This window comes from Diceros bicornis, chromosome 34 (assembly GCF_020826845.1).
Source record: "Diceros bicornis minor isolate mBicDic1 chromosome 34, mDicBic1.mat.cur, whole genome shotgun sequence".
NCBI lineage: Eukaryota > Metazoa > Chordata > Mammalia > Perissodactyla > Rhinocerotidae > Diceros > Diceros bicornis.
This window is the reverse complement of record NC_080773.1, coordinates 26,423,248-26,558,022: the sequence shown is the minus strand read 5'-3', so window position 1 is coordinate 26,558,022 and position 134,775 is coordinate 26,423,248. Positions and strand designations below refer to the sequence as shown.

The following is a 134,775-nucleotide window of genomic DNA, read 5'->3' as shown; positions in this document are numbered from 1 at the left end:
CCTGCCCCCCATCTCGGGGCTTCCCTCCAGCACCAGAGCCCAGACCAGACCCTCTGAGGACATCTGAGGTGTGAGACACAGTGAATCTCTAAGGGCCTCCCATCTGGGTGCTTTTCTGAGCCCTGGTCTACACTGGGGAGCTGGTCAGCTCCTGCTGGCCTACGGAGTGTCACAGCCTCGTCTAGACCTCAGACGGTAGGTCCTGCTAGGTGAAGGATTCTTGAGGGTCTGCAAGAGTGTTTGGGGCAGAGGAAAGAAGGGGTTCCGAGGTGACATGAAGGTAGCAGAAGTTCATTCATTCGCTAATTCATTCTCCAAACACTTAGTGAGCATCTATGGTTTGAGGAGGCTGGAGACAGACGGGAGTCGCCAGACCTGGTCCATGCCCGTGAGATGCTCCCCACCCAGTGGCATCACTTCGTGCCCAAACACTCAGTACTGTCGGACTTTAGAGCTGCAGTCACTGGTGAGTTTGCTGTGTATCCCGATAGCATAAGGGATATTTTATAAAAAATGAGTATAGGATATTTTTTTCTTTTTACTTGTATGCTGATTCGTGAAGTTACAATGGGATCTTCAAAAGAAAAACCGTGCAGAATCTTCCTGTAAAACAAAAGGGGAACACATGTTCTAGGACCCAGTGCAGAGGAAACTTCCTTTCCCTGATTGCTGCCTGAGTGGACTGGAGTGAATTTTTTTATATCCTCATCATACAGATTAGCATCTCCTGTCATGGAAGACATCTTCTCACAGTTACATGTGGCTTATAAGGCATAATATTCCCAGAAAATGTGAGTGGAATCTACAGCTACAATTGAAATTTTAGTTTCAGCTCATGTGGTTTTGCATCTCACTCTGCATCGTATGCGTCTGGCAAATCCTTGACACCTCTGACACAACAGCATTTACCACCATCAATTAGCAAAATCTTTCAAGTACAGTAGTATCAAGATAACTGTTCCTTCAACTTTACAGACAGAGAGATATTTTACACCCTTATTTGAAATGTGAGGAATTGAGTCTCAGATAAGTAAAATAATACTAGTTCTAGGTTATTAAAAAAGTGAGAATGTGTCACACAGTGGAAATCCCAATACAACTGGCTTCACAGTCAAGAATGTTATACCATGTTCATGGACTGGAAGTTTCAGTGAATTCTCATTGCTTTTCTTTAATGAATCTTATAATTTACATAAAATAAAATGTACCCAGTTGAAAGTTACATTTATATGAATTTTTACCAACATATACAGCCCAGTTACAACCTCCACAATTAAGAGATAGATTGTTTCCACCACCCCAAAATGTTTTCCCAAATCTTTTTTCAACTCATCACTCCCACCTCCACCTCAGGTAACCACTGATACTCTCTATCTTTAAATTAATTTTGTCTGTTGGAGAATTTCCTAGAAATATACTCATTTGTGTCTAGATTCTCTCACTCTGCATACTGTTTTCAAAATGGATCCCAGTTGCATTTTTCTGTAGTTCATAATGTCTGATTACTAAGCAGTATTCCATTATGTGGGTATACTGTAATCTTTATTTATTCACCTCTTGACAGACATTTGAGATTTTTGGCAATAAGTGTTAAGGAGTAAGTCTTTTCATGGGCGTATTTTCATCCTCATGAGTACACACAAGGCATGCAATTGTTAGGTCAAAGAGTAAGCACATGTTTAACTTTAGTAGAAATTGCAAGTTGTTGTCCAGAAGGGTTTTAACTCACACTCCTGTCTATAATGTGCCAGAATTCCAGCAGCTTCACACCTCTGTTAACACTTGGTATTGTCAGTCTTTTAAATTTTAATAATTCTAGTGGGAGTGCAGTGTTATCTCATTGTGGTTTTTAATTTTTAATTTATTTTAAATTTAGATAAAATGAGATTCAACTTTTATTATATACAATTCTGTGAGGTTTGGCATACATATATCATATGTAATCACAACACAGTCACGATACTGATGAGAGCCATAACCCAAGACATGCCCTTGTGCGGTCCCTGGGGAGCCAAATCCTCTCTCCACCCAGAATCCCTGAAAAAATGCAGATCTGTTCTCCATCCCTCTTCTTATGCTGTTTACAGAAAGTCATAGGCATGAAATCAGATAAAATGTACTGTTCAAACTCCGGCTTAATTCACCTGGCATAATGCATTTGAGGTTTCTCCATGTTATTGGGTATATGTATCAATAACTTGTTCTTTTTAAGTGCTGTCTGGTTCTCCATTGTTTCTGTGTACCCCATTTTGTATCCACGTACCAGCTTAAGAACATTTGGGTTGTTTCCAGGTTTGGGGCAACTATGAATAAAGCTGCTATAAATATTCATATGCAGGTTTTTGTGGGAACATATGTTTTTATTTCTCTTGGGTAAACATCTAGGAGTCTGATTTCTAGGTCTCATGGAAAGTGTAGGTTTAACTGTATATGAAATTCCAACGTGCCTGTACACTGGTGTTCCCACCAGCAGTGCGTGTGAGTTCTGGCCGCTCCACATGCTCCTTAGCCTTGCTATTATCAGAATTTCTGTTTCTTATTATTTTAGTTTAGTTTTAATTATTCTACTAGGTGTATATGTCATCCTGGTTTTAGTGTGGAATTTCCTAGTGACAAGTGATATTGAACATGTTTTCATGTGCTTAATTGGCATCCATTTTTATTCTTTGGTGAAGTGGCTGATTAAATCTTTGGCTGCTTTTTAAAAAATCTTTGTGGTAAAATATAGGCAACAAACCTACTGTTATAACCTCTTTTAATTGTTCAGTTCAGTGGCATTAAGTACGTTCACATTGTTGTGCAACCATCACCACCATCCATCTCTAGAACTTATTTAATCTTCGCAAACTGAATCAATGTGCCCATTAAATGAATAACACTCCATTTCCCTTGCCCAAGACCCTGACTACCACATTTCTATTTTTTGTGTGTTTATGAATTTACCTACTCTAGATGCTTCATTTAAGTAGAATCTACAGTATTTATCCTTTTGTGACTGGCTTATTGCACTTGGTGTTAACGTCTTCAATCCACATTGAGACATGTCAGTATTTCCTTCCTTTTTAAGACTGAATAGTATTCTATTGCATGTGTTTTCCACATTTAGTTACGCCATTCCTCTGTTGATGGACCCTTGGGTTGCTTCCACCTTTTCGTTATTGTGAATAGTGCTGCTAAGAACATGGATGTACGGATATCTATTCAAGTTCCTGCTTTTGACTTTGTGGGTACACATCCACAAGTAAAATGACTGGATCATATGATAATTCTATTTTCAATTTTCTGAGGAACTGCCAGACTGTTTTCCACGGCAGATGCACCATTTTACAATTAAGAGCAAAGCATGGGAGTTCCACTTTCTCCAAATCCTCACCAACACCTGTTATTTCTCCTTTCTTTCTTTTTTTAAATAGCCACCCTAACATGTGTGAGGTGGTACCTCCCTGTGTGGTTATAATTTGCGTTTTTCCAATATTAGTAATGTCGATCGTGTTTTCCTGTGTTTATGGGGCATTTGTATATCTTTGGAGAAATGTCTATTCAAATCAGTGGCCAATTTTTATATAGGGGTATTGGGCGTTTTGTTCTTAGGTAGATGGTTTTTTCAATACATATAAAACTGGGTTCCTTTTTGTTTGTTTGTTTACTGATGTTTTGTTTTGAGAGTCCTTTATATATTCCAGATACAAGTCGTCCATCAGATATGTATTTGCAGATGTATTCTCTCAGTCTGTAAATTTTAGGCCCTTCATAGTGGCTTTTAGAGAACGGCAGGCCCCCATTCCCCAAGACGTGTGTCACCCATGAGGTGACCCACAGGTGTGTCAGGATTTGGAAGAGCAGAGCAAAGAAGATTAAAAGGGGGAAGGTCTGGAGGCCAGATGGGGGCATTCAGGGGTAGGAAATTGTCCCCAAGTTGTCATGTACTTTTTTCCCTGTATTTTTCTCCAAACACACATTACCATCCAACATACTCTGATATTATTTCTTTTGATTTCTGTCCTTCTTGTCTCCACAATGACAGAGTCTTGATGACAGAGATTTTGGATGCTGTGTTCCCCGATGCACCCCTGGCACCTACAACAACATTGGCACATAGTAGGTCTTCACTGATAGTTGCTCAAGATACTATAAACAAATGACTGAGTGTCACTCTGCTCAGAACTATACAAGAACTACACACACACACTCGGTGACATTTACGACAGAGCTCAAGGGAAGAGCAGGACTTGGGGAGGCAGGAATGGGGAGGGAAAGGCATTACAGGAGAAGGAACTGCACATGTAAAGTCTCAGAGTCACAGAGGCCTTGGCCCAGCTTGGGGTGGAGACATTGCCAGATGCAAGGAGAGGGAGGAATCTGGGGGAGAGTCCAGCAGGGGACAGACCAGGCGAGGCCTTCAAATCCAGCCTGTGGTGTTTGCATCTCGATCTCTGACCATGGAGAGGACACGTAGCTGTTCACATTGTGAAGGACGTGAACGATGATAGTCTCTGGAAACACAGTCTGGAGGCCTGTGTTGAAGAAAGAGGTGGAGGCAGGAGGTGAGGTGGGTTCAGAGACCCAGGGAAGAGATGAGGCTCCAGAAAGGACCAGATCAGAATAGGGAAGAGACGGGCAGCAAGATGAGCTGCGTAGGAGGAAGGACGAGCAAGACACGTGGAATGGATGGATCAGGGAGAAGGGAGGGAGGTAAAGTGAACCACAGCCAGATTCTGGTCTCAGAGATGAGACCACGGTGTCATCACATGATGGGAATCCAGCAGAGAAGTTGTTTTTAGGAGGCAGGTGGGAGCTCCACTTTGGCCATGAAGAGTGGAGCAATCCTGGGGGCCAACCTGGGGGAAGTGTGCGATGGGATGTTGGGTGGTGACACACCTGTGTCACTCACCTGACAGATTAAGCTGGGATGGTGTTTGCATCCTCCATGCCCCCAGTAGGCCTCACCGCCTTCCTCCCACAGGACCTCATTCTGAGAGAAGAGACCAGGCCCTTTCAGTCTAGTCAGATAGTGGTACAGTGGGCAGCAGACTCACCTCTTCTTCCCTGCTCAGGGGCTGGAGGGGTGACTGAGGTGGGCGAGGGCAGCTCTGCCTCCACAGACCGTCCTGGACACACAGGTATCTCCCATCTTGGACACTTGGTGGCCGGGGCCTGGTGGCTGCTCCCCCTGGATCCCCCACTCCCACCCTACCCCCTGACCTGTGGGTGTCCCTCCAATACTGGTTCTGGGACTCAGCCCTGTGCCCTCTGTGCTCCCCACACCCGCCCTTCCCCCTGGGACCACGTTCACATGAGGAAGATGAGGCAGAGGAGGAGGAGCAGGGTCTCCACAGCCATTTCCCCAGTAGCTGCCAGAACCACCTCTGCCATGGGCCCTGATCTCCCTGCAGGAAAGTGGGATGAGGACAGATTCACCTGCTCCACCCTAGACTTATGTCCTTCTGGTCCCAGTAGGATCTGGACATTTGTTCTCCAGGCCCTCCTCCATCACTGGATGTGGGACTGCCTGTGCCTGGGCCTCACCCCACCCCACTCCACATCCTGATTGTCCAGCATTTGTACAAAGAAAAATTGCTTAAGTAGGACTTTATCAAAATGACCAACTTTTGTTTGTCAATTGACACTATTGCGAAAGTGAAAAGCCAACCCATTTCATGCAAGAAAATATTTGCGAATCATAGATCTGAGAAGGGTGTAGTATCCAGCATATGTAAAGAACTTTTACAACTCAAAAACAAAAAGAGAAATAACCCAATCAAACAATGAGCAAAGCACTTGAAAATATTTGTCCAAAGAATATGTACAAATGGCCAGTAAGTCAGTGAAAAAGTTAGCAACATCATTAGTCATTACATAAATGCAAATCAAAACCACGATGAAATACCTCTTTACCTCCACTTGTTGTTAGTGCCATGGAGTTGATTTTGACTCCTAGCAGCTCTGTGTGCAGCAGAGCGAACCCTGCCCAGTCTTTCTGAGCCATCTTCTCACCTTCCAGCACTATATCAGACAAGGCTACACTGCCCTTCACAGGGTTTCCACGGAGAAGTTTTTCAGAAGTGGGTGGCCAGGCCCTTCTTCCTAGTCTGTCTTAGTCTGGAGGTTCTGCTGAAACCTGTCCACAGTGGGTGACCCTGCTGGTATTTGAAATACTGGTGGCATAGCTTTCAGCATCACAGTAACACGCAGTTGACACATTATGACAATGACAGATGGGTGGTTGTGGTTCCCTGACTGGAAAATGAACCCGGGCTGCAATGGTGACAGTGCTCAATCTTAACCACTAGACCACCAGGGCTGGCTCTTCACATCCACTAGTGGATATAATTTTTTAAAAAAGAAAATAATATTGGCAAGGATGTGGAGAAATTGTAACTCTTGTACGTTGCTGGTAGAAATTGCCCCTGTGGAAAACAGTCTGGTTTTCCCCAAAAAGTTAAACATAGAAACTACCATTTGACCCAGCAATTCCACTCCTAGGTAGGTATGGGCCCTGGAAAACTGAACGCATGTTTGAATAAAAGCATGTACACCAATGTTTATAGCAGCATTATTCACAATAGCCAAAAAATGAAAACAAACCAAATGTCCATCAACTAATCAATGGATGAACAAAATGTAGTACACCCATAAAATGGAATATTATTCAGACAAAAAAGAGAGAATTACTCATACATAATACCTGGATCAACCTTGAAAACGTTTTGTTAAGTGAAAGAATTCAGACACAAAAGGCCACATTTTGCATGAATTCACTTATGTGAAATGTCCAGAATAGGCAAATCCATAGAGACAGAAAGCAGATTAGTGGTTGCCAGGGGCTGGGGGAGGGAAGTATGGAGAGTGACTGCTTCCTGGGCACAGGGTTTCTCTTTGGGGTGATGAAAATGGATGGATGGCATTAGATGGTGGTGATGGTTGGGCAACACTGTAAATGTACTAAAAGCCAACTGTTGTACACTTTTAAATGGCTGAAGTAGTGATTATATTTCCTGTGAATTTTTCCTCAATAAAAATAATGCATAGAAATTAAAAAAAAAACTATATGGAGATTCTAAATTTTTCCTGATACCACCAAAGATGAGCAAGTTTCACCCCCTACTCGTTTGCTGAAAACATGGAGTTTCAGCCCTCGATTCTGCGAATGTAAACTTCTCCACCCTCGATGGAGAAGAACTTGTCCATATTTGTCATAATAGAAAGGACATGTGATCCAGCTATTTGGCTTTTAGGGTCTTATCCCACAGTCATAAATACACACGTGTGTGAAAGGAGGTACAAGATTACCGAATGCAGCATTTCTGTTGGTAGAATAAAGTTAATGCCATGGTTTCCCATTAATAGAAGATGTGTACAGAATGAGAATCAATCCAGGAGATGGAATACTGCACAGTCACGGAGAAGAATGAGGACAGTCTGTACTACTGATGTCAAATGACCCAGGACCCTTTAGGTGAGCAAGGCAAGGCTCAGAGCAGCCTATGGACACTGGTCACTTCCCAGTAAGGGACTGGGTATCTGAGGACAGACTATGAGGTGCATTTTGAATTTTTGGTGATGTGAATATATTACCTGTCCAAAAATATGTAACTTACACACTATTAGGGGAAAATAAGAAGATGAGGCTGAGGAGTTGTCAGGAGACTGGTGACAAGAGGCCTCGAGATGTGGGTTCTGCACTGTGAATGTTGCCCTGTTCTCCTTGTGGAGCTGAGGGGAGTGGAGAAGTCTGACGGGAGTGAGGAACAATGGGGACAGCTTCTCACAGAGGCCATGCGGGCTGAGGATGGGAGGAACCACTGGGTTCACCCACAAGGGCATCTCTGGTCACCTGGGTGAGTCCAGGGTGGGACAGGGAACCAGCCCTGCCCTGAGCTGGAAGAAGCCCAGGTCCCTACAGCCTGGGAGGGGTTCCTTCCTACCTGTGCTGTCCCCTAGGCAGACACCAATTGCTGGGTTCTCTGGATCACCAGAGATGAGAAGAATGGAGTCCCCTTTCAGTGGGAGAGAGGAATGGGATGAGATGAGTGTAGGCATCCCCCCTACCCTGAAGCCACAGAAATGCAGAGGGACAGGGATTGTGTCTTTCTATGTCCCCTACAGCCAGGCACTCAGGACAAAGCAGGAAGCATCCCCAGCTGGGCCTTCCTGACCCCACAACACACCCTCAGGGACCCAGGTGACCTGGACCACCACTCACAGGTGACGTTCAGCTGGATGGTTCTTTCCACAATCACACCAGCAGCAGGGAACTTCACCTGACAGGTGAGGTTGGTGCCATGGTCCTGGGGCTGTGGGGTGAGGGTGAGCACCAAAGAGAGGTAGGTGCTGGGGCCCACAGAGGTGAAGGCAGCTGAGGTCCAGGAGAAGATGGGGGCATGCCCCATTCACAGGCCCAAGGAAGAGAACACAAAGGGAGATGACCCAACAGGCCCATGGGACGCTCCCCACCTAGTGGAGTCACTTCCTCCCCAAACACTCTGTACTGTTGGGCTTTAGAACTGCAGTCACTGATGAATGTGCTGTGTGTCCTGGAAAATTACTTGGTATTTCCTGAAATATAAGTATTTTTTTTAACTTATTGTATGCTGATTCATGAAGTTTCAATGGCATCTCCAAAATAAAGACCATGCAGCATCTTCCTGTAAAACAAAAGGGAGATCATACGTTCTAGGAGCCAGTGCAGAGGAAACTTCTTTTCCCTGAATGCTGCTGTTCAGTGTTGTGTGGACTGGAGCCAATTTTTTTAGATTTTTGTTACACAGATTAGCATTTCCTGTCATGCAAGACATCTTTTCTCACAGTTACATGTGGCTCACAAGACAAAATATTTCCAAAAACATGAGTGAAATCTACAGCTGCAATTAAAATTGTAGGTTCAGCTCACGTTGTTTTGCATCTCACTGTGTGCTGTATGTGTCTGGGAAATCCTTGACACCTGTGACATAATAGCATTTGTCACCATCAATTTATAAAATCTTTCAAATACAGTAATATCTAGATAACTATTCCTTCAACCTTACTAAAACAGAGAGATTATACACCATCATTTGAGATATAAGGAATTGAGTCTCTAATAAGTAAAACAATACTAGCTCTAGGTTATTACAAAAGTGAGAATGTGGCACATAATAGAAACCCCAATACAACTGATTCCACAGTCAAGAAAGTTATACCATGTTCATGGACTGGAAGGGTCAGTGAGTTCTCATTGTTTTTCTTTAATGAACTTCATAATTAACATAAAATAAATGTACCCAATTGAAATTTACATTTCTATGAATTTTGACAATCATATACAGCCCAGTTATGACCCCCACAATCAAGTGATAGAACGTTTCCACTACCTCAAAAGATTTCCCCACACCTATTTGCAGCTCATCACTGCCACAACCACCTCAGGTAAGCACTGATATACTCTCTGTCTTGGTGAATTAATTTTGTCTATTGGAGAATTTCCTAGAAATGTACTCATTTGTGTCTAGATTCTCTCACCCAGTCTAGTATTTCTGAAATGAATCCAAGTTGCCTGTTTCTGTAGCTCATAATGTCTGATTACTAAGTTGTATTCCATTATGTGGGTATACTGTAATCTTTTATCTATTCATCTATCGACAGATATTTGAGACTTTTGAGTTGTTGGCAATAAATACTAAGGAGCAAGTGGTTTTATGAAAATATTTTCATCCCCGTAAGTACACACAAGGAGTGGAATTGTTAAATCAAAGAGTAACCACATGTTTAACTTTAGTAGAAATCGCCACATTGTTCAGGTGGTTTTAACCTTTACTCTCGTCTGTAAAATACTAGAATTCTAGCGATTCACATCCTCATTAACACTTGGGCTTGTCAGCCTTTTAAATTTTAACAATTCTGGTGGGAGTGTAGTATTACCTCATTGTGTTTTTAATTTTATTTTAAATTTAGACACAGTGAGATTTACCTTTTTTATACAATTATATGAGTTTTCACAGATGTGTATGAAATGTAACCACAACTGCCTTCAAGAAACTGAAGAGAGTAATTACCCAAGACATTCCCTCCTGCTGTCCCTGGGAAGCCAAATACCCCCTCCACCCATAATCCTTGAAAAATGCTGATGTTTTCTCCATCCCTCTTGTTTTTTATTCTTTAAGAATGTCATAGGAATGGAATCACGTAAAATGTAGTCTTCAAAATCTGGTTTCATCCACCTGGCACAATGCATTTGAGGTCTCTTTATGTTATTGGGTGTATGTATCAATAATTTGTTCCTTTTAAATGCTGGCTGACATGCCATTGTTTCTATGTACCCTGTTTTGTATACACTAACCAGCTGAAGAACATTTGGATTGTTTCCAGGTTTTGGAGTGACTGTGAATAAAGCTGCTATAAAGATTCACGGGCAGGTCTTGCGGGAACATGGGTTTTTATTTCCCTTGGGTAAACACCTAGGAGTCAGATTGCTCAATTCTATGATAAGTGTAATCTTAACATTATCTGAAATTGCAAACTGTTCTCCAACGTGGCTGTACGTTGATGTTCCCACCAGCAGTGTGTGAGGGTTCTGGTGGTTCCACATCCTCATTATCATTTGCTATGGTCAGGATTTGTTTTTTCTTTTTCTTTTTCTCTAGTTTTTTATTTATTCTAATAGGTGTGTATCTCATCCTGGTTTTAGTCTGTGACTTCCTAATGAGTGATGTCGAACATGTTTTCATGTGCTTAATTGTTATCCGTTTTTCTTCTTTGGTGAAGTGGCTAATTAAATCTTTGGATTTTTTAAAAATTATTGTGGTAAAATATATGTAACAAAGCTACTATTTTAACCTTTTTTAATTGTTCAGTTCAGTGACATTAATTAGGTTCACATTGTTGTGCAACCATCACCATCATTGATCTCCAGAACTTATTTAACCCTCCCAAACTGAATCTTTGTCCTCATTAAATGAATAACTCTCCATTTCTCTTGTCCAAGACCCTGGCCACCCCCATTCTATTTTCTGTGTGTCTATGAAGTTGCCTACTCTAGATACTTCATTTAAATAGAATCTATAGTCTTTGTCCTTGTGTGACTGGCTTATTTCGCTTAGTATAATGTCTTCAATCCACATTGAGACATGTGTCACTATTTCCTTCCTTATTAAGGTTGAATAATATTCCATTCTATGTGCTTTCCTCATTTAGTTAAGCCATTCCTCTGTTGATGGACCCTTGGGTTGTTTCCACCTTTTCATTATTGTGAATAATGATGCTAAGAACATGGATGTACAGATATCTATTCAAGTTCCTGCTTTTGATTCTTTGAGTACACACCCATAAGTAAAATTACTAGATCATATAATAATATTATTTTTGATTTTTTGAGTAACTTCAGAGTGTTTTCCACAGCAGATACACAATTTTACAATCTCAAAAGCAAAGCACAGGTGTTCCACTTTCTCCACATCCTCATCAATATTTATTTCTCTTTTCTTTCTTTTTTCAAATACCTACCCTAATGGGTGTGAAGGGGTACCTTCCTGTGTGGTTCAATTTGCATTTTCCTAATATTAGTAATGTTTATCATTACTATATATAAACATTAGTAATGTTTTCAGTGTTTATTTGGGATTTGTATATCTCTGGGGAAATGTCTGTTCAAATTGTTGGCCAATTTTTACTTAAGGGTGTTTGTTTTTTTGTTGCTGGGTAGCCGGTTGTTTAAATACACATAAAACCAGAATGTTTGTTTGTTTGTTTACTGATGTTTTGTTTTGAGATTCCTTGATGTAGTCTAGATATGAGTCACCCATCAGATATATATTTTCAGATATATTCTCCCAGTCTGTAACTCTTAGCTCTCTTCATAGTTGCTTTTTTGGAGTGGCAGGCCCCCATTCCCCAAGGACATGTGTCCTCCATGAGGTGACCCACTAGTGTGTCAGGAGGTGGAAGATCAGAGCAAAGAAGATTAAGGGGAGAAGGTCTGGAGGCCCCATGGGGACATTCAGGGTGCAAAGGTCATGTGAGAAGTGCAATGGGCTGAATCATGGCCACCCAAAGACACCCAGGTCTTAATCCCTGGAAACTGTAAATTTTCCCTTATAAGGAAGAAGGGTCTTTGCAGGTGTGATTAAGGTAAGGACCTTGACCTGCAGAGTTGATCCTAGATTATATGAGTTGGTCCCTAGATCTAGTCACATGTGTCCTTCTAAGAGAGAAGCAGAGGGTGACATTCCACACACAGGGTAGGATGAGCAATGTGACCGCAGAGACAGAGTGATGTGGTCACAAGAAAAGGAATGCAGGCAGCACAATCATCTGGTAGAAGTAAGAGATGGATTCTCTCCTCGAGCCTCTGAGGGAATGTGACCTACCAACAACTTGTTTTCTGCCCATCCAGATTTTGGATGATGGGGTTCAGGACACATTACCCCAAATTATGGAACCTTTGCATAGTGAATATTTCAAGCTGGAGGAAATAGAGAATTGGCATGTGCAGGAAGGACTCTGTCACCTTCCCGTAAAGTAGGTCATAAACCCTCACCGAGAGGTGCCCTCCCTCTACCTGGAGGAAGGGAGCATCTTATTTCCTAAGATCAAGGGACACAGAGAGGAACCTGAAGCAACAGGTCTCGCTAAGTTTCTCCCAGTTTACGACATTTAGCTCACATTCTTTGTCCTTTCATATCTCTGCGTGATTTTCCCCTCTTCATCAAATCTAGCATGAAAATACTCAGGTTTCACAATGAATTTTTTTCCTGAATTTTTTCCTTTGGTCTTCATTTCCTAAGCAGGCTCCTAGGTAACATAAAACTTACGTTAAATACATGTATTTCCTTTTCTCTTGTTAATCTGATTTCTGTTACAGGAGTCTCCCTCAAGACCTTACAAGGCCAGAGGGAAAATATCAATTCTCTCCTCCATGGATTTCTGGGCTCCAACACAGTGAGAAGATAAATTTCTTTTGCTTTAAGACACCACGTGTCTTTAAGACAGCCCACCTGTGCAGGTTTTTGTGACAGTGGCCCCATGAAGATAATACAGGTGGGAAATCAGACAGACGCCATCTCTGGGGAGAATAATGGAGGAAAGCCACTAGAGGGTTAGATGCAGAAAAGGGACACCATTGGACTTTTAGAATTCACTCTGGCTTCTTTCTGGAAAACAGATTGGAGGTGGGTAGAGAGCAGGTGAGAAGACGAGTTTGGTTACCTGCGTATTTAAGTTCCAACTATAGAAAGTGAGTCCTTGGAGGCAGAAACGTGCATCTCTCACAAGCACTGTAGACTTGCTTTGCACACAGTGATGATAAATTACATAGTAGGTGATGGATATGTGCCAATGATGGGCTTCCCAAATCTACATACAGGTAGATGTACAGGTAGCAGAATCTTGCATAAAGTATTTCTTTCATTTTGGTGATGAAAATTACATATATATGTCTTTCCTTTCCCAGCATCTACTCACTCACAAACATAGGGAATAGTTTGGGGGCCCAGAAATCAGAGGTGAACAACTTTGTTTGTTTTTCTGTATAGAGGCATAGCAAATTGAGCAAAGTGCTTCCCTAATGTGCAGAGATGGGTCAGGGATGGGGAGAGAGGTTTGGGAGACAATGATCGCAATGTCCCTCTCTCGTTCCCTTCCTTTCAGTCTCCAATATCCAGCACCTTCCCCTGTCCTGAAAGGCAAAGGAGCTCAAGTTTTTCTCTTCTCACCTTTTCCAAAGTCCTCCAACTCTGCCAGGAAAAACAGGAGTGAGGTCAGAGTCCTGTAGAATGCTGGGCCTAGGGGTGGCCAGCCAGTGCACTCTGTTCTCGTGTTTGGGAAACTCAGATAAGAGGATGCCTGGGGAGGGCCCTGATCTCCTATGTAAAAGATCCTAGAGAGGCCATAGAGGAGGAGGAAGGCAGCCACCAGTGGGCACTCCTGAGCAGGGTGAAGACCAACAGAGGGGCAAACGTGGAGGAATGCTGGGAGAGTGTGAAGTTCCTCTTTTCGGCCTTATCAGAACCCAGACTTCCTGCCACTTCATGACTGTGGGATTCAGGACAGCCTGGCCTAGTAACTGCAGGAAGTGTCTGGGCAGAGCTGGGGTGGGAGCCTTGCAATCATGGAGATCACCTAGCCAGACACCAGAAGGCTCCAGACAGAGATGTGAGAAAATCCAGAAAGAAGAAAAACCTGTCCCAGACTGAAAGGGTGAAAATAAGCTCAGATGGAAAAAGACAGAAAGTATTCCTGCAGGGATGGGTGGGGTTCAGGCTGGATGAGGGGACAGCTACAAAATTAAAAGGAAGTCTACTTCTCCCAAGGTCTTGCTACAGCTGTAAAATGCCTTCAGGGCCACCTCTTTGAGTGAATAATGCTTTCTTACCAATGATGCCCTGAGACTGGTTTTATTATTCCACATAAGTACTGGAGATATCCCTGGATAAACCATCCTCCCCTCAGGACAGCACACAATCCTTAGTTAACACCTGTAGGAGAAGAAGAACACTATTTAGAGGAGGACTGCACACGCTGGAAGGTCCCAGAGACCCTTGATCAGCATCATTGACCTAGGATGTCACCAGATCTTTCCCGAGGCTCCTCCCACTCTGCGCTTGAGGCTGATAAATTGTTGGCCCCCCGAGGGGCTCCACCCACCAGGAGACACTCTGGGGCCTGGGAGACCCAGGCAGGGGAGACGGTGCTGTCCCTGGTCCTGAAACAGGATCAGGATTGGAGCTCAGGTACCTCCAGCTTGTGGAACGGCCTAAGCTGAGGCTTATGGTCCCAATTTGGGGCGAGGAGACCAAAGAGGCGGGGATGGATGGAGCCAGAGGAGGAGCAGACAATCAAGAGTGGGTGGTGCTGGTCTTGTCTCTCTGCTCCTTCTCCCATCTCTTCTGTTTACTCTCAGGTATTGTCCCTTCTGTGGACGACGTCTGTCTGCCCCACCTGGCTGAGCCACAGGGGCAAGGGGATGTTATTGCTGAGGTTTTCTGTTTACTGGCCTCTGTACCATTCCTTTAGATAACTTGCTTCATGCCAGTCTCACAATAAAAACAAACAAACAAACAAAAGACTTATGAAACTGAGGAGACTAGTCTGCACATTTGACAAAGAGTAAAACTGAGTGTCAGGGTCAGGCATATCAAACATTGTGCCTGGATCCCTTTCTCTCACTCTCTCCACCTGCTGCAGTGCCTCATGGAAGGAAAGGATAGTCTCAGGACTGATGGGAAAGGTAAGCACTTCCTGGACACTTATTTCTGAGTCCAATCAATTCCCCTTGCCGGTGGTGTAGGACTCACCTGATATTGTCAGAGGGGCTCTCCTTCTATCCAGGAGAGAAATGACCCTTCCTGGCTGCCTTGTGTTTCTCAGTCAGGAGTTGAGAAATGTTGAATCTGAGTGTCCTTACTCTGTTGGGTGGGGGATCAAGATGCCTTGCCTCTGTATTGTTCCTCCAGTCCTGGGGTCCTAAACCAGCTATGACATCTATGAACATCTATGACATCAGTGACATATATTATATCTATAAATATCTATGGAATCTATGGAGTCATCTATGACATCTGTGGACATCTATTATATCTATAAATATCTATGAAATCTATGGAGTCATCAATGACATCTGCGGACATCTGTGACATTTATGGAGCCATGTTTGATATATATGGACATCTATAACATCTGCGGATATCTGTGAAATCTATGGATCTCTATGGAGTCATCCTTGACATCTATGGCACCTATGAGGTAGAGGCAGTGAGCTATCTCTGATCATGCTCCAAACATACTCTATCACTTCATTAAGAAATCCTGTTGACTCCACCTTCAAAATGAATCCAGAATCTAACTTCTTCACACCAGATTCATCATTGTTACCCTGGACCCAGTCTGTCTTATAGACTCAGTTCTGTCCCCTCAAATTCACATGATGAAGCTCTAATCCCCCAAGGTGACTGTATTTGGAGATAGGGCCTTTAAAAAAGTAATTCATTTTAAATGAGGGCATTAGGGTAAGGCCCAAAATGACTTATATGCTCATAAGAAGAAGAAGAGACACTAGGGATGTGCATGCACAGAGAAAATACCATGTGAGGCCATAGTGAGAAGGTGGCCATCTGTAAGACAAGGAGAGAGTTTTCAGGAGAAAGCAACCATGCTGGCACTTTGATCTTGGACTCCGGCCTTCAGAATTGTGATAAAATATGTCTCTGTAGTTTAAGCAACCCAGTCTATGGTATCTTGTTATGGCAGCCCCAGCAAACTGATACAGTCTGCATAATCTCTCGCCTGGACTATTTGAGTGTCTTCCTTATCTAGTATCCTCTCTTCTACCCTATTCTGCTACAGGATATCTCAACAGAGAAGCCACACTGATCTCATTAAAATGAGTGTCAGTTCATGTCTGTGAAATAATAGAATATGTATCTATCAATATCAGTATAACTATATATGGATATAGACACCAATACCAGTATAGATATATATCTGCCCCTTGTTCATATTTTAATGTTTGGTTGTTGACCCTCATTCCTGATACAAAGCTCATAAATGCCTTTGAATTTCCTGGGTTATAGAAGTGTCTTTTGTTCTAATGAGGCAGCTCCTGGATGGCTCCTGGATGGCATTGGTCACCAGAAAGACCAAGCCATATTAGAAGTTTGGAACTTTCAGCCCCATGATTTATCTTCCAAAAATGAGAGAGGCTGAAAAGGAGTTAATACTCTATCATGTCTACATGATGAAGTCTCCATAAAAATCGCAACAGTGTGAGGTTCAGGGAGCTTCCAGCTTCATGAACATGTGGAGGTGCTGGGAGAGTGGCACTCCTGGGGAGGACATGGAAGCTCCTCGCCCCTTCCCATATACCTTGTCCTATGCATCTTTTCATTTGGTTGTTCATCTGTGTCCTGTATCATATCTCTTATAACAAGCTGGTATACACTAAGTAAACTGTTATCCTGAATTCTGTGAGCCACCCTAGCAAACTAATTGAACCCAGAGAGGGAACCTTCAATTTATAGCCAGTTGGTCAGAAGCACAGGTGACAACCTGGACTTGAGATTGGCGTTTGAAGTGGGAAAGGAGGGATAGTCTTGTGGGACTGAGCCCTTAACCTGTGAAGTATGATGATATCTCCAAGTAGATAGTCAGAATTGAGTTGAATTCTAGGACACTCAGCTGATGTTGCAGAGAATTGCTTGATGTGGGGAAAAACCCACACACATCTGGTGTCAGAAGCGTCAGAAGTGAAGTGTTCTGTGTGAGTAGTAAAGAAGACACGCACAGAAGTTGTCATTCTTCTCAAATACATAAGCAGAGATGCTGAACTGCAGAACCCTTCGATATTGCAGCCTCCATGCCTCTTCTTCCTCATTCACACCCCACCATTACCCACTCCCCACCCTCACTTACCTCTGCTTTAGGAACCCTGTCTTACTTGCTATTTCTCCAACACATCAGGGATCCCCCAACCTCAGAGCCCTAAAACTTGCTGCTCCATCTGTTTAGAGCCCTCAGTGATCTTTTGTCAGGGCTCACTCCTTCACTCTCTGAAGGTGTTTTCTCAAAGTCTCCAGTGTTCAGGACCATCCTTCCCTATTCTTCTAATTTCATTTCCCTTATTCCCTGTATGTTTTCACTACTTATTTGTCTATTATATTCATTCCCCTCCCCAATATACGTAAGTCTTTGACAGCAGGGACATTTTACATTTGTAACATATGTATTTGTAAAATTACAGGTACTACCCAAGCCCTCAGAACCATCAACAAGCAGGAGATAGTTGCTGAAAGAGTAGATAAATGACGGGTGATTGCTGACCGTGTGCTCAGAAACCTCAGAGCAGTGTCAACATTAGTCAGAGTTAAATAGATAAATGAAAGTCAGAGCTCAAAGGATGAGCAGGACTAGGACAGGTTGATATAGGTGTGTGAGGAGGAGGGGACAGCCAAGTAATGATTCTGAGATGCAAGAAGCTGACTCTGCTTAAGGTGAGCGAGCAGGCCAGTGTGAGAGGAGTGAAGCACTGAAGGGGACTCTGGTTTCCCTGCTCCAAATGCCAGACAAAGGTATTTGGGCACTTGTGCTTTGGTGGTGTGGAGAAGCAGTGCATCTCATTATGGAGGGAATGCTAATGTGCTGGGGAGGAGAGATGGGAGGGTTGCAGCAGGAGAAGAACTAAGAGGGGAGCTCAGCTCAAAGGGTGTGGTTGTATTATGCAGTACTCTGAAGAAGCACAAACAAGCTTTGCAGTATATGGGTGCAGGAAGAGGTGATGGAGGACTGAGTGGGGACAAGGATAGGTCTCTTGTTGAGTGTCAGGGAAAGGACTGCTGTCTGTGAGACGGAGAACCCAGCAGGAGAAGTATATTTAGGCGTGTTTTAACCATGTGTTCCTGATGTTTTGAACTTTGGGGACTTCTGACCTTGGAAGTGCCCCTGCCAGGGCTAGTGAATTGCTAGAGATAGTAAAGGACTTGCCTGCAAGCATGCCTTTCCTATTGCAAACCAATCCGTCCAAAGCTCACACCCGACCACTTCCTTTATCAAGCACTTATGCTCCAGACTGTCTTCCTGCCCTAATCACCAAGGACCAGGTACTGGACAACCAGAAACAGTCCCTACACGCCAGAGCCTATTGAAATTATTCAAACTAGCCAGTCCTAAACCAGCTTACCCTGCCTCATCTTGTCTTCCCCATGGAAACCACAATGAAGGCTCCTGCCCACATTTTCTCCTTGCTCCCTCTGCCCCCTGACGGTACCTGGTGCTTCCTCATGTGGTCCTGGGTGGTGAGGCATTTCCCCTCCTCTTGGGAACTGTGATAACAACTGTCTCCTAATCTGTTGGCCTCATATCCGTAAATAAAGTCATGCATCACTTAACAACAAGAATAGGTTCTGAGAAATGTGTCTTTAGGTGATTTTATCATTGTGTGAACATCATAGAGTATACTTACACAAATCCAGATGGTAGAGTCTACATACCTAGGCTATATGGTACTAATCACATGGGACCACTGTTGTATATGCGGTTTGTTGATGACTGAAACATTGTTATGTGGTGCATGACTGTAATAATAAAACCTGCTTTTTCAAACAGGCAGGAAGGCGACGAGCTTATTTCTCAACATGCTTAATGGAACATGACTGTGGGCCACCCCGGGGAGATGTGGTGGGCAGATTGCATGCCAGGATGCCCATGTCACTCACCGGGGAAGCTGGTCCAATGGCAGGGTGGATGTCATCAATGCCACTGCTGTCCTGGCTGCTTTCTTCCTGTGGGTCTTCACTCTGATGGAAGATACCAGAGTCTTTGACACAGGCCACTCTTTTGAGGCTGGAGGGAGTGAACCTAGGAGGCTTCAAAGCAAGGCTTAGTAACAAGGTACCCTCACTCTGGGCCATCTGGAACCAGGACTGGGAACACACGCATGCCTGGCTCAGAGGCTACTAGCTCATTCTCACCACCACCATACCTCCCACCTTTGCTGCAGGCCCTCACAATCCCTCCAGGTCTCTCTTCTCCACCTCTTGACCCACACCCAGCCCAGCTCACATGAAGAAGATGAGGCAGAGGCAGAGAGCGAGCAGTGCTGTGACACCAGCTCCCCTGATGGCCCCCTGAATCACTCCTGTCCTGGTCCCTGGCTCCCCTGAAGACAAGAGAGACTTGGGGTAAACTCCTATTTGATAATCAGACATGTGTCTTCTCCTCTTCAGCACATACAGAGGGGTACCATTCCCTCCCATCCAGGGTTCAACTCCTAGCTTCTCCCACCCACCGTAGGACCTCAGCATTCTCCAGAAGGACACTGTCTCGTGACACCTCCTCTCCAGCACCCCATTCCTGTCCAACAAAGTCCATGTCTTCCAGGACCCAGGAACTTTTACACACAGGGTATCTCTGCAACAGTCCCCAGACCTGGCAGCAGCTGGAGCTTGAGGCTCTGGGCCTTGTGGACATTCCAGAGAGACAGAAACACAATCCGCAGAGTCCTATGGGATGCTGAAAGACTTTGTCCCTCCTTCCTTCCAGGGAGGGTGTCTGAATCTCCTCTCCTGGACTCCACGGGTCCCGTCCCTCAGGGTCAAAGGCCATCTTTCATACCTCCAGAAGGGGGTGGAACTTGGGAATTCTCAGACCTTCAGGACAGACCCAGACAGCTCGCCTGGCCATACCTGGCCATGCCCCTTGGGAACTCAACACCCAGGGTGAGGGATGTGTCTCTGGGCATCACCTGTCAACAGTTTGACAGGCACCACTGAGAAAGCCCCAGTGGGACTCACTGTCTAGTGAGGGGACCAGATGCCATTACCCACGGGAATAGAGCAGTGAGGGGAGCTGGGGTCCAGAGAGAGGTCAGGGTGAGAGTGGGAGATTGACAGTCAAAAAGAGCACAAAGAGATTTTGGCGGCAATTAAAGTACTCTGTATGATACTATAATAATGGATAAATATCATTGTACATTTGTCCAAACCCATGGCATGTACAACACCAAGAGTGAAAGCTAATGTCCACTACAAACTTTGGGTGATAACGACGTGTCAATGGAGATTCATAAATTGTAACAAATGTCCCCTCTGGTGGGGATGTTGATAGTGGGGAGGCTGTGCGTGTGTGGGAAAGTGCAGTGGGTATAGAAATCTCTCTAACTTCCATTCACTTTTCCTGTGAACCTAAAACTGCTCTAAAAAATAAAGTCTCCTAAAAAATTACCCCAAGGCCTTCAGTGACTGAAGGAAGATGAAGAGCATATTTAGGATGGGCAGGGATGAAGTTGCTGGTCATCCTGGCAAGACCAGAGTTGGAGGGTATTGGAGAACGAGGCCTGAATGGGGCTTCTCATGGCTTACTGCAGCCCCTCCACCCCAACCCCACCATCTGGGTTCTGAAAGTCCAGTTCTGACCTGACCTGGCAGAGATCCCACCCCAGTCAATGCCCCATGGGAGAGGGTTCCTTCCTACCTGTGCCATCCCCTAAGCAGATACTGATTTCTGGGTTCTCTGGGGCACCTAGGATGCCGCCTTCCATAGAAGGGTGGAGTGAGATGAGTGTAGGCATCCCCCCCACCCCCAAGACCCACAGAAATGCGGAAAGGATAGGTCTTGTGTCCTTCTAGGTCCTCTACTCAGCCAGGCCTTCAGGATAAAAGTACCAAGTGTCCCCAGCCTGGCCCTCTTGATACCGCCACATACCCTGAGGGACCCAGGCGTCCTGGCCCAGCACTCATAGGTGATGTTGAGCTGGATGGTCTTTCCACCATCACACTAGCTGCAGGGAACATCACCTGACAGATGAGGTTGGTGCTGCGGTCCTGGGGCCATGGGGTGAGGGTGACCACGGAGCAGAGGCGGGTCCTGGGGCCCAGGGAGGTGAGGGCAGCTGATGTGCAGGAGAAGATTGGGTGTGTGCCCCACTCACAGGCCCAGGACACAGAGCAGCTCAGGTTCTTAGGGTGGGTGGACTCCAGGGTCTCCGGGATTAGGATATGGGTGTGTGGGTCAGGGCTGTTTAAGATGGAGGAGACACGATTATCAGGAGGGAGGATCTAATTTTAGCCCTGAGTGAAGCCTCAGGCTTTGGTCCAGCTCCTCCCTCTAAGCCCTGAGACCCCTTCAAGAGGAGGGTCCCATCCCAGCCTTGCCTTGGCCCCTATGTCCTTCCTCTGTGGCGTCCTCTGGAGCCTGCTCCTTACCCATCACACACACAGAGACATGTTTACATTTGTAAGTCCATTTTACACTTCTCTCAACCCAAAAAATGTATTTTCTGTTGTCCCTCCACCTGGTGTCTCTGATGTCCAGGGAGCAGGTGTAGGTCTGGGGGTCCCCAAGGAGTTAGAATTGGCCCTGGGTCTCCCCCTGCACTTTGCGATCTGGGTTGTTTGTGGCCGCTGGAGCATCCATGAATTTGACAGCCCCTTCCCAGAACCAGTAGCCGTAAGCTAGAGCAGAGTCAATCCTGTAGTCCCAGGGATGGGAGTGATGGTGCTCAGGGCAAGCTACCCCAGGAGGCACCACTCTAGTATGCGGATTATTTCGAGCTGAAGACCATAAGAACTCAGAGAACTCAGAAAAAATATTTGAGTTTCCCCTCCAAAACTGCCTAAAGAATTTAAAACAAAAAATCTGTTTCAAGAAGGAGTTATTATCATGACGGCTATAAAGATAATGTAGGACAGAGGTTACAATAGAAAAGGCACCAACAAACCCATCTTATCGGAAGTTCTGTCTCTCTGGCCACATTCTCTGGATGGCCCTGTGAAGAGTTGCCAGACAATCATTTACAAGGAAAGTCTCCATTTGTAAAGGTATCTCCCCCTCTGTATTGGGAAGAGGGGGGATGACCTCATTTCTAGAAACTTATCAATATGGAAGGTGAGGCCTTAAAACTGCATAATAAACCTTACTCTTGTTTACAGTGCTTTAGTGATAATCTCCTGTAACTGACTCCCCCCACCCCCAACATCCTCCTTGTCTTTGGTTAAACATGGTATTTAAGACGAGAATTTCTGCTATTGTGTTGAGAAACGCAGTGTCCCTGCTTTCTCCCATGTATACATGTTATTAAACTTGGTATTATTTTCTCCTGCTAACATGTCTTGTTAATTATTTGGCCAGCCATAAGAACCTTAAGGAAAAGGGCAGAGGGAGATTCTCCCTCTTGCCACACAGGAGAATGTGCAGGGCACAGAGATGCACAGGCCCTCCTGCACCATCACAGATTCCTGCATTTGCAGCCATAATCTCCCATCCTGAGCCATGGACCCTGCAGGGAAACGAGGGTCAGCCACAGCTCCAGCCCTGCCAGCCTCTTCTCCCCTCGGTCCACTCACTTGCCCACAGCAGGGGCAGCAACAGTGGCAGCATCTCTGAGATGGAGGGCTCTGGGCTTCCATCCTGTGTCTGAAAAAAGAAGGAGAAGGTGAAGGAGGCTGTGGGGGGACCCACAGGAAATTGGGGAGGGGCCTGTGTCCTCGGCCGTTCACAGAAGAGGAACTCCAGGCTTGAGCTCATCCCCCCTCTGTACAGAGCAGGAGGACACCCCATGGCCCACACACCCCAAGACACCCCCCCAAGAGGGTAGCAGACAAGGAGCAGATCCTGTGTCCTGCCCCATCTCAGGGCTTCCCTCCAGCACTGGAACCTGAACCAGGGATGTGTGTCCTGCCCACCAGGCTTCTGGACCTTGGTGGAGGCCAGTCCTGGCCTGTGAGGGGGCAGCAGGGGCCTGAGACCTCCACGGCATGAGAGACAGATGAGTGGGTCTTCTGAGTCCTCCTGCCCAGGCTGAGATGCTATTGTCAGGGGAAGAGGGAGAATCTCCCTCTGCCCTTTCTTTTTTAAGGTTTTTATGGCTGGCCAAATAATTAACAAGACAGGTTAGCAGGAGAAAATAATACTAAGTTTAATAACATGTATACATGGGAGAAAGCAGGGACACTGCGTTTTTTAACACAATAGCAGAAATTTTTGTCTTAAATACCATGTTTAACTAACCACAAAGGAGGATGTTGGGGGTGGGGGGAGTCACTTACAGGAGATTACCACTAAAGCACAGTAAACAAGAGTAAGGTTATTATGCAGATTTAAGACCTCACCTTCCACATTGATAAGCCTCTAGAAATGAGGCCATCCCCCCCTCTTCCCAAAACAGAGGGGAGATACCTTTACAAATGGAGATTTCCCTTATAAATGTAAATGATTGTCTGGCAACTCCTTGCAGGGCCATCCAGAGAATGTGGCCAGAGAGACAGCACTTCAGATAAGATGGGCTTGTTGGTGACTTTTCTATTGTAACCTCTATCCTACATTATCTTTACAGCCATCATAATAGATGATCTGTTCCAGGAAGGAGCCACCATGTCAAATTCTTTAGGCAGTTAGTGGGGGAGGTCAAATGTCCCTCAGAGAAAACAATCAAGGTAAAGAGATATATTTTAAGATGGCCAAATCTTGATCTCCCACAGTCCTGCCTTTGAAACTAGAAGTTTTACAGTCTTTGAAACTTAAAGGAGTTTTATAGTCTAGAAGCTGAGTTGGTAGGCTGTTTTATTTCACTGAACACATTTTTTAGTCTTGATAATAGATCAGTTTAATTAAATTTATTTTAGAAGCTGGTGATGCAGGTGGGCTCTCAAGGTTATGCCTATATTATGGAAGCAAGCAATTAAGTATTTAATAGAAGCATTTTTATGTAAACAAAAGAAAAACAAGGTTAATGGTTGGAGCAAATTGGAAATGAGTTTCAGTTAAGAGGACAACCAGTTAAGATTTTTAGATGTCAGCGTCCAAGTATCTTTTGCAGTTTAAAATGTCTCTGATGATGTCATCGGGTAATCTCTTAAGTTTATATCAAGTCTATCAGCTTCAGTTTGTAAGGCTTTAGGAAAAAGGGCAGGTTTAGTTTTTAGTGATTTTAAATGAAAATGATGAAAAAAAATGAAAAACATTAGTTTGGAGATCTGTAGCCAGATATTTTAGGAGACTAGAAGAAATGAGGATCCAGTCTAGTCAACAGATATAAAACAAAAACTTCAAAAGACAATTAACAAAACTAGGATCTAATATCCTCAAATGTATACTATAGTTTTTACTGAAATATAATTTTTTTTTAAAATCACTCTCATTTTTGTCAAAGATAATCAAATTAAAACTAACCAGTTTACAAAATAAGTCTAGTTTTAATAGAGTTGGCCCAATTATTTACATAAGTACAGCAAGAATAGCAATTGATCACATAGGCTCTTTTAAATCTGCTTTGCTGGAACTTTTTATAAGGAATTTTACATTGAACTTCAAAGGCCTCTCAAGGCCAGGAAAGCCAAGCCAAGGATTTTGTCATCAAACTTTGCCTGCAATACCTACAGATTTGGGTGAACTTCTCTCTTTCGAGGTTTACCCAAAATATTTCGAGGTTCTTTGTACTTGCCAGATAAGTGACATTCTTTACTTATCCTGGTAAGTGCTGCTTGGAACATGAGGTACCAGGCCAATATTTCTACGTGGCTTTATTCTATAAAGTCTAATCTTTATTCTTCAAAAGCTGTGTGGTTATATTGCAAATATGATGTTCTAGTCACAATCTTGGTAATATAACCAGTGTTTTTAATTGTGTCTTGTTACAAGGAGAACAGATTTTTATTGAACTTATGCAAATAACTATATTGCCATGAAAACAATATTCACTTACTAAGAGTTTTTAAATTCGAGGGATCAGATAGAGAGAAAAAGATAAATATTTTAATTTTACTTACAAAAGTGTCATTTACCAAATTGCTATGTCATAGCTAGCTCAGGAGAAGAGAAAAAGGTTTTCTTAAATCTGAAAAAACCAAACATTAAAAATTTAGCAATACTTTAAATGAAAAATCATAAAAACTATAATCATCTTTATCAGTTCATTTAGTCTTGTATAATCTATTGTTGATCTCAATTTTTTTGTTAGCAGCTTCATGAAGTTATCAGTCTCTCTAACAGATTTTTGTAATTTTTTACCGAGTTCAGTTTTATGATCAGAAAGTTTGTCAGAAACCTGTACTCCAGTGTAAATGTCAGAGTCCTTTCTATGAATTTTTCTGAAGTTGAAACATTTTGCAAAAGCATTAGAGCAAAGAAATGTCTGTAAACAAGACCTCAAAATGGCAATTGACAGAGAAATTTGGTTAATTTTGTGACATACAACACTTTAAAATAATAATAACCAGAATTATGACTGACGACCAGGACAGATCAGAATTTTAGTAATGTTATATAATTTTAAAACACCTATATCAATAACATTTACCCACAAGATATCACCTAAGCAGGCTTATCATCACTTGTCTGACAATGTTTTCTATGTAATTTAACATACTGAATAAGCCTAATAAGTTTAGTATCTTTCCCTTTATAGGAAGAAAGCAAATTTTTTTGAGAAGTTCTAGGGCCCTTTGAAAATTTCCAAAGAAAAAAAGTAAAGAAAAGACTTTATTTAAGATATGACTTTTGGGGAGCTTGTCAAAAATACAAAAAGTCAAAGCAAACAGAACATTAACAATCTAAAAAGCCTTAATAGAGAGACCTCAGTCTTTTGAACAAAGGAAATTATTTTAACAAAACATAGATTTTCTGTCTTTTAGGTAGACTTACTCAAAGGTAAAGAAAAATCTTTTGTAACCTCTCTATCAAGTTTAAGCAAATTTTCTTTTTAAGAGACAGAAGACCAAATTTTAATTTTGCACCAGCTTACTTCTGCTATTAGAACTCATTTACTTAATTAAATTTATTTTAATCTTAGCCAACTTGACCATGTATAAAACTCTTTTTTTAGAATTCTTCTTCTATAAACCTATAACTTTTTTTTTACGTTTAGAATTTGTCCCATGTCTTTCTTTTCCCTCCTAGTACTTGAGGACAAATTTATCTTTTTTAATCAACAAGCAAAATATTTTTATTTTTTGTTCTTTCTTTATACATCTTACTTTTTTTGTACACAGACCTATTTTTCTTAATTTTTAGTAGCTTCAATCACATATACTAGTTAGAAATTTTAACCCTTAGAAATCTTAATTTGTAAGTAAAAACTAAGTAAACAATTATAAACTTTTTTTTACATTAGTATCTTGTGGCTTGGAAAATTGATAAACACTTTATAATTTCTAGACATATGTTACTTTATAGTACAATCTTTTAATAAAACACAAGACATGTTTACCAATAGACCCAAAACACTTTGTAGTTTTCTTGTAATGAAAAGCCAAATGTAGACAAACATACGTTTAGCAATCAATGTCTAATATCTTATCTTATTTGGAAATGATGATCCTCAGAGAATTTTTATCATAAATTAGCAAAACTCTGAAGTTTTAAGTTACCAAAAAGAGTTTGGAAGCTGTAACTACCGTAACACATAATTATTATTTAAAGTTCATCTAACATTTATCTTTTTTTACAACTATTTAGTTACTTATTCCCAATAATTATTTAGATTGCCTACAAGACTTCACAAGACATTAGATAAAATTAGCCATCATTTAAATTACTATTTTTGTTAATCAGTTCTGTAATAGAAATAACATCAGTTTTTTTCCACAAAATTTCATGTAAATTTCATCACCTCTTATATCTTTAAACATAGTTATTATAAAGATTTTTATCAATAGGTCTTGGTCTTTTAATTTTGGGCAAGGGAAGCATTCCCAGTCAGACATTTTAAAACATACTCAGGCAAAGTTGATGTATCCTCTTTATATAAAATTAGCTCAAACATTTCAACCTTTATAGTCTTATCAACACATACTTTTACATGTTTTCAATTCAGTTGTAACCTGAGTCAAGTTCGTAAGGCTAGTCATATTTTTCCCTTTCTTTTTCTGGCCTTAATTTTTAGGTACCAAATAAACAATTATGTGAGAGCTCTCAAAACATTTTTTTTCCCCCAATTTAGAAGTTTTTCTAATTCAAAGGATCCGTTGTCTGGCCATTGACGAGTAGGATCTTTATTTGTATATTTATTCTAATAGTGACTCGAACCAATAAGCCTTTTTAAGGAAAGACCGGAGGTAACTTTCCACACTTAGAATAAATCTTTACCATGGACTCAAGAGGCATCTCTGGTGAAGGCACAGATGATGTAGCCTCCATGATCTACAGAATTCACTCTCAAAGATATTCAGAGAAAGTAAAGATCTTCGTTGCACAGGCGGTAAGGATGGTGTCTCTGGTCTCCCACAATAGTGTGAGACGCCTCCAGTCACAGACCCGCTAATCTGTGACACCGGGCAGGTGATAATGGAATGGGATTTTTCCAGCACTAACAAGCAATGAAGGTTAAGACGACAAAAGCCCTTATGGACTGGGCCCTTTATGACAAACTCCCCTGAGAGCTTGGCATAGCCAGACAAACAGACAGTTCGGAACCCCAGCCTACTCGACTGGCCACCAAAGTGCACTCCGGTAAATGCACCTCCCGTATGGTGGAGACCAAGGAGAATATTCTCACTGGTCACAAAGCCAAGTTTTCTCAGGACACAGAACAAGACAGAGACTATCTGGGAGGAAAAAGGATTAAGATCAAAACCAAGAGTACTCTACCAAATTTAAACCAAGAGTCACTAAAAGCCCAAGAAACTAGTTTCCCAAATATTTTCTCCTGCCAATCTAAATTTAGAAAGAGAAAAAATTCTCACCACTTCCTTTCGCCGGACCCCGCAGATAGAGATTCCGGGAGGCTGACGCGGTAAGAAGTCTTACCTTTTGCCAGCTTTCGTCAGGCGTTCCCGTATCTCATCATCTGCAGTAGTCCAGGGAGAAGGCAGGTCTCCCAGTCAGAGATGGCAACTTGCCAGCCAGTGTGGCTCCTGGCAACTACGCCAAAACTGTCGGGGGAAGAGGGAGAATCTCCCTCTGCCTTTTTCTTTAAGGTTCTTATGGCTGTCCAAATAATTAACAAGACAGGTTAGCAGGAGAAAATAATACCAAGTTTAATAACATGTATACATTGGAGAAAGCAGGAACACTGCGTTTTTCAACACAACAGCAGAAATTCTCGTCTTAAATACCATGTTCAGCCAACGACAAATGAGGATGTTGTGGGTGGGAGGAGTCACTTACAGGAGATTACCACTAAAGCACAGTAAACAAGAGTAAGGTTATTATGCAGATTTAAGGCCTCACTTTCCACATTGATAAGCCTCTAGAAATGAGGCCATCCCCCCCTCTTCCCAAAACAGAGAGGGAGATACCTTTACAAATGGAGATTTCCCTTATAAATGTAAATGATTTTCTGGCAACTCCTCACAGGGTCATCCAGAGGATGTGGCCAGAGAGACAGAACTTCCGATAAGATGGGCTTGTTGGTGCCTTTTCTAGTGTAACCTCTATTCTACATTATCTTTACAGCCATCATGATAGAAGAACTGTTCCAGGAAGGAGCCACCATGTCAAATTCTCTAGGCAGTTAGTGGGGGAGGTCAAATGTCCCTCAGAGAAAACAATCAAGGTAAAGGGATATATTTTAGGATGGTCAAATCTTGATCTCCCACACTATTAGTGCTCCTCAGTTTGTGCTGGGCAAGTGGTCACTTCCCGGCCTGGCCTGAGAGAGTCGCTGTGTTGTCTAGACCTGTGGTTCTTAACTAAGAGTGTTTTGCCCAGCACCCCCTCCCTCCAGGAGACATTTGGAAATGTCTGGACACGTTTGATTGTCAGGGCTTGAGAGGACGGTGGGACTGGCATCTAGTGGGTACAGGGCTGGGAGCAGCTCAGGGAGTGGTCTTCCAGGACATTTCGATCATTTCTTATTCACTCCATGGGTGAGAGGGGCATCCTACCAGAGGGTTATGGGGCAGCTGAGCATATGACCCCCAACACTGAACAAATGGTATCAACAGCTGTTCACTAGTCACAGACTCACTGCCCAGGGGAGGAGGACACCACAACATGCAGGCCGGTGAGGCTGCACTCAGGAATAGAGTGAACAAACAGCTCTGTGGGAGGGCGATTCTGTAGTAACAAGAGGGAGCGGGGACCCCTGGCTTCTGTGGGAGGAAATTATGGGCTTGATTGATTAATTGCATGGGCTGACAGGGAACTTGTCAGCTCACACTGTCACGGACTAGGTGCCTCGAGAAACTCAAAGGTGCGTTTGGAAGCAATTAACTGTTTTTCCAAGTTGTTTCTTTTCCTTTGTATGTTAAGGAGATGTAACCACCAGCCATCCTGAAACTGAGAAAGCCTCACCACAAGAGCTATGCCCATGACCTTTGCCTTATTTTTAATGCAAAGATCTCTCCAGGAGGAGCTTAGGCCTTATTATGTGGAAGAATGTTCTGCAACTGAGCCTGTGCAAGCGAATACCCTCCTCTCCCTTTTGAATATTCATTCCCCAACCAAGTAAAAGTTCTTGCTTTCCTTTGTGGACATCATGACTTTGGAAATGATTCCTCATGGCCTCCTATTTGCTGCAAATACACTTTACTTTGTGAGACAACTTCCACGGGTGTAGATTCTTATTTAACTCACCAGGATGCGGCCCACTTGGTTCAGTAAGAGAAATGGCAACCCAGAGGGGACATATCGCTTCGTAGTGCCTGTGCTGCAGGCTTGACGTTGCTGCCCTGTCGGGAGACCCAGCGGCTGCACTGATCGTTTTGCTTGGAGGATCTCTCAATGGAGGTGAGTGGCGCCAACCCCACGGCACAGCTATAAGAGTTGTTTTCCTAAGTTGTCTCACAAAGCCTGTCTGTTGGGGCCTTGCTTTGGGGTTAGAGTCCCCACCGGGAGGTAGCTTGGCTCAAGGTAGTGAAAGTCTCCTCTGTCTGGAAGGATTGCGTGACCTGACCACTACAGAAGAGCTGATGCTTGGTTCTGGCAAAAAGGGAGCAATCCCTGGTGACTAGTTAGGGGTCAAACCCCATCTGGAGACAGAATCTCATCTGGAGTGCACTGAGTCTGTCTAGGGGTCAAATCCTCTCTGGAGATTGAATCTCATCTGAAGTGATGAGATGGGGATTCAAGGCCCCCAGAGGTCACTGAGTCTGTCTTTGTGTTGTGCCTGTGATCGGAGGAGGCATCCCCTTGGATGGGGTTAAACCTCTCTGGAGCTGCTGGGCCTATTTTTTGTTGTTTGTGTGTTTCTGTCAAGGATGCTTGATACAGAATTTTTGTCGAGCACGCTCAACATCAGTCTTGTTTTTCCACAGTCTGGCTTTTCTGTACTCTTAGGTTATTTTTCCTTGCCCTCCCTATCAGTGGTCACTGGGTGAAACCCAGCATCTACCCATTTTATTTTACCTTTAAGGATTTAGTTACACAGCCTGGGTCTACTTTCAGGCTATTAGGGCACTAAACCTCCCCTGGGCATAGCCTTGTGGCATCTGCATCCCCACTAACCATTACAAGTAGCTCCTGGGAGGTTGGAAACAGATCATAAGAGAAGGTGCTAGAATATGGGGGGAGCCAGCTCCATCCTGGAGTATAGTCATTGGGCTTCATCCTCCAGAATTGGAAAGTCTTTGGGTATTCCCCATTGACCTGAGAGCAAATGATCTTTTTATGTAACACAGCCTGGCCACAATATTCACCAAAGGATGGGGAAAAATGGACAGAAAATGGGACCCTAAATGTCAGCACCATAATACAATTAGATCTATTTTGCAAAAGGACCAGGAAACGGGAAGGAATCCTGTATGTCCAGTGCTCCATGGCACTATGTCTAAATGAAGGGTTAAAAGTTGAATCTGAGATTTCAGAAATACTTCCCATATTACAAGATCTTTCTGATGAGGAGGACCTGACCCTCCAAATTTGGAGCCATGAGACTAAGGAAAGCCCACCTCAGAGTCCGCCTCGCTCATGTTCTCCAACTTTGGTCCCAGTGCTAGACCAGCTGGTGAGCCCCAAGAGACCTCCATGTTATTCCCCTACCTCACCTCTGTTTATGCCGGAGGATGTAACAGGGCCAAACCCTTTACTCTCCCCCTCAACCCCGAACAATCCCTCTACATGTTATTAGACTCTCCAACAACCAAAGACCCTTCACCCTCATCTTCCAGATAGTACAACTAGATTAGGAACCAGTTACAAACCTGGGATATATCCCCGAAGACAGGTGCCTGATGTTGAGGGGAGATTTATTAATGTGCACGTCCCCTTGTCCATCTCTGATCTATATAATTGGAAAAGCACACATTGAAGGATTGGGGGCTGACCCAGAGAAATTCATAAACCTGATAAAGGGAATCTTCTCCACTCATAATCCAACCTGGCCGGATATTCAAAGCCTGTTAACTACACTCCTCACGGCTGAGGAAAAGTCATCTGTTCTGTCAAAAGCTAGGGAACAAGCAGATAATGAATATGGCCCAGGATCAGAAATTCATAAGCCCAGTGAACAGGCTGTACCAGAGATTGACCCTGGGTGGAATCCTAGTGATCCTGATGATCAAGAAAAGCTAAGATATTTTCGGAGTTTTCTTTTGAAAGCCATGAAAATAGTAAGCCAGCCACCCATTAACTGGTCTAAATTAAGAGAGGTCCAGGAAGGCCCTGAGGAAAACCCCTCCACATTTTTTCAGAGGCTGTGGGACTCCCTCAGGTGATATACAAATTGGGACCCCAAGGCCCAGGGCAGTACAGTGGCTCTTAATACCTATTTCATATCTCAAGTGCTCCAGACATCTGTAGAAAACTCCAAAAGTTGGCTATAGGTCTTGATATTAATTCTGCACAACTAATAGAGGCTGCATTTGGGGTGCACAATAACCAGGATAAAGCTGAGGATGAAAAGGAAGACAAAAAGATGAAAAGGCAAGCTGCTCTATTAGTTGCGGCCCTCCAGTCTACTCAAGGTAACCCGAGGGAGAGAAGACGCCATGGGTGAGTAACCCCAGCCCCCACCGAGGGACTGGAAAGCCACCAACAAGGTTGGGGGCCTCTCAGTATACACACTGCAAACAGGAAGGGCACTGGCAGCAGGATTGTTCAAACCACCCCCATAGAGGGAAAGGATTGAACAAGACCGAGCCATGGCAACTTCCCTTGACTACAGATGAGATGTGATGGGGCCATGGGGCTCCTCAGTTGGCTCCAGGCAACCAAATCCTCATCTCCCCTCAGGAGCACGGGGTGACATTAACAGTGGGAGGAGAGCATGTTGAATTCTTGCTCAATACTGGAGCTACATTCTCAGTGCTGAATACCCTAAAGGGAAACCTTTCAAAAACAAAGTGTGACATAAAAGGAGTATCAGGAAAAGGAGAGACCAGAAGGTTTCTGGGGCCCTCGACCTGTGAAGTGGGATCAAAATTGCTGTGGCATTCCTTTCTGTATGTACCAGAATGCCTTGTTCCCCTTCTAGGGAGGGATATACCATCTAAGTTAGGGGCGTCAATAGGCTGGGAACAAGATAAAATAGAGGTCCAGGTCCCCAAAAGTCTGGTAGTTGAGCTTGTGGCCCTATTATAGGATACATCAGCACCTGAGAAGGAAGAAATTCCCCTAAATGTTTTAAGCTGAGTTAACTCAAAAGTATGGGCACAAGGACAGGTAGGGTGAGCAGCCATTGCCACACCAGTAAAGGTAAAATTGAAGCAGATAGATCACTGGCCCCGGGCAAAACAGTATCCCTTGAAGCCGGAAGCCATAAGAGGAATCCTTCCTGTAGTGATTAGGCTTTTAGAACAGGGATTGATCAGGTCATGTAGATCCACATGGAACACTCCCATTTTACCCATTGAAACACCAGGATCAGGGGAATATAGATTTGTTCAGGACCTTAGGGCTGTCAATGAGGCTGTCCAAGACATACATTCTGTAGTGCCTAATCCATATACCCTGCTGGTTAACCTTCCTGGGGACAGCAGGTTCTATGCAGTACTGGATTTAAAAGATGCTTTTTTCTGCATCCCATTGGATCCCGAGTCCCAGGAGATATTTGCCTTTGAATGGGAGGACCCAGACTCCCACCAGAAGCAAGAATATTGCTGGACTGTCTTATGCCAAGTGTTCAAAAACTCCCCCACTATCTTTGGAGAAATCGTAGGCCAACATTTAAGGGAACTAAAATTAAAACAGACTACTGTGTTACAGTATGTGGATGATATCCTAATAGCCAGCCCTACTAAGGAGATCTCCAATAGAAACACTATAATTATGTTGAACTTTTTAGCCAGTAAGGGATATACAGTGTCTAAAACGGAGGCACAAATATCTAAAGAGACTGTAAATTATTTGGGGTTCATCATTTCAAGGGGACAATGCAGCCTTCCCCAGGAGAGGAAAATGGTAGTATGCCAACTCCCTCCACCAAAAACTCATAGGCAACTATGAGGATTCTTGGGGATGGCTGGGGTTTACTGCATTTGGGTCCCTAACTTTGGGTTAATCGCTAAGCCTCCCTATGATAAGCTACAGAGGCCAGAAATGGACCCCTTTGAATGGGATAAGCTATGTGACCAAGCTTTCAATAAGCTTAAAAACTTGCTAACGGAAGTGCCTGCACTGGCCTTACCAGATCTGAGCAAAGAATTTGACCTATATGTTTATGAAAGACAGAGAATAGCTATGGGAGTGCTAACCCAAATGTTGGGACCCCTAAAAAGAGTGGTAGCCTATTTCTCAAAACAGCTAGACATAGTGGCGATGAGACAGCCCCCATGCTTGAGAGCTATAGCTGCCACCTGCCTCTTAATGAAGAAAGCAGAAAAACTGACTATGGGCCAACCCATGACAGTGTGGACACCCCATCAAGTCTCTAGCCTACTAGAGACTAGAGGACATCTATGGCTATCCCAGAATAGAATACTGTGATATCAAGCTGTGCTGCTAGATTCTCCTGCTATTTCCTTAAAGCCCTGTCATACCTTAAACCCAGCTACCCTGCTCCCTGATTACAATGGACCTATTACCCATGCTTGCCTGGAACTGATTGATCAGGTTTACTCTACTGCAGAGATCTCCAGAATGAACCATTGCCTAATGCAGAGGAAGTACGGTTTGTAGATGGGAGCAACTTCATGAATAATGGACAAAGAAGGGCATGTTATGCAGTAGTGTCTCTGCATGCAACCATAGAGGCCAAGGGGCTGACACCAGGCACCTCGGCCCAAAAGGCAGAAATAATTGCATTAACCAGAGCTTTGGAATTGGGAAAAGAAAAAACAATAACAATATACACAGACCCTAAATATGCTTTCTCTGTAATTCACAGTCATGGAGCCATTTGGAAAGAAAGAGGACTCCTTAATAGCAGCAGTAAAGAAATTAAACACGGGCCAGAGATCCTTAAACTGCTGGAAGCAGTATAGGTCTCCCAGGAAGTATCGGTGGTCCACTGTAGAGGCCATCAAAGTAGGGAATCAGAGGCCATAAAAGGGAATAACTTGGCAGCTGCAGCTGCACAAAAGTCCACTATATCAGGAGAGCTTCTCCAATTGCCATTAATCCCCACTCCACCCTTCTAAGAGTTTACTCCAGTGTATTCCCCTGATGAAGTAAGGGAAGCCATGACACAGCGTTATCAGTGGTCCCCAATAGTTAAGGGCTGGATGATAAATGCACAAGGGAAGATTTGGGTCCACAAACAGACAGCTTGGGGGGTCCTTAAAAGTGCTCATGATTCTACCCATTACGGAAAAGATGCCTTATACCTATGGCTGATGAAGGTCATAAGCACCCCAGGTACAGAGGAACTTATTGAAAAAATAACTGGACAATGCATTTATTGCCAGAAGAATAATGTACAAACCAGAAGAATAATGTACAAACTTGGCCAAAGCAGCTCAAATTCAGGGAACTTTACTGGGGGAAGACTGGTGAGTTGATTTTACTGTTATGCCCATAGCCACTGGAGGGTACAAATACCTCTTGGTGTTTGTGGATACATTTACCGGATGGATTGAAGCCTTTCCTTGTAGGTTGGAAAGGGCAAATGAAGTAACAAATGTGCTATTAAAAGAAATAATTCTCCATTTTGGGTCACCTAAATCAATTCTGAGTGAGGATGGGCCAGATTTTATATCAAAAATAACCTCTGAATTAGCCAGAGTTTTAAAAGTTAAATGGGGGCCGGCCCCGTGGCTTAGCGGTTAAGTGCGTGCGCTCCGCTACGGGCAGCCCGGGTTCGCATCCCGGGCGTGCACCGACGCACCGCTTCTCCGGCCATGCTGAGGCCGCGTCCCACATAGAAGGATGTGCAACTATGACGTACAACTATCTACTGGGGCTTTGGGGGGAAAAAAAACAGGAGGAGGATTGGCAATAGATGTTAGCTCAGAGTTGGTCTTCCTCAGCAAAAAGAGGAGGATTAGCATGGATGTTAGCTCAGGGCTGATCGTCCTCAAAAAAAAAAAAAAAAAAAAAAGTTAAGTGGAAGCTACATGCCTTATGGAGACCAGAGTTGTCTGGAAAAACTGAGTGAGCAAGTAAAACTTTAAAGAAAACTCTGGCTAAATTGTGCCAAGAGACACAAGAAAATTGGTGACAACTACTGCCAAATAACCCTCACTCAGATAAGGGCAGCTCGAAAAGGCAAACTGAAGATTAGCCCCTTTGAAATGACCTATGGCAAGCCTTCTCTAAAGACTCAGATTTGCTCACAAACTCAGACCCAGAGGTTTCCATGGCAATAAAACACATAATCAATCTGAAGCAGGTGGTAGATGCACTCAATAAGTAATAAACTTTTGTCTTCCCTTGCCTACGGAGGTCAAACTTCACCTATACGAACCGGGAGATTGGATCTATCTTAAAACTTGGAAAAGAGGTTCATCCCAAGATCAGCTAAATCCTATTTGCATAGGGCCTCACTTGGTGTTACTAACCACACATTCTTCCCTAAAATTAGAAGGAGTCACTCCTTGGATCCACCACACATGGGTAAAAAAGGTACCCACGCCTGAACATCAAGAGATAGCGTTACAGACAACTGACTCCGAGTTTTCCTGCAAACCACTCTCTGATTTGAAACTCCTGTTTCAGTGACACCATGCAGGCAAGTAATGACCAGCTATCCACCCCAGGCTCTGCCCTGGACCCTAACAAACCCCATACTATTTAGGCATGGTATACTTCCAAGGAGGTTTCATGTTTCTGGGCAGCAGGACTAGGTCCATCAGAGAAATGGGCAACCCAGTATCTAGACTATAAAGAGCTGATGGAATCTAGAGGGGGAAGGGCAAGTATGCCCAGATACTAAACACATTGAGGTCATAAAATTACAGATGGTTGCTACAAACAACTTGGGGCTATGCATCTGGTGACCCACAAACCTATTTGAGATTGCCTGAAAATTCTGGTCCTCTATTGATCACAGGAAGCAGGAAGCAGTTACAGAAGACAGACCTTAGACCTGTGCCCCTCAAGAATGAGGAGCAGGATAAAACTAGAGGGGAGATTTATCACCGACTAGGTGCCTGGAGAAACTCAAAGGTGGGTTTGGAAGCGATTAACTGTTTTTCCAAGTTGTTTCTTTTCCTCTGTATGTTAAGGAGATGTAAAAACCAGCCATCCTGAAACTGACCAAGCCTCACCACAAGAGCTATGCCCATGACCTTTGCCTTATTTTTAACGCAAAGATCTCTCCAGGAGGAGCTTAGGCCTCATTACGTGGAAGCATGTTCTTCAACTGAGCCTGTGCAAGCAAATACCTGCCTCTCCCTTTTGAATATTCATTTCCCAACTGAAATAGAAGTTCCTGCTTCCCTTTGTTTAGGGATGCCATGACTTTGAAAATGATTTCTCATGGCCTCCTATTTGCTGCAAATACACTTTACCTTGTGAGACAACGTCCACTGGTGTAGAGTTTTATTTAACTCACCAGGAGGCAAGCCCACTTGGTTCGGTAATACTCAGAGCATGTGTAAAGCAAGAGAAATGGCCACATGTGTGAGACTTGACTGGAGGAGGTGCTGCCCAAAGCAGGAGCACCCATAAGAAAAAGACTGACGTGGGATGCCAGATCCCCAGGGGCTTTGCATTGAAAATTAGGAGAATTTGAAACAGGATTCACTCATTTATTCCAGCATTCAGTCACAGAAAGCTGTGCTGAGAATGTGCTCTGTGCCTAGCCCCACCCTTGTGTGGTGATGGAGAAAGGTTGGGGACACGGCCGAGGAGATGGGTGGATTCTGTGTGCTAAATGAACATGATAATCAGGAGCATGATTTGTGGTTAGAGACCCGTGTTCCCATGGCCTTTCTCTGTTTCTCAGCAGGATTAATGTGCCAGCGTGACGACAAGCAGTGACTCATTGCTGCATCAATTTGGGAAAACTGACAACCTAACCATATTGAGTCTTCCAATCCATGAACATGGTATATATCTCCATGTTTTTACATCTTTCAATTCTTAAAGTAATACTTTGTATTCTTTCAATGTACAGGATTTGCACCTATTTCATTCAATTTATTTCATAGTTTCATGTTACTATAATTGCATCTTTAAAAAAATATTCAATTTCTAATTTTCCTTGGGCAATACACAGCATAGAAAAGGAATTTTTTCGTTAGAACTAATATCTTAATACCTTGCTAAACTCTTTTGTTGGTTTTAGCAGCTTCTTTGCAGATAAATTTACATGTTGTATGCCCACCACCATGTTGTCTGTGCATAAAGACTCTTTTAGTTCTTACTTTATGACCTGGAGAGCTCTTATTTCTTTCTTGCGTTCATTGCACTGGGAAGGATCTGCAATGTATTGTTGAACAGATGTGGTAAGGGCAGCCATTCTAGCCTCATTTCAAATCCTAGTGGAGAAGGCTGTGTGGCCTCTGTGACAGGCCCCGCCAAGCTTTAGGAGAAACTATTAGCAGAAACTTTCTGCAAAAAACAGCCAACAAAAGTCCTGAAACAAGCCTGGGTTCTGAGTCCACAAAAAGCTTCACCTCAGGACCCTTGTTTGCTGTTTTGTTTTACATACATTTTCAAGGCTCTTTCACAATAATCTGATTAGAGGGATGATTCCCCTGCTTTGCAGAACAGTAAAGTGACCCACACAGAGATAAAGAGACTCACTCACAAAGTGGCATAGATGGATTAGAACTCAGTTCTTTTGGACACAAGTCCTATGGTCTTCCACATACACTAGGTGATTCATACCATTGCCAAAAAGGCCATTAAGTTTAAATAATCAGAGGCAAGCGTTATAAGCTGAAAATTGTCAGATTAAGAAGTTGAAATCTGAACCCCCAGGACCTCAGGATGTGAGTATATTAGGAGGCAGGGTCTTTAAAGAAGTAATTCAGTTGAAATGGAGTCATCAGGGTGGACCCTAATCCCATACACTTGGTATCTTTTTGAGAAGAGGAAACATTTATAAGAAGAGGGAAGACCATGTGAGAAGATGGGAGGAGACAGCTGTCAGCAAGCCCAGGAGAGAGGCCTCGGAAGGAACTAACCCTGCTGACTTGTTGGTCTCAGATTTCCAGCCTCCAGAACTGTGAGAAAATAATTCCTCACTTGTGTGTCTTGCTCTCTGCGTACTCGGTGTTGGTACCTTTTTTTTGGGAGGCTTGTGAAATGTGAGGAAAGCATAGTGGAGCTCTGGTTCCTCTCCTGAGATGGGGCTCGCCCCAGCAGGGGCTGGGTGGTCTGAAGGGGAGTCTGTCCAGAACTCGTGCTGATGCGTCTGAGTCGAAGGAAGAGAAAGATTAAGAGCTGGACAATAGGATCAGGGAGAAAGCAGCTAAGACCAGAATGGGATTGCTGAGGGAACTTGGATCATTTTCCCCTTCATTTGTTCAAAAATAGTTAATAAGTAGCACTGTCCAATCCTCAGTAAGTATTTATATTAGTCATATTATATTCTAAAAACAAATGCTGGGAGAGGATGTGATTATCATTTTTATCTTACAAATGGTAAAACTGGGGCTAAGAGAGATTGCATGCATTGAGCTGAAGACACACGTCTCTATACATGCACCACTGAGCCAGGACTCAAATCAAGCTCTTTCTCACTATGGCGCCATCCTCTGTTGGGGCCGTGTGCCAGGTGCTGTGTGTGGAATGATGAAGAAAGCAGACCCAGCCCCTGACACCATGCAGCTGATGGTTTTCTAGGACAGGCAGTTACTAAACAAATAGAAAACAAGTACAATTCAAGTTCTCAATTTGGGATGCCAGATACTTTGGAATATAAAGCGGGGGCAGTGGCTGCATAGCCGGTTTCCAGACAGATCCTAGAAGACAGAGCAGAGAGCAGGTCCTGCAGGAAAAATGGCCCCAAACACCTCCCCCATATCTGCTTCCTGCCCACAACACCCTCAGGCTGCAGATGCATGAAACAGAAATGCTCAAACAGCAGCACAGAGAGGCAAAGAAACATTTCTGAAGTCAGGAGGAAAGGCGTTCACTACTGATGGGCAACTAGAAGAGAGGGAGAAGGCTGCTCAGAGTGGGCAAAAGAAAGATGAAAATCAATGACGGATCAACTGTGCTAATCTACTGCAGCCAAAACATGGGAAAGAAAGAAACGTGTCTGTGAATAATCATGGCTACAGTATTTGCGTATGGATGAACCTCACCCATCAAAAGACAGACAGAGGTTTTAACAGCAATGTTTTCCAGCACTATGATTATTAAATAATTCGTTCCAGAAATATTTATTGAGTACCTGCTGTGAGTTATGAGTCAGGCATTCCTCTAGGCCCTGAGAATGCAACAGGGAATAAAACAACAACAACAAACTGCCCTGGGGACTCACTAGAGGAAGGAAGGATTCTGATCCATAGTAATGAGTCCTGTGCTCAGTATGTGCCAGGTGCTGTTTTAAGTACTCCCCACAACTACTCTGTGACACAGGTTCTCCTCATATTCCCATGTCACAGAAAATAAACAGAGGTCAGAGAGGGCACACCATTTGTCCAGGGTCACACAGTGCGTCAGTAGGGAAAGGGGATTTGGATGCAGGTGGTCTGGCTCTGGAGCACATGCTTTCAAACACTATGCACTACTGATTACAGGTGACATTCATTAAAAAAAAGCTTGCTGAAAATTTCTAAGTAAAGCAAAGGAAAAGGTATAACCTGATTCCTGACATCCACAATTCCTGTCTCCAAGATTCCCAATGGGAACTTAGCACACAGTGAGGATTCCATTCCCCAAGATAGACCAGGGGAAACAATATAGGGAATTAAGAAAATTGAATTAAAAAAAATGATACTCTGTCTCCTTGATAGGCCAGTTACAGAGAAAGATGTTTTGAAATAATCAACTGTGATTGTGGGTGTGTCTACTTCTCTTTGCAGTTCTGTCAGTTTTTGTTCACTTGTTTTTGTTTTTTTTTTTTGTGAGGAAGATCAGCCGTGAACTAACATCTGTGCTAATCCTCTTCTTTTTGCTGAGGAAGACCGGCTCTGAGCTAACATCTATTGCCAATCCCCCTCCTTTTTTTTTCCCCAAAGCCCCAGTAGATAGTTGTATGTCATAGTTGCACATCCTTCTAGTTGCTGTATGTGGGACGCTGCCTCAGCATGGCTGGAGAAGCGGTGTGTCGGTGCGCGCCCGGGATCCGAACCCGTGCCGCCAGTAGCGGAGCGCGAGCACTTAACCACTAAGCCACGGGGCCAGCCCTGTTCATTTGTTTTGATGAATGATGCTGTGCTATTGGGGGCATATGTGTTTAGGATTTTTATATCTTTTAATGACATGATAGAAGCCAGATATATAGAGTAAATATTGCAGGTTCCATTTATATGAAGTTCCGGAACAGACAAAATTGATCTATCATGATAGAAATCAGCGACCGCTGGAAAAGGGGGTTGACTGGGAAGGGGAACAAGGGAATTTTGGGGAGTGATGGAAATACTCCATGTCTGGAATGGGGACATGGTTACAGGGTGTATCCATTTGTCCAAACTCATTTAACAGTATACTTAAAATGGGTGCATTTTATTCTATGTAAAGTATACCTCAATAAATTCAATGTTGATATTAAATAAACATGGTGGTAGATTTGAAAAATGCAAAATGGGGTGATGAATTGTGACTTTGAGGCACTCGGCTCTCTACCCTAGAGCCCGTGTCCGCCACTCTCTTTGTACTCAGAGGGACTGACACAGACTAGGTTTGGGCCATTACTCTTCCCTGGTGATAAACACCAGAAGAAAAGGCTAATATCCCAGGAAAATATGATCATCTGACAGATGAGGCATAAACACCTCCAACAAACCAAGTGGACTGCATACTTACCCCACCAGAAGGAGATGCATCAGAGCAGCTGAGTCAATAGTTTAAAATAACTACATGTGGAACTCTGGGCAGTGTTGGATAAAAGGGAAGTTCCTAAGGGCCCTTCCCAAGGCAGCATCCACCAGGAATAATGTTGAATGTAGCTCCTGCCCCCTCACTCACCCTGGAGCCTGAGCCCTCAACTGGGTTCACGTCGTCCAAGCTCTGCACTGGCTGGGCCGCCTTCTTCCTGCAGGTCTTCACTCTAAGGGAACAGCCCAGGGAATTTCAGCTTGGTTATTTGGGGCAAGGAGAAGGCAGACCACCCCCTACTCCTTGTGATGAGCACGGAAGTGCTGAATAAGGTAGGCAGAAGTGGGGCCCCTCTCCAGGTGCTTCCCTTAACCCAAGAGCTGGACCAGAGTCTGTGAAGGGACCCCATGCTTTGTCCTGTAGGTTACAGGCTGATTCACGCCACCACTCAGCCTCCCTTCCCTGGCTCCTGGCTGTCCAACCAGTTCCTCCACCTCAGGATTTCTGAGATTCTGAGACCTTATGCCCTTCTCACCCCTAGTCTCTCCCTCTGTCTCTGGAGCCCACTCTCACCTAAAGATGAGACAGGCAAAGAGAAAGCAGGGCCATGATGCCAGCTCCCCCAACTGTTCCTAGGACCCCACTGGCCCTAGGTTCTGGTTTACCTGTAGGTAGGTTGACTTTAGGGTAAACTCCAACCCCATTACATGGCATCCTCCCAACTGGCCGCTTCTCTCTCTGTGTGTTCCCTTAATGTACCCACTCCCCAAACAGCACTCAGTCACTCAGCATTTCATTGTCCTGTAGATGCTGGACCTGCCCTTTCTCCTGGCCACAGAACTGAGGATCTTACACGGCCAGACATGGTCCGGACCTTGGGGTGCCTCTCCTCCACTCTCCATCTCTCTGGGGCTGTTATAGGTTAAGTTGTGTCCATCCCACATTGAAATCTAGCCTCCCACTCCACCCCGCTGTATCCCCCACTGCGTACCTCACAATGTGACCTTATTTGGAGACAAGATCTTCCCAGTGGTACCTGTTAAAATGAGGTCATTAGGTTGGGCCCTGATCCAATAAAACTGGCATCCTCATTAAAAAGGGGAAATTTACACGCAGACAAGGAGAATGCCATGCAAAGATGAAGGCAGAGATTGGGGAGATGCTTCTACAAGCCAAGCCATGCCCAAGTTTGCCAGCAAACCACCAGAAGCTGGCGGAGAGGCCTGGAAGAGATTCTCACAGCCTCAGAGGGAAGCAACCGTGCTGACACCTTGATCTCAGGCTTCTGGCTTCCAGAAACGTGAGGTGATAAATCTCCGTTGTCAACCATCCTCCAGCACATCCACTCCTGGGGACCCTGGGACAGAGAGTGAGCCTCACCGAAATTCACACCCCACGTGGGGCCCCAGCCCATCTCCTTCCTCCCTGTTGATGTTCTTCCTCTCAGGGGTCATTTCCTGAAAAGAGAAAATGGATGTCTCATGGCCAGACTCCCCGAGTCACAGGTTGTAGATGTCTGGAGGTGGGTCCAGGGCTGGGATGTAGGGACATGGGAGATGGGGGAAGCCTTTTGTGGGGAGTGAGGAGGCCAAATGTCCTCCCTCCCTCAGCGCCCATGTGGTAGACAACCCCTCTCTGCTCATAAGGTCACACACCAGCCATGCATGCTGCCCCGAGAGTCACTGTCCAGTGGGAAGACAGTAAGTGTCTGGGCACCCAAAGCTTCCTGTGACAGGTGCCTTAATTTGTGCATATATACGTTTTGTGTATTTTGAGACTCAATTTGCAGAGGCATACATATTTAGAATTTTATATTTTATGGAGGGTGAACTAAACCTTTGATTTTGTGAAGTGCCCACACCTAATTCTCTTTGCCTCCAGGACTCTCTCATCTGATGTTAGGACAGTGATGCCAACTCTCTTTCCTTTAGTGCTTCCATGGTATGTCTGTTGGCATCTTGTCATTTCAACCTTTCTCAATTATTAAGTCTCAGTTGTGTTTCTTGTCAATATGGGGAGGCCATCTTTCATTCATTTATCCTTTCCTTCATTTCTCCAAATGTATAGGGATAAGTCCTATTATCTTCTGGGAGGAGACAGTGAGGTGAATTTGACAGACCAAGACACTCTCCTTACTGTCCTGTGGGGAGCTGGACAAGGCACCAGGAAACTAGAAACATAGATGGAATTGGCAGAAGGAACGTGACCAGGACTGTCAAGGTGGGAGGTAATGAGGAGTAGGTGGGACAACACACTTAATTCGTCAGAGGGCCTGGAACATGGGAGCTCTCAAGAGGACAGCTGACATTCTCTGTGGGATGGGATTGTTGGGAGAATGAAAGGAGAGACAATAAGTGCCCACTTTGCCACAGTGGCCCCACTGGACTCCATGACTGACTTCTGGACAGCTGTCTCCTTGCCTGGCCACACTGCCCCTCACTGTTCTGGAACATGACAAGCTCTGCCCTGCCTCTGGGGCTTTGCCCATGCAGACCCCTCTGCCAGGTGTCTTGGTGCTCAGGACACAAGGAATGAGGACCACCAGGCTGGGAATCATCCTCCACTGGGAGCATCAAGATTTGTTGGGAGAAGAGACTTGCTCCTGGATGTGGAGGACATGTTTCTTCTGCGTAGCTGGTGGCTGTGCAAGAGGTGGTGGGAATCCTGGGACAGAGGGACAGGAACTAGAGGGAACTCCTTCAATAGATTTATTGTCAGTTTCCAAAATTTGTTAGGACATTCTAGTTGTTTGCTTTTCTATGTATAGTTTTGAATCAGCTTGTCAGTTTCTACAAAAGCTCTCACTGAGACTTTGAGATTGCATTGAATTTATTGAACAATTGGAAAAACTGACATCCTAACAATATTGAATCTTCCAATCCATGAACATGGTATATACCTCCAAGTACTTAGGTCTTCTTTTATTTCCTGAAGCAAATTTTACATTTTTTTCAGTGTACACAACTTGTATATATTTCATTTCACTTATTTGGTAGTTTCATGTTACTGTAAATTGCATCCTTAAAAAAATATTCAATTTCTAACCGTCCTTGGCAAATGCATAGTATTGCAAAGGAATTTGGTCATCTGAACTAGTATCTGAACACCTTGCTAAACTCTTTTATTGGTTTAAGCAGCTTTGTGTATAGCTAGATATTCTATGCCCACCACCATGTTATCTGAGAATAAAGAGTCTTTTACTTCTTACTTTATGACTCGGAGAGCTCTTATTTCTATTTCTTACATTCATTGCACTGGGAAGGGTCTACAATATATTGTTTGATGGAAGTGGTAAGAGCAGCCATCCTTGCCTCCTTTCCAATTCTAGGGGAGAGATTTCCATGGCCTCTGGGACTGGCCCGTCCAAGCCTTAGGAGAAATTGTTACCAGAAACTTTCTATTAAAGCGGCAACAAAAGTCCTGACAGAAGCCTGGGTTCAGAGTTTGGAAAAAATTTCACATCAGGACTTTTGTTAGGTGTTTTATGCGTATGTTTTCATGTCTATTTCACAATAACCTGATTAGCGGGATGATTTCACTGCTATGGAGAACAGTAAAGTGAACCACAGAGATAAAGGGACTCACTCAAAAAGTGGCATACATGGATTTGAACTCAGTTCTTTTGACACAAGTCCTGTGGTCTTCCACATATACTAGTGGATTCATACCATTGTCAAGAAGGCCATCAATTTTAAAATAATCAGAGGCTGAGTGTTATGAGCTAAAAATCATAAAATGAAGAAATTGAAGTTCTAACTCCCAGTACCTCAGGATGTGACTGTATTGGAGATAGGGTTTTTCAAGAAGTAATTCAGTGAAAATGAAGTCATTAGGCTAGGGCCTAATCCCATACACTTAGTATCTTGGTAAGAAGAGGAAACATTTATAAGAGGGAAGACCATGTGAGGACACATGGAGGAGACAGCTGTCTGCAAGCACAGGAGAGAGGCCTTGGAAGGAACCAGCCCCGCTGACTTGTTGATCTCAGACTTCCAGCCTCCAGAACTGTGAGAAAATAATTCCTCACTTGTGTGTCTTGATCTCTGCGTACTCGGTGTTGGTGCCTTTTTCTTTGGGAGGTTTGTGAAATCTGAGGAAAGCATAGTGGAGCTCTGGTTCCTCTCCTGAGATGGGGCTCAGCCCAGCAGGGGCTGGGTTGTCTGAAGGCGAGTCTGTCCAGACCTGGTGCTGATGCACCTGAGTGGAAGGAAGAGAAGGATTCAGAGCTGGCCAATAGGGTGAGGGAAAAAGTAGCCAAGGACAAGAATGGGATTGGGACTGATGGAACTCGGATCATTTTCCCCTTCATTTGTTCAAAAATAGTTAATAATTAGCATTGTCCAATCCTTAGTGAGTACTTATATTAATCATATTATATTCTAAAAACAAATGCTGGGAGAGGATGTGATTATCATTTTCATCTTACAAATGGTAAAACTAAGGCTAGATGGATTACATGCATTGCCCTGAAGACACACGTCTCTACACGCACCACTGAGTCAGGACTCAAATCCAGCTCTTTCTCACTATGGCACCATCCTCTCTTGGGGCCTTGTGCCAGGTGCTGTGTGTGGAGTGATGAAGAAAGCAGACCCAGCCCCTGACACCACGCAGGTGATGGTTTTCTAGGAGAGGCAGTTACTAAACAAATAGAAAACAGTACATTTCAAGTTGTCAATTTGGAATAGGAGATATTTTGAAATATAAAGCAGGGGTTGGGGGGCATTGCCAGTTTCCAGACAGATCCTAGAAGACAGAGCAGAGAGAACGGTCTGCATGAAAGATGGCACCAGACACCTCATCTATATCTGCTTCCTGCTCACAACACCCTCATGCTACAGATGCATGAAACAGACACCCTCAAACAGCAGCTGAGAGGGGCAAAGACAAACAGTCCTCAGGTCAGGAGGAAAGGGCTTCACTACTGAAGAGCAAATGGAAGACAGGGAGAAGGCTGCCCTGACTGAGCAAAAGAAAGGTGAAAATCAGTGATGGATCAGCTGTGCTAATCTACTGTAGCCAAAACATGGGAAAGAGAGAAACATGTCTGTGAACAATCATAGCTACAGTATTTGTACATGGCTGAACCTCACCCATCAAAAGACACAGACAGATATTTTAATAGAAAATGTTCTCCAGCACTATGATTATTTAGTGATTTATTCCAGAAACAGTTATTGAGTACCTACTGGGAGTTATGAGTCAGGCAGTCCTCTAGGCCCTGAGAATGCAACAGGGAATAAAACTACAGCAACAAACCACACTTGAGACTCACTCATTAGAGGAGGGAAGGATTCTGATCTGTAGTAATGAGTCCTGTGCTCAGCATGTGCCAGGTGCTCTTTTAACTACTCCCCACAGCTACTCTGTGACACAGGTTCTCCTCATATTCGCAGGTCACAGAAAATAAACAGAGGTCAGAGAGGGCACATTGTTTGTCCAGGGTCACACAGCACATCAGTAGGGAAAGGGGATTTGGATGCGCGTCATCTGGCTCTGGGGCACCTGCTTTCAACCACTAATCTCTACTGACTTCAAGAGACATTCATTAAAAAAAATAAAAGTTTACTGAAAATTTGAAAATAAAGCAATGGAAAATGTATAACTTGATTCCTGACATCCACAATTCCTGTCCCCATGATTCCTGATGGGGACTTAGCACACACTGAGCATTCCATTCCCCAAGATAGACCAGGGGAAACAATATAGGGAATTAAGAAAATTGAATGAAAAAAAATGATTTACTGTCTCCTTGATAGACCCGTTACTGAGAGAGAAGTTTTGAAATAATCAACTGTGATTGTGAGTGTGTCTACTTCTCTTTGCAGCTCTGTCAGTTTTTGTTCATTTTTTTTGATGAGCGATGCTCAGTTATTTGGAGCATACATGTTTAGGATTTTTATATCTTTTAATGATGTGATAGAAGCCAGATATATAGAGCAAATATTGCAGGTTCCATTTATATGAAGTTCTGCAATAGACAAAATTAGTCTATCATGATAGGAATCAGTGATCACTGGAAACCATGGGTTGACTGGGAAGGGGAACAAGGGAATATCGGGGAGTGATGGAAATGTTTCATGTCCAGATTGGGTCATGGTTACAGGGTGTATCCATTTGTCCAAATTCATTTAACCATATACTTAAAATGGGTGCATTTTATCCTATGTAAAGTATATCTCAATAAATTCAGTGTTGATATTAAATAAACATGGTGATAGATTGGAAAATGCAAAATGAGGTGATGAATTGTGACTTTGGGGTGCCCGGGCTCTCTATCCTAGAGCCCATGTCCACCACTCTCCTTGTACTCAGCAGCTCTGACACAGACTAGGTTTGGGCCAGTACTCTTTCCCAGTGATCCACACCAGAAGAAGAGGCTAATGTTCCAGGGGATTATGATCATCAGACAGATTTGGCATAAACACCCCCAACAAACCCACTGAACTACATAGTTACCCCACCAGATGTAGACACATCAGAGCAGTTGAGTCAATCATATAAAATGTCCACATGTGGAACTCTGGGCAGTGTTGGATGTAAAAGGGAAGTTCCTAAGGGCCCTTCCTGAGGCAGCATCCACCAGGGATAATGTTGAAAGGAGCCCATGTCACCTCACTCACTCCGGAGCCTAAACCCTCGTCTGGGTTCACGTCGTCCATGCTCTGCACTAGCTGGGCTGCCTTCTTCCTGCAGGTCTTCACTCTAAGGAAAGAGCCCAGGGCATTTCAGCCTGGTTATTTGGGGCACTGAGAAGGCAGACAACCCTCTACTCCCTGTAAAGACCATGGAAGTGCTGAATGAGGTAGACAGAGATGGGGTCCTTCTCCTGGTGGTCCCTTAACCCAAGGGCTGGACCAGGGCTGGGAAGATACCCCATGGTTGCCTATGTTGGTTATGAGCTGATTCACACCACCACTCAACCTCCCTTCCCTGGATCCTGGCTTTTCAAGCAGTCCAGGTCCTCTGGCTCAGGGTTTCTGAGATTCTGAGACCTTATGTCCTTCCCACCAAAGGCATCTCCCTCTGTCTCTGGAGCCCACTCAACTGAAGATGAGACAGAGGCGACAGAGGCAGAGAGAAAGCAGGGTGATGATGCCAGCTCCCCCGACTGCTCCCAGGACCCCACTGGCCCTGGGTTCTGGTTTACCTGTAGATAATTGGACTTTAGGGTAAACTCCAACCCCAATACATGGCATCCTCCCAACTGGCCACTTCTCTCCCTTTATTCCCTTAGTGTACCCACTCCCCAAACAGGACTCAGTTGCTCTGCATTCCATTACCCTGTAGACCCTGGACCCGCCCCTTCTCCTGGCCACAGGACTGAGGATTTTACACCCCCAGCCACTCTGATCCAGGCCTTGGGGTGTCTCTCCTCCAAGCTCCATCTCTCTGGGCCTGTTACGTGTTAAATTGTTCCCCCCCCCAAAATTCATTATGTTGAAATTCACCCCCCCTCATCCGTGGCATATTCCCTGCCCCGTACCTCAGAATGTGACTTTATTTGGAGACAAGGTCTTTACAGCAGTTATGGTTAAAATGAGGACATTATGTTGAGCCCTAATCCAATATAACTGATGTCCTCATTAAAAAGGGGAAATTTGCACAAAGAGAGGGAGAATGCCATGTGAAGATGAAGGGGAGATGCTTCTACAAGCCAAGGCATGACAAAGTTTGCCAGCAAATCACCAGAAGCTGAGGGAGAGGCCTGGAATAGATTCTCACAGCCTCAGAGAGAACCAACCCAGCTGACACCTTGATCTCAGGCTCTGGCCTCCAGAAATATGAGATGATACATCTCTGCTGTTTAGCCCCTTGTTTGAGGTACGTTGTTACGGCAGCCCTAGGAAACTAAAACAAGGGTCCCGGCTCCTCCTTCCCGAGGCGTCACCCCTCAGCTGACCATTGACCTGGCAGCAGCAAGACAGTGGCAATCTGGGCTCCATGGACATTTGCACCCTCGCAGCTGAGTCTGAGGACAGAGCCGAGCCCCCCACTGAAGCTCAGGGAGCTGTTGGCCCAGGGCCCGGTGGAGCTGGAGGTGACCGTGAGGGAGGCGTTGCTGCTGTTCCCCTCCAGCAGACTCTCCCCCAGCCGCCAGTGCAGGGAGGGGGCCGGCTGGGCTCGGGATGAGCAGCCACAGTGCAGGCCCTGGTCCTCCAAGGAGCAAGAGGGTCCCAGCAGCTGTGGGGGGGTCTGTGGGGAGGGAAGTGAAGGTCAGTAGTGCCTCTGCCCCCCACAGGACCCAGGTGTCATGCCCCGGGGGTCCCCACACTCACAGGCCATGGAGAGGCTCACAGATATATTTTGGGAGCCCAGCAGGTGCTGAGTGAGGCAGGTGAAGTCTCCTCCTGTAGTCCCTATGGAAGGCAACTCCAGCATGGCGGTGGTGGATATAGGGGTGGCGTTCAGGGCTGGGGACCCCTGGAACAAGCTCAGCTCTGCAGGGGGTTTGCTGTCAGCCACACAGAGCAGCCGCACAGCATGGCCCTCCAGGACGGGAAGGGTCCAGGTGTTTTGCAGGATCTTGAGCGCTTTGGAGAGAGAGATGCAGAGAAAGAGAGACAAAGACAGAGAGAGATGGGGTGGGCGAAGCTGGCATCTCTCTCCACGCTAACTCTGAAGAGGGGACTGGGAGAGTCAGGCCTCAGGCCTTCAGAAGAGGCCCAGAGGATTTCCCTGAGCTGCTCAGAGTGTCGGGCAGATGGAGAACAGAGGACTCAGGACAGGGATGTAGTGAACAAATGCAATTAATGGACCAACGAGGGGCTATGGAAGCAGGAGGAGGTAACGCGTCAGAGAGAAGGTGAAACAAGAGGGATGTGACGGCTTCCTTTGGATTTGGCCAGAGAAAGCTGTGGGTGAGAAAAGATTAACTTCAGGGGCTGGGATTTGTGAGGGCTTTCCCCTGTGCTCTCCCCACGTCTGACCTCAGTAGCTGGCTTCTCACTTATCTCTCACTTAGTCCCCAGACAATTGGAGCTCTAGATCCAGCAGACCTGCATCCAACCCAGTGCTGGAGAGAAAAAATTCTTTTTTACCTCTGCTGTTTCCTTGGGCAATGTTGATCACCATGTTCTGTGGAGCATCTGGAAAAGAAGGATGTAGAAGCCTCAACATCCATGGAGACGGATGATGGGAACAGATGGGTGGGCACTGGACCTTTCTCCCCGGGACCCATGGAAACAGGTATAGGGGCACCCCTCCCTGTTGGACTAGCAGGACCCCTACATCAAGCTCTGGCCCAGCTCGGCCCTGGCCCCACCCCCTCAGAGACTCAGGCATCCTGGCCCAACACTCACAGGTGACTTTGAGCTGAATGGTCCTTTCCACAGTCACACCAGCTGCAGGGAACTTCACCTGACAGGTGAGATTGGTGCCATGGTCCTGGGCCCGTGGGGTAAGAGTGAGCACAGAGGAGAGGAGGGTCCTGGGGCCCAGGGAGGTGAGAGTAGCTGACATCCGGGAGAAGATGGAGGGTGTGCCCTGCTCACAGGCCCAGGACACAGAGCAGGTCAGGTTCCTGGGGAGGCCAAACTCCAGGCTCCCTGACATAAGGATTTCATGCCTGTGGGTCAAAGCTGGTGAGGACAGAGAGGATATTGGGACCACTTGGTGTGTCTCCAGCCTGCCCCAGGGTCTTTACATCACCGTCCCCACAACAACCCACTCTCAGGAAGAGCAGAACCTTCATTTTTCTATTTCCAGTGCCCCACACTCTGGGGCCTTTCCCTGGGCCCCCACCATACCTGTCACACGCAGAGAGCATCTTATCCTGATACGAGTGTTTCCTGCAGGAATTCTCCATGTGAAATAAGTACGTCTCACTGTCCCCCATGTTGACGTCTCTGATGCTCAGGGAGCAGTTGTAGGCCTGGGGGTCCCCGAGGAGGAAGAACCGGCCCTGGGTGCTCTCATGCAGTTTCTGTTTCTCTTTGTTTGTGGCCACCAGAGAATTACGGTTTCTATCCGCCCCTTTCTGGAACCAAAACATGTGGAGGGTTCCAAAGACAGTCCAGGGATAGGAAAATTTGCAGGGCAGGAGGACACACAGGCCCTCCTGCACTGTCACGGACTCCCGTAGTTTCAGCTGGTACCTCTGATCCTGAGCCGTGGGCACTGGGGAGAGGGAGACACTCAGCCTGCAGCTCTGGTGCCTCCCACGAGTGGGGTCACTTTTCCCCACAACTACTCACGTCCCCACAACACAGGCAGCAGCAGCATCAGGTGCAGCGACATTCTGTCCTCCTGCCCTAGAACAGTCTGCCTTCCAGGGTCCCTCTGAGAGAGAAGAGAAAGCCACAGCTGTGAGAGGGCAGAGGAAGCTGATACAGAAAGCCTGTGTTTAGAAGAATGGGCCACAAGCCCAAAAAAGAAACTTCAGACCACAGATTCAGCTGTGACTGCCCATTTGAGATCATCCGGGACAATTTCTGCCTGTGTGAAATGAACCCTGAAGCTCAGACAGGCAAGGGGCTTGCCCAAGTAACACAGCAAGGAAGTACGAGAGCCCCCAAGTCCTGCCTTCTGGGGTCGTGCACGGTTGTCTCTACTAGAGAAGCAGGTCCCACGTGGCCAGCTCCCAGAGAGTCAAGAGTGCAGGGAGGGCAGCTTCCCATGAGGACAGCCAGGGAAGGCCTTTCTATTTGCCTATGAACCGGCCAGAAAAATCACATATAGGTTTTTAGCTATGGACTGAACTCCTCTGATGGTTCTATCCACAGAACTACCACCTCCTAGGAAGGTCACCTGGCACGTAGGGCCGGTGTCATGACCTTGGGACCCTAACATATGAGTGAGGTCTTAGGAAAGGGGAGACATCTTGGGGCCCAGGGGGGAGAGAAACGTCATCTTATACAAGCCGCTGACACAGTGCTATTTAGACTCCAAGATAGTTGCACTTCAGGTGAATGGGGTGTAGATTTGGGGTGTCTGGTACAAGCTGGAGAGGAGAAAATGACTCAGACCCCAGAGTGTGATCCTGGGGGCAACCTCCACATTGACCACCTGTCTCTCAGCTCTACAGTCCTGATCACCTCCCCCACCCTCCAGATAATGAGCAGATGAGTTCCTGTCTCTGGGATTCTTTCCTGGGGACCCTTGACTACTTGTCACCTCCAGAGACAGTGTCATATATTGGGAGTCAGATTTCACATAATATTTCTCTATCCTAAAGTCTTTCCACTTTTCCACAACTTAGAAAATCTGATGCTCAGACAGCCACTGTGGGCCCCTGGGTCCTGAGGAGGTTGAGTCAGCCCCAGATTCTGTCTTCCAGGTTTGATAGGGTCTCTGGGTGAGGGGGATTATGGAAAAAATAAATATGCAAAAATAAACAAGTAGGACTACATTAAACTAAAAAGCTTTTGCACAGCAAAGGAAACCATCAACAAAATGAAAAGTCAACATAATAGAATGGGAAAAAATATTTGCAAATCATGAATCTGACAAGGAGTTAATATCCAAAATAAGAACTCTGTTGGCCACCTCCAGGATCTGAAGTCCGGTGTCAAGTGGGCTAAAGTCGGTCCAGAAAATCCATGGGTTGGATTGGAGAATGGGGTAGGAGGCACAGGCAGGCCCTACTTCACGGTCACTGGCTGAAGGTTACAGACTGTACCTGCGTCGTCCCCCAGGGTCCACTGCGGGAAACAGAATCTCTAATTGCAGCCCTGCCCAGAAATCTCCTCCTGAGACCTGTTGCCCTCACAGTTGTGGCTGCAGCGGCAGCATCATCTCTGGGCTTCAGAGGATTGTCTAGATTCCCTTGATACCATCCGATGAGCCTCTCCCAGCTGGGAGGTGTGTGCGACTGTGAAGTGGTCAATGAGCTGGGGGCTCCTTCTGATTGCAATGTGTGGTTTCTGCCCCAAACTTTTCCCTTCAACAAGAATACTCCTCTCACTCAGGCCACTGCAGGGGAAGTGAAAGCTGAGCTCTTCTCTCCTGAGACCACAGCAGGATGGACACTTCCTCCTTCTTCCTGTACCCTGAAACCCCACCTCTCGCTTCCTGAGGACCAACCCCCACTTCCCTCAAGAGAGATGTGGAGTTTGTGGTCTGTTTTCCCCAGATAGGTTTCTTGGAGCCTCCCTCATAGGAACAGAGGAGAGAGAGACCAAGACTCTCCTGGGACCAAATCCTCTCTCTGTGTGGGACCCACTCCAGGGTTGGAGCACCCCGGAGGCTTCAGGAAGCACTGTGAACTCTTGAATTCATCTGCAGGGAGATAAACTATGGACAGAGGCTGGGACTGAGCCTGGAGCCCTGACTCCAGTGTCAGACTTGGGTGAGGTGTTTGAGTTCAGTGTGAGACAGAAATTGTGACTGGGTCTCTGTTCCTTCTCACATTTCCTGTGAGCCCTGCACATACATGTACAGAATATCTCTCCCTATCTTCTCCACAGCTCCTCTAGCTTCTACAATTCTTCTTCTCCATGGGGTGACCACCTAATTCCCCTCTCCTTACGTGTCTCCCTCTTGTAGCCTCTAGGTCTCCCACTGACAGTGACCTATCTCGGATGTCACAGAACTCTTTTCCCAATCTCAGCAAGCTCCCTCATGTGGCTAAACACTTTGAATGTCTTCCATCACTTCCAAAGACAATGCTTCAGTCAGCCTCCTGATATTCCATTCCTTCATTTATCGGACAGATATTGAGGCACAAGTTTTAAAATTTTTTTTCAGGATTTGTCACAGAGCTAGAGGCAGTAAAGGACCATGAGTCTTGTTCCCTGTCCTCCAGAACTCCATTTTGGCACCAGACAGAGACTGAGAAGAGAAAGAGAGGAAGAGAGGATGAGGCATGGAGGAGAGAGAGGGAGAGGGAGACAGACAGAGAGACAGAGATATCAGCCTGTTAGGGAGAGAGGCCCTTCTTGTCGGTAGGAGGCAGAAGAGGGGGGAATGGGGGCTTTCCTCAGACAAGGAGGGATTTCTGAGAAGACTGCAAGCGAAGTTTCCCCTGAGAGGCAAGAAACCAAGGGTGTGTGAGAAGTCCCTCTCTTATGGAATACAAAGTCTCATTCCCTGGGGGTGGCAAGGAGCCTGAGAAGAGCTAACCTAGATTGGAGGCCCTTATCCTGTTCATATCTAGACCCAAGCGTCTCCCACCTCCTCCATCAGGGTCTGCCCATAGGGGTAGAGGCGCATGTTTCAGCGAAGACACAATGTGGTCCTTAGCGAGCCGCGGAATGTAGGGATGGTGCTGTCCTGGATGCTGAAGCATAATTGGGTCTCAAGTCTAGGAATAACTGGGCTGTGGGGAGAGGTCTGATTAGACAGGAACAGGATCTGGGCCTCAGGTCAGGAAAGCAGGTGAGTCAGAGGAAATGGACCATCTACTAGGGAGAAAATCGGGAATAGGTAGATCTTCTGGTCTGGGGGCTGAGCTTCCCCTGTGCCCCTTCTCCCTCCTTCTTTACTCTCCATAATGTCCCCTGGGCTTAGCCAGTTGCTGAATCAAAGCAAGCAGCAGCCCAATTCTAGACTTCTTATTATTCAAGAAAAATAAAGCCCTATTTGTTAAAATGCCTGAAAGTCAGCCCTTTTGTAACTTAGAGCAAAACGCTTTTCTAACTGATACAATAAGTGGGTTGTGGAGATGATTCCTCATATTCCGTTTGAAGCCAACACGACATTTTCCAAAAGTGCCCCACTCGTTTAAATCTCCCAACGGCACCTGAGAGTGCCTGGAGTGTCTGACTTTTTTCACTTTTGCTAATTCAAGATTAGAGAAAAGGTAGTATATCCTTTCTTTACTTTGCATCGATGTGATTATAAACAACTTGTCCTAACTATATTTTTACTAACTACAATTCTTCTTTGTGAATTATCTATTCAAAGTGTTTACACACAGGGACCTTGGAGTTTTCCTTAACGACTTCTCTAAAGATTTTAATCTCATACCTATTATTTACCTTAGAGAATAATATATTTTGCCAACAAAAAGTGCATCCCTAAATTTCAATGTTTGGGTTTTACTGTTTTTGACCATTGTGTAAATGGCAGCATATGGTATACATTTCTTTCTGGCTACTTACACTCGATATTAGTTTAAAAAATTTTATTGTAAAGTGTACAACGTACAGAAGAAGACACAAATGGCTAAGTGTGCAGCTCAGTGATTTATCACAAAGCAAATAGTCAGTTCAGGAAATAGTTTTGCCAGCTCCCAAAATGCCTCAACAGTCTACACTCCCATGATCAGACCAGGAGGTTCCTACTTACTCACATCTCTGACACACATGCTGTTATGTGCCTTCTTGATTTTCTGGTCTGATGAGAGTGGAGTACTATCTCATTTCTGGTTGACTTTTCTCATTTTTGTTTGATTTTTCTCCAGTACCAGTGAGTTTGAGCATCTCAGCGTGGGCTTGTTTTCCATTCATGCTTCCACATTTGTGACAAAAATATTCATGTCCTTTGTTTATTTTTATGTTGGCTTGTTTTCCTTTTTCTTGTTGATTCATAGAAGTTTTTGTACATTCTAGTTGAAAATCTCTTGTGAGCTTAACAAAGGAAATGAATTGTCCCATTCTGTCATTTCTCGATTAAATTTGTCTGGGTTGTCCCCTGTTTGACGGAAACCTTCATTTTGATACAATCAAATCTATCACACAAATTAGTCTTTTATTTCTCTGGAATATAAAACTGAGTATTTCTTGACCTTTAAAAAATATTATTCTCTCATTTATGAATATTGAGCTCCAAGGGGAAGAAGCATTGTAAAGTGTCATCAAAACATGAGTTTCAGAGGGGCTGACCCAGTGGCGCAGTGGTTAAGTTCATGTAGTCTGCTTCAGTGGCCCGGGGTTCATGGGTTTGGATCCAGGGCGTGGACCTATGCACCATTTATCAAGCCATGCTGTGGCAGGTGTCCCACATATAATGTAGAGGAAGATGGGCGTGGATGTTAGCCCAGGGCCAATCTTCCTCAGCAAAAAGAGGAGGATTGGCAACAGATGTTACCACAGGGCCAATCTTCCTCAAAAAAAAAAATGAGTGTCAATGCATCAAAATTCTCTTATCTTGTCAATTTTTCCTGTGATATATATAAATGTGTGTGTGTGTGTGTGTGTGTAATCATATAGATGACATTAGCCAAATGGTTAGAAAGCAAAAACTAGTGCAAACCCAACACAGATCAAATAATACAACACTAATGACCACCCTCCAGATGTCCCCTAGTGGGTATCTCTGATCACAACACTCTGTGTATCCTTACTAAAAGTATCCATTCTCCTGGCTTTTACTTGAACCGTTTCCATGTTTTCTTCAGAAGCAGTATCCATGAGCTGGAGTAGAGGCAGTCCAGTAGTCCCTGGGTTGAGAGAAGTTGCAGGGCACGGGGATGCACAGACCATCCTGCACTGTCACAGATGCCTGCACTTGCAGCCAGAATCTCCCACCCTGAGCCTGGGACTCTCTGGGAAAAGGAGGGTCAGTCAACAGCCCCTGCTCCGTAGGCCCCCTCTCCCCTCAGTCCACTCACCTGTTCACAGCAGGGGCAGCAGCAGCGGCAGCATCTCTGAGATGGAGGGTTCTGGATGTCCGCCCTGTGTCTGAAAAGATAAGGTGAAGGGGAGGAGGAGGAGAGGTTGTGAGGAAACCCACAGGAAGCAGTGGAGGAGCCCATGACCTCGACCATTCACAGAAGAGGAAGTGCAGGCAGGAACTCGTCCCTCTATGCACAGAGATGGTGGACATTCCATGGCCCAGACACCCTGAGATCCGCCCAGAGAGGAGCAGACAAGGAGCAGACCCTGTGTCCTGCCCCCTATCACAGGGCTTCCCTCCAGCACCAGAGCCTGGACCAGGACCTCTGAGGACATCTGAGGCGAGGTACATGGTGAGTCTCTAAGGGCCCCCATCTGAGAAGCATTTCTGAGCCCTGTTGTCTACACCAGGGAGCAAATCAGCTCCTGCTGGACCTCAGAGTGTCACAGCCCCATCTAGATATTGTGTGGATGGTCCAGTCAGGTGTAGGATTCTTTAGGATCTGTGTGAGTGTCTAGGGTAGAAGAAAAGAATGGGGTCCTGGGTGACGAGAAGGCAACAACCAATCATTCATGCACTCATTCATTCCTTCCTTTTCCAAACACTTAGTGAGCATGTGTGTGTTGGGGAGACTAGAGAAAGGAAGGGAGATGATTCACCTGGTCCATGCCCATGAGATGCTCCCATCCCAGTGGAATGACTTCCTCCCCAAACAGTCAGTACTCTCGGCCTTTAGAGCGGCAGTCGCTAGTGAGTTTTTGTGTCCTGGTAGCACACTGAGTATTTTCTAGAATATGAGTATGGGATTTTTTTTGACATCTAGTCAAAACAACAACAATAATAACTGTTTTCAAGTTGCACACCTTGAAATTCAATACCCATTAAACACAAATATCCCATTTCCCTCCACCTCACATCCCCTAGTAACCACCATCCTGTTTTCTGTCTCTAGGAATTTGACTGCTTTAGATACTTCATATTAGTGGAATCATATAGTACTTGCCTTTTTTGTGACTGGTTTAATTCGTTTACCATAATGTCCTCAAGCTTCTTCCATGCGGCAGCATGTGTCAGAATTCTTTCCTTTTTAAGATTGAATAACATTCCATGGCAGGAATACACCACATGGTCTTTTTTTTTTTTTTTATTGATATTTTAATGGTTTCTAACATTGTGAAATTTTGGGTTGTACATTTTTGTTTGTCCATCACCCCATATATGACTCCCTTCACCCCTTGTGCCCACCCCCCACCCCCACTTCCCGGGTAACCACAGTCCAGTTTTCTCTGTCCATGTGTTGGTTTATATTCCACATATGAGTGAGATCATACAGTGTTTGTCTTTCTCTTTCTGGCTTATTTCACTTAACATAATACGCTCCAGGTCCATCCATGTTGTTGCAAATGGGACGATTTTGTCTTTTTTTATGGCTGAGTAGTATTCCATTGTATATATATATCACATTTTCTTAATCCAATCGTCAGTCGAGGGACACTTAGGTTGCTTCCACTTCTTGGCTATGGTGAATAATGCTGCAATGAACATAGGGGTGCATAAGCCTCTTTGGATTGTTGATTTCAGGTGCGTTGGATAGATTCCCAGTAGTGGGATGGCTGGATCATAGGGCATCTCTATTTTTAATTCTTTGAGGAATCTCCATACCATTTGCCATAGAGGCTCCACCAATTTGCATTCCCACCAGCTGTGTATGAGGGTTCCTGTTTCTCCACATCCTCTCCAACATTTGTTGTTTTTTGTCTTGGTGATTATAGCCATTCTAACGGGCGTGAGGTGGTATCTTAGTGTTGTTTTGATTTGCATTTCCCTGATGATTAGTGATGTTGAGCATCTTTTCATGTGCCTATTGGCCATCTGTATATCTTCCTTGGAGAAGTGTCTGTTCATTTCCTCTGCCCATTTTTTGATCGGGTTGTTTGTTTTTTTGTTGTTCAATTGTGTGAGTTCTTTATATATTATGGAGATCAACCCCTTGTCAGATGTATGTTTTGCAAATATTCTCTCCCAGCTGGTTGGTTGTTTGTTCATCTTGATTCTGGTTTCATTTGTCTTATAAAAACTCTTTAGTCTGATAAAGTCCCACTTGTTTATTTTTTCTTTAGTTTCCCTAGTCTGGGTAGGCATGTCATCCGAAAAGATTCCTTTAAACCCAATGTCAAATAGTGTGTTGCCTATATTTTCTTCTATGAGTTTTATAGTTTCAGGTCTCACCTTCAGGTCTTTGATCCATTTTGAGTTAATTTTTGTGAATGGCGATAGCACATGGTCCACTTTCATTCTTTTGCATGTGGCTGTCCAGTTTTCCCAACACCATTTATTGAAGAGACTTTCCTTTCTCCATTGCATGTCCTTAGCACCTTTGTCGAAAATTAGCTGTCCGTATATGTGTGGTTTTATTTCTGGGCTTTCAATTCTGTTCCATTGATCTGTGTGTCTGTTTTTGTACCAGTACCATGCTGTTTTGATTACTATTGCTTTGTAGTATGTTTTGAAGTCAGGGATTGTGATGCCTCCTGCTTTGTTCTTTTTCTTTAGGATTTCTTTAGCTATTCGGGGTCTTTTGTTGCCCCATATAAATTTTAGTATTCTTTTTTCTATTTCTGTGAAGAATGTCATTGGGATTCTGATTGGGATTGCATTGAATCTGTAGATTGCTTTAGGTAATATAGACATTTTAACTATGTTTATTCTTCCAATCCACGTGCATGGGATATCTTTCCATTTCTTTATGTCATCGTAGATTTCCCTCAATAATGTCTTGTAGTTCTCATTGTATAGGTCCTTCACCTCCTTGGTAAGATTTATTCCTAGGTATTTTATTCTTTTTGATGCAATTGTAAATGGTATTATCTTTTTGAGCTCTCTTTCTGTTAGTTCATTATTAGCATATAGAAATGCAACTGATTTTTGTAGATTGATTTTGTACCCTGCAACTTTGCTGTAGTTGTTGATTGTTTCTAACAGTTTTCCAACAGATTCTTTAGGGTTTTCTATATATACAATCATGTCATCTGCAAATAGTGAGAGTTTCACTTCTTCGTTACCTATTTGGATTCCTTTTATTCTTTTTTCTTGCCTAATTGCTCTGGCAAAAACCTCCAGTACTATGTTGAACAGGAGTGGTGAGAGTGGGCAGCCCTGCCTCGCTCCTGTTCTCAGAGGAATGGCTTTCAGTCTTTCCCTGTTGAGTATGATGTTAGCTGTGGGTTTGTCATATACGGCCTTTATTATGTTGAGGTACTTTCCTTCTATTCCCATTTTATTGAGAGTTTTTATCATAAATGGATGTTGTATCTTGTCAAATGCCTTCTCTGCGTCTATTGAGACGATCATGTGGTTTTTATTCTTTGTTTTGTTGATGTGATGTATCACGTTGATTGATTTGCGGATGTTGAACCATCCCTGCGTCTCTGGTATAAATCCCACTTCATCATGGTGTATGATCTTTTTAATGTATTGTTGTATTCGGTTTGCCAATATTTTGTTGAGGATTTTTGCATCAATGTTCATCAGCGATATTGGCCTGTAATTTTCTTTCTTTGTATTGTCTTTGGTTTTGGTATCAGGGTGATGTTGGCCTCATAGAATGATTCAGGAAGTGTTCCATCTTCCTCTATTTTTTGGAATAGTTTGAGGAGGATGGGTATTAAATCTTCTTTGAATGTTTGGTAAAATTCACTGGAGAAGCCATCTGGTCCTGGACTTTTATTTTTTGGGAGGTTTTTGATTACTATTTCAATCTCTTTACTTGTGATTGGTCTATTCAGATTCTCCATTTCTTCTTGGTTCAATTTTGGGAGGTTGTATAAGTCTAAGAATTTATCCATTTCTTCTAGATTGTCCAATTTGTTGGCATATAATTTCTCATAGTATTCTCTTATAATCCTCTGTATTTCCATGGTATCCGTTGTAATTTCTCCTCTTTCATTTCTAATTTTATTTACTTGAGCCTTTTCTCTTTTTTTCTTAGTAAGCCTGGCTAAGGGTTTGTCTATTTTGTTTATCTTCTCGAAGAACCAACTCTTTGTTTCATTAATCCTTTCTACTGTTTTTTTGGTCTCAATATCATTTATTTCTGCTCTGATTTTTATTATTTCTCTCCTTCTGCTGGCTTTGGGCTTTGTTTGTTCTTCTTTTTCTAGTTCTGTTAGGTGTAATTTAAGGTTGCCTATTAGGGCTTTTTCTTGTTTGTTAAGGTGGGCTTGTATCGCTATGAGTTTCCCTCTCAGGACCGCTTTTGCTGTGTCCCATATGGTTTGATATGGCATGTTATCATTTTCGTTTGTTTCCAGATAGTTTTTGATTTCTCCTTTAATTTCATCAATGATCCATTGGTTGTTCAGTAGCATGTTGTTTAATCTCCACATTTTTGTCACTTTCCCAGTTTTTTTTTCATGGTTCATTTCCAGTTTCATGGCCTTATGGTCTGAAAAGATGCTTGTTATGATTTCAATCTTCTTAAATTTATTGAGGCTTGCTTTGTTTCCCAACATATGGTCTATCCTAGAGAATGTTCCATGCGCGCTTGAGAAGAATGTGTAGTCAGCTGTTTTTGGGTGGAGTGCTCTGTATATGTCTACTAGGTCCATCTCGTCCAGTTTTTCATTTAAGTATACTATTTCTTTATTAACTTTTTGTCTGGATGATCTATCCATTGCTGTAAGTGGGGTGTTAAGATCCCCTACTATTATTGTGTTGTTGTTGATTTCTCCTTTTAGGTTTGTTAATAGTTGTTTTATGTACATTGGTGCTCCTATGTTGGGTGCATATATATTTATAAGTGATATGTCTTCTTGATGGAGTGTCCCTTTTATCATTATATATTTCCCTTCTTTGTCTTTCTTAACCTGTTTTATCTTGAAGTCTACTTTGTCTGATATGAGTATGGCAACACCTGCTTTCTTTTGTTTGCCATTAGCTTGGAGTATTGTCTTCCATCCTTTCACTCTGAGCCTGTGCTTGTCTTTAGTGCTAAGATGTGTTTCCTGAAGGCAGCATATTGTTGGGTCTTGCTTTTTAATCCATCCTGCCACTCTGTATCTTTTGATTGGAGAGTTCAATCCATTTACATTTAGGGTAATTATTGAAATATGAGGGTTGAATGTTGCTGTTTTGTCACTTATTTTCTGGTTCTTTTGCATTTCCTTTGTTTCTTGTCCCATTTGTTTTGGACTGCCAATTCAGTTTGGTTGTTCTGTCTTATGATTCTTCTAGTTTTCTCTTTGTTTATCATATGTGGTTTTAATTTGATTATTTGTTTAGTGGTTACCTTGAGGTTTGGGCGAAAAATCTTCTGTATGAGATAGTCCATTATCTGATAGCCTCCTATTTCCTTATACTAAGTCAATTCAGTCACTTTCCTCTTCCCCTTCTAAGTTGTTCTTGTTATACCTTATTCTATCTTGTGTTGTGGCTGTGTGTTTACAGTGATGAGGTTAAATTTATTTTTGGTGAATTTCTTCCTTTGATCTTTGAGTTTAGTATTTAAGTGGTTGCTAACCTATTCTGGTAAAGATCTACTATTTCTCTGATTTTGTCTACCTACTTTTCTCCTTACTCCAAGCTTTGTGTTCCCTTTCTCTTCTTGTTTTCAGGCCTGAGGGCCTTCTTGAGTATTTCTTGTAGTGGGGGTCTCATGGCCATGAACTCCCTTAGCTTTTGTTTATCTGGGAGAGTTACTATTTCTCCATCATATTTGAAGGATATTTTTGCTGGATAGAGTATTCTTGGCTGAAAGTTTTTGTCTTTTAGTATTTTGAATATATCATTCCAGTCTCTTCTAGCCTGAAAAGTTTCTGTTGAGAAATCCGCTGAGAGCCTGATGGGAGTTCCTTTGTACGTTATTTTTTGTTTTTGTCTAGCTGCCCTTAATATTGTTTCTTTGTCGTTGACCCTGGCTAGCCTTACCACTAGGTGTCGTGGTGAAGGCCTTTGTCTGTTAATATATATAGGAGTCCTGTTGGCTTCGCTTACTGGTATTTCCTGCTCCTTCCCCAGATTTGGGAAATTTTCAGCTATTATTTCCTTGAATAGGCTCCCTGTTCCTCTTTCCCTCTCCTCTCCCTCAGGAATACCTATAATTCTTATGTTACATTTTCTAATAGAGTCCGATATTTCTCGGAGTCTTTCTTCATTTATTTTTAGTCTTAGTTCTCTCTCTTCTTCCATCTGGAGTATATCTGTATTCCTATCCTCTAAAGTACTAATTCTTTCCTCCATATTGTCAGCTCTGTTCTTTAAAGATTCCAGATTCTCCTTTATCTCCTCCATTGTGTTCTTCATCTCCATCAGCCCTGATAGGTTTTTCTTTATGATTTCAATCTCTTTTGTGAAGAAACTCCTAATCTCATTTAATTGTTTGTCTGTGTTGTCTCGTATTTTGTTGAGTGTTTTTATGATATCTATTTTGAAATCTCTGTCATTTAGTTTATGGATTTCTGTGTCTTCGGGGTTGATTTCTGGGTGCTTGTCATTTTGTTTCTGGTCTGGTGATTTCATATATTTTTGCATTGTGGTTCCTGTGTTGGTTTTGATTTCCCTCATCCTGGAAGTCTCTGGTTGCAATTTCCACCTGCCGCCACTGTCTGGTGGTACAGGGCTGTGTAGTCTAAGCCCCCTGCGCTCTGTCCCAGTTTTTCTGCTGCGATCCGCAGTTTTGTTTTGTTTTGTTTTGTTTTTTTTCCCCACTGCGATCCACGGGTCCAGTCCAGTTTATTCAGGTCTGCCTCAGACCGCTAGATCTGGTCGAGCTGCAGACTCCGGGTTGTGGGGAGGGGTGAGCTCTCTCTTTTGCCCTCTGGGTCCCTGATGTGGGAGGCTTCTCGTTTGCCCCTCTTTATCCGCTCTCTGTGTTGCTCAGATGTTGATGGTAGCCCTGTGGCTCCTCTGAGCCCTCTGTGCGGGAGTTTCCCACTGGCTGAGAGAGCCCGAAGAGCTACAGTTTCCCGCCGAGGGCCGCCCCTCCCCCCTCTCTGGGAGCCGCGCGGACCGGATCGCTGATCTGATGGGGAGGGAACGGAGTTCTCCTTACCTCTCCCCACTTCCTCCGGGGGCCCAGCACGTTCCGCTCTCAGATGTGCGGCAGTGTGGATCCCTCCGCTCTAGTTTTTCACTGTCTGGGATTCCGTTGTTGGTCTGTGGCTGTTACTTTTGTTGTATCTTGTGGGGGAAGAATTCACGGGAAAGCTCACTCCGCCATGATGCTGACGTCACTCCCACCACATGGTCTTTATCCATTCATCTGCTGAGGGACACTTGGGTTGCTTCCACCTTGTGGCTATAGTGAACAATGCTGCTGTGATCATGGGTGTGCAAATATCTCTTTGAATCCCTGCTCTGAATTCTTTTAGATAAATACCCAGAAGTGGAATTACTGGATCTGATGGTAATTCTATTTTTAATTTTTTGAGGAATCCCCAATCTCTTATCAGCCCCCTTTTTTTATTTTTCCCTCATCTCTTTTAGTCACTTTCTACTGGCTCTACGTATTAACATCTCCAGTCTGGACCCCTCTCCTGATCTCCAGATATTCTTATCCAGCTGCAGAGTGGTTCCTGGACCCAATTCCCCTCGCGTATGAGGAGGCGTCCCCACACCAACAAGCAGGTGTCAGATGCCAGTAGGGTGTCCGAGAGTTCAACTCAATTCCGACACTATCTACCCGGAGACTGAATCAGATTCCACAGGTAAAGGGCTCATCCCACAAGACCACCCTCCACTTCAGATGCCAGCCATAATTCCAGGGTGTTACCTGTACTCCTGACCAAGTGGCTATAAACTAGGTGTTCCCACGACCCCCTCCTCAGCTTTGATTAATTTGCTAGAAGGGTTCACAGAACTCAGGGAAATACTTACTTCATTCTATAAGTTTATTAAAGGATATGATCAAGGATACAGATGAACATCCAGAGGGCAGAGATATGCAGGGCAAGGGTGAGGGAAGGGGCACAGAGCTTCCACTCCCTCTCTGTTTGTGTCACCCTCCCAGAACCTTCACGTGTTCACCAACCCGGAAGCTCTATGAAAAAAACTGTCAAGCTGTCCTTTTGGGTTTTTATTGAATAAGTCATTGGCCACGGGCAATTGATTCAACCTCAAGCACTGCTACGCTCTGTGGAAATCAGTAGGTGGGACTGAAAGTTGCCATCCTCTGATCATGTGGCTGGTAGTCCTGGAAACAAGCCTTCTACCTTTGGGTGGTGTCCAAAAGTCATATTTGTTAGCATAAAGTAGAAATTCCAAGGGATTAGGGAGCTTTGAGTTAAGAACTGTGGACAAAGATCACGTGTTCAAATGAAAAAATATGTATTTCTTATAAATGACAATATCACAGGAGGCAAGGAGCTTGCCCACGTAAGGCAGCAAAGAAGGATGAGAGCCCCCAAGTCCTGCCTCCTGGACCCATGCACAATCATCTGTACAGGAGAAGCAGGTCTCACCTGGCCAGCTCCCAGAGAGTCAAGGCCTCGGGACCATCCTGGAGGTGGCCTGTGAAAGGTGGGTCTCAGGACAGCATATATGGGCTCCAGAGATAGAAAGAGCTCACACAAGGCAAGAGAAGTAACACATACTTTCATTCACTTTGTTCATTCATTCATTAAGTCATTCACAAACTAACATGAAAAAAGACAGATTTGAAACAGTCCTGACCCTCCACTAGCTCCAGCAGTAGGGAAGACAGACAAACTGGAGCTTTATCCAAGGGCAACTGGGAGCCATGGAAGGTTTTGAGCAGGGAAGTGACAGGGTGTTGTAGATGTCAAATAGAGGTCAAATTGATCCCCTTGAGGCCAGTGTAGGAAAGAGCTGGAAGGGAGAGACTGGTGCCCAAGAGGTGAGAGAGGAAATTGTTTTGAAATCTCAGGAGGGGAGACCCACCCTGCATGGGGACAACAGCCTTGGTGATGGAGGAAAGAAGGGATTCCAGCCACTTTCAGGAAGTGAGATTTGAAGGGAGCTGTGGAGGGTGAGAGAGGGAGGTGTCTGGAGTGACCCCCAGACCCCTGACTCTAGCAACTAACAGGGGATGGAGGTGCCCTCGCCCAGAGCAGGGTAAGCATGCTGGGCTAGGTGGAGGAAGGTGAGTGAGAAGGCAGCAGAGTCGACCCCACGAGTGGACAAGTTCACTAAGGGGGAACAGAGGTCCTGGGCAGATCTGCAGGAACACACACACACACACACACACACGCACCACATCAAGGCACATATTAATCAAATCATTTAAATTAAATCATGGAAAATATTCAAACTGGCCAAGAAAAAGATAAACTAGAAACAAGGATGAAGATTACAGAAAAATTCTCCCAAGAAACTATGTGAGCCAGAGAATGTGAACAACTGAAAGAGAAAAATTGTGAACCTGGAATTCCTTACCCAATAAGCAGATCTTTACAAAGCTAATGTAAATGAACATATTTCCGGAACAACAACAGCCAAGAGAATTCATCCCCAGTGTACCATCGCTACCAGAAATATACAACAAGATCTTCAGGCAGGAGGAAAATGATACCATAGAGACACTGGAATAGGTACAAAGGAATGAAGAGCCATTGAAATGGTTAATATGTGGATCAATATAAAACAGTTTATTTTTCTAATTAAAAAAATATCTCTTGAGCCAGCCCTGCTGGTCTAGTGGTTAAGATTCTGCGCTCTCACCACCGTGGCCCAGGTTCTTTGCAGTTCGTGGAACCATACCACCAGTCTGTCAGTTGTCATGCCGTTGCAGCAGCTCACATAGAGAACTAAACTACTAGGACACACAACCATGTCTTGAAGCTTTTAAAAAGATATATGTCTTTCAAAAGGACTGTTTTAAAAAATAATACTTTAACATCTGAGATGGGGGAGGCGAAAGTAAGTGCCCCTCCCCCACCCGGCCCACCCAACTTGTGCTTCAGCACAGCAGTGCGTCACCTCAGCCCCATCCCCAGAGGCAGCGGCCCCCAGGCGCCCAGCCCAACCAGCAGTGGTGTGAGCCTGCACCCCCGCACCAGAGGCAGTGGCAGCTTAGACCCTACCGCATCACAGCCCCAGCTGCTCCAGCTGGACTAAGCCATGGCCGCAGCTTCCCCGGCTCCAACATGCCACGGCCCCAGCTCTTTCAGCTGGAACGTGCCCCTCCCCCAGCTCCTTCAGCTTGACCACCCCCCGTCCCCCCAACTAAAGCTGCCTCAGCTTGGCCTGTGGGCAGGCTCCAGCTGACTTGGCACCAGCAACTTTGGCCCACCACACTCCAGTTCCAGCTTCTTTGGCCCAGCAGTGCTCCAGCTCCTCCTTCTTTGGCCCAGTGCACTCCAGTTCCAGCTTCTTCAGCCCAGCAGTGCTCCAGATCCTCCCTCTTTGGCTCAGCACACTCCAGTTCCAGCTTCTTTCACCCAGCATGCCCCAGTTCCAGCTTCTTCAGCCCAGAGGTGATCCAGCTCCTGCTTCTTTGGCCCAGCAGCACTTCAGCTGCAGCTGCTTCTACCCACCTGCACCCAACCCCCAGATGCTTCGGCCTAGCTACGCTCCAGCTCCAGCTGTTTCCATGCTTCCCCCCACGAGCAGCCTCTACTCAGCCACACCGCAGATCAGCCAGGGGCTGACAAGAGTGCCCACAGACTGAGGAGGGCCAGAATACACAGCCCTTGACCCCTACCCAGCAGCAGCAAGAGGAAACTTCGACCAGATATCTTCAGTATGAGGAAAGGTAAGCCAACACCAATAGGCACCATGCAAAAATATATTAAATCTCCAGATCAAAAGGAAAATGACAAGCACCCAGAATGCAACCCAGAAAGCAGAGAAATGTATAACTTTAACGACAGAGAATTCAAAATAGCCATCATAAAAAAGCTTAATGAAATACAAGAAAACACAGACACAATTCAGTGAAATCAGGAGTTTCTTCACAAAAGAGATTGAAACTATAAAAAAAAAATCAGAAATCTTAGAGACGAAAAACACAACAGAAGAGATAAAGACAAATCTGGAAGCCTTAAGCACCAGAGCTGACAATATGGAGGAAAAAAATAGCAATATTGAGAACAGCAATGCAGAAATGCTCCAGATGGAGGAGGAAAGAGAACTAAGACTAAAAAGAAATGAAGAAACTCTCCAAGAAATATCTGACTCAATTAGGAAATTCAATATAAGGATTATAGGTATTCCAGAGGGAGAAGAGAGGGAAAAAGGAGCAGAGAACTTGTTTAAAGAAATAATATCTGAGAACTTCCCAAACCTGGGGAAAGAGCTGGAAATACCAGTGAATGAAATCAATAGATCTCCTAAATATATCAACACAAAAAGATCCTCTCCAAGGCATATAGTAGTAAAGCTGGCAAAAGTCAATGACAAAGAAAAAATATAAAGGGCAACTAGGCAAAAATAATAATAATAATAATAATAATAATAATAATAACATACAGAGGATTTCATATCAGGCTCTCAGCCGATTTCTCGACAGAAACATTACAGGCTAGGAGACAGTGGAATGATATATTCAAAATTATGAAGGACAAAAACTTTCAGCCAACATTACTCTATCCAGCAAAAATATCCTTCAGATATGATGGAGAAATAATAACTATCCCAGATAAACAAAAGCTAACGGAGTTCATTGCCACAAGACGCCCACTACAAGAAGTGCTCAAGAAGGCCCTCATCCCTGAGGAAAAAAAGAGAAAGAGGATTCAAAGTTTTGAATGAGGAGGAAAATAGGTCAACAAAACCAGAAAAATTTCAGTCCTCTATCAAAATAGATTAGCAAACACTTAATTATAAAATGAAAGATCAAAGGAAGGTAAGCACCAAGCATAAATATAACCTCATCATGTTAAACATGAACAAAAAACACAAGAAAGAATAAGATGTGACAACAATAACATAGAAAGGGAAGAGGAAAGGGATCGAATTGACTTAGCCTAAAGGAATAAGAGGCCATCAAAAAATGGACTATCACATCCACAAGATTTTTTATACAAACCTCATGGTAACCACTAACCAAATAATCAGAACAGAATCACACATGACAAAGAAAGAGAAAACTAAGAGAACCCCCATACAGAACTACCAAACTGCATTAGTAGTCCGAAACACATGGGATGAGAAACAAAAGAAATGCAAAAGAGCCAGAAAAAGAGTGATAAAATAAGGACAACAAGCCCCTATATATCAATAATTACCCTAAATGTAAATGGACTGAACTTTCCAATCAAAAGACACATAGTGGTGGGATGGATTAAAAAAGAAGACCTAATAATATGCTGCCTCCTGGAAACACATCTCAGCTCTAAAGACAAACACAGACTCAGAGTGAAAGGATGGAAGACAATACTCCAAGCTAATGACAAACAAAAGAAAGCAGGAGTTGTCCTACTTATATCGGACAAAGTTGACTTCAAGACAAAACAGGTAATGTGAGACAAGGAGGGGCATTACATACTGATAAAAGGGACACTCCACCAAGAAATCATATCACTTTTAAATATATATGCACCCAATACAGGAGCACCAAGGTACATAAAGCAACTATTAACAAACCTAAAAGGAGATATTAACAACAACACAATAATAACAGGGGATCTTAACACCCCACTGTCATCAATGGACAGATCATCCAGACAGAAAATAAATAAGGGAATAATGGATCTAAACGAAAAACCTGATGAGATGAAATTAATAGACATATACAGATCATTCCATCCAAACACAGCAGATTACACATTCTTCTCAAGCGCGCATGGAACGTTCTCAAGAATAGACTATATGTTGGGAAACAAGGCATGCTTATGTAAATTTAAGAAGATTGAAATCATAACAAGCATCTTTTCAGACCATAATGCCATGAAGTTAGAAATCAACTACAAGGAAAAAACCGGGAAAGTGACAAAGCTGTGGAGACTCAACAACATGCTACTAAACAACCAATGGATCATCAATGAAATTAAAGGAGAAATAAAATCATATCTGGAGACAAATGAAAATGAAAATACACCATACGAACTCATATGGGATGCAGCAAAAGCAATCCTGAGAAGGAAACTCATAGCAATACAGGCCCACCTTAACAAACAAGAAAAAGCCCAAATAAGCAACCTCAAACTATGCCTAACAGAATTAGAAAAAGAGGAACAAACAAAACCTAAAGTCAGCAGAAGGAGGGAAATAATGAAAATCAGAACAGAAATAAATGAAATTGAAATTAAAAAAACAGTAGAAAGTATCAATGAAACAAAGAGCTGGTTCTTTGAGAAGATAAACAAAATTGACAAACTCTTAGCCAGACTCACCAAGAAAAAAAAGAGAGAAGGCTCAAATAAATAAAATTAGAAATGAAAAAGGAGAAATTACACAGATACCACAGAAATACAAAAGATTATAAGAGAATACTATGAAAAACTATATGCCAACAAATTGGACAATCTAGAAGAAATAGATAAATTCCTAGACTCATACAACCTACCTAAACTGAATCAAGAAGAAATAGAGAACCTGAATAGACCAATCACAAGTAAAGAGATTGAAATAGTAATCAAAAACCTCCCAAAAAATAAAAGTCCAGTTTCAGATGGCTTCTCTGGAGAATTTTACCAAACATTCAAAGAAGACTTAATACCTATCCTTCTCAAACTATTCCAAAAAATAGACGAAGATGGAACACTTCCCAACACATTCTACAAGGCAAACATCACCCTGATACCAAAGCCAGGCAAAGACAATACTAAGAAGGAAAACTACAGACCAATATCCCTGATGAACATAGATGCAAAAATACTCAACAAAATATTGGCAAACCGAATACAGCAACACATTAAAAAGATCATACACCATGATCAAGTGGGATTTATATGAGGGACACAGGGATGGTTCAACATCCGCAAATCAATCAATGTGATACACCACATTAACAAAACGAGGAGTAAAAACCATATGATCATCTCAATAGATGCAGAGAAGGCATTTGACAAGATCCAACATCCATTTATGATAAAAACTCTCAACAAAATGGGTATAGAAGGAAAGTACCTTAACATAATAAAGTCCATATATGACAAACCCACAGCCAACATCATACTCAATGGGGAAAAACTGAAAGCCATTCCTCTGAAAACAAGGACAAGATAAGGGTGCCCACTCTTGCCACTCTTATTCAACACAGTAGTGAAGGTTCTGGCTAGAGCAATTGGGCAAGAAAAAGGAATAAAAGGAATCCAAACAGGCAACGAAGAAGTGAAACTCTTGCTGTTTGCAGATGACATGATCTTATATATAGAAAACCCTAAAGAATCCATTGGAAAACTATTAGAAATAATCAACAACTACAGCCAAGCAGCAGGGTACAAAATCAACTTACAGAAATCAGTTGCATTTCTTTTTTTTTTTTTTAAAGCTACCAACTTTTATTATTATTATTGGAATTAGTAATGATTAAGCACCTACACAGCATACTTCTTAAACACATAGTGTGGCAGACACTCTGCTAGGTCTGCTTTTTTTTTTTAATTTATTTTTATTGCAGTAACATTGGTTTATAACATTGTATAAATTTCAGGTGTACATCATTATACTTCTATTTCTGCATAGATTTCTATATACCAACGACAAACTAACAGAAAGAGAACTCAAGAAGACAATCCCATTTACAATTGCAACAAAAAGAATAAAATATCTAGGAGTAAATTTAACCAAGGAAGCGAAAGACCTATACAATGAAAACTATAAGACATTATTGAGGGAAATCAATGATGACATACAGAAATGGAAAAATATTCCATGCACTTGGATTGGAAAAATAAATATAGTTAAAATATCCATACTACCTAAAGCAATCTACAGATTCAATGCAATCCCAATCAGAATCCCAAGGACATTCTTCACAGAAATAGAACAAAGAATACTAACATTCATGTGGGGCAACAAAAGACCCCATGTAGCTAAAGCAATCCTGGAAAAGAAGAACAAAGCTGGAGGCATCACAATCCCTGACTTTAAAATATACTACAAAGCGATAGTAATTAAAACAGCATGGTACTGGTACAAAAACAGAGACACAGATCAATGGAACAGAAGTGAAAGTCCAGAAACAAAACCTCATATCTATGGGCAGCTAATCTTTGACAAAGGAGCTAAAGGCATACAGTGGAGAAAGGAAAGTCTCTTCAATAAATGGTGCTGGGAAAACTGGACAGCCACTTGCAAAAGAATGAAAGTAGACCACCTTCTTTTGCCATACACAAAAATTAACTCAAAATGGATCAAAGACCTGAAGGTGAGACTTGAAACTATAAAACTCCTGGAGGAAAATATAGGTAGTACACTACTCGCCATCAGCCATAAAGGGGTCTTCTTGTGTTCCATGTCTACTCAGACAAGGGAAAGAAAAGAAAAAATAAACAAGTGGGACTTCATCAGATTAAAGAGCTTCTACAAGGCAAATGAAACCAGGATCAAAATGAATAGGGAACCCACCAGCTGTGAAAAAATATTTGTAAACCGTATATCTGACAAGGGATTAATCTCCATAATATATAAAGAACTCACACAACTGAATAACAAAAAAACAAACAACCCAATCAAAAAATGGGCAGAGGAAATGAACAGACAGTTCTCCAAAGAAGATATACAGATGGCCGATAGGCACATGAAAAGATGCTCAGCATCACTAGTCATCAGGGAAATGCGAATCAAAACCACACTAAGATATCACCTTATACCCATTAGAACAGCAGTAATCACCAGGGCAAAAAGCAACAAATGCTAGAGAGGCTGTGCAGAAATGGGAACCCTAACCCACTGTTGGTGGGAATCCAAACTGGTGCAGCCTCTATGGAAAACAGTATGGAGATTCCTCAAAAAATTAAAAATGGAAACACCTTATGATCCAGCTATCCCACTACTGGATATCTACCCAATAAACCTGAAATCAACAATCCAAAGAGGCTTATGCACCCCTATGTTCATTGCAGCATTATTCACTATACCCAAGACATGGAAGCAACCCAAGTGTCCCTCGACTGATGAATGGATAAAGAAGATGTGGTATATATATACCATGGAATACTACTCAGCCATAAAAAAAGACAAAATTGTCCCATTTGCAACAACACGGATGGACCTGGAGGGTATTATGTTAAGTGAAATAAGCCAGAAAGAGAAACACAAACAGGGCATGATTTCACTCATGTGTGGAAGATAAACAAACACACACACAGATAGAACTGTTTGGTGGTTACCAGGGGCTAGAGGGGTTGGTGGTGGGCACAAGGAGTGGAGGGATGCACTTAGGTGGTGACTGATAAACAATAATGTACAACAAAAATTTCACAATAAAAAAATAATACTTTAGGGGATTTAAAACAATATATTGTGCAATTGAATTAGGGGCTTCTAAAAACCACATTAAGGTAAGCACAGAGAAGCAATATATTTCATGAAGTATAATTTAAATTAATAATAAAATATATCTATCTCCTCACATGCTCTACAACCTTTCGTGTAGAACCATCATGCAGAGTCCTGGACACCAGAGGGGAAGGGTCATTTCTAGACAGGAGGCAGGGCCACCTCCTTACTCCACAGAGCTGCGCTGGGGAGGGTCTCAGACAGAGTGGTCTGATGGATCCTCACCCACCTGTCAGGGATCTGGAACCCAGACCTCGGCACCACCGGGAGGAAGTGGCTCGGTCACACCTTGCAGCTCTCTCCTCTTGGGAGCCTCTGAACCTGTGGGGGAAACACAGTTCTGAAATGAGACATCAGTTCTCTGGAGGGTGTGCTCTGGAAAAGACAAGATGGATGAAGCCACCTAAGGTGTCCCCAAATGTGGGACATCTTGAGACAGGCTTCTCACCTGGTGTAGTAGATCCAGGTGAGGCTGTAGGTGAGAAGGAAGCCTGCTTCCATTAGGGTCCCCCTGAGCAGGGTGAGGACTAGAGACCAGGAGCCCCACTGCTGCACAGAGATGTGGGAGCAGGAACAAGAGAAACCTGGGGGAGGAAGAGGAGGAGAAGGATGGAGGGGTGAGTTTCCTAAAGTCCACACCTGAGCCTGCTCACTGCCCCACCTAGAACGCAGGTGTCCTGCTGTACTCACCCTGCACAACTAGGTTCACAGAGACGTGGTAGGAGGCCGAAGGGTGCTGAGCTCTACAGGTGAATTCTCCTCCGTCCCTTAAGACCATCCGGGGCAGCTCCAGGACCCCGGGATCCCAGGCCTGGGAGGGGCACAGGGTCAGGCTTCCCCGGGACCAGCTCAGCCTGGCAGGGTAGTTGCCATCAGTGTCACAGACCAAGCGCAGGGACTGGCCCTCCTGGACGGGCAGGGAGGTGGCATTGCCCGGGACCTCTGGGACTAGGGAGACAAAGAGAGCCATAGGGCAGGGCTGAGAGGCCCTCTCTCCCTCTGTCCTCCTACAGACACGGGAATGGGAAATAGTGTCTCTGAGACAGCAGTGCAAGCAAGGGCTGACAGTGGTGAGGATCATGAGGTAAGGCAGTGTAAAGAGAGGCAACCGGATGGTCCAGGACGGGGGATGGACAACTGAGGACGAGTTAGCCATGTCTACACACAGAAAAGAACATCCCAGGAGGTGGATCTTGACGTATGAGCCATGCAGCGTGCTCACACACATAGTCTGACCACCTGGACGCCTCCCAAGGTGATGCTCTCAGCCTCACCCCTGAGGGCCACAGGGGCCCTGGGAGGGTTCTGAGCAGGGAGGAAAGAGGGTCGGGTCTGAGCTATGTAGAGTTCCCTTTGGGGACCAAATTCCAGCAGGTGAAGGGTGGACACTGGAGGCTGGTAGTCCAGAGAGGAGGCTGGTCCTGTCCTGGTCTCCCTCATGTCCAGGTGAGAGCAAGGACGGAGGCCCGAGGTGGGGCTGCAGCCATGGGGATGGAGGAAGAGAGGGATCTGAGACATTTTCAGGAAGTCGAGTCTGCAAAACTCACTGAGTCATGGGGAATGTTGGTGACACACAGAAATGTCTGAAGTAACTTCCAGAAAGTGATTCAGGAGACTCGGGAGGGAGGGTCCTGGGAAGGGGGAGGGGAGGACGCTCTGGACCCGACAGGGGTTTGTGAGGGTCTTTAGGGCAGAGGTTGGATTGGAAGCAGCAGGGTAGATGAGCTGAGCTGCAGGGTCATGCAGAAGGCTGGCAGAAGCAAGTGTCGAGCTGTAGGGACTCAGTCTCCTTGTGGGAGATGGAGATGGCACAGTCAGAGAGGAGGAAGGGAATCTGGGATAGGATGTCACGGGACAGTGAGGGGAGAGAGGAGGTCAGGAGAGGGGAAGCAACCAGAGGCGACAGTGAAGGGTCAACTAGGAATTCACAGTGACCCTAGAGAGTCCTGCCAGGGGACAGGAAGGGGGAGGGATGAGGGGGACTGAGAGAGGATGGAAAGTGATGGAGCCTCATTCTGTCCAACCTCCACATAGTCCCCTGATGTGACCTCTGAGACCTCAGTTCCACCCAGGCCTCTCCCACCTGTGCTGTTTCCCTGGAAGACACGGATGGTCAGGTTCCGTGGAGCATCTGGAACAGAAATAAATAAGTGGCTCCTGCAGTACAAGGGGTGGTCATGAGCCAGGTGGTGGGGTCTGGGTGTTCTCTCAATATCCACCCCAGAGATGTCCCTAAGAACAGTCCCCAGTATGCCACCCAGACCCTGCCTCCCTCCTCCCAAAAGCAGAAGGGACCAAACAGCTGTGGGGTCTGTGGGGAAAGAGGAGGTGGAACAGAAGAGCCTCTCTCCTCATGAGGACCCAGGCATGCTTCCCCAGGTGTGTCCCGCTCACTGGTCACAAAGAGGCTCAGGGCAGTTTCCAGGGAGCGCAACAGGTGCTGAGCTCGGCAGACGTATTTCCCATGGTGCCCCAGCTGCACCCGGGGCAGCTCCAGGACCCCAGGGGTTGAGGGTGAGGAGGGGGTCAAGGGCAGGCTCGCCAGGGTCCAGCTCATCCTGGCGGGAGGGTTGCTGTCGGCTACACAGACCAGGCGCAGGGACTGGCCCTGCTGGACTGTAAGAGATGAGTTGTTGCCTAGAGCTTCAGGTCCTGGAAAGACAGAGAGAAAGCTTAGCCCAGGCCCTCATCAGGGGCGCTCTCTTTCTCTCTCTCTCTCTCTGTCTCTTTTTATTACATCATGTGGACCTGTTTCTTCTCTTCCACTGCCTGATGGGCTCATACTAACTGGGCTCAGCCCCAAGGGCATTAGGCTGGGAGTAGGCACTGCACTTTACAAGAGGCACCCATGCATTCATCTGAACCGCCTTGGTCCCCACACCTCCCAACTTGGCCATCTACATCAACACAGAGCCCAGATTTGCCTCTGTGAGCCTTGCCATTTTGTCTTTCAATATAAGTTAACTAAGACTAGACTAATTTAGCTGTATCTGAGAGCTCAGAGTCTCATGGGTGAGATACCCAAAAACAGGTAGTCACAGAGCAATATGACATGTTTTGTGATGGGGACAAATTAGGCTGAGGGAGCCATGAGGATGGGAGTGCATTGAGATTGTCAGGACAGGAAGGGCTTCCTGGAGGAGGAGAGGCTAAAGCAGAGCCTGACAATGGGTGAGAGCTACCTAGAGGATTGTGCTAATGGAATGACCTTGTGGGAGGAAGGTACAAGAGGTGCAAGTACAGCTGAGGTGTGAAATGACCTGCATGCTCAGGGAAAAAGAAACATTGCTGTAAGGCTTGGATGAATGGGTATATTTGTGAATGTTTACACACGAGGCTACCGGAAGAAATTATGGAAAATTAAAAAACAATATTAGCGTGGAGAAAGTCAAAGGCGTGAAAGAGAATATTGATAAATGCCACCACTGGTTTACTAGTAAACATTCAACAACCAGCTCTCTCATGGTGGGGGGAGGGCGGAGTCCTGATTTGTAGCATTTTCCAATTTCATTGATGTAAATATTCCCATCTTGGAAAATCTCATGCACCCAATCTGAAGTCACAGAACCCAGAGTTGGGAAAAGATGGACACAATTGGCTGTTAACGACCAGTCAGAGCCCACACCAGTACACCACTAAGCTCAACTCAGAAGAAAAATGCTTGTTTTTGCCTGGCAAAATCACCATATGCTGAGTCACAAGGCCATCAAAAGATTGGAAATCAATCCTTTCAACTAACACAAAGCTGAAGTCCTTAACATGAAAAGAGCTTCTTCAAATCATTAAAAAAAAATCCACAAAGAAATACGTACGGTTCTTAAACATAATGAGACATCTCAATCCAGTCACAAAATGACACTGAAACTTAACATGACAGTGAATTCACTTAGGATCAGCAAGGATGAACATGTTCTCCAGTGAAGAAGGCACGTTGCAGGTGGGAGTATAAACAGAACCACCTCCATGCAGTGGGATTTGGCCACATCTGTTAGAAATTACAAACATACCCTTTGATATAGGACTTTCTTCTCTAGAAAAATTATCTCACAGACACACACACACCTGGGAAATATTCATACAAGTTATTCAGTGCAGTATTATTTGTCTGAGCAGAAGACTGGGAACACCATAGTTTTCCACCAATGGGGGACAAATTAAGTACTTTATAGTGTAATATACTTCCAACAGGAAAACCACGGAATCATTAATAAGAATGAAGAAGGTTTCGTATGTACTGATACAGAAGGATCTCCAAGAGAGACCGAGTTTGAGAAAAAGATGAGCTGGTTCACAGAAAGGTGCCAATGTAATTTCCTTAGTTGTGCAAATATGCCAAGGTGATGTGAGATTTTAACAATGAAGGAAGCTGGGTGAGGAATTAAGGAAACTCTCTGCCATGTAAATCTAAAATTACTACACAAAAAATGTTTCTTAAAAATAATAAATTTGCAGAGCAGTGTGTATCATATGATACGTACGTATATGTGTCTTTTTTAAATAAAGTCTATGCATAGGTTATATTTGGGAAGATAACCAAGAGGGAGGTACAGAAAGTTCTGAATACTGTTTTATTCTTACTAAATTTTGCAAGCGACTGAGTTGAGTTTTCACCAAATTCATATGTCAAAGATCTAACCCCAGGTGTGATGGCATTTGGAGGTATCTGGATGGGCCTTTGGGACGTGATTAGGGTTACATGATGTCAGGATAATGGGGCTATCAAGATGACATTGGTGTCCTTAGGAGAGAGACACCAGAGAGCTGGCTCTCTCTCAGCCCTGTGAGGACACAGCCAGAAGGCAGCCATCTATAAGCCAGTAAGCTAGTCCTCACCGGGAACCAAATGGCTGGCACATTGATCTTGGACTTCCAGCCTCCAGAATTGTGAGAAATAAATTCCTGTTGATTAAGCCCCCAAGTCTGGGGTATCTTGTATTGGAAGCCCGAGCAGACTAAGGCACACTTTATGCTTCCTATTTTAAACACTAACATTAAATGATCCAAGGAGGCTGGAGGAATAGGCGGGTCCAGATCCCAAGGAGAATGAGGGCAGGATTTGGGACGGGGATGTGTCCCTGGCATGGACACAGCACATCCGCTGAACATGGAAGAGACCATGCAAACCCCGTGAGAGCAGGGTCAGCACTGCGGGAGGCCAGGTTGTAAGCTGACAATCGAGTGGGCGGCTTCCCACTTCTGCTGTCCCCACACTTGGCCTGAGCCTTTCTCCCATCTGAGTTCTGAACCCCAGCTCTGCTCTGAAGGGAGGAGAAAGGTCCACCACACCCCCCTGGAGAGGAGATGTTGGGCCCTACCTGTGCCTTCTTGCCGGAACACACTGATGGTCAGGTTCTGGGGTGCATCTGGACAGACAGACATAATTGTTCCCTTTTCAGTGGCAGGAAGGTGGGTGTTGGCTCTTTTCCCTCAGGAAACTTTAGCAATAAGAGGGGGTGGAGTCTCGTGTGCACTTTCCTTCCTCCCTCCCCAGAACCAGCTTGTAGGACCCAACACCCAGTATCCCAGCCCTCCCCCAACCTCCCCTACATCCACTGCCCTCAGGGACCTGGCTGTCCTGGCCTGGCACTCACAGGACACGTTGAGTTGAATGGTCCTCTGTGTGTTCACTCCAGCTCTGGGGAAGGTCACTCGACAAGTGAGGTTAGTGCCATAGTCCTGGGGCCGTGGGGTGAGGGTGAGCACTGAGGAGAGGTGGGTCCTGGGGCCCAAGGAGGTGAGGGCAACTGATGTCCAGGAGAAGATGGGGGGTGTGCCCTGCTCACAGGCCCAGGGCACAGAGCAGTTCAGGTTCCCGGGGCGGCCAGACTCCAGGGGCCCTGAACTAAGGATGTTGGGCCTGCGGGTCAGGGCTGGTGAAGAGAGAGAGGAGGTTGGGGCCTCTTGGTGTGATTTCGGCCTACCGCAGAGTCTTGTCATCACTGTCCCCAAGTCACCCCACCCTCAGGAGGAATGGAACCTTCATTTTTCTATTTCCAGTGCCCCACACTCTGGGGCCTTTCCCTGAGCCCCCACCATACCTGTCACATGCAGAGAGAGTGTCTTATCTAGATATGAGTGTTTCCTTAAGGCATCCTCCATGTGAAAGAAGTAAGACCGACTGTCCCCCATGTTGACGTCTCTGATGCTCAGGGAGCAGTCGTAGGCCTGGGGGTCTCCGAGGAGGAAGAACTGGCCCTGGGTGCTCTCCTGCAGCTGCTGTTCTCTTTTGTTTGTGGGCACCAGTGAATTACGGTTTCTATCCTCCCCTTTCCGGAACCAAAACACTTGGAGGGTTCTGAAGGCAGTCCAGGGAAAGGAAAATTTGCAGGGCATGAGGACACACAGGCCCTCCTGCACTGTCACGGACTCCCGTAGTTTCAGCTGGTACCTCTGATCCTGAGCCGTGGGCACTGGGGAGAGGGAGAAACTCAGCCTGGAGTTCTGGTGCCTCCCCAGAGTGGGATCCTCTCTCCCCTCGACCACTCACCTCCCCGTAGCACAGGCAGCAGCAGCAGCAGCAGCTGCAGTGGCATTATCTCCTCTTGCCCTGGGACGGTCCGCCTTCTGGGGTCCCTCTGAGAGAGAAGAGAAAGCCACAACTGTGAGAGGGTAGAGGAAGCTGAGACAGGAAACCTGTGGTAAGAAGAAAGGGCCACATGCCCAGAAGAGGAAACTTCAGACTCACGGAATCAGCGTGACTGCCCATTTGAGATCATCCAGGCCCATCTCTGCATGTGGCAGGTGAACCCTGCAGCTCAGACAGCCAAGGGGCTTGCCCAAGTGAGGCAGCAAGGAAGGACAAGAGCCCCCAAGTCTTGTCTCCTGGGCTGGTGCGCGGTTGTCTCTACTGGAGAAGCAGGTCCCCGCTGGCCAGCTCCTGGAGTCAAGAGTGCAGGGAGGGTGGCTTCCCATGAGGACAGCCAGAGAAAGCCTTTCTATTTGCCTATGGATGGGCCTGAAAACTCACATATAGGTTTTCTTCTATGGGCTGAACTCCTCTGATGGTTCTATCCATAGCCCTACCACATCCTAGGAAGATGACCTGGCGTGTAGGGCTGGTGTCATGACCTTGGAACTCTAACATATGGGTGAGTACTTAGGAATGGGAGGAGGGCTTGGGACCTTGGGGAGAGAATCATCCTCTGACACAAGCTGCTGGCATAGTGCTGTTTAGACCCAAAGATGGTTGCACTTCAGGTGAAAGGGGGGTAGATTTGGGGTATCCGATACAAACTGGAGAGAAGAAAAAGACTCAGATCCCAGAGTGTGATCCTGGGGGCAAGTTCCATATAAGCACACCCCTCACTCAGCCCCATGATCATGATCAACACCCCCACCCTCCAGATAAGGAGCAGGTGTGTTCTTGTCTCTGGGGTTCTCTCCTGGGGACCCTTGGCTACTTGTCACCTTCAGAGACAGTGTCATATATTGGGAGTCACATTTCACATAATATTTCTCTATCCTAAAGTCTTCCCACTTTCCCACATCATGGAAAATCTGATGCTCATAAAGCAACTGTGGGCCCCTGGGTCACCGAGGAGGTTGAGTCAGCACCAGATTCTTTCTTCCAGGTTTGATAGAGTCTGTGGCCTGAGGGGGATTATGGTGTCTGTTGGCCACCTCCAGGATCTGAAGGCCAGTTTCAAGTGGGCTAAAGTTGGTCCAGAAAACCGATGGGTTGGATTGCAGAATGGGATAGGAGGCATAGGCAGGCCCTCCTTCTCCATCACTGACTGAAGTTTAGTGATCGTACCCGCACTGTCCCCCAGGGCCCACTGCAGGAAACAGAGTCTCTGAATGCAGCCCAGCCCAGAAATCTCTTCCTCAGACCTGTTGCCCTCACAGTTGTGGCTGCAGCAGCAGCAGCATCTCTGGGCTGCAGAGGATCATCTAGATTCCCTTGACACCATCTGATCAGCCTATCCCAGTTGGTAGATGGGGGCGACCGTAGGGTGGCCAGTGAGCTGGGGGCTCTTTCTGATTGAAATGTGTGATTTCTGCTCCCAAAGTTCTCCCTCCAGCAAGAATACCCCTCTCACTCAGGCCGCTGCAGGGGAAGTGAAAGCTGAGTTCTTCTCTCCTGGGGCCACAGCAGGGTGGACCCCACCTTCTTCCTGTACCCTGAAATGCCACCTCTCACTTCCTGAGGACCAACCCCACTTCCCTCAAGAGAGATGTGGAGTTTTAGGGTCTATTTTTCCCAGATAGGTTTCTCGGAGCCTCCCTCATGGGGACAGAGGAGTGAGAGACCAAGACTCTCCTGGGACCAAATCGTCTCTGGGTTGGACCCACTCCAGGGATGGAGCACCCCAGAGGCCTCAGGAAGCGTTGGGTGAACTCTTGAATTCACCTGCAGGGAGAGACCCTATGGACAGAGGCTGGGACTGAGCCTGGAGCCCGGACTCCAGTGACAGACTTGGGTGAGCTGTTAAGGTTCAGGGTGAGACAGAACTTGTGACTGGGTCCTTGTTCCTCCTCACATTTCCTGTGAGCCCTGCACATACATGTACAGAATATCTCTGTCCATCTTCTCCACAGCTCGTCCAGCCTCCGCAATTCTCCTCCACATGGTGACCACCTAATTCCCCTCTCCTTACATATCTCCCTCTTGTAGCCTCTAGGTCTCCCACTGACAGTGACCCATTTCGGATGTCGCAGAACTCTTTTCCCAATCTCAGCAAGCTCCCTTGTGTGCCTAAACACTTTGAATGTCTTCCATCACTTCCAAACACAGTGCTTCAGTCAGCCTCCTGATATTCCATTCCTTCATTTATCTGACATATATCAAGGCATAATTTTTAAAAATTTTTTCAGGATTTGGCACAGAGCTAGAGGCAGTAAAGGACCATGAGTCTTGTTCTCCATCCTCCAGAGCTCCATTTGGGTACCAGCCGGAGACTGAGAAGAGAAAGAGAGGATGAGGCGTGGAGGAGAGAGAGGGAGAGGGGGAGAGACAGAGAGACAGAGATGTTGGCCTGTTGGGGAGAGAGGCCCTTCTTGTCTGTAAGATGTGTGAGAGGAGAGGACAGGAGCTTTCCGCAGACAAGGAGGGATTTATGAGAAGATTGGAGGTGGAGTCTCCCCTGAGAGGTAAGAAACCAAAGGCATGTGAGAAGCCCCTCTGTCAGAATATAAGGTCTTATTCTCTGGCGGTGGCAAGGAGTCTGAGAAGGGCCAGCTTAGATCGGGAGGCCCTTCTCCTGTTCATATTGAGCCCCAACTCCTCTCCCAATTCTCCCATCAGGGTCAGCCCATAGGGGGAGGGGTGCTCTTTTCAGCCAAGACACAGTCTGGTCCCTGGGAAGCCCCAGAAAGTAGGGATGGCGTTGTCCATGGCCCTGAAGCAGAATTAGTTCCCAAGTTTAGGAATAACTGGGCTGTGGGGAGAGGGCTAAATAGACAGGAACAGGATCTGGGCCTCGGGTCAGGAAAGCAGCTGAGTCAGAGGAAATTGACCGCCTACAAGGGAGAAAATCGGGGAGGGGCTGACCCTCTGATTTGGGGGCTGGGCTTCTCCTGTGCCCCTTCTCCCTCCTCCTTCTTTACTCTCCGTAATGTCCCATGAGCTCTACCAAGCCACTGAATCAAAGCCAGCAGCAGCCCAATTCTAGACTTCCTGTTATGTGAGAAAAATCGAGTCATATTTGTTAAAGTTGCTGAAAGTCATCCCTTTTAAAACTTAGAGCAAAACACTTTTCTAATTGATGCAGCAAGTGGGGAGTTGAAATCATTCCTCCAATTCCATTTGAAGCCAACTCGACATTTTCCAAAATTGCCCCACTCATTGAAATCTCCCAACGGCACATGAGAGTGCCTGGTGTGTCTGACTTTTTTGACTTTTGCTAATTCAAGATTAGGGAAATAGTATTAGATCCTTTCTTGCTTTGCTTCAATGTGATTATAAACAATCTTTCTCACCAAGGATTACATAGATAATTCTTCTTTGTGAATTATCTATTCAAAGTGTATACACACAGGGACCTTGGAATTTTCCTTATCAACTCTCTAAAGATATTAATCTCATCCCTATTATTTACCTTAGAGAATAATATATTTTGCCAACAAAAATGCATCGTTAATGTTAGCTCAGGGCCAAACTCCCTCACCAAAAAGAGGAAGATTGGCAACAGATGTTAGCTCAAGGCCAATCTTCTTATCAAAAAATAAATTAATTCATATTGCATCGCTAAATTTCAGTTTAGATTTTACTGTTTTTGACCTTTGTGTAAATGGCGGCATACAGTATGCATTTTGTTTTTTTCTGGCTACTTCCACTCAATATTAGCTTTTTTTAAAAAATTCTATTGTAAAGAGTATAACATGCAGAAGAAGACACAAATGGCTAAGTGTGCAGCTCAGTGATTTATCACAAAGCAAACAGTCAGTTCACGAGATAGAGATTTGCCAGCTCCCCAAATGTCTCAACAGTCTACACTCCCATGAGCAGAGCAGGAGGTTCCCACTTCCTCACATCTCTGCCACACTCGCTGTTATCTGCCTTCTTGATTTTCTGGTCTGATGAGTGTGGAGTAGTATCTCATTTCTGGTTGACTTTTCTCAAATAACAGTGAGTTTGAGCATCTCAGTGTGGACTTGTTTTACATTCATGCTTCCACACTTGTGACATAAATATTCATGTCCTTTGATTATTTTTACGTTGGCTTGTTTTCCCTTTTCTTGTTGATTTGTAGAAGTTTTCGTACATTTTAGCTGAAACACTCTTGTGAGCTTAATAAAGGAAAAGAGATCTCCCACTCTGTCATTTCTCGATTAAATTTGTCTGGGTTGTCCGCTATTTGACGGAAACTTTAGTTTTGATACAATCAAACCTATCACACAAATTGGTCTTTTTATTTCTCTGGAATATAAAACTGAGTATTTCTTGATCTTTAAAAAAATTATTCTCTCATTTATGAATATTGAGCTCCGGGAGGAAGAAGCACTGTAAAGTGTTGTCAAAAGATGAGTGTCAGAGCATCAAACTTCTCTTATCTTGTCAAATTTTCTTACAATTTTTCCTGTGATATATATAATTATATATAATGTATATATGTGTGTGTGTGTGTTTGTGTGTGTGTGTGTGTTACCATCTAGGTGACACTAGCCAAATGCTTAGAAAGCAAAAACTAGTGGAAACACAACACAGATCAAATAATAAAACACTAATGACCACCCTCCACATGTCCCCTAGTGGGTTTCTCTGATCACAACACTCTGTGTATCCCTCCTAAAAGTATCCATGATCCTGGCTTTTCCATAAACCATTTCTGTGTTTTCTTCAGAAGCAGTGTCCATGAGCCTGGGTAGAGTCAGTCCAGTAGTCCCTGGGATGGTAGAAGTTGCAGGGCACGGAGATGCACAGCCCCTCCTACACCGTCATAGACTACTGCACTTGCAGCCAGAATTTCCCATCCTGAGCCTGGGACTCTACTGGCAAAAGAGGATCAGCCACAGCCCCTGCTCTGCAGGTCCCCTCCCTCCTCAGCCCACTCACCTGCTCACAGCAGCGGCAGCAGCAGCAGCATCTCTGAGATGGAGTGTTCTGGACGTCTGTCCTGTGTCTGGAAAGAGAAAGGGAAGGCGAGGGGAAGGAGAGGTTTTAGGGAGACTCACGTGAAGCTGGAGAGGAGACCTTGGACCTCGGCCATTCACAGAAGAGGAACTGCAGGCTGGAGCTCGTCCACCCTCTGCACAGAGAGAGTGGACACTCCACCACCCAGAAACTCTGAGATCTGCCTAGAGGGGAGCAGACAAGTAGAAGAACCCATGTCCTGCCCGCATCTTGGGGCTTCCCTCCAGCACCGGAGCCCAGACCAGGACCTCTGAGGACATTTGAGGCATGGAACATCGTGAGTCTCTGAGGGCTTCCCATTTGAGGTCCATTTCTGAGCCCTGTTGTCTACACTAGGGAGCTAGTCAGCTCCTAATGGACCTCAGAGGGTCACAGCCTCGTCTAGAGTTCAGGTGGATGGTCCTGTCAGTTGTTGGGTTCTTTAGGACCTTTGTGAATGTCTGGGGTAGAAGAAAACAATGGGTTCCTTGGTGACGAGAAGGGAGCAGTCATTCATTCATTCACTCATTCATTCATTCATTCTTCAAACACTTAGTGAACATGTCTGTGTTGGGGAGACTGGAGACAAGAAGGGAGACGACGTACCTGGTCCATGCCCATAAGATGCTCCCCACCACACTCAGTACTGTCGGGCTTTAGAGCTGCAGTCACTGGTAAGTTTTTATGTCCTGGTAGCATCCTGGGTATTTTCTACAATGTGAGTATGAGGGTTTTTTTGATATCTAATCGAAACAACAACAACAACAACAATTTTTTTCAAGTTGTACAACTTGAAATTCAATACCCATTAAACAGAAACCACCTGTTTCCCTCCACTGCACTTCTCCTAGAAACCAGCATCCCATTTTCTGTCTCTAGGAATTTGACTACTTTAGATGCTTCAGATAAGTAGAGTCATACAGTATTTGCCTTTTTTGTGACTTGTGTAACTCATGTACCATAATGTCCTCAAGCTTCATCCATGTGGTAGCATGTGTCAGAACTCTTTTCTTTTTAAGACCAAATAATATTCCATGTTAGGTATACACCAGACTGTGTTTATCCTCCCATCCATTGAGGGACACTTGGATTGCTTCCACCTTTTGGCTATTGTGAGCAATGCTGCTGTGAACACGGATGTGCAAATATCTCCTTGAGATCCCTACTCTGAATTTTTTTAGAAAAATACACAGAAGTGGAATTGCTGGATCGTGTGGTAATTCTATTTTTAATTTTTTGAGGAAACCCCAATCATTTACCAGCCCTCCTTGTTTTTATTTTCCCTCATCCATTTTCCTCACTTTATACTGGCTCTACATGTTAACATCTCCAGTCTGGACCCCTCTCCTGATCTCCAGACATTCTTATCCAGCTGCAGAGTGATTCCTGGACCCAATTCCAACATGTGTGTGGAGGCTTCCCCACACCAACAAGTGGATGTCAGATGCCAGTAGGGTGTCCGAGAGTTCCGCTCAATTCTGATGCTATCTAACAGGAGATAGACTCAGATTCTACAAGCTAAGGGCTCAGTCCCAGAAGAACACCCTCCACTTCATACACCAGCCATAAGTCAGGTTGTTACTTGTACTTCTGACCAAGTGGCTAAAACTAGGGGTTCCCACGACCCCCACGTTGGGTTTGATTAATTTGCTAGAATGGCTCACAGAAGTCAGGGAAACACTTACTTAGTTTTACCAGTTTATGAAAGGATATGATCAGGGATACATGAACATCCAGAGGGAAGAGATGTGCAGGACAAGGTATGAGGGGAGGGGTGCAGAGCCTCCACGCCCTCTCTAGGTGTGTCACCCTCCCAAAACCTTCCCGTGTTCACCAACCCGAAAGCTCTCTGAAAAAGACTGTCAAGCTATATTTTTGGGTTTTTATTGACTAAGTCATTGGCCACGGGCAATTGATTCAACCTCAAGCACCACTACGCTCTGTGGAAACAGAGGGTGGGACTGAAAGTTGCCATCCTCTGATCACATGGCTGGTCCTCTTGGGAGCCAGCCTCCACTGCTGGGTGGGTATCGAAATTCATCTTTATTAACATAAAGTAGAAATCCCGAGGGATTGGGGAGCTGTGAGCTAGGAACTGTGGACAAAGATCACATATATATTTCCAAATATATATTTCTCATAAATCACAATATCACAGGAGGCAAGGAGCTTGCCCACGTAAGGCAGCAAAGAAGGATGAGAGCCCCCAAGTACTGCCCCCTGGACCCGTGCACAATCGTCTGTAGAGGAGAAACAGGTCTCACCTGGCCAGCTCCCAGAGAGTCAAGGCCTCAACACCATCCTGGAGCTGGCCTCCAGGTGAGAGGTGGGTCTCAGGACAGCGTATATGGGCACCAGAGATAGAAAGAGCTCACATGAGGCAATAGAAGTAACACCCACGTTCATTTACTTCGTTCATTCATTCATTAAATTATTCAGAAACTAACGTGAAAAAAGACAGATTTGAAACAGTCCTGACCCTCAACTAGCTCCAGCAGTGGGGAAGACAGACAGACTGGAGCTTCATCCAAGGGCAGCAGGGAGCCGTGGAAGGTTTTGAGCAGGGAAGGGAGAGAGTCTTATAGATGTCAAATAGAGGTCAAATTGATCCCCTTGAGGCCAGTGTAGGAAAGAGCTGGAAGGGAGAGACTGGTGCCCAAGAGGCGAAAGAGGACATTGTTTCGATATCTCAGGAGGGGAGACCCACCCTGCATGGGGACAGCAGCCTTGGTGATGGAGGAAAGAAGGGATTCCAGCCACTTTCAGGAAGTGAGATTTGAAGGGAAGTGTGGAAGGTGAGGCAGGGAGGTGTCTGGAGTGACTCCCAGAGCCCTGACTCTAGCAACTAACAGGGGACGGGTGTGCCCTCGCCCAGAGCAGGGTAAGCATGCTGGGCTAGGTGGAGGAAGGTGAGTGAGAAGGCAGCAGAGTCGGCCCCACAGGTGGACGTGTTCACTAATGGAGAACAGAGGGCCTGGGCAGAGCTGCAGGAACACACACACTCACACACATGCATCACATCAAGGCACATATTAATCAAATCATTTAAATTAAATCATGGAAAATATTCAAACTGGCCAAGAAAAAGACATACTAGAAAAAAAGATGAAAATTACAGAAAAATTCTCCTAAGAAACTATACGAGCCAGAGAATGTGAACAACTGAAAGAGAAAAAATGGCAACCTAGAATTCCTCACCCAATACACAGATCTTTACAAAGCTAATGTAAATGAACATTTTTCCAGAACAACAATAGCCAAGAGAATTCATCCCCAGTGTACCATTGCTACAAGAAATATACAAAAAGATCTTCACGCAGGAGGAAAATGATGCCATAGAGACACTGGAATGTGTACAAAGGAATGAAGAGCCACTGAAATGGTTAATATGTGGATCAATATAAAACCGTTTATTTTTCTAATTAAAAAAATATCTCTTGAGCAGCCCTGCTGGTCTAGTGGTTAAGATTCAACGTTCTCACCACCGTGGCCCAGGTCCTTTGCCGGTCGTGGAACCACACCACCAGTCTGTCAGTTGTCATACTGCTGCAGCAGCTCACATAGAGAACTAAACAACTAGGACACACAACCATGTCCTGAAGCTTTTAAAAAGATATATCTCTTTAAAAAGGACTGTTTTAAAAAAATAATACATTAGAGGATTTATCACAATATATTATGCAGTTGAATTAGGGGCTTCTCAAAACCACATTAAGGTAAGCACAGAGAAGCAACATATTTCATGAAGTATAATTTAAATTAATAATAAAATATGTCTGTCTCCTCACATGTCCTCCAACCATCTGTGTAGAACCGTTAGGAAGAGTCCTTGACACCAGAGAGGAAGGGTCATTTCTGGACAGGAGGCAGGGCCACCTCATGCAGCACCTCCTTGCTCCACAGAGCTGTGCTGGGGAGCGTCTCAGGACACAGTGCTCTGAGGGATCCTCATCCACCTGTAAGGGATCTGGAGCCCAGACCTCGGCACCGCTGGGAGGAAGGGGCTCAGTCACACCTTGCAGCTCTCTCCCATTGGGAGCCTCTGAACCTGTGGGGGAAACACAGTTCTGAAATGAGATATTGGTCCTGTGGAGGGCGTACTAGAGAGAACAAGATGGGTGAAGCCACCCAAGGTGTCCCCAAATGTGGGACATCTTGAGAAGGGCTTCTCACCTAGTGTAGTATATCCAGGTGAGGTCATAGGTGAGAAGGAAGCCAGCTCCCATTAGGGTCCCCCTGAGCAGGGTGAGGACTAGTGGCCAGGAGCCCCGCTGCTCCCCAGAGACTTGAGGGCAGAAAGGGGAGATACTTGTGGGAGGAAGAGGGGAAGAAAGATGGAGGGGTGAGTTTCCCAAACCTGAGCCTGCTCATGTCCTCATCTAGAAGGCAAGTGTCCTGCTGTACTAACCCTGCACAATTAAGTTCATGGAGATGTGGTAGGAATCCCAAGGCAGGGATTGGGATTGGCAGGTAAATTCTCCTCCTTCCACTAAGACCACCTGTGCCAGCTCCAGGACCCCAGGGTCCAAGGCCTGGGAAGGGCACAGGGTCAGGCTTTCCTGGGACCAGCTCAGCCCGGCAGGTTAGTTGGCATCAGCATCACAGACCAGGCACAGGGACCGGCCATCCTGGACTGGCAGGGAGGTGGCATTGCCCAGGACCTCTGTGACTGGGGAGACAGAGAGAGCCACAAGGCAGGACTGAGAAGCTCTCTCTCCCTCTGTCCTCCCACAGACACAGGAATGAAAAATCGTGTCTCTGAGACTGCAGTGCAAGCAAGGGCTGACAGCGCTGAAGAGCATGAGGTGAGGGGTGGAAGGAGAGGCAACTGGATGATCCGGGATGGGGAATGGACATCTGAGGAAGAGGTGGCCATTTGTAGACATGGGAGAGAACATCCCAGGAGGTGGACCCGATGTGTGAGCCATGCAGGGTGCTGACACATGTAGTCTGACCACCTGGAGGCTTCCACAAGGTGATGCTCTCATCCTTTCTTCTGAGGGCCACAGGGGCCCCTGGGAGGGTTCTGAGCAGGGAAGAAAGAGGGTCAGGTTTGGGTTTGTAGAGACTCCTTTAGGGCTGAAATTCCAGCAGGTGGGGACTGGAGGCTGGTAGTCCAGAGAGGAGGCTGGTCCTGTCCAGGTCTCACTCGTGTCCAAGTGAGAGTGAGGACAGAGGCCCGAGGTGGGGCTGCGACAATGGGGATGGAGGAAGAGAGGGATCTGAGACATTTTCAGGAAGTCGAGTCTGCAAAACTCACTGAGTCATGGGGAGTGTTGGATGACACATAGATATGTCTGAAGTGACTTCCAGGATGTGATTCAGGTGACTTGGGAGGGAGGGGCCTGGGAAGGGGAAAGGGAGGACACTCAGGACCCTCTGGACCCAACAAGGGTTTGTGAGAGTCTTCAGGGCAGAGGATGGATTGGAAGCACCAGGGTGGACGAGCTGAGCTGCAGGGTCATGCAGAAGGTGGCCAGAAGCAGGTGTCGAGCTGTGGGGACTCAGTCTCCTTGTGAGAGATGGGGATGGCACAGTCAGAGAAGAGGAAGGGAATCTGGGATAGGATGTCATCAGATAGTGAGGGGAGAGAGGAGCTCAGGAGAGAGGAAGCAACCAGAAGTGACAGTGAAGGGACAATTAGGAATTCACAGTGACCCTAGAGAGTCCTGCCAGGGGACAGGAAGGAGGACTGAGAGGGGATGGAGAGTGATGGGGCTTCATTCTGTCCAGCCTCCACACAATCCCCTGACTTGACCTCTGAGACCCCAATTCCACCCAGGCCTCTCCCACTTGTGCTGTTTCCCTGGAAGATGCGGGCGGTGAGGTTCCATGGAGCATCTGGAACAGAAATAAATAAGTGGCTCCTGCAGTAGGAGGGGTGGTCCTGACCCAGGTGGTGGGGTCTGCGTGTTCTCTCCATCTCGACCCCAGCCATGTCCCTAAGAACAGTTCCCAATATGCCACTCAGACCCTGCCTCACCCTCCCAGCTGCAGGACGGACTGAACAGCTGTGAGGTCTGTGGGGAGAGAGGAGGGAGAGCAGAGGAGCCTCTCTCCTCTCGAGGGCCCAGGCGTCCTTCCCTAGATGTGTCCCACTCATTGGTCACAGAGAGGCTCAGGGAGGTTTCCAGGGAACCCAGCAGGTGCTGAGCTCAGCAGATATATTTCCCATGGTGCCCCAGCTGCACCCGGGGCAGCTCCAGGACCCCCGGGTTTGAGGGTGAGGAGGGGCCCAGAGGCAGACCCCCCCGGGGTCCAGCTCACGGTAGCAGGAGGGTTGCTGTTGGCGACACAGACCAGGAGCAGGGACTGGCCCTCCTGGAGTGGAAGAGATGAGCTGTTGCCCAGAGCTTCAGGTCCTGGCAAGAGAGAGAGAAAGGTGAGCCCAGAACCTTATTAGGGGCTCTCTCTCTCTCTCTCTCTTTCTCTCTCTCTCTCTTTCCTTTTCATCGTGTAGATCTGTTTCTTCTCTTCCCCTGCCTTATGGACTCATAGCATCTGGGCTCAACCCAAGGTGACAAGGCTAGGAGCAGGTAATTCAGCAATTCCAACAGACCCTGCTTTGTGTGTTCATCTGAATGCCCTGGTACCCACACCTCCCTTCTTCGTCATCTGTGTCAACACAGATCCAAGGTTTGTCTCTATGAGCTTTGCCTTTTGTCTTTCAATAACAGTTCACTGAGTTCTAATTTAGCTGTGTCAGAGAGCTCACAGTCTCGTGGGGGAGATACCCAGAAGTGGGTACTCACAGAGCAATATAACATGTCTTGTGATCGGGACAATTTGGACTGAGGGAGTCCTGACGACAGGAGTGTATTGAGACTGTCAGGACAGGCGGGGGTCCCTGAGGAGGAGAGGCTTGACAGAGCCTCAGCATGGGTGGGAGCTGGCTAGAGGATGGTGCTGATGGAAGGACCTTGTGGGAGGAATGTACAAAAGATGCAACCACAGCTGAGGTGTGAAATGACTTGCATGTTCAGGGAAAAATCCATAGTGCTGTGAGGTTTGAGTGAATGGGTATGCTTGTGAGTGTTGACACATGAGGCCACTGGAAGAAAATATGGAAGATTTAAAAAATAATATTAGATTGGGAAAGTAAGAGGCATGAAAGAAAATATTGATAAATGCAACCAGTGGTTTGCTAGTAAATGTTTAACAACCAGCTCATTAGTGGTGGAGGGAGGGAAGGGAGTCTTGATTTGTAGCATTTGCCAATTTCCTTTGTGTAAATATTCCCATTTTGGTCAATATCAAACACCAGTTTGAACTCACTGAATCAAGAGTTGGGAAAAGATGGATACAGTTGGCTCTTGCCAACCAGTGAGAGCCAACACCACTAAGTGCAACTCAGAAGAGAAATTGCCTGTTTTTGCCTAGCAAAATCACCATATGCTAAGTCAAAAGGCCATCAATAGATTGGAAATAAATCCACTAACACACAGCTGACGTCTTTAATATGAAAAGAGCTTCTTCGAACCATTAAGAAGAAGTTCACAAAGAAATACAAACGGTTCTTAAACATAATGAAAAATGTCAACCTAGTCAAAAGTGACACTGCAACTTAACATGATTCACTTAGGATCAACAAGGATGAACACGTTCAGCAGGGAAATAGGCACGTTGCAGGTGGGAGTATAAACAGAACCACCTCCATGAAGTGGGATTTGACAACATCTGTATAAATTACACACATACCCTTTGATCCAGGACTTTCTTCTCTAGAAAATTATCTCACACACACACACACACGGGGAATGTTTGTACAAGTTCTTCAGTCCAGTATTATTTGTCTGAACAGAAGACTGGAAACACCACAGTTTTCCACCACTGGGAGACCAACTAAGTACTTTATAGTATAATATACCTCCAATTGGAAAACCATAGCGTCATAAATAAGAATGAAGAAGGTTTCCTATGTACTGATACAGAAGGATCTACAAGATAGACTGAGTTTGAGAAAAAGAACAATTTAGTTCACAGAAATGTACCAATGTCACAGAATTAGTTGTGTAAAGAATTAGTTGTGCAAATGTGCCAAGGTGATGGGAGATTTTAACAATGAAAGAAGCTGGGTGAGGGATTTCTGGGAACTCTCTGTACCATGTAAATCTAAAATTACTCCATATTAAAAGGTTATTCAAAGTAATGATAAAGATTCGGGACAGTGTGTATCATATGATAGGTACATATATGAGTGTTTTAAAATGTCTATGCATAGGTTGTATTTGGGAAGATAACTAAGAGGGAGGTACACAGGGTTCTGAACACTGTTTTACTCCTACTAAATTTTGCTAGGGACTGAATTGTGCCCCCCTCAAATTGATATGACAAAGCCCTAGCCCCAAATGTGATATAGTTTGGAGGTATCTGAATGGGCCTTTGGGAGGTAATTAGGGTCAGACGAGGACAAGAGAGTGGGGTTCTCAAGATGACATTGGTGCCCTTATAAGAAGAGACACCAGAGGGCTGGTTCTCTCTCATCCCTGTGAGGACACAGCCAGAAGGCGGCCATCTACAAGATGAGAACCCTCACCGGGAACCAAATGGACGGCAACTTGATCTTGGACTTCCAGTCTCCGGAAGCGTAAGAAATAAATTCACGTTGTTTAAGCCGCTCAGTCTGGAGTATTTTGTAATGGCAGCCTGAGCAGACTAAGGCACATTTGATGCTTCCTATTTTTTTTTCTTTTTTTCTGAAAATCAGCCCTGAGCTAACATCCGATGTCAATCCTCTTTTTGCTAAGGAAGATTGGCCCTGGGCTAACATCTGTGCCCATCTTCCTCTACTTTATATGGGACACCACCACAGCATGGCTTGACAAGCAGTGCGTCTGTGCACACCCAGGATCCGGGCCTGTGAACCCCAGGCCGCCGAAGCCGAGTGTGTGCACTTAACTGCTGCGCATTCAGGCCGGCCCCCGATGCTTCTTATTTTAAACACTAACATTAAAATGATCCAGTGAGGCTGGGGCAGTAGGCAGGGTCCAGATGCTAAGGAGAATGAGGGCAGGATTTGGAGGAGAATGCATCCCTGGCATGGGAACAGCACATCCATTGGGCACGGAAGAGGCCCTGCAAATCCCCTGTGAGCAGGGTCAGGGGAGGGGGAGGCCAGAGTGTAAGCTGATGATCGAGTGGGGGGCTTCTCACCTCTACTGTCCCCGCAGCTGGGGGGACAGACTGAGCCTTTCTCCCATCAGAGTTCTAAACCCCAGCTCTTCTCTGAAGGGAAGAGACAGGCCCTGCCTACACCACACCCCCTAGAGAGGAGAGGTTGGGCCCTACCTGTGTCTTCTCTCTGCAACACACTGATGGTCAAGTTTGGGGGCGCATCTGGACAGACAGCCATAATTGTTCCCTTTTCAGTGGCAGGAAGGTGGGTGTTGGCCCTTTCCCCCCAGAACTTTAGAAATAACAAGCAGGCGTCCTCTTTCCTTCCTCCTCAGACCCAGCACCCAGTATCTCAAGCCCTCTCTCCCCATCCCACTCCCCTAATACCCTGTCCTCAGGGACCCAGCCATCCTGGCCTGGCACTCACAGGACACTTTGAGGTGGATGGTCCTCTCTGTGCTCACTCCAGCTCCGGGGAATGTCACTAGACAGGTGAGACTGGTGCCATGGTCCTGGGGCCCCAGGGTGAAGGTGAGCGCCGAGATGTGTGGAGTCTTCAGGCCCAAGGAGGTGAAGGTGTCCCTGATCCAGGAGAAGGTGGGGGGCGTCCCCCTCTCACACGCCCACGGCACTACACAGGTAATATTCTTGGCGTGGCCAGATTCTAGGGTCCCCTGGATGTGGACGTCAGGTGTCTGTGTTAGAGCTGAGGAGGAGAGAGACAGAGACCCAGGCCCTGGAGGGGGGACCCCAAGTGTGACCTTAAGAGCAACCTCTGCCTCAGGCCCACTGCCTCCTCCCCAGCCAGCCTCAGCATCCTGTCCGCCTGGACCCCCTTGGTCTCTCCCAGCATGAGGAACTGGGGGGCCCCTCCCAGCCCTCGGAACCCATTCATGTGTCCTCTCTTTGACCCCATTCCTTACCTGTCACATATACAAAGAGCTGGTTTTCTCTGAAATTATATCTTGCAAAAGACCCTCTGGGCAACCTAAAGATGTGTGTCCCCGCGTCCCCTCTCTGTGCATGTCTGATGTCCAGGGACCAGTCATTGGTCCGAGGGTCCCTGAGAAGGAGGAATCGTCCCTGGGTCTCCTCCTGCACTTTACGATATGGGTTGTTTGTGGGACACAGGAGCATCCTGGTGTTGATTTGCTCCCTCTCGGAACCAGGAACCATGAGCTGGGGCAATGTGAATCCAGTAGCCCCAGGGATGGGAGAAGCTGCAGGGCACAAAGACACACAACCCCTGCTGCACCGCCAGAGACCTCTGCACTCACAACCAGTATCTCCCATCCTGAGCCAAGTGCCCTGCGGGGAAAGGAGGGTCAACAGTAGCCCTCACCCCGCCTTCCCCCTCCTGCCTCGGTCCACTCACCTGCCCACAGCAGGGGCAGCAGCAGGGACAGCACCTCTGAGATGGAGGGTTCTGGTTGTCCTTCCCATGTTTGGAAAGAAAAGAAGAAGGCAAGTGGGAGGAGAGGCTGGGAGGAGAACTACAGGAAGCTGGGAGGAGCAGGTGACCTCAGCTGTTTACAAAACAGGAACTATAGGCAGAAACTCATCCCCCCTCTGCACAGAACAGGAGGACACCTCACAAGACAGCCCAAGACCTTCCCAGAAGGGAACAAAGAAGGAGCAGACCCCATGTCCTGTCCTTGTCTTGCGGATTTTCTCCAGCAGCTGAGCCTGGACCAGGAACTGTGAGGACATCTGAAGTGTGGGACATGCTGAGTCTCTAAGAACTTCTCATCTGGGGTGTTTTCTGAGCCCTGTTGTCCACACTAGGGAGCTGGTCAGCTCCTACCTGACCCCAGAGGATCACAGCCTCATCTAGTCCTTGGGTGGTCAGTCCTTCCAGGTGTATGATTCTGTAGGGTTTGTGTGAGCATCTGAAGCAAAGGAAAGAAGAAGGTTCTAGGTGACGTGAAGGCAGCAGCCATTCAATCATTCATTCATTCAATTCCCAAACACTTAGTGAGCATCTCTCTGTTGGGGAGGCTGGAGACAAGAAGGGAGACAACAGACCTAGTCCATACCCTTGAGATGCTCCCCACCCAGTGGCATCACTTCCTCCCCAAACACTCAGTACTGTCGGGCCTTAGAACTGCAGTCACTGGTGAGTTTGCTGTGTGTCCTGGCAGCATATTGAATATCTTCTAAAATATGAGTATGGGAATTTTTGTTTTTGTTTTACTTCTTGTATGCTGATTTGTGAAGTTACAATGGCATCTACAAAATAAAAACCATACAACATCTTCGTGTAAAACAAAAGGGAGAACACATGTTCTAGGAGCCAGTGCAGAGGAAAGTTCTTTTCCCTGAATGCTACTATTCAGTGTTGTGTGGACTGGAGCTATTTCTTTTAGATCCTCGTCATACAGATTAGCATTTTCTGTCATGTAAACCATCTTTTTTTCACAGTTACATGGGGCTCACAGGGAATAATATTTCTAGAAAACATGAGTGGAATATACAGCTACAATTAAAATTTTAGGTTCAGCTCATGTGATTTTGCATCTCACTCTGTGCTGTATGTGTCTGGGAAATCCTTGTCACCTGTGACAGAATAGCATTTGCCACCATCGATTTGCAAAATCTTTCAAATACAGTAGTATGTAGATAACTGTTCCTTCTACCTTACTAACAGAGAGAGATTTTACACCATCATTTGATATATAAGGAACTGGGTATCCAATAAGTAAAATAGTACTAGTTCTAGGTTATTAAAAAAGTGAGAATGTGTCACATAATAGAAGTCTCAATACAATTGGTTTCACAGTCAAGGAAGTTATACCATGTTCATAGACTGGAAGTTTCAGTGAGTTCTCATTGTTTTTCTTTAATAAACTTTATAATTTATGTAATGTAAAATGTACCCACTTGAAAGTGACATTTCCATGGATGTTGACAAACATATACAGCCGAGTTCTGACCTCCGCAATCAAGAGATAGAACATTTCCACCAACCCAAAAGGTTTTTCCACACCTATTTGAAGCTCATCACTCCCACCTCCACCTCAGGTAACCATTGGTATGCTCTCCAGCTTGGTGAATTAATCTTATCTATTTCAGAATTTCCTAGAAAGGGACTCATTTGTCTCTAGATTCACTCAGTATGATATTTTTGAAATGGATCCAAGTTGCATGTTTCTGTAGTTCACAAAGTCTGATTACTAAGCATTATTCCATTATATGAGTGTACTATATCTTTTATTTATTCACCTATTGAAAGACATTTGTGATTTTCAAGTTTTGGCAATAAACATTAAGGTGTAAGTCTTTTTATGGACATATTCTCATCCTCATGAGTACACATGAAGAGTGGAATTGTTAGATCAAAGAGTAACCTCATGTTTAACTTTAGTAGAAATTACCAGAAAGTTGTCCAAAATGTCTTTACCTTTACCACTCCCATCTGTAAAGTGCCAGAATTCTGGTGCTTCACAGACTCCTTAACACTTGGGATTGTCAGTCTTTTAAGTTTTAATAATTCTAGTGGGAATGTAGCAATTTTTTGTGTTTTTTAATTTTTAATTTATTTTCAATTTAGACACAGCGAGATTCACTTTTTATCATATACAATTCTGTGAGATTTGACAGGTGAATATCAGTATGTAAACACAACCACAGTCAAGATACTGAAAAAAGCCATTACCCCAGACAGTCCCTTGTGCTGCCCTTGGGGAGTCAAATCCTCAATTTACCTGGAACTCTTGAAAAAATGCTGATCTATCCTCCACCCCTCTTGTTTTACTGTTTACAGAATGTTGTAGAAATAGATTTGGGCAAAATGTAGTCCTCAAAGTCTGGCTTCATTCAACTGGCATGACACGTTTGAGGGCTCTCCATGTTATTGCATGTATGTATCAATAATTTGCTCCTTTTAAATGTTGGCTGGTACCCCATTGTTTAAATGTACCCCATTTTGTATAAACTTACCAGCTGAAGAACATTTGAGTTGTTTCCAGGTTTCGGTCAATCGTGAATAAAGCTGCTATATATATTCACACAGATTTTGTGGGAACATATGTTTTTTATTTCTCCTGGGTAAACATCTGGTGGTCAGATTGCTTGGTCCTATGATATATGTAGGTTTAGCTGTTTGTAAAATTGGAAAACTGTTCTCCAAAATGTCTGTACTGTTGACGTTCCCACCCACAGCATGTGTGAGATCTCGCTGCTCCACATCTTCATTAGCATTTACTATTACCAAGATTTTTCTTTTCATTTTGGTTTAGTTTTAGTTATTCTAATAGGTTTGTATCTCAACCTGGTTTTAATATGTAATTTCCTAATACAAGTGATGTTGAGTATGTTTTCACGTGCTTATTTGTCATCATTTTTTCTTCTTTGATGAAGCAACTAATTTAAATTTTTGGCAGCTTGTGTTGTTATTATTATTATATTATTATTTATTATTATATATTATTATATTTTATATATAATATATATTTTATATATATATTTTATATATATATATTTTATTTTATATATATAAAATATATATATAATATATATATATTTATTATTATATATTATTATAACACAAACTTTGTCATATTAACCATTTTTATTTGTTCAGGTCAGTGGCGTTCACTACATTCACACTGTTCTGCAACCATCACCACCATCTGTCTCCAGATCTTTTTTCATCTTCCCCAACTGAAACTGTGCCCAACAAATGAATGTCTCCATTTCCCCTTCCCAAGACCCCGGCAAGTGCCATTCTATTTTCTGTGTGTCTATGAGTTTGCCTAGTCCAGACACTTCACTTAAGTGGAATCTATAGTATCTGTCCTTTTGTGACTGGCTTATTTCACTTAGTGTAATATCTTCAATCCATGCTGTAGCACGTGTGAGAATTTCCTTCCTTTTTATGGCTGGATAATATTCCATTATACGTGTTTCCACATTTAGTTAATCCATTCTTCTGTGGATGGACCCTTGGGTTGCTTCCACATGTTTGTTATCGTGAACATGCTGCTAAGAACATGGGTGTACAGATATCTATTCAAGTTCCTGTTTTCGATTCTTTGGGTACACACCCATAAGTGTAATTAGTGCATCATACGATAATTGTATTTTTAATACTTTGAGGAACTGCCATAGTGTTTTCCACAGCTGATGCATGATTTTACAATCACAAAAGCAAAGCACAGGAGTTCCACTTTCTCCACATCCTCACCAATACTTGTTATTTCTCCTTTTTTTTTTTCAATAGCCACTGTAATGGGTGTGAAGGGTACCTCACAGTGTGGTTATAATTTGCATTTCGCTAAATTAGTAATGTTGATCATGTTTTCATGTGTTTATTGGGCATTTGTATATCTTTGGAGAAATGTCTATGAGATCCTTAGACCATTTTTATGTAGGGGCGTTATTTTGTTGCTGTTGAGTAGCTGGTTTTTAAAATACATATAAAATCGGGTTCATTTGTGTTTGCTTATTTACATTTTATTTTGAGAGTCCTTGTTATATTCTTGATGCAAGTCATTCACTAGATATATATTTGCAGTTGTATTCTCCTAGTCTGGAGCTTTTAGTCTCTTCATAGTGGCTTTTATAGAACATCAAGCCTCCGTTTCCCAAGACACGTGTCACCCATGAGGTGACCCACTAGTGTGTCAGGACATGGAACAGCAGAGCAAAGAAGATTAAAAGGGAGAATTTCTGGAGGCCACATAGGGGTGTTTGGAGGTGTGAAAGGTCACGTGAGTGGTGTAATCACTCAAAAATACCCAGGTCTTAATCCCTGGAACCTGTAAATGTTCCCTTATAAGGAAGAAGAGTCTTTGCAGCTGTGATTAAAGTGAGGCTCTTGAACCATGGAATTGATCTTAGATTGTCTGGGTTGGTCCCTAAATCTAGTCACAAGTGTCCTTCTGAGAGAAAAGCAGAGGGTGATGTTCTACACGCAGAGGAGAATGAGCAGTGTGACCACAGAGACAGTGATGTAGCCACAAGTCAAGGAATGCCGGCAGCACAATCATCTGGAAGAAGCAAGAGATGAATTCTCTCCTCGAGCCTCTGAGGGAGTGACCTACCAACAACTTGACTTCTTCCCAGCATAGCTGATTCTGGATGATGGGGTTCAGGACACGTTACCCCCAGTTGTGGCAACTTTGCATAGTGAATATTTCAAGCCAGGGGGATTTGAGAAACAGCATGTTCAGGAAGGACCTCTTGACCTTCTCTTTAAGCAGGTCATAAACCCTCACTGAGAGGTGCCCTCCCTGTACCTGGAGGAAAGGAGCATATTATCTCCTAAGATCAAGGGACACAGACAGGAATTTGAAGGATCAGGCCTTGCTAAGTTTATCCCAGTTTACTGCACTTAGCTCACACTCTTTGTCCTATCATATCTCTCCACATCTTTCCACTCTTCATCAAATGTATCATGAAAATACTAAGGTTGAACCATTCGTTCGGGTCTTCATTTCCTTATGAAGGCTCCTGTTCCACATAAAACTTATATTAAATATATTTGTATCCATTTCTCTTCTTATCTGTCTTGTACTTTAGGGATCCAATAGAGAACTTACAAGGCTAGAGGGAAGATATTATTTCTCTCCCTTGGGATTTCTGTCCAACCAGCACTGTGAGAGACATTGAATGTGTGGTCATTTGTGACAGTGGCCTCAGGAAGGTAATACATAAATCACAGAGATGCCATCTCCAGGGAGAATGGAGAGATTAACGGAGAAAAGCCTTCCTTCACAGACCAATTCCTCTGTTCCTCTTTGCAGCCACACTCCTCAAAGTGTTGCCTGTATCCACTCTTCCCATCTCCCTTGTGGCAATTCTCTCCTGAACTTATTCCAACCAAGTCTGCACCCCTCTCCCACCTCTCCATTAAACGTGCTGTGTCGGGATCATGAAGGAGAAATGTGTTTCCTGGTGCCCTTCTCTTCTCTGTGTGCATCATCCCCTGTCTGTCTCATCTACTGCCATCACTTTACAAGGCTCTACGTCCTCACACCTCCACCCTGAACCCCTCTCCTGATCTCCAGACATTCGTATCCAGCTCTCTCACTGACGTCCCCAGCTGGATATCGAGTGGCTTCTCAGAATGAACATCCCCCTTCCAAACCTGACTCTCTGACGTCCTCCTTGGAACACAACTCCATCCTTCCACTTGCTCAGAGGAAACATTTGGGCATCATCCTTGCTCCTCTCTCTCTCCTCACTCCCCACGTCCACTAGAAAACTCTGTTAGTTCCACCTTCATAATACATATAAACATAAACCCTCACTCTCCTCCCCACATCCCTGGTCCAAGTCACCATCACCTCCTGCCTAGAGAATTCAGCAATCCCTTCCCAATCTCTGTGTTGCTGCTGTGGACCCACTCTGGCCTTTTCTGAACAGAGCAGCCACAGGGATCCTGTGTAAATGAAAGTTGAATCATATCCTCCAAGAGTCCAGATTCTTGCATTTCCTGCACGACATCACAAGCTCTGCACCAGCACAGGGTCTGCACCATCCTCCCAGCTCCTCCCCTCCCTGTGCCTCCCTCTGCTGTCAGACTTCTTCCTCCTGTTTCCCCAACACACCAGGCATGCTTCTGCCTCAGACTACTCCACTCGCTGTCCTCTCTCTTCCCTTTTCCTGGATAATTTTCCCTCAGGGAAATGCAGAACCTGCCCTCTTCCTGTCTAAAGTCTTTGCTCCAACATCACTCCTCACACTCGCAGATGTAGAAAATTGTCCCCAATATGTCACATGCTCTTTTCCCTGCATGACTTTTCTCCAAACACATATTGCCATCCAGCTTTCTCTAATGTTATTCATTTATTTATTCATTTTGCTTTCTATCCGTCTTTTCTCCAGAATGACAGCTTCTTGATGACAGAGACTTTGGATACTGTGTTCACAGATGCTCCCCCAGCACCTAAAATAATGTTGGCACATAGTAGGTCTTCAATAATACTTGCTCAAGAGTCTATAAATAAAGACTGAATATTACTGTGCTCAGAACCACACAAGAATTACACACACACATACACACGGGTGACATTTAAGACTAGCCTGAGGGATGACCAGGACTTGGAGAGGTAGGAACGGGGATGGAAGGGCATTTCAGGAGAAGGAAGTGTACATGCAAAGTATCAAAGTCACAGAGGCCTTGGCTCGGCTGAGGGTGGAGACATTGCCAGATGCAGGGAGAGGGAGGAATCTGGGGCAGAGTGCAGCAGGGGACAGACCATGCCAAGACTTCAAATCCAGCTGTGGTGTTTGTACCTCAGTCTCTGGCCATGGAGAGGACATGTAGCTGTTCACACTGTGCAGGAAGGGGATGATAATGGTCTTTCTCCAAACAGTCTGGAGGCCTGTGTTGAGGAGAGATGGAGACAGGAGGCAAGGTTGGTTAGGAGACCTGGGGAAGAGATGAGGCCCCAGGAACGACCAGGGTCAGAAAGAGGAGGAGACAGGCATGAAGATGATCTGTCATGAGGACAAAGGATGGACAAGACAGTTATTTATTGGATTCTGAAGAAAGGAGAGAGATCAAAGTGCATGAGCACACCCCACTTCTGGCCTTGGAGATGGGGCCCATGGTGTCATCAGTATGAGAGGAAACCCAGCAAAGAAGTGGGTTTGGAGAGGAAGATGGCAGCTCAACTTTGGTCATGCTAAGTAGACCAATCCTGAAGGCCATCCTGGGGGAGGTGTGCAGTGAGATGTTGGGTTGTGAGATACCCGTGTCACTCACCTAAGAGATTAACCCAAGATACTGTTTGCATCCTCCACGCCTCCCGTGGGCCTCATCACCTTCCTCTTGCAGGACGTCATTCTGAGAAAAGAGACCAGGGTCTTTCAGTCTAGTCAGATCGTGGTTCAGCGGGTAACATACTCACCCCTTCTTCGCTGTACAGAGGCTGGAGGGGTGACTGAGGTGGGAGAGGGCAGGTCTGGCTCCACAGACCGTCTTGAGCACACAGGTACCTCCCATCCTGGACACTCGGAGGGCGGGGCATCATCACCACCCCGCACCTGTCAATCTCCTGCTTGCCCCGCCCCCTGGCCCGTTTGGGCCCTGCCAGCACTGGTTCTGGGACTCAGCCGCGTGCCCCCTGGCCTCTCCACACCTCCCCTTCCACTCGGACAATGCTCACACAAGGAAGATGAGGCAGAGGGGGAGGAGCAGGGTGTTCACGGCCAATTCTCCGATAGCCACCAGAATCACCTCTGCCACGGGTTCTGTTCTTGCTGCAGGAAAGCAAGGCAAGAACGTCTTCACGCGCTGTATGGTAATCCTGTGTCCTTCCACTCCCGCTAGGACTTTGGACATTGGTTCTGCAGGCCCTCCTGCATCCTGGATCTGAGAACACCTGTGTCCGGGCCTCACCCCACCCCACGCCACCCAACATCCTGACTCTCGAGTATTTTGACAGAGTAAAAATTATATAATTTGAATTTCATCAAAATGACAAAGTTTTCTTCTTCAATTGACACTAGTGAGACAGTAAAAAGCCAAGCCATTTAATGAGAGGAAATATTTACAAATCACACATCTGATAAGAGTGTAGTATCCAGCACTCTTACAACTCAACAACAGAAAGTCAAACTACCCACTTAAAAAATGGGCAAAAAACTTGAAAAAGAATCCCCAAAGAACATATGCAAAGGGCCAATATGCCCACCAAAAAATTAACAATGTCTTCATTCATTACATAAATGTAAATCATAGCCCTGATGAAATACTCCTTCACATCCACTGGCAGGCTATACATTTTTTTAAATGAAAATAACAATGTTTGTATGAGTGTGGAGAAGGAAGGAGTAGGGTTGGAGCCTGCAGAGACGCTCCTACAGCATCACCATTTCCTGCCCTTTCAGCTGGAATCTCGTCCTGCAGCTCCATATGCTTCCTGGGCCCCCTTGTCCTGGTGACTCACTCTCTCCCTGCTGGGACAGTTGCAGCATCTGTGGTCAGAAGAGTTGGGCCATGCCCAGTCTGTTTCTTGTGGTCCCCAATTTGCAAAGAAAAGCAGATGAATGGGAGGGACGGACACAGGGAAGGCATAGAGAATCTAACTGTGTGTAAAACAAGAACTTATCAACCATGGGCCATCTGAGCTGGGGGGCCTAGCAGCCCCACTTCATCAGTTTGCAGGAGAAGACACCAAGATCCAGAGTGGGCAAGCGAATTGCCCAAATCACACTGGTGCCCTGTCTCATGCACCATTGTCTACACTGAGAGCCACTTCATTAATCTTGTCTGTCCAGGACTCATTGGGCTGGGAGAAGGGAAGCTGATGTTAATCTGAGAGAGAAGAATTGTTAACTCTCCCCAAGAGGTGAGGGAGGATATTTCATTCCTTTAGTCATTCATTCAGTCAACAACCATGCACACTGTGCCTTCAGGTTTCCAGTAAAGGGGTGAATATGACAGATCTAGCTCTTGCCTTTGAGGAGAACCTCATGTGGTTGGTAGACAGGTTGCCTGACCATTCCAGTGCCATAGGGTAGGTGGCTGTAGTGGGGAAGCACAGGCTGTGGTGGGAGGTGCTCTTGCTCTTCTGGTTGAGAAGGTGAGTCTTAGGGAGAAATGGGTGAAGTAGGTTTGGTAGGGACTCTCAGGCAGTCACAAGGGATGTGAATTCCACAGGTGATCCTGCTACCCTGGAAATTCCTGGGCTCTCAGGTATCATGTTCTCACTCACTCCCCCACTGTGCTGGAGATCCTCTTCTGGATGCCAAGTCCTGTGGTCTATTTGTGACCAACCCCAATATCTGCTCCAGCAGGGGTCAGGCCACTGCCCGTAGGGGACGCTCCATCTGCCCAGGACTTACCTGGTTCCTGAGGATCCCCAGGAAAGGGCAATGGTGCTGTCTGTGGTGCTGATTCAGAGCTAAGTGCTGACTTTGGAGATGTCTGTAGCTCTGTAGAGGGACCTGATCACACAGAACACAGACCTTATATCTGGAGTCAGGAGTGTCAAGATGTCAAATGTGCTGGAGAGGGCTCAATTCAATCTGGGAGGAGGGACTCAGGGTGGAGAAGACCTCTGCTTATCCTTCTTGTCCTGTCCGCCCTAAGAAATCTCCTATTGACAATGCCAGGCTGTTGTCACCAGTCCAAGCACAGGGAAGGTGAAGGCTCTGTGCTGCCCCTTTACATATCTGTTCCCGTTTCATTTTTCCAAAATCCCTGACAGGGAGGAGAAATCCCCCTCATCATGTAGAGGAGGCAGCCAACACTCAAGCTGGTGAGTAGCTGTAGAAACTAGTCTCCAAAGACAGCCCCAAATAATTCTCCCCTTCCTTTATAAATATGTGCCACAAACATGTCACTCCTCTCCTTACAAGATAGAGTTTGTTATTATTAATCTCCTCCTCTTGAACAAGGACTGGATCCATGACTGCTTTGACCAATAGAATGTGGGGAACAAAATGTTCTGAGATTCATACGGCTCAGACATTAAGAAGGCCTGGCAGCTTCCATTCCTGCCTCGTGGATCCATGGGCGTCTGTGCAAACAATCTAGGGGACTCTGATGGAGAGAGATGCCACATATAAGAAAGCTGAGGGGTCAGACATCCAGCCCTAGTCCTGGCCACCATTTCATCACAACTCCCAGAAATAGCACAAAGCAAAACTAGGAGTGAAACTGCCCAGCTGGCCAATTTTCAGAACCATGAGATAGAATAAAATGATTGTTTGGGTCATTGAGTTTTAGGGTGGTTTGATGCACAGCAAGAGATAACTAAGCAGTCACCACACAAATCCTACCTAATAGAGAAAAGGTAAAATTAGAGTTTTACTCCCCTGACAAATTTTTCCACATGCAATATTTAAAGGTTGACTTTTAAATGGTGATTTGAAGCCTTCAGTGAAAATACCAGTAGAGGCTTTGCCAGGTTGGCACTACATTTCCCAGACTCTTATTTCCTATTTACTTCCAGGTTAAAATTGGCCACAAGAGAAGTTAGAAGTTGAAGCAGCAGCCACCGGGCTCTGAGGGTCAGTGGAGGGGAAGGTGCTATTGCACCTGATCATCAGTACACATCATCACTGATCTGTTGGCTCACCTTGCTGGCATGATATAACAGCTGCTCAACAGCTGAGAGGCAAAGAGGGTGTTGGGGGAAGGCACTGGCTGGACTTCAGGGGCGAAGAACATCAAGCCTTGGTACATGGTTTGGTGATCGAGGTGAACAGGTGTGGCCCAGAGAGACATTTAAAGCTACATACAAAGGATCCAGGAAATGACATCTAGTATTTCTCTTCTATTAAGACATTGTCCCAGGATCTCTTTGACTTGACAACTAGGGCCATTTGCCTATTCAGAGGAGCCACATCTTCCCCAGGGCAAAGGGCAGGAAACGGCCCATCTCAATACTCATAGTGGCCGATGCCTAGGTGTATGTCTGTCTGTGTGTATATGCTGACCACTGGCCTCCCAGGCTAGTGTGATGGCTAATTTTGTGTGTCAACTTGATTGCGTCATGGGGTGCCCAGATTAAACATTATTTGTGGGTGTGTCTGTGAAGGGGTGTTCAGATGAAATTGGCATTTAAATTGGTGAACTCTGTAAAGTAGATTGCACTCCCCAAATGGGGTCGGCATCATCCAAACTATTGGGAGCTTGAATAGAACAAAAAGGGATACAGGTCAGATTTCCAGGGTAACTGGATTCCAGCCTCCCTGGGACATGGATCTCAGGTGTTTGGGTCAAGGCTGAGGAGGAGAAAAGAGCTGATCTCAGTTTCTAGATGGGAACCACCTGTGCGGGAGGCTCCAGGTTCCTTGAATGCCTTCCATGACCTTGGATGAGGAGAAAAGTCTTCCTTTCTGGGACTTACCATATCTGTCACATTCAGAACAGCTTCTTATTTTTGTAATTGTATTTCATGTAATAACTTCTCTCCATCAGAAAGAAGTGTGCCCACATGTCCCCATCATGTACATGTCTGATGCTCAGGGAGCAGCTGCAGGTCTGGATATCATCAAGGATTTGCAATTGTCCCTGGGTCTTCTCCTGGACTTCTTCATTGGGGGTTTTCATAGCTACTGGGCATCCTGTCCAGGAGTGGCACCACCCTGGCACCAGTGGCCATGAACTGGGTCAGAATTCATCCAGTAATACTTGGGAAAGAAAGTACTGCAAGTGACAAAGAGGCACAATCCCTCCTGCACTGTCACCCACTCCTGCACCTCAAGATCATATTATGGACTCTGAGCCAAAGCCCCTGAAGAGAGAGAGACTCAGACTGCACCCTCACTCCCCACCCTGGACCCCTCTGGCTCCTAGTTCACTCATTTTCTTACAGCATGGACTGCAGCAGCACCACCAACAGCAGAAGCATCTCTTGAACCATAAATCCCAGGCACTGTACTGGACAGCCTGGTCACCAGGGTCCTCAGTATGGGAAGAACAGTTTTAGAAAAACAAGAGTAAACCACAACAGGGAGCCAGTGGTTATGAACATGATAGCAATTGTGCACATAAGTGTAACTTCAGACCCAGAGCTGCCAGAGATGAAGAGGTTCTTGGAGATCAGCTATTACTTATTCCTTATTCTACAGAACTCAATGTAAGTCTAGAGAAAGTCAAAGACTTCCAAAACTCGTACTGGCTGATGTGACTTTCATACTCAGAAGGATTTATGAAAAGTTGGAATTATTTCTACCTTGGACATTCAGATGAACTTGCCAGTGAATTTTTTCCCCTGGAAAATAGTGTTTCCCACTGAATCAATTCCTTTGTGGATACAAGGCTATTTGGGTTTTTTAATTCTTTTTGAGACAGTTTCAGTAAATCATATTTTTCTTATAATCTTTAGATGTCATCTAAATTTTAAACTGAATTAGCATGTACTTGTGTGAACTATCCTCTTATATTGTTTTTAAAGCAAAAGACATTGAAGCAAAACATTTATAGAGAAAACAGTTCAGATTATAAAGATATGCTTGACCAATTTTCATAATGATGACCTTCCTAGAATAACCATCTAAGTCAAGAAGTGTCACCAATGTCCATTCCTAGTTACTTCCCTACCACACCCAAAAAAGTAACCGCGGTAATGGCTTCTATCATAATTGACTAGTTTTATCTGTTTTTTATTTTTGTGGAATTGTAATCTTCCAGTATGTATACTTTTGTCTCTGGCTTCTTGTGATAAAATTTTTGTTGTGAGAGGTGCCCACGTGTCAGCAATTCATTCAATTCTCATTGTTGAAAGAATTCCGCTGTGTGCATATGCCACATACTCCGTATAAACTGTCTACTTTTGATGGATGTTTGGGTTATTCTACTTTGGTTTATTATGAAGAGTGCTTCTCTAAATATGTCTTTTGATATGTATATACACTTTTGCTGGGTATGTTTTTTAGAGGGGCATTTCTCAACAATAGGGTATGTCTATATTCAGTTTTAGTAAGTATTACCAAACAGTTTTCCAAAGTGGTTATACAATTTACATTCCAATCATGAATATGTGAGATTTCCAGTTGTTTCCATTCTGGACACTACTTGGTATTTCCAGTTGTTTTTTGTTTGTTTGTTTGTTTTTTAAATTTTAACCATACTGAGGATAAGTGGAATTTCACTCTGGGTTTAACTTGCATCTCCTTGATAACTAATTAGATTGAGAAATTTCTCATATACTGAAGCGGATTTTCACTGCCTTATTTTGTGAAGGACTAAAGTTGTTTGCTCACTTCTCTATTTGGTTGTTGATACTTTTCTTATCAATTTTTAGAAGATACTTAAATATTCTACACATAAGTCCTTTCTTGGATATTTTTATTGCAAATATCTTCTTCATGACATCTTTTATTAAAGGTTTCTTAATTCTAATGCAGTGAAGTTTATCAATATTTTCCTTCATTATTAGGAAAGTTTTGCCCTATCTAAGAAGTATTTGCATATCCTCCAAAATACACAGATGGCTTTCTATGCTTTCTACCAAGATATCTAAATTTTCACTATTTACATTTAGGTATCCAAACCATTAGTAATGGATTTTCATGTATTCTGCTATGTAGGTGTTAGGGTTCATTTTTTTCCGTATGGATATCCAAGGAATTCAGCACTATTTATCCAAAGGAACATATTTTCCTCATTGAATTGAAGTATAGCTCTTGTCATAAATCAAGTAATTGTATGTGTATAGGTTTGACTCTGAACATTCTATTCTGTTCTATGGGTCTATCCTAGCAACAATCCCACACGACCTTAATTACTATAGTTTCATAAAAGGTCTTGATATCTTGCACGAATATACTACAACTTCTCTCTTTTTTATGATTTCTTGCCTCTTCTTGGTCCTTTCCAACAAACTAAGACTTTCTGGATAGTGATTGGTACCACATTCAATCTAGTGTGCAAGAACATGAACAGAGAACGTCTCTGAGAAACAGAATCACAGGGAAGACCAAAGCTAAAGGTGTGTGTGTGGGGGGGGGAACACTGAAAAACACCTTCTGCAACTCAGTCATAATCCTAAGTATCTCTAGAGGGATATGAAGCTCTGGTGACTGAAGGTAACTACACCAACCACAAAACCAAATTCTGGGTCAATTCTGACTGGATGGGTTCAAACTTCCACATTAACATCCCAATAGAAGAAGAGGCATGCCCATTTCCAGGCATAAACACTGTTCACCTCAATCTTTATTCTTCTACACATGATATCCAACATTCAATAAAAAATTATTAAATGCACAAAAAAACAAGAAATAGCAACCAACTTTCGAGAGACAAAGCAATCAACAGAAGCAGCTTCAGATATGACCCACATGTCGGAACTATCAGACAGAAACATTAGCATAATTATAATTATTATGTTAAAATCTCTAGTGGAAAAGGTGGGAAAATGCATGATCATATGGGGAATTTCAAGAGAAAGAAGAGAATTATAAGAAAGACATAAGTGGAAATGATAGAATTTTTTTAAATATGATAATAGAAGTGAAGAATACCTAGGATGGTCTCAATAGACTTGACACAACCAGAGAAAGAATCAGTAAACTTTAAGACTGATCAGTAGACATTACCCAAACTGAAACAAAAAGTCTCAGTAAGGGCACTGCGAGAACATCAAATTTTTATTTAACTTTTTTCAGAAGTACCAAAGAGAATAAAATAATAAATCCATCACCTAGATTTAACAATTATTCACATTTTTCTTGAGCTGTTATGAGTCATTATTTTGTCTTATTAAGTTCTTCTGTACTGCAAATACCCAAAAGGAATCTTCTTCTGTTCCTTGCTTTATTAGTGCTTCCAGACTGGGTTCTTTGGCTTGCTAGCCTTGTATCTCTCTTCCCCTTTCTGCTGTACTATGTTTGCACAGTATTCATCTGATTACTTTTCATATTCTCATGCTTAACACAGGCAGTCTCTCCAGACATTTTATCCTCCCCTTCCATTCTGAGGTTGTGTTTGTGGAGTGAGTGTTGCTTTCAGTCAGCTTCTCTGAGACCTAAGAGTCTGGGCTGTTAGAAGCCAAGGGGAGATAAAGAAGGTAGAACTCAAACGGAATTCGGCACACACCTCCCAGGGTCCAGGGTCTACTCTCTTTTCTGACACACTTCACTAAGGTCCTCTCCATCATCCCAGAGGTGTATTCTACCTTGGGGTTTCTGCTTGAACCCCAACACAGAACAATGTGAGGGAAGATGGTAAGTTCTGGTAACCCTCACAGACAGCCCCAGTGATAAGTAAGGCTGCTTCTCTGCAAGTCTATTTTTTTCCATTTTATTGAGGTCATATTGGTTTATAACATTGTGTAATTTCAGATGTATATATCAGTTTCTGTATAGACTACGTCTTGTTCACCCACAACAGTCTATTTTTATCCATCACCATACACATGTGCCCCTTTACCCTTTCACCCTGCCCCCACCCCCTTCCCCTGGTAACCACTAACCTGTTCTCTTTATCCATGTGTTTATCTTCCACATATGAGTGAAATCATATGATGTTTGTCTTTTTCTGTCTGGCTTATTTCGCTTACCATCATACCCTCAAGGTCCATCCATGTTGTTGCAAATGGGACAATTTTGTCTTTTTTATGGCTGGGTAGTATTCCATTCCATATATATACCACATCTTCTTTATCCATTCTTCAGGTGATAGGCACTTGGGCTGCTTCCACATCTTGGCTATTGCAAATAATGCTGCAATGAACATAGGGAAGCATAAATCTCTTTGAATTGTTGATTTCATGTTCTTTGGATAAATATCCTGTAGTGGGATAGCTGGATTGCATGGTATTTCTATTTTTAATTTTTTGAGAGATCTCCATACTGTTTTCCATAGTGGCATACAGTAGCAGTGTATGAGGGTTCCTTTTTCTCCACATCCTCTCCAACTGGTTATTTTTTGTCTTGGTAATTATAGCCATTTTGATGGGTGTAATATGATATTTCATTGTAGTTTTGATTTGCATTTCGGTAATTATTAGTGATGTTGAACATCTTTTCATGTGCATGTTGGCCATCTGTATATCTTCTTTGGAAAAATATCTGCTCACATTCTCTGCCTATTTTTTGATCAGGTTGTTTGCTTTTTGTTGTTGTTGTTTAGTTGTATGAGTTCTTTATATAGTTTGGGAATTAACCCCTTGTGGGATATATGGTTTGCAAACATTTTCTCCAAGTTGGTGGGTTGTCTTTTCATTTTGTTCAGAGTTTCCTTTGTCTTGTAGGTGCTTTTCAGTCTGATATGGTCCCATTTGTAGATTTTTTTTCTTCAAGTATTTTCATTGATTTTATCCCGGTCTGTCCAATCATATGAGTGAACTTATGTGCCTATTGTGGGATCTCAATGAAAATTCTTGGTTCTCTCAGCCCAACTTTTCCCCCTATATTCTTGCCTCTGGAGAAGAAGTAACTATTCAGGGTCAGGAAATTTTCAGTGCCACACTACAAACTTCTGACTCTTTCCACTTGACCCCATTGAGAAGTATAGGGTGTGATATTTTATTCATTTCCTGGTTTGGATTTTGCTGGTGAAATTTTACCTCAACTTATTGAAATGTCCTGTGTTCATTTAATACAAGATGAGACTTGGCACTTGTAGCATCAGGCTAAGTTGCCAGCAGGAACTTGCATTTTCAAGGGATAAGGAACCAGCACACAATGAACACACACCTTTACCAGGACCTGGATACAGTGCTTTACGTGTGTCACAACATCCTTGTGAGATGAGGATTATCATTTCCGCACTTTACAGAGCAGGACACTGAGGTACAGAGACGTAGAGTGACCAACTTTCCAATGTCACCACCTTAGTAAGTGGAGAAACCAGGATTTAAACCAAGTTTCTCCTATTCTAAAGTTAGTATTTATTCCCTATGGCAAAGAATTCCCATTAAATTATTTGTAATCCATCAATTAGAGACTGATAACCAGTGTTTGAAATCTCCCTTTCCCAGAGGAGCTCTGAGCTCCAAGACCTATCTGTTTTTTGTCCTCTGAACACAGAGTTGATGCTCCCATCCTGTGGCCCCCAAGCTTTCAACTTGTGATATTATGAGGAAATTTCAGTGAAGTTCTTGAGCTTATTATGCTTTGATCGGGAAAGTTTATGGGCAGAACTTGACTATGGGGGAATGAGGACATCCCATGTATGAGCTCATCCTTCCCATCATGTGAACTTGGGGATCCAGCTGTGCTCTGGGGTGGCAGAGACTCCACTCCAAATTAGTCTCAGAGAAGAAAGATCCTTTCTTACCTGTACTATATTCTTGAAAGGCAAAGATGTCCACTAGAACGGAGTATCTTGGACAGAAATGTAACAGTTCCCTCTTCAGCAGTGAAGGATGGAGCCACAAAAACAGCAAAGAAGGTCTAGAATCCCTCTTGTCCCTCTCCTCAGGCACTGAGTACCCAGGAACCAGGCCCTGAGTATCCCAAGCCCTGATCTCTCCTTGGACTCCCTCTTAGACTCAGGATGCTGGGAGTTCTGGCCCCACACTCATAGGATACATCGAGTTGGATGGTTTTCTATGGTCACAGAAACTCTAGGAAACATTGTACATCAGAGTGGTTTACGCCAAATTTCCAGAATTGTGGAGCAATGAACTAAAAATGAAGTGTGTGTCCAGATCATTTATTTGCTATGATATAGTGAACTTTCCCCTCTTTCTAGACTTATCTTGAACTAATTTGTCTGGGATGCAATGAAGGTGGCTCAGCACACAAGGGGATGCCTGTCCTCCCAGGACAGAAAGTAGACCTAGTGAGCTCCAGGCAAGGAGATGATGCTGTCCTTGGTGCTGAACTAGGGCCTGGATCTGAGGTCATATATCGCCCAGCTCTGAGAGGGGTCTGACTCCTCAGCATGGGATCCAAGACTCAGGACAGGAAGGCAGCCACATAAGCTGGAGTGGTGAAAAGATACGGCCTTCCTAAAAGAGAAAGATTTGGGTACAAGAAGACTCTCTTATCAGTTGACTGGGATTCTCTTATGCTTCTCTCTACTTCGTAGTTCACCCTTAGGGACACTTGTGCATGTCTGAATGTCCCTAATTGTCTAAGGGAATTAGGACAGTGAGACTATAAGAAAGATCACTCGACTTAAGATTGAAGCGACCAATGGAGACCTGAAGATAAAAAGAATCCAGAAGAGTATTGGGCCTAATGTTGAGAGGTTGAGAAATGAGTGACAGAAACTCGGGGGGGAGGGGTCATCAGTTTCAAAAAGTAATTATTATAATACCGAGACATATTAATAACCCTTATTTACTGACTGTTATATTTCAGGAAAATTTTAGAAATATGTTTTCTCATGAGACCTTGCTAGGTATGATTTGTATTTGCTAAATAGGATATTTAGATCTGGAACTTGGAAACACCAGCTGACTTTCACTCATTCTTGAATGTTGATTGAACATCTGCTCTGTGCCAAGCACCATCCCACATATGAGGCTTTGTGGTGCCTGCGATACAGTCTCTAACATCATCAACACCAGGTCCCACTTCCCAGAGCCAACAACATTTGATGACCATCTTGGTATGCTTCCTTCATTATTTCCTGGGCATTTGTTTTCTTTGTCATTTTGAGCCTATTGGACCTATGATTTTATGCCGTTCTTTTTTATTTTTCTGGGTAAACCCAGTGTTCTGAATTTCATTCTCACTTTTTTTTTAAGAGCAGATGTGTTATATTTAATAAATCTCTCAAATTAGGTTTAGCATTTATTTTGTTTCCACTTTATTTTCAGTGAACGAGCTATTATGACACTGCCTTTGGAGATGACGAGTTTTTCCAGTTCTTTCTCATTTGGCAGCTGGAATAAAATTTCTAGGACAAAGATCAGTAGAGCTCACACTCCTGATTAGAACTTTTAAGGGGCCCACCCCCTCATCTTCTCTACAGCAGCATTGCTCAGCCAATGTCTCACCTGAACGTCCTAAACTGGTGAAGCTCATACAAGTCTCACACTTCTGGGTCCACATCCTTTGAGGCACATGGAGAAGGAAGGAAGAAAGTGGATTTATGACCAAAAAGAGAGGCATAATTTTCCTACAGTGCCACTTCCTTCCAGTCATCTCCTATTTCAACTTCCTCAAACAAAGCATGAAATGAGAAAACAGAGTCGTGAAATGTCAGTATTGGGGTTTCTCTATTCACTACATCCTCCCGATTTGCTGATGGGGAACCAGTCAAATATCCCAGGCTTATATAGTAATATGTTAATCAAAAGTGACCGATTCCTGCCTATCCTAGTAAAGGAGAATTTTACGAGAAGCTTCTGACATCTTCCACATCATTAAAGAAGAAGAAAAGCATCTGCTTGGAAAGACAGTCTTTCTGAGTCCCTCATAGCCTACAGGTCTTGCTAGGTCTGCCCATACATGATGTTCTCACTGTTCCTTACGTGGCCAAGTTCTCAGGGCTGTGTTTGCAGGGAGAAACCTTGAGGGATGAGATCACGTCTCCCTCCAGGACAAAGTGCAGGTTCACATACTGCTTGCTATGGAACTGGTAGATTCTGGATTGGCTTGTCTTTGCCTCCTGGAGACCTATTAACCTGACTCAGAGGTTTCTCTGGGACTTATCCCATCAAGAATTTTTTTTTTTTTGTCAGAAATCAGAATCCTTGTCCCCATGGGCACACCATGTAGCAGGATGGGGAGCATTAAAGATGCATTATGGGCAATGTCAGGGCAGTTAGCAAAGCGCTGGGGTCAGAACAAAGACCTGGGCTAGTGACAGAGATTTTGCATACAACAGCATCTTTTTTTTACTTTTAAAATATTTATCAAGAGCTTGTTATGTGTCAAGTGTTGTTCTTGAAAAAAGTAGATAAAAATATCTTCACCCAGTATCACAGATCAGGTGAAGCCTTGCCCTTGGGAATGGGCAGTGAGGAAACATTGTCCAGGCAGGGCCTCAGAGTTAGGCACAGAAAGAAAAAGAGGGGATGAGGCTGGGAAGTGTGTTTCTCACTTTTCCAGGGAAGTCTGGGAAGGGAGGGAGGTAGAAGAAAGGAAAAAAAGAAAAAAAAAAAGGGAAGGAATAAATGAGGGAGGGAGGAAGAAAGACAAGTGAGAGAGTGAAAGAGAGAGAAAGAGACTCTTTCCTGTCCAAATCTGTGAAAATATGGATGGCCAGGCTAGCAGCTTTGGTCATCACTGCTCTTAGGAACTGCTTGACTGTCTGAATGTTCACAAAGCAGTCAGGAGAGTGCCTGGACACAAGGCAAACCCACAGGACCCTCTGATTAAGACCCGCTTATGCCACTGGGGTCATCTACCTGGATTCAACCTGGTCCCTCCACTTGCTGGCCTGTGTGGATTGAGCAGGAGCCCGAGCCTCCCCTGTGACATGGGGACAGGGCTGACGCTCTCACAGTCACTGTCAGGATTGAATGAGACACGACAGGTGAGGAATTGATGCACAGTAGGTTCCGAGCAATGAATCAGTTCCCTAGGGCTGCAAATTACCACAAATTACCACAAACTGGGTGGCTTAAAACAGTGAAATTTGTTCTTGCATGGTTATGGAAACTAGAAGATCAAAATCAAGGTTTCAGCAGGGTCACGCTCCCTCAGAATCCTCAAGGAATCCTTCCTTGCCTCATTCTCCTTCTGGTGGTTGCCAGCATCATAACTCCAATCTCTGCCTCCACTGTTACGTGGCCTTCTTCCCTGCTTGTGTCTGTGTCCAAATTTCCCTCTTTGTATAAGGACACCATCATTGGACTTAGAGCCCTCCAATGCAGTCTGACATCACATTAACTCAGTTACGTTTTTGAAGACTTACCTCTAAATAAAACCACATTCACAGGACCAGTGTAGATAAGTTGAATATACCTTTTTGGGAAACACAATTAAACCCAAAACAGCAGGGCATTCATTATCAGGATTATGGGACCCCCTGATGTTCCCACTGTCCATCTCCAGTCCCTACCTTCCTCGTGAGCTCCAGACCATCCATCTCTCTAGCTGTCCACTGGAGGCTGGTCTCCATGGGGAGTCCCAGAGACCCTCGAGCTCCCAACATGTGACTCAGACCTCATCGTCTCCATCTCAACCCTGACCCCCAACACTTGAGAGAAATGAAAACATACCTGGACACAGTCTTGTACAAATATGTTCACTGCAGCTTTATTCATAAGCACTAAATACTGGAAAGAAACCCAATGTGCATCAACAGAAAAATGGGTAAAATGAGGTGTGATACACTGGAATCCTACTCAGCAATAAAGGAACAAAATATTGATACTCACACAACACGGATGAATCTCAAAAAACACAATACTGAGTGAGAAAACCACAAGAGTACACACTGCATGATTCCAATTATATAAACTAACGATAAAATATATGAGGTTCATGTTTTCCAACCTTGATCCACTTGTTCTACCACATTTGTCAAGAAGACCTTCCTTTCCTGATTGAATAGACTGAGTGCTGTTCAGTGGACTGTGTACAACATGTGGGTCTATTTATGGCCTCTCTTCTGTCCACACCACACTCTCGTGATTACTCTACTTTATAGTAGAGTCTGTTTTTCTGCAATGGTCTTCTTCTTTTTCAAGATTATTTTGTTATTCTAGGTACTTTACATTTCCAAATAAATTTTAGAATCAGTTGGTCAATTTATATATATATATATATATATATAAAATTATATATGCTTATGTGTTAAACTTATATACATACATATATACCTATACATCCATATATATACGTCTGTTGACTGGGATGACTTTAAACCAATATGAAGAAAACTGACATCTTAACAATATTGTGTCTTCCAATCCAAGAACATGGTGTATTACTTCTTTCATTTGGATCTTCTTTAATTTCACTCAGCAATACTCTGTATTTTTCAGGGTGGAAGTACTGCATGTTTAAATCAAAAAATTTATCCTTGGTACTTTATGGTTTTTGGTGCTGTTAAAATGGGCTTAGTTCCACTTGTAGGATTATTTGTTTAAATTTTTTGTTTATTGCAGTAACATTGGTTTATAACATTATGTAAATTTCAGGTGTACATCATTATACTTCTATTTCTGCATAGATTACATCATGTTCACCACCCAAATACTAATTACAACCCATCACCACACATATGTGCCTAATTATCCCTTTCACCCTCCTCCCTCCCCCCTTCCCCTCTGGTAACCACCAATCCAATCTCTGTCTCTATGTGTTTGCTTATTGTTGTTGTTATCTACTACTTAATGAAGGAAATCATATTTCACTTTGCATAATACCCTCAATGTCCATCCATGTTGTAAGACCTGAAAATATGAAACTTCTAGAAGAAAACATAGGCAGTACGCTCTTCGACATCGGTCTTAGCAACATATTTTCAAGCACCATGTCTGACCGGGCAAGAGAAACAATAGAAAAAATAAACAAATGGGACTACATCAAACTAAAAAGCTTCTGCACAACAAAGGAAACCATCAACAAAACGAAAAGACAACCTAACAATTGGGAGAAGATATTTGAAAACCATACATTTGTAGGATTTTTAATGCCACATTCAAACATTTGATGTCTTTCCACTGAGGCTACTTTAAGAAGTGACTGCTGTGATATCTTCCTGTCTTCGTTTTGGTGCAGAAGGTAAATTTGGGGATCCTGTTCATTCATCAGATGGTCGCGTGACCATTTGGGAACATTCCTCATTCGTTTGGTTTGTCTCTATAGAGGAGACCATGAGCTGCCGCTCGACTTTCCAGTTCTCAACCCAGAAGTCCACTCTTGAGCTCAGCTTTCAAAGACAGAGGCAGAGGATGGTCCAGTGGGAGGGCATTCCAGGAGGAAGGACCTCAGCGTGCAAGGTCAGAGGTCTGACGCTGGTCCCCTCCAGAGTCGGGAGAAAGTCCCGGTAGGACCTTTCTGTTCAAAACGCAGGGATCCCGTGTGTATTCAGCATGCGTTTTGTGCCAGAGGCTCTGACAGGATTTTGCTCTTGGAATTTGTCATCACAACCTTGCAGATAGTGTCTCTCATTTGTGTTTCACAGAACAGGAGACTGTGTCACAGAAAGGTAGCATTTGTTCTGTCACTTAGGAAAGGGGCAGAGTGTAGACTCGAACTTGGAATTCTTTGGTTCCAAATCCTGCGTTCTTTCCAGTATTTAGAGGGATTTTGAACTATGCAGGAATCAGCCCTGACTTTTCTTTACCCTGCAGGGGCCGTGATCCCTCAAGCCAGGGCCAAGTCTCTGCAGTTTCTCACCGGTGGATCTTGATCTCTGACTACTCACTACCAGTGGCCTCCTGTTCCTGTGGGTCCTAAGGCTTCATCCCATGAAAGCTGAGGGATGCATAATGGAGCTCTTCGTCCTCCCCTGAGCAGGGGGCACACATATCTGGGGGAGAGTGGTCTGGGGGGCCGTCTGCCTGGGATTCAATCAGGGGACCCTGAGTGGAGGGAGAGAGAAGAGAATGAGAGTGGAACAGCAGAGACAGGATAAGGCAGGAAAGCCCATGAATTCCTCCTTCCATTCATCCCACACATTTTTGTTGAGATCTCCTTGATTCATGCTTTCCTTGAATATTTAATACTTAATGAACATCTTATTTGTTGCTTACTAATTTCATTAACTTCTCACAACAGCCTCATAAGAAACATACTATTATTGTCTCCATTTTATAGATATGAAAATTGAGGTTGTACCAAGTAAGTAGCATGCTCAAAGCCCTTGGTGAAACCAGGATCCCATCCTGTTCTTTCTGACCCCAAAGCTTGAGGCCCCCTGTGTGAGGCCCTCATCTCGGTGCTGGATATACTGTGAGGAATGGGGCAGACACAGGCTCTGACCTCATGCAGCTTACTCTTTTATTGAGGGAGGCAGCAAAACATGTGAGTTAAACTAATAAATATCTAATTATAAGTTATTACGTGATAGAAAGTAACTAGGTAAGTGAGAATTACAGGTCCTTGAATCAGGCATGGCACCTGTCCTTGGGAAAGTCAGAGTTTCATGGGAGGCCAAGACAGACAAAGAAATTGTGTCCCTGTGGTAGGCAGAGAGCAGCCCCCCAAAGATGTCCACATCCTAATCCCCTGGAACCTGTGAATGCGCTACATTACATGGCAAAAGGGACTTTGCAGATTGGGTTAAGTCAAGCGTAATGAGGTGTGGAGATCCTCCTGGATTACGTGGCCGGACCCGATGTAATCACAAGGGTCTTGACAAGTGAAAGAAGGAGGCAAAGAGGGATTTGAAGATTCTGTGCTTCTGGCCTTGAAGACTGAGGAAAGAGGCATGAAACAAGGAACGCAGGCGCCCTCTAGAGGCTGGAAAAGGCAAGAAAATGCATTTCCCCCTGGAGCCTCCAGAAGGAACGTAGCCCTGCCTGCCAATGCCTTCATTTTAGCCCAGTGAAACCCGTTTTGGACTTGTGACCTCCAGAACTGTGAGATAATAAATTTATGTTGCTGGAAGCCACTGAATTTGTGTTGATTCATGACAGCAGCAACAAGAAAGTAACACAGACTCACATAGAGCGAGTGACAGGCGCTGCCTGAGGAGCATCCTTCTTTGCTGCTCCTCTTGGCAGCAGAACTGTTCAACAGAATTGTTAATGTTTGTGCTCCTCCTGTTCTCTCCTGATTGTTCAAATTAAGGTTCTCACACACACGCAACCACTTCCCGACACTGCTGTTATCAAGCACACCAGTGGCCTCTGCTGGTGAATCCAAATGGTCACATTTCAGTCCTCACCTCTCTGGACTTTGCAGCAGCAGGTCATCCAGGAGCATGGCGTCCCTAGATGAAAGCCCTTCTTTACTTAACTACAAGATACCACACTTTCCCAGGTCCGCGGACCTCACTGGCAGCCCCGTTGCTGGCTGCTCTCCAACCAAATGGAGAACGAAGAGCATTAGAGGAGGGAGGACCAGCCCATTCACAGACCCAGAGGCACTAGTAACCTTGTTCTGGTTGATGACAATGAAAAGTCCAAGGTGGATGGAGTAGAGCGGGAGGTGGGGGGAGTGGAGGAAGTGGACTGCACAGTGGGGCTGGGATCAGGGTGAGGGAAGCGAGGCACTCGCCAAAATGCAAAATTAAAAGAGTAGCCGAAAACCTCAGTAATTCAGATAAAAAATGTTTGAATGCGAGATTTGTAAATCAAAAAAATGCAAAAAACAACAACAAAAAAGTGGAGAATAAAAATCAAGAATGTAAATAACCCAGGATTAGTAAGAGTGCCCTCAGAACCAATTGGAGTCTGAGGTAGAAGAAAAAATATGTGCCCCGTGTATATGTTTTTATGTAATTTTAACGTCCTTTTTTTCTATAACATTCAAATATTATTAAACACTTGAAAAGTGCTGTGTATTAAAACATTTTTAAGTCTAAAGGTTTTATGTGTGCTCAAATCAGAATTTGTTATAATTTTGCTTTCCTGGCTTTACTGGAAACAAACGCAGAGAGAATATTTTCAAATTCTCCTTCTCTGCTTCTCTCCTTTTCAACTGAGAATACTGCCACATGTGACAATTTCTCTTGATCAAGTTATGATCCTAGGGAATTATCAACTGACTTCAGTTGACTGATTCTGCCATTATTTACATTTTTGATATTTTGCACATCATTAATTTTGTTTTTTAAAAATAGTGTATTAAGATAGTATTTATCTCGGTTACTGAGATTTCTTGCATCCCCTTGAGATCTGCATCTGAGGCGAGTGCCTCACTCTCCTCACCCTAACCCTGGCCCTTCTGGAGAGGTAGGTGCTGAGAGGCCGGAATGTGCAGGGCTACAGGCTGAGGAGTGTGAGCTTCATTCTCTAGGTCAGAGGGCAGCAAACTACAGCCCATGAGTCAAATCTGGCCCCATACTTGTGTTGGTAAATAAAGCTTTATTGGAACACAGCCAGGCTCATTCATTTACATATGGTCTGAGGCTGCATTCATGCTGCAGTAGCAGAGTTGAGTGGCCGCAACAGTCACTCTATCAGCCCACAAAGCCAAAAGTATTTACTATCTGTCCCTTGAAAGAAAAACTTTGCTGGCTTCTGTTCTAGATGATGGGGGCAAACAGATGTTCAAAAGCAGAGGAATTGGACAATGATGGCTTTTAGATGATCGCTGTGTGTGAGGGATGGGAGGCGAGATGCAGAGAGATGAGGAGTCCAGGAAAGAGATCTTGAAGTCTCAGCAATGACGGGGGTCAAGTTGGAGAGAGGGAGACTGATGCTACCTGTTCTTAACTGGAAAAATGAACATGACGTGGTGAATTTTTGGCTGTAGCAGAAGAAAGGGATAGAAAGAAAATGACTCCTCTGTGCATGGACTGAAGGAAAGAAGTGGGGGCTGTCGTGCTGTCAGCAAGTTGAAGTATCCAGCGTGGGGGGAGGAGGCGGAGGAGATGAGGAGAGCAACATCGGCCATGCTGGGTGGGTCAATCCAGGGGGCCATTCTAGATGAGGTGTCCAGGCAGGTTGCTGGATTGGGAGATGTCCAGGTCACTCACCTGAGAGAATGAGCTCATGAGAGCATCTGCACGCTCCACACCCGTGTCCCTCACGCTCGCTGCTGGCCTTGCTGCTTGTCTCCTGCGGGACCTCACTCTGAGTGAAAAGACCAGAGAGCCTTTCAGTCTGGCCAGCTCAGGGTGCAGTGGGCAGACTGACCCCTCCTCTGTTCTCTCTTAAGGGGCTGGAGGGGTGACTGAGGTGTGAGAGGGGTAGTCCCGTCCCAGAGACCCCAGGTTGAGAGCACACACTCCCCCCTCCTGGACAGTGGGGCCAGGGATTTGTGACAGACTCACCCGGGTGCCAGGGACCTCCTTCCTGCCTTTGTTTCAGGCTCTGGACCCACCCAGTCCCTCCACCTCTGGGTTCAGGGATCCGAGGCTGCCTGCGCTTCCCACCCCAGTGCTCTCCCTCCCTCCCCAGGTCCCTGCTCACATGATGACGATGATGCAGAAGGACAGGAAGAGCAGGCCTGTAGCACCTGCTCCCCCCACGGCCCCCAGCTCCACTCCTGATAAAGGCCACGCTTTTCCTGCAGATAGATTGGGTTATTGGTGATCCCCTCTGAGAACTTGGTCTAGTCTCCTCCCACTTCCTGTAGGGCCCCACACTTCTGTGTTCAGGCCCCTTTGCCAGATACAGAAACAGGGACAGGGGTTGGGGCAGGGGTGGGGTTAGGGTGAGGAGAGTGAGGAATACAAGAGCTGGGTTGCAGCCTGTCTTTATTTAAAATGTTGATATTTTGTTCATTGTGGCATTTATTTTGCATTCATTTGTAAATAAAAAATATTGCTTCAAAATATTACCTTTTATTGCTGTCATTTTTTGGCTACTTTTTAAATTTTGGACCCATGGTAAGTGGCTCACTCACCTGACCCTCACCCCAGTCCTGCAAAGCTGGGACCTTGTGTCCCCAGAGACACCTGTCCGGGCCCCAGCCCCTCTCATACAAGACCCACCTCCTTCTTTGGCTCCCCCTCCAGCCCTCGCCCCACCCCACAGCCCTGGCCTGGCAGGAAGACGACAGTGACCCTCTGAGTCCCAGGGAATTTCCAGGCCTGACAACCCAGCACAGAGTAGAGCTGAGCTCCCCTCTGAATCTCAGGGGGCTGCTGGCTGGTCTGTGGGGTGGGGTGGGTGCTGTCCTCCTCCTCCCCTAGCCCCTCCCCCTTCCACCGGTGCACTCACTCTGCAGAGACAGGCTCAGGGAGATGTGCAGGGAGCCCCGAGGGTGCTGAGCTTGGCAGGTGAATTCACCCTCATGCCCCGACTCCACCCGGGGCAGCTCCAGGACCCCAGGGTTTGAGGGCTGTGACGGGCTCAGGGTCTGGCCCCCACGGGCCCAGCTCAGCCTGGCTGGGGGATTGCTGGCGACAACACAGACCAGGCGCAAGGACTGGCCCTCCAGGACTGAAAGAGATGAGCCATTCTTCAGGATTGTGGGTGCTGGAGAAGAAGAGACAGAAGGTCAGAGTGAAAAAGAGATCAAAAGAGGAAGGATGCAGAAGGAGGCAGGATGAGGACAGACACAGAGATATAAGCCGAGGTGCAGGAAAATTCTCACTTTCACCCCTCCCTTGTGGGACTGTAAACTTGTCCATCTTCCTTGCAGAACAACTTGGCCACATCTCTCAAAATTGGAAAGAACATTTGAAACAGCTATATTTTGCTTTTTGGAACTTTTCACACAGACTTGCACACACACTTGTGAAAGGAGACACAAGATAGTTCATTGCAGCATTTCTGTTAATAGAATAAAATAAACGCCATGATTTTCCATTAACAGAAGATGCATATAAATCAGAATCCAGTCGGCCCATGGAATACTGACAGTCCCGGAGAAGAATGAGGAGAGTCTGTATTACTGATGTCAAAGGACCCCTAAGATCCTTTAGGTGAACAAACCAAGGCTCAGAGCAGCCTATGGGCACTGGTCACTTCCCAGGGGGGGACTGTGCATCTGAGGATAGACTCTTCAGTGATTTTGAGTTTTTGAGCATGTGAATACGTTACCTGTTTGAAAGTACTTAAACAAGCAACTGGAAGGGAAAATTAAAAGATAAAGCTGGGAGAGTCATCAAGAGACAAATGATAAGGGGCCTCGAGACGCGAGCTCTGCTGTAGGAATGTTGCCCTGTTCTCCTTGTGGAGCTGAGGGAGATCGAGAAATCTGAGGAGAGTGAGGGGTCAATGGGGGCCATGGGGGCTGAGGATGGGAGGGGCCACTGGTATTACCCACAAGGGGTGCTCTGGTCACCACGTTGAGTCCAGCGTGAGGCAGGGACCTTGTAAGAGGGCTCCTTCCTACCTGTGCTGTTTCCTTGGAAGACAGTTACAGTCAAGTTCTGTGGAGAATCTGGGAGAGAAAGACATGGTAGACCCGCATGAGCGGTGAGGGCTGTGTGGACATCAGCCCTTGTCCCCAGGAGCTGCATAATTGGGGGAAGGGTGGAGGCAGGCATCCTCAGGATCCTCTCCCAGCCTGGATTCTGGGACCCAACACCCAGTGTCTAAGGCCATCACATTTCCATCCCCATTGCCCTCAGGACCCCATCAGGACTGGGGCATCCTGGCGCAGCACTCACAGGACACGTTGAGATGGATGGTACTCATCCTGGTCACTCCAGCCCTAGGCAAGGTCACCTGACAGGTGAGGCTGGTGCCATGGTCCTGGGGCCGTGGGGTGAGGGTGAGCACTGAGGAGAGTTGGGTCCTGGGGCCCAGGGACGTGAGGGCAGCCGACATCCAGGAGAAGATGGGGGGCGTGCCCTGTTCACAGGCCCAGGGCACAGAGCACGTCAGGTTCCTGGGGTGGCCAGACTCCAGGGTCTCCGGGATGAAGATGTCGGGTGTGTGGGTCAGGGCTGGTGAGGAGATGGGGAGACACAGGAATCAGGAGGGAGAGTCTGAGGAGCGGCCCTGAGAGAAGCCTCAGGCTTTGGTCCAGCTCTTCTCTTGGACTCCTGACCTGTTTTTCCCCCAACACCCTCTCAACATGGAAAGTCCCTTCTCTGCTCTGCCCTGGGACCCCCATGTCCTTCCCCTGTGGCGATTCCTGGAGCCAGCGCCTTACCCGTCACATTCACAGAGAGCTGGTTACTTGTGTAAGAATATATCACACTTCCTCTCTCCACTCGAAAAACGTATTTTCCATTATCTGTCCTCCTGGCTTCTCTGATGTCCAGGGAGCAGTTGTATCTCCGGGGATCCCCAAGGAGACGGAATCGGCCCCGGGTCTCCTCCTGCACTTCTTGATATGGGCTGTTTGTGGCCACAGGAGCATCCTGGTCTACTCTGGCCCCCTCCCGGAACCAGTAGCCACGAGCTGGGGTAGAGCTACTCCAGTGACTCCAAGGGTAGGAGAAGGAGCAGGGCACAAACACACACAGGCCCTCCTGCACCGTCACTGACTCCTGCACTTGCAGCCGGTAACCCTCTTCCAGCTTACCCCGTCCCTCGGCCCCCTGCCTCCACCACAGCAGGGCCAGCAGGAGCAGCAGCATGTCTGGTGTTGGCAGTCCCAGCTTCCCCAAGAAAATGTCTTTCCCGGGGTTCTTTCTCAGGAACTAAAAGTTGCAGACTTAGAGGAGACTTTAACAGGAAGATGAGGGTGAGGTCAGAACAGTGACCCTCCTCAGAGGAGGAACTTCACACCCAGAAAGTATCAGGGCCGGGACAGCCCATGGAGTCAACCATCCACCAACCACGTACACTCCTGGGGACCCCGGGCCAGGGAAGGTGAGAGGCTCACCCAAATTCACAGCCCATGAAGGGCTTGAGCCCCGTCTGCTGCCTCCCTCTCAATGCCCTTTCCCTCATGGATCATTTTCTGCCAAGTGAAAATTCGTGCCTTTTGGCCAGAACCCCTGAGTCTGTCTGTGGAGGTTGGTCCAGCCCGGGGTGGGACTCAGGGAACCAAGATATGAGGGAGGCCAAATGACCTCCCTCCCTCAGCATCACCATGGTGGGCATCGCCTCTCTGCTCACGACGTCACACACCAGCCTGGACACAGCCCTGCGTCACTGTCCAGTGGGGAGACAACAGGTGTCCAGGCAGCTGGAACTCCCTGTGACAGGGGATGTGATGGGGGACACACATGCAGTGTGAGGGGTCGACAACCCTCCAAGTTGGAGGTTGTGTCTCAGGAGGACTGGGCGGGGGGTACACTCAGGCAGTGGAGGCCAGGATTCTGTGTGTTAACATAGGTAAGGACGTCGAGGGGAGCCCGGCCCACAGGATCCCTGGAAACCGAAGCTGTGATTCTCTGTAGAGTGGGGTTGGAAGGGAAGAAAGTGCAGGAGGGAAGGGGCAGATTTCAAAAGGGATAGAAACAGTATGGGCGCCAGAACGGATTTCTTCATCACTGGTCTCTCAAGATTGCTCCTCCTCATTGCTCCAGAGCATGGCAAGATCTGCCCACCTCTGGGTCTTTGTCGAAGAAAGCTCTGCTCTCGGAATCTGGGTGTGTGGCAGACCCAGAGCAAGGAACACCAGCCTGGGGCTCGTCCACCTTCAAGGATGATGAAGATTTCATGAGAGAAGCAGCATGTACCTGAATTCACAGAAGCTTAGTTTTAACAGCGTGGTGGGGGCTTTGAGGAACTGATGGGAGTCCTGGGAGGTGGTGACTGTCCAGACGCAAGTCAGTTTTCTGGAAAGGTTTTTTTGGGAAATGTAAGACACATACAAAAATGTGCCCCCACAAGAACAGCTCAGTCATTCATCAAAAAAGGAAGACCCGGGGCTGGCCCCGTGGCGTAGTGGTTAAGTGCTCACGCACGGATCGCATTAGTGCACTGTTGCACTGCTTCTCAGGGCATGCTGTGGCCACTTCCCATATAAAGTAGAGGAAGATGGGTATGCATGTTAGCCCAGGGCCAGTCTTCTTCAGCAAAAAAAGAAAAAAAAGAAGAAAAAGAGGAGGAGTGGCATCAATGTTAGCTCAGGGCTGATCTTCCTCACAAAAAAAAAAAATGAACACCCTCCAAGAAGTAGAAGGTTAGGAGCACCCAGGACCTCCCCTCTAGATCCCCTTCCCTATCACCACACCCTACTTCCCACAGGGAGCCCCAGCCTCACACTAATGTCATTTATTTCCTTGCTTAGCTCTGTGGTTTATCATCTGAACATGCTACCTTTAACACCAAGGCTTTGCACGTGTTTATCTTAAGATTTTATATACATAGAAAAATTACAGTCTTTCTTCTATTTGACTTCATGAAGCTGCCCATCCCATTTTATCCCGTTCCCAGAAGTATCACCCAAAACCTGGAGTAGAGTCAGTGCTGTGATCACGGAGAAGGAAGGTGCGGGTTTGGAGCCAGCATAGACACTCCCACACCATCACCATTTCCTGCATTTTCACTTGGAATCTCATCCTGTGGACCCCTCCCCGTCCTGGGCCCCTGAGCTGGCCACTCACTCTCTCCCTGCAGGGTCAGCTGCAGCATCTGTGCTCAGAAGGGCCTGACCACACCGATCCTGTTCCATTTTTCGCAATTTGCAAAGAAAAGCAGAAGAACGGGAAGGAGAGACATAGGGAAAAAACTAACTGTGTGCAAAAGGGGAAGTATAACCCACGGGCCATCAGAGCTGAGGGGTTATCTAGCTTTACTTCTCCATTTTGCAGGGGAAAACACCAAAGTCCAGAGTAAGCAAGTCAATTGCCCAAATCATCCAGGTGCTCTATCTCATGCACTATTGTCTGCACCTTGGGCCACTTCATCAATCTTTGTCAGCCCAGGTTTCCTTGGATGAGAGGCAGGAAGTTTAAGTTAATCTGGAAGAGAAGAATTTTCAACTCAACCCAAGAGGGGAGGGAGGAGATTTAATGCATTTGTTCATTTATTCATTCAACAGTCATGTAAATCATGCCTTCACATTGCTAGTAAGAGGGGTGAATATGACAGGTCTAGTCCTTGCCTTTGAGCAGAGCACCATCTGGTAGGGAGACAGGTTACCTGATAATTCCGGTGCCAGAGGCTACGTGGCTGTGATGGGGAAGCACACCTGGGGTGGGTGGAGCTCTTGCTCTTCTGGACTGGAAGGTGAGTCTCAGGGAGGACTGGGCCAAGTAGACATGGTAGAGACTCTCAGGGGGTCACGAGGGATGTGAATTCCGCAGGTGATGCTGGCACCCTGGGAGTTGCCGAACTCGCAGATACTATCATCTCAATACCACTCACTTCCATACTGTGCTGGAGATCTTCTGCCAGCTACCAAGTTCTGTGCTCTGAATGTGCCCAACCACACCTTTGCTCCAGCCGACCCTAGAACGCCTCCCATAGGGGGCGCTCCTTCGGCCCAGGACTTACCTGGCTCCTGGGGATTCCATAGGAAAGGGCAATGGTGCTGTCCGTGGTGCTGATTCAGAGATGACTTCGGAGATGTCTGCGGCTCTGCGGATGGCCCTGCTCACACAGCGCAGGGACCTTATATCTGGAGTCAGCGGGGTCAAGACATCAGATGTGCTGGGGAGGGCTCAGGTCTACCTGGGAGGAGGGACTAGACAGGGGGAAATTCCTCTGTTTCTCCTCCTTTTCCTTCTGTCCACCCTCTGGAATGTTCTATGAACAATGTCAGGCTGTGGTCACTGGTCCAAGTGCAGGGAAGGTGAAGGTTTTGTCCCGCACCTTTGCATATCTTTCCCATTTCATTTTCCCAACATCCCTAACAGAGAGAGATGTTCCCTTCATTAAGTGGAGGAGGCAGCTTAAATTCAGACAGGTGAGTAGCTGTAGCAACTAGTCACCAAAGACAACCCCAAATAATCCAGACCCTCCTTTATACAAACATGGCACTCCTCTACTTACAAGATGGAGTTGGTTATTATTATCTCCTCTTCTTGAACCTAGACGGGGCCCATGACCGCTTTGACCAAGAGAATGTGGAGGACAAGATGTTCTGAGACTCATATGGCTCAGACATTAAGAAAGCCTGGCAGGTTCCACTCCCGCCTCATGGATTTCTGGGCATCTGTGTAAGCAACCACGGGGACTCTGGTGGAGAGAGATGCTACCTAGAGGAACACTGAGGGGTCAGATGTCCAGCCCCAGTCACTGCCACCATCCCAGTGCGACTGCCTGAATGAGCCCGAGGCAAATCTAGGGGTGAAACTGCCCAGCTGGGCTCTGGCCAATTTACAGAACAATGAGAATAAATAATAAACAATAGAATAAAATTACTGCTTGAGCCACTGTGTTTTAGGCTGATTTGATGTGCAGGGCGAGATAACTAAACAGCAGCCAGGTAAATCATAGCTAATAAGGAAAAGGTTAAGTTGAAGCTTTACTCACCTGACGGATTTTTCCATTTACTATATTTAAAGGATGACTTTTAAACGGTTATTTGAAAGCTTCAGTGAACATACCCGTGGAGGATTTGTCAAGCTGGAACATATCCGTGGAGGATTTGCCAAGCTGGAACTACGTTTCCCAACATCCCCTTCCCTCGTTGCTTCCAGGTTAAAGTTGGCCACAAGAGAAGGCAGAAGTTGAAGCTGCCGCCACAGGGCTCTGAGGGTCAGTGGAGGCGGAGGTGCTATGAAGCCCTTGCACATCATCACTGATGTTTGGCTCACCCTGCTGGTGTGACGTAACAGCTGCTCAACTGCTGGAAGGCAGGGAGGGGTAGTGGAAAGCCACCGGCTGGATTTCGGAGGACAAGGAGCACCAAGCCTTAGTACATGGATTGGTGACCCAGGTGGACACAGGTGGTCCAGAGAGTCATTTAGAGTGACGGGCAAAGGATCCAGGAGAAGAACATCCCTAGTATTTCTCTCCTACTAAGACATTGTCCCAGGATCCCTTTGACCTGACAACTAGGGCCATTTGCCTATTCAAAGGAGCCCCATCTTCCTCAGGGAAAAGGGCAAGAAATGGCCCATCTCAGTATTCAGAACGCCCAGTGCCAAGCTGTGAGTCTGTCTATCTTTCTGTGTGTCTATGCTAACCATTAGCCTCCGAGATCAGTATGATGGCTAATTTTATGCGTCAACTTGACTGGGCTGTGGAATGCCCAGGTTAAATATTATTTATGCATGTGTCTGTGAGAGTGTTTCCAGATGAGACTGGCGTTTAACGTGGTGACCTCAGTAAAACAGATTTCCCTCCCAAATGGGGGTGGGCACCATCCAATCCTTTGAGGCACTGAATAGAAGAGAAAACTGTGCAGGTCAAATTTCCAGAGAAACGTTCCAGGGTAAATTTCCAAGGTGGGGTCTCCTTCTCATAAGTCAGATTTCCAGAGTGACTGGATCCCAACATTCCTGGGAAATGCATCTCATGAGCATAGGTTGGCTAGGGAAGAGAAAGGGGCTGACGTCTTTTTCTGGAGGGGGACACTCTGTGTTGGAACCTCCCAGGCGCCTGTGGGCCTCCCATTAACTTGGATGGAGAAAAGACCTTTTCCGGGACTTACACTTCCTGTCACATTCAGGAACAGTTTCTCATTTTATAATTGTGTTTCATGTAATAAACATGAGTAAGAGAATCAGACTGCACCCTCGCTCCCCACCCTGGACCCCTCTGGCTCCTGGTCCTCTCACCTTCCTACAGCATGGACTGCAACAGCACTACCAACAACAGAAGCATCTCTTGAACAATAAATGCCAGCCACTGCCCTGGGACAGTCTGGCCACCAGGGTCCCTCAGTATGGGAAGAATGGCTTGGGAAAAATAAGAGTAAACTACAACAGGAAGTGAGTGAATAAGAACAGGATGGTAATTGTGCACATAAGTGCAAGTCCATACCCACAGCTGCCAGAGATGTGGAAGTTCTTGGAGATCAGCCATCACCACTTCCCTACTCTGCAGAACTCAATATAGTTCTAGAGAAAGCAAAACACTTCCAAAATTGATACTGACTGATGTGACTTTCATACTCGGAAGTGCTTATGAAAAGTTGAAATATTTTCTGCCCTGCACATTCGGATGAACTAGCTATTGAAGTTTTTCGCTGGAACATAGTGTTTCCCACTGAATCAATTCCTTTATGGGTACAGGGCTATTTGGGTTTTTCACTTTGCCCTGAGTTGGTTTCAGTAAAATATACATTTTTTATAATTTTTAGATGTCATTTAAATTTTAAAATGAATCAGCATATATTTGTGTGAGGTATCCTCATATATTGTTTTTAAAGTAAAAGACATCGAAGCAAATGTACATAGTGAAAGCAGTTCTGATTATACAGACATGCTTGATCAATTTTCCTAATGATGACATTCCCAGAATAACCATCTAGATGAAGAAGCGTCACCAATGTCCATTCCTAGTTAGTCACGCCCACCCGAAAAAAAGAACCACTGTAATGACTTCTATCATCATTGATTAGTTTTATTTGTTTTTAATTTTTATGTAGTTTGGAACTTCCAGTGTGCGTTCATCTGTGTCTGGCCCCTTCGCTCAGTCTTTTGCTGTGAGATCTATCCACACATCAGTGACTCATTCATTCTCACTGCTGAAAGAATTCCATTGTGTGCATATGCCATACATTCCATAATCTGTCTATCTTTGATGGTCGTTTGGGCTATTTCCATCCTGGATCTCTTACGAAGAGTGGTGCTACAAAAGTGGTGATTTACATATGTATGTGCACTTTTGTTGGGTGTATTTTGTAGCGTGGCCTTTCTCAGTAATAGAGTATGTGCATATTCAGTTTCAGTAAGTATTTCCAAACAGTTTCCAAAGTGTTTATAATATTTACGTTTCAATAACGAGTATATGAGAGTTCCAGTAATTTCAATTCTAGATAATACTTGATATTTCCAATTGTATCCTTCGTGAGATTTTTGGTCTGCTTTTGTTTTAATCATCCTGGAGATTAGTGGAATTCATTGTGGGTTTATTTTGCATTTCCTTGATGACTCATGAGACTGAGGAACTTCTCATATTCTCATGGGGTTTTGAGCATCTTCCTCTGAGAAGGACTTATAGTCTTTTGCCCAATTTCCTATTTGGTTGTTGATCCTTTTCTTATCAATTTTCACAGCTACTTAAATATTCTGCATACAAGTTCTCTCTTGGAGATTTTTATTACCAATATCTTCTTCATGGCATCTTTTATGAAGACTTTCTTAATTCTAACGTAGTCAAGTTTATCAACCTCTTCTGTCATTGGTAGTAAATATTTACCGTGTATAAGAAATACTTGCATAGCCACAAGGATACACACATGGTCTTTTTTTTCTAAAAAAATATCTAAAGTTTCCCTATTTACATTTGGGTATCCAAATCACTAGGAATGGACTTTCCTGTATTGTGTGATGTAGATGTTGATTCATTTTTACCCATGAGGATATCCAATGGATCCAGCACTATTTATCAAAAGGGCCGTATTTCTCCCACTGCTCTTGCCATACATCAAGTAAATGTATATGTGTAGGTTTGATTTGAACATTCTATCCTGCTTTATTGGTCTATCCTAAAACAGCCCCACATGACCTTAATTACTGTGGCTTTATAAGAGGTCTTGGTACCTTGTGGTATGAATATACTATAACTTTTCTCTTTTTCATGATTTTTTGCCTCTTCTAGGTCCTTTCCAACAAAATAAGTCTATCTAGATAATGATTAGTTCTGCATTCCTTATACTGGGCAAGAACATGGAGAGAGATCGTCTCTGAGAAATAGAGTCATAGGGAAGAGCAAAGCTAAAGGTGGAAAATAAGTGCTGAAAACCCCTTCTACAGACTAGTCATGATCCTCAATAATGCCAGAGGAATTGAAGCTCTGATGACTGAAGGTAACTACACAGACCACAAAATCAAAATCCGGTTCAATTCTGACAGGACAGGTACAAATTCCCACATTAACATCCCAACAGAAGAGGCATGCCCACTTCCAGGCATAAACACTGTTTACCTCAGTGTCTACTCTTCTACACACGATGTCCAACATTCAATAAAACATTTGGAAATGCACAAAAAGCAAGAAATATCAGCCAACTTTCAAGAGTCCAAGGAATCAACAGAAGAAGTCTCGGATATGAACCAGATGTTGGAACTATCAGAAAGGAACATATAACATAACTATTATTATGTTAAATGCTCTAGTGGAAAGGTGGGGAAAATGCATGATCATATAGAGAATTTCAACAGAAAGATGAGAATTATACAAAGAGATAAATGTAAGTGGTAGCAATCTTATAAATTTAACATTAGAAATGAAGTATGCCCTTGATGGACAAAGTAGACTTGAAACAACCAAGGAAAGAATCAGTAAACTTGAAGATCAGTTCATAGAAATTATCCAAACTGAAACTAAAACCTTTCCATAAGGGCATTGGAACAACATCATATCTTTACTTAACTTTTTTGTTAAAGAAGTACCAAAGTGAGAATAGAATAACAAACTTCTCACCTGGATTTAAGAATTATTCACCTTTTCCCTGAGCTATTAAGAGTCACTGTTTTTTTCTTATTAAGTTCTTCTGTACAGCAAACAACTGAGGGGAATCTTCTTCTGTTTCTGGCATTGTAAGTGCTCCCAGACCGAGTTCTTTGGCTTGCACATCCTTGTATCATTCTCCCCCCTTTCTGTTGTAGTATGTTTGCATAGTGTTCATGTGATTACTCTTCATATTCTCATGCTTAACACAGGCAGTCTCTCCAGACATTGTATCCTCCCCCTTAACTCAGAGCTAGGGTTTAGGAGGTAGGTGTTACTTTCAACCAACTTGTGTGAGATCTATGTGTCTGGGGTAAGGGAATCTCTGGGGAGAGAAAGAGGGTAGAACTCAAATGGGAATGGGCACACCCCTCCTGAGGTCCAGGACTCCCCTCTCTCTACTGACACTTTGTGCTTCACTAGGGTCCTCTCCATAAACCAAAGGTATATCCTACATTGAGGTTTCTGCTTGAACCCATACTGAGAACAGTGTGAGGGAAGATGTTAAGCTCTTGCAACCCTCAGAGACAGCCCCTATGATATAAGGCTTCTTCTCTGGAAGTCTTTTCATTGATTTTATCCAGGTCAGTCCACTCATATGAGTGAGCGGGTGTGCCAGTTGGGAGATCTCAGTGAAAGTTCTCAGAGTTCTGTCAACCCTACTTTCCCGAATATATTCCTGCTTCTTGAGGAGAAGAAATTATTCAGGCTCGGGAACCTTTCGATGCCACACTGCAGACTTCTGATTCTTTCCACTTGACCCCATTGAAAAGTATATAGTGTGATGTTTTATTCATTTCCTGGTTTGGACTTTGCTGGTGAAATTTTAGCTCCATTTACTGAAATGTCCTGTGTTCACTTAATACAGAATAGGACTTGCCACTCAGAGCATCAGGCTATGTTGCCAGCAGGAACTTGCATTTTCAAGGGATGAAGAACCAGCACGCAACGAACACACACCTGTACCAGGACCTGCATACAGTGCTTCACGTGTGTCACAGCATCCTTATGAGATGGGGCTTATTACTTCCCCACATTACAGAGCAGGACACTGAGGTACAGAGAAGTAGAGTGACGACCTTTCTCATGTCACCCACTTAGCAAATAGAGAAACCAGAATTGAATTCAAATTTCTCTTATTGTAAAGCTTATATTTATTCCCTACAACAAAGAATTCCCATTAAATTATTTATAATCCATTGATTAGAGATACATTTACTGCATTAGAACCAGTGTTGAAGTCTCTCTTTCCCAGAGAAGCTCTGAGCT

At 45.0% G+C, this 134,775-nt stretch overlaps 3 protein-coding genes and 1 long non-coding RNA gene across 4 annotated transcripts; 1 reads left to right on the top strand and 3 right to left on the bottom strand.

Moving 5' to 3' along the window:
- Nucleotides 1-14,325: 14,325 nt before the first annotated feature.
- Nucleotides 14,326-125,911, bottom strand: LOC131397229 (sialic acid-binding Ig-like lectin 8). Its single transcript, XM_058529999.1, has 7 exons — nucleotides 125,195-125,911; nucleotides 124,707-124,985; nucleotides 124,430-124,477; nucleotides 123,310-123,567; nucleotides 122,557-122,653; nucleotides 19,179-19,259; nucleotides 14,326-14,447 (listed from the first exon to the last, which is right to left on the bottom strand). Exons 1-7 carry the CDS (start codon nucleotides 125,622-125,624, stop codon nucleotides 14,441-14,443), a joined length of 1,200 nt encoding a protein of 399 aa, XP_058385982.1. The 5' UTR covers nucleotides 125,625-125,911; the 3' UTR covers nucleotides 14,326-14,440.
- Nucleotides 29,847-36,771, top strand: LOC131397235 (uncharacterized). The gene is made up of 3 exons (XR_009216735.1): nucleotides 29,847-30,126; nucleotides 32,219-32,328; nucleotides 36,296-36,771. It is a non-coding gene; the product is annotated as an uncharacterized LOC131397235 (long non-coding RNA).
- On the bottom strand, nucleotides 38,904-51,888 carry LOC131397231 (sialic acid-binding Ig-like lectin 6). The gene is given in 9 exon segments (XM_058530000.1): nucleotides 38,904-38,956; nucleotides 38,959-39,076; nucleotides 41,800-41,885; nucleotides 42,225-42,314; nucleotides 49,929-50,183; nucleotides 50,691-50,738; nucleotides 50,952-51,230; nucleotides 51,406-51,768; nucleotides 51,846-51,888. Coding segments are annotated over 9 exon segments (1,335 nt in total).
- Nucleotides 79,333-80,104, bottom strand: LOC131397232 (myeloid cell surface antigen CD33-like). The gene is made up of 2 exons (XM_058530001.1): nucleotides 80,036-80,104; nucleotides 79,333-79,958 (listed from the first exon to the last, which is right to left on the bottom strand). Exons 1-2 carry the CDS (start codon nucleotides 80,079-80,081, stop codon nucleotides 79,528-79,530), a joined length of 477 nt encoding a protein of 158 aa, XP_058385984.1. The 5' UTR covers nucleotides 80,082-80,104; the 3' UTR covers nucleotides 79,333-79,527.
- Nucleotides 125,912-134,775: the final 8,864 nt, after the last annotated feature.

Bases quoted from the DNA above. Each gene is read 5' to 3' on its own strand.
- LOC131397229 (XM_058529999.1), bottom strand. From the start codon at position 125,624: ATGCTGCTGCTCCTGCTGGCCCTGCTGTGGTGGAGGCAGGGGGCCGAG. The intron at 124,986-125,194 runs GTAAGGCGCTGG...TCTCCTCACCAG, and splicing joins GCTCTCTGTGAATGTGACGG to CCCTGACCCACACACCCGAC. The intron at 124,478-124,706 runs GTGAGTGCTGCG...TTTCTCTCCCAG, and splicing joins CATCCATCTCAACGTGTCCT to ATTCTCCACAGAACTTGACT.
- LOC131397232 (XM_058530001.1), bottom strand. From the start codon at position 80,081: ATGCCACTGCAGCTGCTGCTGCTGCTGCTGCCTGTGCTACGGGGAG. The intron at 79,959-80,035 runs GTGAGTGGTCGA...CCCTCTCCCCAG, and splicing joins GCTGCCTGTGCTACGGGGAG to TGCCCACGGCTCAGGATCAG.